At 42.8% G+C, this 116,103-nt stretch overlaps 1 protein-coding gene across 1 annotated transcript; it reads right to left on the bottom strand.

Annotated features, from left to right (window-relative positions):
• Positions 1 to 5,791: 5,791 nt before the first annotated feature.
• LOC138807632 (hepatoma-derived growth factor-related protein 2-like) lies at positions 5,792 to 87,557 on the bottom strand. Its single transcript, XM_069993408.1, has 6 exons — positions 87,335 to 87,557; positions 23,889 to 23,965; positions 14,892 to 15,030; positions 12,989 to 13,282; positions 12,547 to 12,594; positions 5,792 to 11,199 (listed from the first exon to the last, which is right to left on the bottom strand). Exons 1-5 carry the CDS (start codon positions 87,458 to 87,460, stop codon positions 12,550 to 12,552), a joined length of 681 nt encoding a protein of 226 aa, XP_069849509.1. The 5' UTR covers positions 87,461 to 87,557; the 3' UTR covers positions 5,792 to 11,199; positions 12,547 to 12,549.
• Positions 87,558 to 116,103: the final 28,546 nt, after the last annotated feature.

Genomic DNA, 116,103 nt, shown 5'->3' with positions numbered 1-116,103 from the left:
AAAAGATAGGGACTATGGAACCTTCCTATCTCCACCATTCCCTACGAATATTCTCATCACTTCTTTCAGAATTCCAAATGCGACAGAAAGAACTTCTCACTCCTATCAGAGGACTGAAGAAGCACAGGTCCTGAGAAGTCAGGTGCCTTGGTCCTTCAAGTTCTATGAAATAGACTTCTAGATTTCTCCACATCTATGCCTGCATTGCCTGGTTTGGCTCTTGTTTGGAGCAAAATTCTAAGCAACAAAGCTGCCTCAAGCAGTCTTCTCTTCTGGGGGGGCAGGGTGAATGTGTGGAGCCCCAGTTGCTAAGAATAGCTCAGACCACCTTGGAAGGAGCTCTGGATCTGAAAGGAAGCCCACTGTGGAGTGTGTCTCCTTCTCCCCAACCCATCTGTCATTATGAATTTCCCAAAGCGCATCAGAGATGGTTCAATGTGTGGAGGCATGTCTTTTCTCCTATTTCCTTTCAAACACTCAGCTACGCCAACTATTTTTCCTTCCCCAGTGAGGTGCATTTTGGTAACTGGATGATGGATAGACCTTACAGAATCCTCTAAGGAAGAAAGAGAGCAGCAAGAGCCAGGAGAACTTGCCGAAAACAGCAAAGAAATGTAGGCAGTTCCCAAAGGAAGATCTCTTTAACCATATACAGAAAAGCACAACTTTCAATTCACATGACTTTCCCCAAGTTTTGTTTTCTAAACTAGGTAACAAAGATTAGAGGGCCAAAAATGACTGGAGGAAATTTTTGTGGGAATGCATGGGTATGGAAACACACTGCCGGGAAGGAGTGCAATCATCCTGAAAGTCTCCATTTCCAAGTCTTTGCAAACTCAAACTCAGGGGCTCTGTTGTCTAATACACAGATAAGCTTCCAAGAAGAGTTTTTGTATTTCAAAGAAAACTCTCCAACAATGATTGTTTCTTTTTTTTTTTTTTTTGGGTCCGGTCATGGGGGCTGAACTCTGGGTCAGGGCGCTGTCCCTCAGCTCTTCAGCTCAAGGCTAACGCTCTACCACTTGAGCCACAGCGCCATTTCCGGCTTTTTTTTTCTGCTTATGTGGTGCTGAGGAATCGAACTCAGGGCCTCGAGCATGCAAGGCAAGCGCCCTACCACTGAGCCACCTTCCCAGCCCAATGATTGTTTCTTAAAAAAAAAAAAAAAGAAGTAATTATCTATGGGTTATAGAGTGTGGTTGTTTAAAATTATTTTTCTTATTTGTTCATAACAAATAAGAAAACATGACTTTTTTATTAGTATTTTGATGGGGTTGCACCCAGGGTAACAATTCCAGAAGTCAGGTTACAAGTACAATGCTTCCTGGGTGATGCCCCCCTCCCATCCCTTATTTGTGGAGCTGCTGCTCTGTCTGGAGACAATAGGAGGAACTAGTTGTGGCCAGAACAAGTCAAGCCTTGTGCCTTCGTGGAGTTTAATATAGTCTCTACTTGAGAAAATCATAAACTTACGTCGTAAGGGCAACTTGCTACCTAGTTGCCAAAGCAAGCTGTGTCCCAGGCACATGGGACGGACCAACCAACCCATCCACAGCTGAGTCTCAAGCTGACTTCCATCCTCACGGTTCAAAAACCTCACAAAACCCAAATGTGTCTATGATAGTCACCGCCCGAAAACAGATACACTGAAGCTACATAGTCCAGTCCTCTACCCACTCATCAGGAGCTATGCCTGCCCCTAAGCACAGAGTCATTACCAGTCCTGATTCCTGACCAGTTCTGACCTTGCTTGGCCTCACACTGCCATTTGCTGATGACCAGGGTCCCTTCCATTTACAGCAGCCATGAGGATGTGTCCGCAGTGAGCCTCCAGCTGGACTCCAAGGAGTTGGGGGGGGAGGGAGAATGAGTGCCGTGGGCAGCTGACATTAATGATCCAAGTATGCATGAGAGGTGCTGATGGGTCAGCCTGGAAGCCGTATTTGAAAAATAAATAAAGCAAACAGGGCCGGAGGCATTGCTCAGATGGTATAACTTCTGTCTAGTAAGGGCATGGCCCTGACTTCAAAGCCTAGCATGCAAAGAAAAACAAAATGATGGCAGTCATGTCCTGACCCTTTCACTGTCTGTTACGCAGTGCTGGGCTGGGTGACCCCAATGGGCTGTGACACACAGCCTGCCTCTGGGACTGGAAGCCTAGACTTCAATCTGGTGGCCTCATGCTCTTCCTTAGCTTTTTCTTCCAAAGCTGGCATTTTACCACTTGAACCACACTTCTACTTGAGCTGGCATTTTTGCTGCCAGATAGTAAAAAAGAAAAAAGAAAAAGAAAGCCCAGAAGTACTTAGTCCTTAACAATGGTAAGGAAATAAATATAACACTTTATTTAATCCTTCATGCCATTTAAATGTAGTTTATCTACCCAGAAAACAAACACAAGTACTTCCCAGGTGAAAAAGGTGAACTATGTCCTTTGTCATGTAAATTTGTGCCCCCCCCCCACCACTACCACTGTCAACATAAGAAAAGGAGTGGGCGCTGGAGAATCATCCCTTCAAATCAGACCAGGTGAAGACTAAGTTGCTGTTCCAGGCCCGGGACTAGAGAGAGGTGAATGCGGAAGGGACTCCATTTCATATTGCACATTGGCGTGAATGCAGTCTCAGAGAGTGAGCTTGGATGCCCTGCTGTTGAAACTCCAATAAGAAGAGGACAATGCAACTCCATTAGCCACCGCCCTGCCTCTGGACATTTCCATCCTTTCATTAAAAATGAAGCTGGCAAAAGCAGAACTCTACCCCATGAACAGTCACGATGTTATTTTCAAGCGCGTTCCTCCCTTGCTTTTCCTTCCGCGGGGCCCTGGACAGCCAGGATAGAGCTCCTCCCCAGCAGGCTTCACAGTGGCCCTGTGGAGTGCACAGAGGTGCCCTGAGGAGCAGCGAGCAGGTGTGGGACCAGACCTCTTCTCCCAGCCTCCCTCTCCAGTCCCCTCTCCTTCCCACCTCCAACTGCATTCTAAATCCCAATGGCCTAAATTAGCCCTGGGGTACATGTCACACCAAGAGCAGAGAGGGGGTACAGGTCACACCAAAAACAGAGAAGGGATACAAGTCACACTACCAAGAGCAGAGAGTGGACAGAGTCATACCAAGAGCAGAGAGGAGGTACAGGTTACACACTGAGAATAGAGAGGGGTACAGGTCACACCACTGTGAGCAGAGAGCATCCCATGGGGAGGGGAGAAGATGGCACCCACCAAGGCTGATGAGCAGGAAACCAAACCACACTCCCGCAAACAACTACACACACACACCAAACAACCACACACACACACCCCAAACAATCATAAACATCCCAAACAACCACACACATCCCAAACAACCACACACACCCCAAACAACCACACACCCCCAAACAACCCCCCCCCAAACAACCACACACACCCCAAACAACCACACACCCCCCAAACAACCACACACACCCCAAACAACCACACACACCAAACTCAGCAGCATTGCTGTTTTGAGACACATCTGCCTGGATAGTCTTCCATCTCCATGGACCAAGAGTGAGGCTAAGGCTTTGGGCCTAGTCAGGGCTTGGACCTCGACTGTCAATAAATAAGCCATATATGCTGCTCATCCGATGATGTCAATTCGCCAACACAATCACTGGGTGCATCTAAGGTTTGGGCTCAGTAGGATCACAGTGGGACAACACATCCTCAGCTACATGCTGGTGGCTGGCACCTATCATCTCAGCTACTTAGCAGGCTGACATTAGAAGGATCAAGGTTCTAGGACAGACCGGGCAGAAAGGTCCTCAAAACGCTATTTCTGGGGGAGAAAAACAGTGCGGTGACATGGGCCCCTGAGTCCAACATCACCAGTGAACCTAGAGGAGGTGGGTTCAGACTCAGTCATACAACATTGGCAGAAAGCAAAGGAAGCCTGGAGGCAAGGTTCAAGTGGTAAAGCATCCGTATAACAAGTGCAAGGCCCTGAGTTTAAACCCTAGGATCACCAACATTTTATTTTATTTTATTTGAGAACATACTGTACAGAGGGGTTACAATTACATGGGCAGGATAATGCATACATTTCTTACCAAGCATTGCAGCCTCCTCCTTTGTTTACCCTTCACCTACCTTCCCAGCCTCCCCCCTCCCCCGCACCCAATCATACCCCATCCCACACCGACATTGTAAAGCTGGTTTTGACATGACATTTTGTACTTCTCATTGTTGCAACAGGTCCACCTGAATCCTTAAACGACTTGTTTGTCCCCATCTCCTCCACATGTTATACTGACATCAAATATAGTGAAAGCGGGGGTTACACTGTGGGGGAGGGACATACAAAGCAACAAAGAAATAATCTTATAAATGCGTGAGAAACACATGCATGAAAGAAACGAAAACATTAAAATACATATTTAAGGGTTCATTTTCCTAACATCACATTATCTGACCTTTTCGCTTGACTCATACCTATACTAGATATTGCAAATAAGGGAAACCATGGGACCTATGTTTCTTTGGGCCTGGCTTACTTCACTTAATATAATTTTTTCCAAACCTTTCCATTTCCTAACAAATGGGGAAATGTCATTCTTTCTGATGGAGGCATAGAATTCCATTGAGGATCACCAAAATTTTGAACAGCAAAAATGAGCAAAGTGTGCTCATTTTAGGGCTTATCCTGAGCCAAACCCCAGCATACAGGCTTGCATAACCCTCATTGCAACCTTGTGTGTCTTTACTTGACGTCTGAGAAAGAGTGGCTCCGAACGCAGAAACACTTTGCGATTCTACAGATGGAACTCAATCCCAGCTCCCTAAAAAGAGCTGTGGGTGAAGTGTGTCCTTTCTCCTCTGGACCAGGGTTGACATGGTCTCAAGGCCTGGTCCGGCCACATCTGTAACATTCACGGGTCAGGGAGTGTGGCCCTGTGTGTGCTCTCTCTACCTCTGCGGTTCAGACAGTTAACATGGCCTAGAATTCCAGCTTTTGAGCCAGATGGCCTGATGTCCCCACCTGGCACATCAAGACACTTACATTTCAGTCTCATCACTTGTGGCCTGAAAATAGCAACACAGTCCAATGTATGGAAAAGAAGAAGGAAGAAAAAGATGGGAACGTCTCCCCCAAAGTTTCAAAGGCTCCTCAAGTTGACAACAGAAGGCAATAGGAGACTCAGCATGAGAATGTGGCACCCAAAATAAAGGCCTTTATCAAAAACTTCACAGTGGATGGGGAAACTGAGTCTCCAAGAGGCAGACGGTGACCCTAGGCTCTTCCTGCCCAGGGGTAGGTAGAGACGTGGGCTGGAGCTTGAAGTATCTGTGCGCCTGTTTTAACCCAGCCAGCACGTGGGTCAGGACACTGGTCCTCTTATACAACATCCTCCACTGCCTCCCCCAGTCCAAAAGGTGGGATGTATGCAGGGTGCACAAAGAATCGGCACTGAGAACAGGCAAATCCCGGGGAGCCCACAACACAGATGCTTCAATGTATATGATGTACATCCTGGAAAATCACACATGCTCTTGAAAGTGCAAAGTCAGACTTCCTCTTCCCTCCCTCTCACTTTCTCTCCTCACAGGCTCAGCCTTATGCAGAGGTGATAAAAATCAGCCTCAGGATCCAAACCAATGTCCTCAGTCCTGCAAAGCCTTCCAGGAGGCAGGGTGGCAGAACACACACAGACACACACACACACACCACACACACACACACACACACACACACAGACACACAGACACAGACACAGACACAGACACACACACACACACACACACACACACACACACACACACACACCCACCCATCCCAGAGATGGCTTATTGATGCAATTACATGGTTCAAAGCCAGTGGCACCTGATGGGGGAAGAAAAAGACAAAACCAGAAAGGGCGGGATGGCCCCAGCACTACTCCCTGGGGCCGGCTGTACAAGTGCCAAGTGCCTTTTCCTTGTGAACCACAGAGGCAGGTGCGGGCTGGCAAGCAGACAGGACCACAGCCCTGGCAACAGGAGGAAGTGGTAGTTGAGGTTTCCCGGTAGATCTCCTGATCCTCTCTGGACCTCAGGACCTCTCCTAGGCTCCCCAGTGCTTTCCCTCTCTGGTCTGTGCTTGGCCTGCTCCAGAGGGACAGACAGACAGAAGTTAAAAGAGCAAGGTAAGTTTCCTTTCACCCCTACCCCATCTCCTCATCCCTGTCCAGGGGCAGGGAGTACAGAGTTGGACACACAGGGAATCAAGAGCTCCGGGCTGCTGCCATTGGATCAGTGGGAAACTGGGCTGTTTGCATTTCCAAGTGCTGAATGGCCGGCCACTGTGATGTCCATGTTGATAATTCCTGACGCTTTGTATTCCAGCAAATGTTTAATCCCTCACTGATCAATAATCCTCACTAGGCTGTTCTTTTTTCCTTTTTTTAAAGAACCAAATCCCTTTTTACTCTTCAAATCCTTGAATAAAATTAGGCTGCTTTAGCCCTGGATGCGTTATTCCTCAAAGAAGCTGTGTGGTTTCATAACCTCGGTTGGGGTATTTTTAAAGGGGTTGCCTAGACACACTTGCTCTTGGTGTCACCTAACTTGTCTCTGCAATTGCTGTGTGTTATAAATTGGTCTCCTCAGACACTGCTTTCAACACAGATCTACTTTTTTTTCCCTCAAAAGAAGAAAATAATTCAAAGTGAAGTTATTTGCCCTAACTAAACCAGTGAGTCTAATCTTTGCATTCCTGGCTTACACTTAAGACCTTCTGTACAACTTGATTTCTACCTTCCATCTAAAATTTCTTTCCAAAACCATATTGAAAAGAAAACAACTCCATTCCTAGGCCATCTTAAGAAGCTGTACTTCTTTCTTAGAGGCACAGCTGAATGTTTTGGAAAATGCACATGACACATGGAAAGAGACAACGGCTCTGTGCTCACAGGGGATGGGCTGGCAGGGGGGTCTCACAATCCACTCCAGGTCCACCAAAGTTCCACAAACAATGGCAACAGAAAGAAACTGCCCTTCCTCTGTAGCAGCAACCAAAGCAGCAACTTTCACCAAACCTAACCCAAGCCAGGAGTGCGTCCCACACACACCAACCACTTCCACAGTTAGCCCATAAGAGCCCCAGCAGCTCACCACAATATTTATTAGAAAAACACATAATTTGTGGTGGAGAAAGAAGAGTCTCTCATACAAAAAAGAAAAAAAAAGGGGGGGGGGAAGCTCTTTCAAATGCAATTAACCAAAAGACATATTTCCCCTGTGTTTGTAAAGATCACTCTATGAGAAGCATAGTTTTTGTGTGAGAGGAGGGGGGGGAGAGAAATGGGTTATCCCCACTAGTTAAGAAAGACAATTACATTACTGGAGATTACCTTCATCATTAAGGAGAATGGGCTTTATTCATATTTACAGACCTAAGCAGACTTCAGTTTACAGGTCACAAATGAATCTCTTCTCGTCTCAGATGCACATGTGGACACTGACATGGGCTGCTGTTGAGTTGATTGGATAATAATCTTATTCTCAAGCTCCTGCTGGAAAGAAGAGCTCCAGAGGAGGGCAGGAGGGGGAGGGGGAGATGGGTGAGAGAGGGAGGGAGGGAAGCAAGGAAGGAAGGAAGGAAGGGATAAAAAGAAGAATCCAATCATGTATTCTTCCTGGTTGGAAAAAAAAAAGTAACCCCAGTATCCTGGAAGGATTTCAAACACAGGCGAACAGTGTGCAGGAGGGTGTGTTAACAGCATGCCTTAGCGGTGTGGCCTGCCTGAGACACTCTTCCTTCCCATTGGCTGTTCCCGCTAGAAACCCAGACCCATCCCTCCTTTCAGAAGTCAGGAATTCAGCTCCAGCCAAAGTCCAGAAAACATGCTCACGCAGGGACAAGGCCCCACCACCGATCCATAACCTTTGAGGTTGTGTCCTACAGTCAACCTGAACAACAGTACATAGGAGTGAATTTTTTCTGCCTTGGGTTGTGTTCCCAGCTTTGTGTCTGTTCTAAACTGAAGGTCCATCAAAGAAAAGAAAAATAGACAGCTTTCTTTAGAGAGAACATGCTGTCCTAAATGCTGGGGAGAAAGAACTTTCTCAATCAGGCTTCCAAAACCAGATCTGAAACGTTGTCTATATCTTAAAATCCACCCAGGTGATTTTTTAAAAAAAACTCTGTGCCAAAATAAAGTAAAATCCCCAATTAATATGTGTCCTTTTGTGGACTTAAGCTATATCTCCCTCTGAAATGCCACATACCAACGCACCCTTTGAAAAGCTGTTCAGAATCACTTGGAGCAGCAATATCTAAGCAGTATACAAATATGCATTCAGGTGACAGGATGACTAAGTTTTCTTTTTCAAACAATGTTTTTCTCCCTAACTTCTTTTAAAGCAGATTAATTTTTGAGAATCTGAGAAGATATAATTCTTGCTCATAAGAAAAAAAAGCAACAAAAAATTGAAGGTGGGACAGAAGAAATGGAGAAAAACATTTTATTTTAAAAAATAGTAATAATAAAATATTTTGTGGCCCATTCAGTATTTCCCATATATAATTTATTAAAATTAGATGAAATTATGAATATTAAGTGCTCATTTGAACTAAAGTGCTTCCTCTTTCATACATACATGCACACACACACAATTTGTATTGTATCAGTTTCAGAAGGCAACAGAAACTCTAAGGATACAAAGAAATATGGTGTCCCCAGCCTCTAATACAAAGCATGCTGGGCAGCCCTGAGCTTCTGGATTACTGAAAGGTGTTTCTGTGCACATAATAGCAAGGCCTCCACCTCTCCCTCCCTGCCTGTAACTCATTGCACAGCTGCAGGTAGCTGTGGCTCTAGTCCCCTTATCTAAGGTCCTTGGTCCTTGTTCCATAAAGTATTTTCCTTACCACTATTAAATAAATGAGATGTCCTTCCTGTAATTCTAGGTTTCTGTGTTTAGAATGGAGGTGATTTTGTTTTTAATGCTTTGCTGAAGAGGGAAGAATAAAACTGAGCTCTCGCTCCAAGAGTGTTTATTTATGCTATTATAAGAGCAAACTAACTTTTCAGCACTTAGATTAAAAAATCAGTTTGCAAAGGCTAAACAACTTTCCTGTCGCTACCCCAAGAGTGGGGGTAAAATAAAAATATTCATTTGCCCTAAGATGATCACATGAGAGTTGTAAGTCTTCCCCCCACTCGAGAAAAGAGGGTAAAACCTGGGCCATAACCAGTGCCTGAGTCTGCCATGACCTCACCTAGGGGCCTTCAGCCTATGTCTGTGGTGTGTGTGTGTGTGTGTGTGTGTGTGTGTGTGTGTACACCAATGCAGACAAAGTCCCTATGTGTGGCCGATGGCCTCATGTACTAGGGTGGCATGGTTCCTCAATAAGTGTAAATTGCATCCACGTCTCCAGATTTGTTTCCATGAACTATACTAGAAAAATGCATCTTAACCAAAGATATATATTATCACAGATACAAGATCTATATATATAGTATGTGATATATCATTGTATGATTCAATTCATACAGAGCTGAAGGCATAAAAATAACTTAAGTGGGGGCTGGGAAGATGGCTCAGTGGTAGAGTGCTTGCCTTGCATGCCTGAGGCCCTGGGTTCGATTCCTCAGCACCACATAAGCAAAAAAGACCAGAGGTGGCGCTGTGGCTCAAGTGGTAGAACGCTAGCCTTGAGCTGAAGAGCTGAGGGACAGCGCCCAGGCCCAGAGTTCAGGCCCTCCTACCGGACCCCCCCCCAAAAAAAACTTAAGTGGATATTGTTCAAAGTGGTAGTCATTCTGGAAGGTAGCACCCTGGAGAGACCTTAACTTATAAGGAAGGCACTATTTGGAGTGCTGGAAGCGTTCCATTTCCTGATGGGAGTGGTACGTATAGGGGGACTCATGTGTATATTTTGCCACTGGATTTTATACTTTCTAGTATGTGAGTCATTCCTCACCAAAAAGAAAAAAAGAATCTACCAAGTAAGTTCACTGATCATTGATGACTTCTTTAAAATCCATTATTTTTGCCAACTTCAAAAAAAAAATCTGTGAGAAAAAAACGGATTCTTTGCTCTGTTCATTATGAGAACAAAATCAAATGTGAATAATTTAGTGACGGGTTGAGGTTTGACATCTCAAAGCGTTTGGGGCCTAAATTTTTCAGAAGCTCTTGGTTTCACGGTTCACGTTGGCACTCCAGGGCTTCACACCATCAGAATTCAGATATCTGCACTTGGCAATTTTATATGTGGACGTCTACACGTCACATTCTAACAGCACATCAAAACTCATTACATCCAGAAGCAAGTTTGTTATCTCAAAATAGGCACCTTCTTAACCACCCGCCCCCACCAAATTCCTTCACCTTGTTCTATTTTTGTGTCAGAGAGTTTCTCTTTTTCTCATTACCCACTTGGAAATTTGTCTTTGAGTAACTCAGCTGTGCTTTCATACTGACTTTCCACATCTCTCATATCCTACTCTTGGCCACCCCTCCTATGAGCGTATTAGCAATGAACGCCTAATTAGTATTCTGGTTCCTGTCTCTGCCTCCACAGCACCACCGGGGAAATCTTCCCTCTGTGCTCCTGACAGTCCTCTGCTGCTGCAGCACAAAACCCGTCCTCAATGTGACATTCAAGGTCTCCTCTAGCCTCCTCTCCCCACGCCTCCACCGCAACCCTACTGTCCCTCTGCACCTCATCAGCACAGGAAGGGACCGGGCATATTCCTCCCCCACCACCCCTGCTCGTGCCTCGAATCCTTCCTTTCTATGATATCCAAATATTGCATACCCCCTAAAGACAAAACATTCACTGTCTCCCTGAGATGATTTCTGTGAAATGGTTTTCCCCATTGAAGTACCTGTGTGGTTCTATCAGTGGTCAGGCAGGTAATTCTCACCTATGCCAATGTCTCCCAGTGTTCGCTGCACCTTTTATATTGTGGTTTTGTTATCAGTGGTGGCACACGTCAGTTTATAAATACAATGCACCTTGATCATGCCACTCCTTCATCATTCTCTCCCAACCTTCCCAAAACCAGCCCTGTTCTCAATTCTTGGTTTCACAGAATACATATTAAGTATTATGGTTGCCTTCCTCTCTTCATTCATCCACCCTCCCTCCCCTTGACCTACTCATACCTTTAAAGTGCCAGTTTCCTGGTATTCATTTCATTGGACTATGAGTTTGTTTTCCTGAGGAATTTTACCATCCGAATTCTCCCCTGCAAATACCATACTTCAGTTAATACATCTGTGTACACTTGCATACAAACTGTGTCTGTTTAATTGTACACTTACGAATTAGTTTCTCATTTCCATGTGTGTAAGGCCTTGTCTTCACAAAGTAAAATAATAAAATTTCCAAGTTGAAAATTATATTAAGTGAAGTAAGCCAAGCCCAAAGAAACATAGGTCCCATGGTTCCCCTTATTTGCAATATCTAGTATATGTCTGAGTCAAGCAGAAAAGGTCAGATGAGGTGATGTTAGGGAAATAAACCCTAAGATATGTATTCAAATGTTTTCTTTCATGCGATTGTTTCTAACGCATTTATAAGATTATTTCTTTGTTGCTTTGTATGTCCTTCCCCCACAGTATAACCTATGCTTTCACTGTATTTGATGTCGGTATAATTTGTGGAGGGGAAAGGGAAAAACAAGTCATTTAAACGGGGATACAGGTGGACCCATTGCGACAATGAGAAGTACAAGTTGTCATGTCGAAAACGAACTTTACAACTTCGGTGGGGAGGGGGCGGGGAGGATTGGGGAAGGGGGGGGATGTGAAGGGATGGGTAGGGGAAACAAAGGAGGAGGCTACAATGCTTGATAAGAAATGTACTCATTATCTTGCCCATGTAATTGTAACCCCTCTGTACAGTATTTTCACAATAAAAAAAATGTAAAAAAAAATTTCCAAGTTGATGAACTCCAAAGCCAAGTGTTATTTTTCTCTATGACTCAAGTGTCTCAATGAAGATCTGCTCAGAAGTCGAACTCACAAATTACTAAGTAAGAAACATCAGCAGGGAATCTGTGTTATGTTTGCATTGCATTTAAAATGTCCTTACTAGGATATATATCAACAATAGAATGATGATCTTTTATGTTTGCACAGGCTTTTATGCTCCACCTAAAGTATCTCCTGATTCCCCTACCTTTCAAGTGAAGACAACAGCTTTTATTGGGGCGATTTTTTTTGGGGGGGGGGTCCAGTCATGGGGCCTGAACTCTGGGCCTGGGTGCTGTCCCTCAGCCCTTCAGCTCAAGGCTAGCACTCTACCACTTGAGCCACAGTGCCACTTCTGGCTTTTTTCTTTTTGCTTATGTGGTGCTGAGGAATCGAACCCAGGGCCTCAGGCACGCAAGGCAAGAGCTCTACCACTGAGCCACCTTCCCAGCCCTGGGGCCATTTAACAGAGCAAAGCCACATTCTGGAGACAGATAGTCCAATTTCCTTTGGAACAAAGAGACGAAGTTCTCCAACTCTGGCAGACCTGTTCACGTGATTACCTGACGCTGAATTACTTAACTTCTTGTGTAAAAAGATGGGGCTGCAGAGGTGCCCACCTCCTATGTGTTGTGAAGATGATTTGAGGAAATGCCAGGCATCAGGTGCTATGCAGAGAAGAAAGTCATCAGGGGCAGAACTCCCATGCTGCACCCAGAACCTCCCCCTACACCTCACCCCCACTACGCCCCCCACTGCTCCCACCGCACCCCTCCATCCCCACCGTGTGGGCCTCCCCACTCCCGGCTGGCCAGTCACCCCCTGACCTGGGCCGCCCTCTCGCTGGACCAGACACCCCTCCACCACTAATGGGATCCTGGCTGCACAAGGCCTCTGTCGGCTCTGCAGGCCGGGGAGACAGCGCCCTCCAGCGGCCACCTGCGGAGCAGCACCTGCTGCCCTGTCCAGGGGGGCGGGCGGGCCCAGAGCCTGGCCAGGCAGCTCCCCCTCCGGGTACAGGGCCCCACCCGGCCTCCCTGCCGTGCCAGGTGCCCTCCTCACCAGTCGCTCTGAGATGAGGGTGAAGTTGGTCCAGACTGCCTCCAACTGAGAGCCTCCAACCTCTGCCTCCAGGACCGCGGGGGCCATGGAGTGGCGGGCGTTGGGCGCAGTCAGGGTGGGAGCCAAGGCCAGGCTGGGCCTGCCAACCCTCAGCCTTGCTGGCCCCGCTGACCCAGCGACCCTACGACCCCGGCCCCGCGCAGAGCAGCGGGTGACCCACAAGCTCTGTGCTCTGCTCCCTGGAGAGCCAATGAAGGGCGGCCTGGAGCATAAGGCAACATTCACACCCAGCACCTAGGACAACGGAATGACTCACACTAACACCACACACACAATCATACACACCACACACAGTCACACTCCACACACCACGCACACCACACATGACCAATCACACCACACATACCACACCCTCACACTCAATTACACCACACACACGCTCACTCACACACCATACACCACTCACACCACACACCACACACGCTATCATTCAATCACACCACCCATTATACTCACACCACATACGTTCACACTCACAATCACACTACACACGCTCTCAAATCACACCACCCACACATCACACACGCTCATACACCACACACCACACACCATACACGCTCACTCACATACACCACACACGATCACACCACACCACACCTACAGCACTCACACCACACTCAGTCATACCAAACTCACATCACACAGTCATACCACACCACTCACACTCACACTCACCATACACCAAAAATACCACACACTATACGCTCACACTCAATCACACCACACACACCACACTCACACTCAATCACACACACCACACATGCTTGCTCACAATCACACCATTCATACACCACACTCACACCACATGCTCACACTCATACCACACCACACACACCACACACGCTCAATCACATCACACACACACACACCACACACACTCAATCACATCACACACACACCACTCACGCTCAAACACACCACACACCACCCACACTCACACTCGCACACACCACACACACACACACACACACAACCCCCTGGTCTGTCACCTTGAGCTGAAGAGCGCAGAGACAGCACCCAAGCCCAGAGTTCAAGCCCCACAACTGACCCCTCCAAAAAAATATCCTGAACTGAACATAGCATATATGTATATATGTGAAATAACATGGCAAAGTTCCTTTGTGTAATACTCACTTAAAAAAATGAATGAAAGGAAAGTAATATAGGCTCTTCTGGGTGATCAGGTACTAGCAGGAGGGAAGAGGGCCAAGGAGAGGGCAAATTAAGTACTTTACACATGTATGAAAATAGAATAAAACTTATTTTCAACGATTTGTATGCATGTATGGAAATGTCTGAGAGCTAATATAGTAGAAACCAGGCACTGGTGGCTCACGCCTGTAATCCTAGCTACTCAAGAGGCTGAGATCTGAGGATCGAGATTCAAAGCCAGCCTGGGCAAGGGAAGTCCCTGACACTCTATCACCAATTAACTACCAGAAAACTGGAAGTGGTGCTGTGGCTCAAGTGGTAGAGCTCTAGCATTAAGCTGAAGAGCTCAGGGATGGTGCACAGACCCAGAGTTCAAGTCCCACAACTGACAAAAAAAAATAAAGAAAAAAAAGACAGTACATATGGCTTTAAATCTAATATATTAAACTTTATTCTTAGGAGTAAATAACCAAGCATTTCTCAGTTTTCTGAGGTCTCTTTAGCAGTATAATAATTTCAGTAGTTCATCTAGACATAAAAAGTCAAAGTTTATTCCATAAATAAGAACACAATTTAATCCAAAATTACTAAGACTCTTAAATGCCATCTTATTTTCCTATAGCTATGATGGTATTTTTTCCTCCAAGACTGAATAAATAATACTAAACTAAGTGGATATCCAATGACTCACCTGTACACTTGAAAATTTCACTTTTGGATTGTTATCTATCTCCCATAAGCCTTCATTGAAACCTTTTTGTTTATTTGGTTTGCCATACTTTTCCTTATTTTCTGAGTAAGGAAATATATCCTTTGGTCCTAAAAAAGCACTAAAACAGAAGAAGATAATAAGTGCAATGCAACCTCAAATAAATATATACATAGTACATTACTAAAATAACACTATTATAGGATGCATTTCATAAAATACAAATTAAAGGGAAGACAAGGATATAAAGTCTGATGAATTCATTTCAATGAACACAATCTCACCAAGACATGAGAAGGCTCTAAGTACTGGCAGAACAAATGTTGGAAAAGTCTTTTTGGGGGGAGTATGTATGCAGATATTTTGGCTTGAACTCAGAGCCTCCCACTATTGCTTAGCTTTTTTACTTAAGGCTACAGTCACTCTACTACAGCCATAGTTCCACTTCCAGCTTGGAACACAAGAGAGCCACACAGACTTTTCTTCCAGGATGGCTTAGAATTTTGATCCTCATATCTCAGGCTGAATAGCTAGGAGTATAGGTGTGAAACACCAGCCACCTAGCTTCTAAAAGATTTTTAGGTTCCATTTCTTTGCAGAACAATAAATGTTTTCTGTTTAGAGGTAGGGATAAAGTAGGCTATATTTTATTCCAAATACTACTGTTTTTTTTCGCTTACAGTACTAAGGATTGCATCCAGGGTCTCACAGAAACAAGTCAAGCACTAAACCACAGAACTACATGTCAATCTGATATACTTTATTAATTCAGTAATGAGTTCCTAGATCCATAACACCATCTCATTTACATAAACTTTTTTTTTGGTACTGATCCTGGGCCTTGAACTCAGAGCCTGGGCACTGTCCCTGAACTTTTGTGCCCAAGGCTACAGCTTTAGACCACTTGAGGCATAGCTCCACTGGTTACTGAAAATGGGATTCTCATGAACTTTTGAGCCCAGACTGGCTAAGAACCTCAATTCTCAGATTTCAACCTCATGTGGCTATTAGAGGCAGGAATCAACAGCACCTGGTCTCATTCAGTTTAATTAAACAGGCTTTTCAGGCCCATAGTTCAAGCCCCATGAACGACAAAAAACAAAAAACAAAACAAAAAAAAACTTCCCCCCCAAACTGGACAAAGCCAGGCTGGGGAGAAAAAAATCACCAAGTCTGAATAAACAGCAAAGAGATGGTCTGAAAGCATGGTTCAAGTGGTAGAGAACCAGCCAAGCAAACGAACCAGGCTCAACGCCTCAAAGCTCAAGCTCAAACTCTAGTACTGTAAAAAACAGAAAGTACCTAATTTAAACATCATTATATACTTCTAATTAAATATGAACAGATTTTCATGTCAGTAATTATTTAATACATTTTGCTAAATGGATCTATCAATCTATTGTTTGAGCACTTTTTCTGTGCCAATAGTGAGGGCTTGAACTCAAGGCAAGGCTTCATACTCTTGCTGTCTTTTTTCTGCTCACAGCTGGTGTTCCATCACTTGAGTCACACACTCCAATCTGCTTTTCTGCTGGTTAATTGGGATTCCCAAGCACTTTTCTTTGGGCTTCAAACCAAGATACTCAGATCTCAGTTCTCCTAAGTAGCCAGGAGGCTGCAATATTTTAAGAGTCTGGGACCAGTGGCTCATGCCTGTAATCTAGCTACTCAGGAGGCTCAGTCTGATGTTGGTTTGAAGCCAGCCAGGCAGAAAATCCAAGGGACTCTCCGATTAACGAGCAAAATCCTGGAAGTGCAGGTGTAGCTCAAGTAGTAGCACACACCAGGCCACTGAAAAAGCCAAGCAAGAGTATAAGACCTTGAATTCAATATTCAGCATCAGCACACACAAAAAAATAAAATAAATATTGTAACAGTAAATATACTGTTCAGTGTTTGATCTTCACAATCAATTCCAAGTATAGGTGGGGTAAAGAATATGCTCAAGACTGATAAGTCAAAAACAAAGCTGATGAACAAAAGAACTGTCCACAGGGATACAATCCCCTAAGATTCCTGAATAGTACATAAATTAGCCCAGAGACCGCACCGCTAATTACCAAGGAACACCTTATGGTGGCTGTGGCTATGGTTTTCTCTTAGAAATGTTCCATTTTCAAATGGCCTACAAAAAGTGTTTTATATGCAAAATGGAAATAGGACATAATCTAATTACATTTTGATAGCAAATACAAAAAAATTGTGAAGCCAGGAACCCATGGATCACACCTGTAATCTAGCTATTCAGGAGGCTGAGATCTGAGGTTCATGGTTAGAACCCAGCTCAAGCAGAAAAGGCCATGAAACACTTATCTGCAATTAACTATCCAAAAGGTAGAAGTGAAACTGTGGCTCAAGTAGCTGAGCACCAGCCTTGTACCAAAAACAAAAACACTAAAGGAAAATGCCTAGGCCCTGAGTTAAAGTGCTGGTACCAGCTCGAGAAAGAGATTAAAGGGAGGAAAGAAGGGAGGAAAGGGAAGAAGGAAAGAAGAGAGGGGAGGGAGAGAGGAAAGGGAGAGAGAAAGGAAGGAATGAAGGAAGGAAAATTGTGAAAGTTCAGAGGAAAAAAAATCAGAACACAACAGGTTTAGAAATTCTAAAATATAAAAATATTATTCTTTCTCTTTAGTGGTTAAATTGTAGAACTTTCCTTTTATTATTTGCTTTTTAAAAGCAATGAGAAAATTAAGCAGTAAATTCCAAATCTAACAGTAAACTTATGTGGATTGAAGTTCTTTTGCAAATATATAGAAAAGCAGTTATGTCTCAGATTTTACCTTTTTACTAAACAGTATGGATGCCCATAAGAAAGCCCACACAAAGTCACCACAAACTTAGAACTTTTTTTTTTTTTTTTGGGGTCCAGTCATAGGGCCTGAACTCTGAGCCTGGGCGCTGCACTTGAGCCATAGTGCCACTTCCGGCTTTTTTCTTTTTGCTTATGTGGTACTAGGGAATCGAACCTAGGGCCTCAGGCATGCAAGGCAAGCACTCTACCACTGAGCCATCTTCCCAGCCCAAACTTAGAACTTTTAAGTCAAACCAAAGGGGCCATAATCAAAATATGAAGGCCTATCAGAGACAAGGACATCAAGATCAAGTCATTTATCTTTGTTAAGTAGTATTTTCTAAACAAAACGTTTCATTTTCAACTTATCAACTCTAACTTGCTGCTTCATTTACCTATTATAAAATCACAAAATATGAAACAAATCTGAAAAAGGATGTTTACTAAAATTTTATAACAAGTCAGGCACGAGTGATTCATACCTGTAATCCTAACATGTTGGGAAGGTAAGTAAAATTTTATAACAAGTCAGGCACGAGTGATTCATACCTGTAATCCTAACATGTTGGGAAGGTAAGAGCTGAGGATCATGAGACTTTTAACTGCCAAAAATTCCGAAGTGGAACTACAGCTCAGATGGTAAAGTACAAGCCATGAGCAAAAAAAAAAAAAAAAAAAAAAAAAAAAAGAGAGAGAGAGAGAGAGAGAGAGAGAGAGAGAGAGAGAGAAATCAGAGACAGTGCCCTAGCCCTGAGTGAAGGCCCAGGCTTGGCTCAATAAATAAATAGATGCTATGACAGTAAAAGGTAGAATGTTGGGGAAAAACGACCGGCAGAAGGAGAAAGGACAAGCTGGGTGCCAGTGGCTACGCCTGTAATCCCAGATCCTCAGGAGGCTGAGATCTGAGGATTACAGTTCAAAGCCAGCCCAGGCCAAAAAGTCTATTGAGACTCTAATCTCCAATAAATCAGCAAAAAATTGGAGTAACACTGTGGCTCCAGTGGCAGAACATTAGCCTTGAGTTGAAGAGCTAAGGGACAGAGCCCAGGCCCAGAGTTCAAGTCCCACAACTGACCCCCCCCCAAAAAAAGGAACATAATTTCAACAATGTACATTATATGCATGTATGAAAATACAACTATGAAATCTCTGTAAATTTACAGTAATTAAAAATTATATGCATATGTGTACACCGTTATATGTTATAGACCGTGATAGACAATTTGCTCCAGGAAAGTTAGAATGAACTTGTGACTTTAAATGAGCATCATTATTCCAAAATACTGTGAAATTTGGGAAATTATGTAATCACTTAATCACAATTAAAAAAAAAAAAGAACCTCGGGGAAGGTAGGGAGGTAAGGATGGTAGGGGGAAAACAATGGAGGGGGTAGCAATGCTCAATAGGAAGTGTACTCGCTCCCTTGCTCATGTAACTGTAACCCTCTGTATAGTATCTTCACAATAAAAAATTAAAAAAAATTATATGCATACTATACACTACATATACTATATAGTATTTTTTAAGTTTCTAAAGTTGAACATTAATAAGAGACAAAAGCAGCAAAGTATGACTAAATTTTCAAGAGTTTGGAGAGTTCGAAGACATTCTCTCAATTAGCAAAACTAGTCAGCAAAATTCAAACTGAGCTGATCTAAACTTAGTAACACTACAATAACAGCCTTAGAAAAAAAATATGCAATGTTACTATTAATTTATAAATCCCAGCAAGTATTGCTCCCAAAACAAGTCTTTCAAAGCCATACAATTCTTACTGGCATTTTATTCAACACATACTTAGCATTAGTCTAAGTAATTATTATTATTATTTTTTAATTGTATTTTATTTTATTTGAGAACATACTGTACAGAGGGGCTACAATTACATGGGCAGGATAATGCATACATTTCTTACCAAGCATTGCAGGCTCCTCCTTTGTTTACCCTTCACTTCCCTTAAGTAATTATTTATGAAAGCACCTTAGCTGTGGCCTAAAGTTCTAAGATAGAAGATATCCCTATTTTACAAATTCAGAAGGACACAAAGGTAAGTAATTTGCTGAAAGTCACATAAAATAGGCAAATGTGACTGCTGTAATCTACTTGTATTAAATCCTGTGTCAAGTGTTACAAAGCAAATTCATCATCAACCCATGACTTTACTCTCCAAGCTTTTGGGAGGTACTGACTTTGCAAATGTAAATGGTATACTTAAAAGAACACTGATAATAGCTGGGCACCAGTGGCTCCTGCCTATAATCCTGGTTACTAAGTAAGCTGAGAGGATGAGAGCTGAGGACCACAATTTGAAGCCAGACCAGCAGGCAAGTCTATAGAACTCTGACCTCCAGAAATGAATCTATGGCTCAAGTGGTAGAGTGCTAACCTTGAATAGAACACCCCAGCCCTCAGTTCAAGCTCTAGGACTAGCAAAAAAACAAAACAAAACAAAAAACACTGAAGATCAAAAACATTAAAGTATACTTTGAAATAAAAATGCCACTAAATTTTTATGAAACAAGTAGTTTTTTTTTTTTTGGGGGGGGAGGTCGTGGGGCTTGAACTCAGAGCTTGGGCGCTGTCCCTCAGCTCTTCAACTCAAGGCTAGAGCTCTACCACTTACGCTACAGTGCCACTTCCAGTTTTTTGGTGGTTTATTGGAGATAAGATTTTCACAGACTTGGGGCTGGGAAGGTGGCTTAGTGGTAGAGCACTTGCCTTGCAATGCATGAGGCCCTGTGTTTGATTCCTGAGCACCACATAAGCAAAAAGAAAAAAAGCCAGAAGTAGCGCTGTGGCTCAATTGGTAGAGCGCTAGCCTTGAGCTGAAGAGCTGAGGAACAGCGCCCAAGCCCAGAGTTCAGGCCCCACGACCTGACCCTCCCCCCCCCAAAAAAAAAGATTTTCATGGACTTGCCTGCCTGGGCTGGCTTTGAACCACGATTCTCAGATCTCAGCCTCCTGAGTAGCTAGGATTACAGGTGTGAGCCACCGGCACCCAGCTTAAAGCAGGTATTTTTAAATTTGAATATATCTTAATTTCCTTTATTTTGGTCAGTCATGGGCCTGAACTCTGGGCCTGGGCGTTGTCCCTCAGCTCTTCAGTTCAAGGCTAGCTACCGTTTGAACCACAGCGCCACTTCCAGCTTTTTTTGCTTAGGTGGTGCTTAAGTGGTGCTGAGGAACCCAGGGCCTCATGCAGGCAAGGACTCTAGCACTGAGCTACCTTCCCAGGCCTTAATTTCTTGATTATTAATAGCCTCGTTTTTTTTCCCCCTTAACCATCTTAATACCTAATTAACCAAGTAATACCTAATCAGTTTAGGTACCCAGTGTAATGCTGTGATTTAAATACAGACTTTGGGCTACATATGCTTCTAAGTGGTAACACTGCTCAGCAAGTTCAAGACCCTAGGTTTAATCTTCAGCATTGAAAATAAAAGTTCTCCATTTTTTAATGTTGGGGAAAGAATAGTCACTTTTAAATTTAAAATAGTAACCTAATGCTGGAGGTTTTAGCTCACTGAAGGAGCACTTGCCTTGTATGAACTAGGACCTCATTGGATCTCCAAGACTGTTAAAAGAAAAAAAAGAAGTAACAATGGTCTACATAAGTGCCCTATAAAACTGTAAGAATGTGTATATATATATACATACGCGTATATGAATATTTTACAAAATGCCTTAAAATCAGAGAAATCAGAAGTAATTTTTTTTTTTTGGGGGGGGAGGGAGGTCTGGTCATGGGGCCTGAACTCTGGACCTGGGTGCTGTCCCTCAGCTCTTCAGCTCAAGGCTAGCACTCTTCCACTTGAGCCACAGCACCATTTCCAGCTTTTTTCTTTTTGATTATGTGGTGATGAGGAATCGAACCCAGGGCCTCGGCCTCATGCATGCAAGGCAAGTGCTCTACCACTGAGCCACCTTTCCAGCCCACTCAGAAAGAATTTTTTAAAGTTACAAAAATAAAAAATTGGAGACTGGGAATGTAGCTTAGTGGTAGAGTGCGTGCCTAGCATGCCATGATGCCTTGGGTTTGATTCCTCAGTACCACATAAAAAAGCAAGAATTAGCGCTGTGGCTCTAGTGACTGTAGGGTGCTAGTCTTAAACAAAAAAGCTAAGGGACAGTGCCCAGGCCCTGAGTTCAAGCCCCAAACTGCCTCCCTTCCCCTCCAAAGAAAATTCAACTAATGCCAGCTACATTTAATACAGTATTTGTAAATTTGGTATGGCTCAGGATCATCCCCAAGGCTTGTTAGATTGTTGAACTCCATAGCTTACAGACTGACTCAGAAAGTCTTGGATAAGCCCTAAGAAATGTTTCTTTAGGGGCTGGGAAGGTGGCTCAGTGGTAGAGCGCTTGCCTTGCATGCATGAGGCCCTGGGTTCAATTCCTCAGCACCACATAAAAAGAAAAAAACCAAAGTGGCACTGTGGCTCAAGTGGTAGAGTGCTAGCCTTGAGCTGAAGAGCTGAGGGACAGCACCCAGGCCCAGAGTTCAGGCCGCTCCCCACAAAAAAGATGCATTGTACTTACAAATTTATCAATTTGTTGAATTGAAATCCCTTTGTACAACTAAAGACAATTTTTTTAAGTTTCAAAAAAATAATAATTTGTGGTATTTTATAATACCACTAACATGAAATGGCCAGAAATGGTGATTCAACCGTGTAGATTAGTGGTTGTTTAGAACTGAAGAGAATGGAATGATCATGAATACAAGAAACTGCTAAAATCTAATGAAATTCATATTAAAATCAACTTAGTGGTATACATTTTGTGTATATTATCACAGCGAAACATAACTGTTGAAAAAATTATGTGAGAGCTAGGATAATGGTACAGCAGTATAATCCTAGTTACTGGAGGGGCAGGTAGGACTGTAGTCCAAGACTAGCCTGAGGCAAAAATACAACTCCCTTTCCAAAAACAACCAGAATTTAAAAGGGCTGAAGGATAACTGATTAGTAAGCAGGAGGCTGAGTTCAAACCTCAGTACCACACATACACATTAATAACTGAAAGCTGGTTGCTAAGAAACATTAAATCAGACATTGTCATTGTAGCCATTTCTAGGAAAATAATTATAATTAGAAGAGGAATACCAAGCTTTGTTTCTCTTCATCCCAAATAAGCAAGCCTAAGCTACAGAAATTATTTTAAGTTCAAAACCAGTCAAATTATATAGTACTTAGAAGGCTACTAAATGATAGGTATATACAAATATAATCATTGGAAACCCATGAGATAGCTCCCAGAAAATCTTATGCATGTAAAAGTAACAGCTCAATTTTCAGCTAATTTTTGAAAAATTAAAATTGTCTCACCAAATCAGTTTGTGCCCATATCCACTAGGGACAGTAGAACAAATCAGAGTGGCTCTACTACCCATAAGCCTCTAGTACACTCAAAGGAACTGTCCAGATTTCATCTGCTCATATTTCGTACAATATAGCCTAAGGCCTAAAGCATAATATAAGATAATCCTTATGGAAATCACTTAGTTGGGCCAGGCACTGGTGGCTCACGCCTGTAATCCTAGCTACTCAGGACGCTGAGATCTAAGGATCGAGGTTCAAAGCCAGCCCAGGCAGGAAACTCCATGAGACTCTTAGCTCCAATAAACCACTAGAAAACCGGAAGTGGCACTGTGGCTTAAGCGGTAGAGTGCCAGCCTTGAGCTGAAGAGCACAGGGACAGAGTTTAGGCCCAGAGTTCAAGCCCCATGACTGACAAAAAAAAAAAAAAAGAAATCACTTAGTTGGGCCAGAGGCATGACTCAATGGTAGAGCACCTGCCTACCAAGTACAGGACACTGAATTCAAATCCCAGAATGGGGGGGGAGGGGGGAAGAAAGTCCATGTAATTTTACTGAACAGAAATATTGAATGTCCTGTAAAAACTTCCCATACAAACTTTCCACCATTCTTTTGCTTCCTTCCCTGATTAAGAAAATTAAACTTTCAATCAAAATTAAACCTACAGTGCCTTTACTATCTAAAAGTAAAAGATACATAGTGCTTCCTCAACACAAAGAGGTAGCTTGAAAATTTATTCTAAAGTTCAAAAATAATTTTAAAGTTTTGTATTTCTTTCCTATTCCTCTTTAAATTAATCTCTACTTTTTCATTTTATGCACAATCCTGAAACTTCTAATTTGCATCTAAAAGCTAACAGGACTTACATCTCATGAGTTCCAAAAAAGAAAATGGGTAGTTTGTTTGTAGGTAGTTTTACAGCTCCATCAGGAACTTCATCTACCTAAAAGAAACATTAAAAAAAAAACTACCATCATTCAGTCATATACACTTCAACACATCTGAATAAGTTGATAACATATTCAAGACAGCTGAAGATATAAAATCAGACATTTTACAGGTTCCAAATCTTATTCCCCACTCTGAAACCTAAGAAGTTCCATAAAACAAAGGTGTCTTTTTCAAATTCACTTTGTTGCAAAACCAAAGCTAATTCAGTCATTTTTTTTATGCAGTCATGTTTCTATAATTTCTCTGCAGAAAGTTATGTGCCATGCTAGCAGTAGCAAAACACATGGAATATGTACCACCATTAACTTCCTCAAATCCCCAAATTCTCAATTCTTTTTTTTTTTTTTTTTTTGTCGGTCGTGGGGCTTGAACTCTGGGCCTGTGCGCTGTCCCTCAGCTCTTCAGCTCAAGGCGAGCGCTCTACCACTTGAGCTACAGCGCCACTTCCGGTTTTCTGGTGGTTTATTGGAGATAGGAGTCTCATGGTCTCTCCTGCCCGGGCTGGCTTTGAACCGCGATCCTCAGATCTCAGCCTCCTGAGTAGCTAGGATTACAGGCGTGAGCCACCAGCACCGGGCTCAAATTCTCAATTCTTAAACTTATCTTAATCCAAGTATTTCACATAAAGAATGTCAAAATCTACATGAAGAAATGCTCAACCTCTGTAGCCATAGAAGAAATGCAAATCAAAAAAACGTTGAGATACCACCTCACCCCATTTAGAATGGCTATAATCAAGACCTCTAATAACAACAGATGCTGGAGGGGATGTGGTCAGAAGAGAACCCTACTGCATAGTTGGTGAGAGTGTAAACTTGTTCAACCACTTTGGAAAGTACTATGGAGATTCCTCAAAAGACTCCATGAAGAGCTCCCCAATGACCCAGCAATCCCACTTTTGGGCATTTACTCAAATGATCACAAACAAGACCATACAAAAGCTACCAGCCCAACTATGTTTATTACAGCATTATTTACCATAGCTAATATATGGAACCAACCGAGATGCCCCTCAGTAGATGAATGGATCAAAAAAATGTGTTATATATAAAATGGAATTCTATGCTTCTATCAGAAAGAATGACACTGCCCCATTTGTTAGGAAATGGAAAGACTTGGAAAAAAATTATATTAGGGGCTGGGAAGGTGGCTCAGGGGTAGAGCGCTTGCCTTGTATGCATGAGGCCCTGGGTTTGATTCCTCAGTACCACATAAGAAAAAAGCTGGAAGTGGCACTGTGGCTCAAGTGGTAGAGCGATAGCCTTAAGCTGAAGAGCTGAGGGACAGCAGCCAGGCCCATCCATAGTTGAGGCCCCACGACCGAACCCAAAAAAAAGAAAAAAAGTAAGTGAAGCAAGCCAGGTGCAAAGAAACATAGGTCCCATTGATTTTCCTTATTTGCTATAACTACTATATATCTGAGACAAGCAGAAAAGGTCAAATAAGATGATATTAAGTGAAATGAACACCAAGCTAAGGAATCAAGTGTTTTTTTTTTCTTTCTTGCTATTGTTTGTAACGTATTTATAAGGTACCACGTGATTTTTTTTGTTTTTTTCTATGTCCCTCCCCCACGGTATAACCCATTTTCACTGTATTTGATGTTGGTATAATTTGGGAAGCAGAAGGGAAAAAATAAGTTGTTTAAACAGGGATACAGGCTGACCCATTGCAACAATGACATGTACAAGATGCTATGTCAAAAAACAAACTTTAAGGGCTAGGAAGGTGGCTCAGTGGTAGAGCACTTGCCTTGCATGCGTGAGGCCTGGGTTCGATTCCTCAGCACCACATAAGCAAAAAGAAAAAAGCCGGAAGTGGCACTGTGGCTCAAGTGGTAGAGCGCTAGGCTTGAGCTGAAGAGCTGAGGGACAGTGCCCAGGCCCAGAGTTCAGGCCCCATGACCAGACCCCCCCCCCAAAAAAAGAAAAACGAACTTTACAATTTGGGGGGGGGTGTAAGTTGTATAGGTGGGAGGGAAGGGATGGTCGGGGGAAAACAAAGGAGGAAGCAATAATGCTTGATAAGAAATGTACTTATTACTTTGCTCATGTGATTGTAACCCCTCTGTACAGTATCTTCATAATAAAAAATTATTTTAAAAAAAAGAATGTCAATCTACTTCACAATTCTAAATGACATTCTAGAAAGCATAAACAGAGTAATGTAAAAGCTGACATTAACAAAAGTTTAAAGCAACACTTCCCACTCTGAAATGTATAATGAAAACATACTTCAATTGTATGGCTGAATCACATGGGGTTACCTGTTCCTTTATTAGTTTTCAATCTTTCAAGCCACCAAGCACTAGTATGTTCCAAGAGTTAAATAACATTTCTATTTGAAATTTCAAAAACATGGGGTTGGAGTTGTGGTTCAGGTGGTAGAGCACCAAGCCAATGAGCAAAAGTATCAGATTACCAGGGTCTGAGTCCCAATCTCAGAGAGGAGGACAAATACAAAACATTTTAATTAGAAAACAAGTTGACTGCAAATACAAGAGCTGACCCTAGTATCTATCTGTATAAGCATTACAGAATAGAAAATCTGGACTCATAATCTATAATAATGAGGGTTTCAGACAATAACAGAATAATCATCCAATAGTTCTAAGAACCTTAATTTCTCTACTTGTCCCCTCCATCCTTATACTATTATGTTGGTTCATATGCTTCTTTCTGCTAGTAAACAGCTTTAAGAGTTTGTTCAAACGCTTACTACGTGTAGGCAAATATTTTAAGTTATTTTCAAAAGTACTGCTAATAGGAAGAGGTGGCAAAGTTCCAAAACAGAAATGTACTCATTACTTATGAAATGGTAACCCCTGTACAAAACACTTTAATAATAACAAAATCTTATTTTTAAACTACCACTAGTGCCGGTGACAGTGGCCTGTAATCCTAGCTACTCAGGAGGCTGAGGATCGAGGTTCAAAGCCAGCCCAGGCAGGAAAGTCGGTGAGACTCTTATCTCAGATAAAATCACTAGAAAACTGGAAGTGGCGCTATAGCTCAAGTGGCAGAGTGCTCGCCTTGAGCTCAAGAGCACAGGGACAAGAAGCTTGCAATGTTTCAAAGTCAAAGCATATACAAAAGAGTTAAACAGATTTTCCTAAAGGGAACTGCTAGCTTAAAATACCAAAGGATTATTATATTAAGGATTATTCTAGTAAGACTCTACTGAAAAAGTAGACTAGGGGAAAAAAGGAAACAAACTGAAATTGATAAAGACCTGGAAGGAGAAGGGATCAAGGCACATTGGAAAAGTCCATCAAGCCACATACTGCAGATTTGGGCACACTACTGTACACATTGTTTTCATGAAAATATATAAATATAAAACAAAATCAATGAACAAAGTGATCTTTGTTGTTTTTTTTTTTTTGGGTCCGGTCGTGGGGCCTGAACTCTGGGCCTGGGCGCTGTCCCCCAGCTCTTCAGCTCAAGGCTAGTGCTCTACCACTTGAGCCACAGCACCACTTCTGGTTTTTTTCTTTGTGCTTATGTGGTGCTGAGGAATCGAACCCAGGGTCTCATGCATGCAAGGCAAACGCTCTACCACTGAGCCACCTTCCCAGACCCCAAAGTGATCTTTTAATACTTGGGAAATACTTAGCTTCTCACTCCATGATTCTCTATCTAATGGGTATTCCCCCACCTCCTCTTCCTAGGTACCATAACTAGAACTGTGATTTATTTTTAAGAACTGTCTTTTTAAAGAAAATTAAGTATCAAATAGTTTGAAAATAAAACAACTTTGGAACATCACAGTTATATTTTGAAAAAAGGGTTTTGACTGTACCTAATTAATAGATCTCAATATTCCTGGGTTCTGAGGACCTGAATCCCACCATAAATTGATTAAAAAAAAAAAAGAAAAAGAAAAAGACCTTTCCCTGAACTAAATTCAGAAAGTCTCATGAACTGCAATTTGTAATCCTTTTGTAAGCAAAAAGTGTAAAACAACTTCATCATAGCTGACACTCAAGAATTGATCATCTGCATTAGATTCCATTGGTATTTTGTATCTTACTCAAAAAATTAAAGAAATGGTAATGGTTCACTAAATTTTAAACATACAAACTCCTACTTGGGTCATTTCACCTACAATGGAACCACTCCCTAGCTTGTTTTCCACCAGCAGATCATTCTGTTTAACTCTTTCTGAAATGACTCAGGCCAAAAATCCTATCTGGAAAGGCTCAGCTTCATCTTCCAGTGGCGCCTATTTACAATCTTTCTTGGCAGTTGTAAACTACTTAGAAGTAGACATCATCTTATGCATTGCCTATACTTGGCAGATAATCAATTTTTCTACCAAATATTTAAATGGATGAGAAGAAGCAGGTGATGAACCCTGATGGAAAGATAAGGCATAGAAGGTCGGAGTGCTTGTCTATAATCCCAGCTATCATAGAGGTGAAGGTAGAAGGATCAGGAATTGGAAGCCAGCCTAGGCAACTCAGTGAGACCCTGTATTAAAGAATATAGATGGTTGCCCGGACTCACGCCTGTAATCCTAGCTACTCAGGAGGCTGAGATCTGAGGATCGTGGTCCAAAGCCAGCCCAGGCTGGCAAGTCCGTGAAACTCTTACCTCAAATAAACCACCAGAAAACTGGAAGTGGCACTGCAGCTCAAGTGGAGTGGTAGAGCTCTAACCTTGAGCTGAAGAGCTGAGGGACAGTGCCCAGGCCCAGAGTTCAAGCCCCATGACCGACCAAAAAAAAAAAAAAAAAAAAAAAGGTATATAGAGGATTAAGAATATAGCTCAGTGATAGAGCTCTACGTTCAATTCTCAGGAACAAAGACACATGCATGAGGATATTTTATCTTTATGAATTTTTCATGTACTAAGATGTTAACCCTTTCAAAGCACTGATTTTTCTTTTAGGACAAATACATTCATTTTAATGAAAATATTTTGCATTGTATTGGCTCAAGTGGTAGAACACTGACCTAATACATGCACTGAGTTCAAACCCCAGTCCTGTACTACCCCAAAATTAACGACAATCCCTTCCTTTATATTTTAATATAATTATTCATCTTAATACACAATAGTACTAACATACCTTACACTTTGTGATTTTATAATTATATAATTATATATTCTATATATAATATATATTATATATAATACGTATAGACATTTCATGTGATGTTTTAAATCTGATGTAAACATAGTGAGAATTAGCAAAAATATAGGGAAATATAATAAAAATAAAGAACATTAGTGAACAAATGCAACAGTGGTATTCACTATGTTGAAAAGTGAACTATATAACTTGTGAGTGAGGACAGGATGGAAAAACAGAGAGAGGGAAGAGGTGACATTGTCCAAAAGAAATATCCTCTTGGGGGGCTGGGAAGGTGGCTCAGTGGTAGAGTGCTTGCCTCGCATGCATGAGTCCCTGGATTCAATTCCTCAACACCACATAAACAGAAAAAATTGGAAGTGGCACTGTGGCTTAAGTGGTAGAGTGCTAGCCTTGAGCTGAAGAGCTGAGGGACAGAGTTCAAGCCCCACAATGAACAACAACAAAAAAGTACTCTTTTCCTAACTTATTGTAACTGTAATTCCTCTGTACCTCACCTTTATAATAATAATAATAAGTTTTTGTAAGAATAGTAATCAAAGATCCAGTTCAGTCAGAGGCGTGATAAAGTCAGTGTAAGTTTTCCACCGTGAATATCAAAAAGCAATCAGAACCTGGGTGCCTATAATGCTAGCTTCTCAGCAGACTGAGTGTTGGAAATCTCCATTGGAAGGTACCCAGAGCAGGAAATCCTGTGAGACTCTATCTCCAATTAACCAGTGACATGTAGGAAGTGGAGCTGTGGCTAAATTGGTACAGCACTAGCGTTGAACAAAAATAGTAAAGGGAGATGCCCAGGCCCTAAATTTAAGCCCCAGGACCAGTTATACCCCCAAAAACACAAAAAAACAATGAGGGCTTTGACCAGTAGGTTAAAAAAAAATTTTTTTAAATGGGGCAGGGAGGGATGTAGTTGTGGAGATGGGAGGGAAGGGATGGCAGGGAAAAAACAAAGGAGGAGGTAACAATGTTTGATAAGAAATGTACTCATGCCTGGCACTGATGTTTCACTCCTGTAATCTAGCTACTCAGCAGGCTAGATCTGAAGGTTGAGGTTCAAAGCCAGCTGGAGCAGGAAAGTTTGTGAGACTCTTATCTGCAATAAACCACTAGAAAATCAGAAGTGGCGCTGTGGCTCAAGTGGTAGAGCGTTATCCTTGAGCTGAAGAGCTGAGGGATAGTGATGAAGCCTGAATTTCAAGCCCCATGACCAAAAAAAAAAAAAAAAAAAAAAAAAAAGCATGTAATTCTTTTGTTATATATGTTGTTATCTCTAGTGTCAGCTGTGCATTTCTCCTATAGAAACTGAGATTTGAGTAAGTTTTTTTGGGGGGTCAGGTCATGGGGCCTGAACTCTGGGCTTGGGCACTGTCCCTCAGCTCTTCAGCTCAAGGCTAGCGCTCTACCACTTGAGTCACAGCGCCACTTCCAGGTTTTTTCTTTTTCTTTTTTTGCTTATGTGGTGCTGAGGAATCGAACCGAGGGCCTCAGGCATGCAAGGCAAGTGCTCTACCACTGAGCCAACTTCCTAGCCCTTGAGTAAGTTTTTAATGGCAGCAGTGCAGGTGGATTTTGGAAATACTCATAAGTCAGCTCCTTCTTGTAGTCATGAATAAATCTTTGAGCAGTAGAAGGCTAGTTACTTCAAAGAGGAGGGATGGGTAAAAATTATTTTGGAGATACTTGGGGTTCACAATTTTTAGGTTTATGTAATTCTGAAAGCTCTCAACCAAGGTCCTTTATTTCCTAATTATCTCCAAATTGAAACTTTTTAGGAGAAACTTGGTTAGACTCACCATTAAAGATAATTCAGTGTTCAGCATAATTAGAGTCTGGTTCTTGAACTTGTATGTTCTAGGGCTACAGGATATAAGAGATTCTTTAAAAGCCACCATGGAAATTCTCTGAGTTTTCTGAGTATCTTCTAGTACTGAGGCTTGAAATTAGAGCTTCTCACTCTTCTTTGGCTTGCTTGCTCATAGCTGGACACTCTGCTACTTAAGCCTCACCTTTAATTCTGGCTTTTTGCCGGTTAATTGAAGACTTTTCCTTCAAGTTTCAGCCTCCTGAGTAGCTAGGACTATAGATTTAAGTTACTAGTACCTGACTTTTTGTCTGTCTTGAGCTGTGTTCCTGAATCCCTGAGATTGTTTTTGCAAATTGTTTAGTAATATTTAGTCTTTTGGCAAAGATAATGCAATAATGGTGAGTTGCTTTTCTACTTCATTTTCTAACTGTTTGGTTTCAAATGGCACTTCATCTTAAACAGCTTTGCATGATAATTTAATTATCTGTGGTCCTGCTGTGTATTGTGGATTACTAGTGGATTACTTGCTGCAGGATCTTCACTATAGTTAGACTTACCTAAATTAGCCCCCCAATGTCAGAAACCCATCTTGAGACCATTTCTGATTCCAAGATGTGAGTATTATTATTGAAGTTTGATCACAAAAATGGAAGCTGAATCAATTAACTTCATTGGAGACATCAGTAGAGCGTATTGATATAAAGATCCAAAGAAACACAGTAGACATTAAAGTAACCTATAAAGCCAGAATTATTTGGAGAGATCAAGGAATAGAGAAGGAACAACTATTTAGAATTATTTACAACCTGAAAAAAAAGGGAGAATGCCTGTGTATAGAAAATGAAAACGATCTGGATGGATTTGAACCAAACAAGGAAAAAAACTAACACAAAAGAGGATCCAGTGCTAACTACTTTAGTATTATGAAAGGTGAGGGAATGGGCAGGGAGTAATGGAATGAAGCTGGAACAAAATATTAGAGTTACCTTAAATTTATAAATAAGGTGATTTTTTTTCTTTTTAAATTTTTGTCTATTGCGGGGCATGAACTCAGGGCCTGGGTGCTGTCCCTGAGCATTTTTTTTCTCAAGGCTAGCACTCTACCTCTGAGTCACAGCAACACTTCTGTTTTTTTGAGTGGTTAATTGGAGATAAGTGTCTCAGGGACGTTTCTGCCCCTGCTGGCTTTGAACCATGATCCTTAGCTAGGATTACAGGTGTGAGCCACTGGGGCCTGGCTGTTTCTCTTCTTACATGCTAATGGACATTTGTAAATTACTATGTCATATGGTTTTTTCTTTCTCCTTCCCCACTTTTTTGCCCTTGTGGTGAATATTGAACTCAGGATCTTGTGTATACTATGCTCTGTCACTGATCCATACCTCCAAACCTCATTATTTATTTGTTTGTTTTTGTTGGCTGTGGGGCCTGAACTGGCACTGTCCCTCAGCTCTTCTGCTCAAGTCTAGTGCTCTACCACTTGAGCCACAGCCCCACTTCCAACTTTTTCTGCTTATGTGGTGCTGAGAAATCAAACCCAGGGCCTCATGCATGCAAAGCAAGCACTCTACTACTGAGCCACCTTCCCAGCCCCACTCACTGGTTCTTTATTTGTGAAGAAAGAATGTAGTTTCTGCCACATACATATTAATAGCAGCTAGTAGTAATTTCTGATGTGTCTTTCAGAAGTCCCTTTGTCTTTTCTTTCCTTGTTTGATTTTGACCCTAGGGCTTGAACTTAGGGTTAGGCACTGTCCCTGAGACATTTTACTCAAGGTTAGTAGTCTACAACTTGAGCCACAACCCCACTACTGGCTTTTTTGGTAGTTAATTGAAAATAAGAAACTCTTGGGCTTTCTTGCCTAGACTGGCTTCAAACCATGATCTATAGATCTCAGCTTCCTGAGTAGCTAGGATTATAGGCATGAACTACTTTCACACAGCCTTTTGTCTTTTCTTTATTTGATAGATATATAGACCACAGTCTGATATAGTAAGCAGTTTAACTGGATTTTGTGAGGTACTCTTATAAAACTGAACCTATATACCTTCTGTAGAATTTAATTCCTTGACTCAGTAGTTCAGTAACATTTGGTTTGTATCTTTCACAGTGCTTACCACATAAGTATTTAATATGAATCATTGATTAAATCATATGATTTTAGAATTAGAAAAAGGACCTTTTAAATCATCTAGTTCTCTCTGACCTATTTCATAATTGTTAATGGAGGATCATATATTAGTAGTTTGTTATGATTTTTGCAGAGTTGCCACTTTTTTTAGGGGAGGGGGTCAGTCGTGGGGCCTGAACTCTGGGCCTGGGCGTTGTCCCTCAGCTCTTCAGCTCAAGGCTAGCGCTCTACTACTTGAGCCATAGTGCCACTTCCAGCTTTTTTCTTTTTGCTTATGTGGTGCTGAGGAATCGAAACCAGGGCCTCATGCATGCAAGGCAAGCCCTCTACCACTGAGCCACCTTCCCAGACCCAAGAGTTGCCACTTTTATTACTATATGTTTTGCCACTGATGTCATAATCAACAAAAAATAATATAGACAATGTTTAATAAATTGTACTTTTAGCCAGGTGTTGTCTGTAATCCTAGCTACTCAGGAGGCTGAGATCTAAGGGATGTGGTTCAAATCCAGCCCAGGCAGGAAAGTCTGTGAGACTCTTATCTCCAATGAACCACCAGAAAACCAGAAGTGGCGCTATGGCTCAAATGGTAGAGCACTAGCCTTCAGCTGAAGTGCTGAGGGACAGCACCCAGACCCAGAGTTCAAGCCCTATGACCACCCCCCACCCACACAAACAAAATTGTACTTTGATGCAGTTTTCTTTGTGATTATGTTTATAGAATAGAAGTAGAGAAAATAAGTTTTGTGGGTTTTTTTGTTGGTCGTGGAGCTTGAACCTTGGGCTTGGGCGCTGTCCTTGCGCTCTTCAGTTCAAGGTGAGTACTCTACTGCTTGAGCCACAGCGCCACTTCCAGCTTTCTAGTGATTTATTGGAGATAAGAGTCTCATGGACTTTCCTGCCTGGGCTGGCTTTGAACCGTGATCCTCAGATCTCAGCCTCCTGAGTAGCTAGGATTACAGGTGTGAGCCACCGGCGCCTGGCTGAGAAAATAAGTTTTAATTACTTATGTTTCATGTTCTTTAAGTACTTACTTATCATTAAAAGGCATGATTTTTCTTTATTTGTATAACAATTCATATGAGAGTTTAAATGTTTTTGGCTAAGCTTGCTAGTTTACTTGTATTCTGCTACTTGAGCCTTACCTCTAGCCAAGCTTTTTGCTACTTATTTTGCTACTTATTTTGGAAAGGGAAGTCTCATGGACTTTGCTGGGCTGGCTTTGAGCCTTTGTCTTCTGCATAAAGTAGCTCTGGGTTACTAGGATTACAGGCATGAACTATAGGTGCCTGGCTTTACGAGTTGTTGTTTTTTTCTCCCTCTAAAGCAAGGAACTACTGAATATCATTTGATACAATAATATTTCTAGTGTTTCAGAAAATACAAATTTGTGAATTCTTACAAATGTATGGAATCAAGTTTTTCTAAGAAGTTTAAATGGTTAAGTACATGATATCACTATCTTAGAAACATGTTTTAATGTTATCTGTTAAGCTTACAAATTTGTTTTTACTTGTCAAGCTATGAGAGCCAGATTGCCAAGCTGCGGTCTGAGGTTGAAAAAGGCGAAGCATTACGACAAAGTCTGGAATATGATCTGGCTGTTGCTAGAAAGGAAACTGGCCTTGGAAGATGAGCTGCTGAAGAGCAATTAGCTGAAGCCCACAGGATCCAAGAAAAACTTCATGGTAAGAATATTGTTATTTTGGGGCTGGGAAGGTGGCTCAGTGGTACAGCGTTTGCCTTGTACTCATGAGGCCTTGAGTTCAATTCCTTAGCACACCACATAACCAGAAAAAAAGGGCCAGAAGTGGCGCTATGGCTCAAGTGGTAGAGTGCCTGCCTTGAGCTGAAGAGCTGACAGCGCTCAGGCCCAGAATTCAGGCCCATGACCGGACCACCCCCACCCCCCCAAAAAAAGAATATTGTTATTTGTTTTAATGTTTAGGGCTGTAACATTATTCTAGAGCATTGCTTGATGTGTAAATTTGTGTAGGATCAAAGGGAGGGTTTGGTTCATTGATGGACTTTGCTGAGTGTGCATAAAATCTGGCAATTCTGTGAATACTTACTTACTTTAGATTCTTTAAAAAAAATTTTATGATGTTGAGGATCCAATCCAGGGCCTTGTGTGTGCTAATTAATTATTCATCCTCCTTCAAAATGTATTTCAAGGGCTGGGAAGGTGGCTCAGTGGTGAAGCGCTTGCCTTGCATGCATGAGGCCGTGGGTTTGATTCCTCAGCACCACATAAGCAAAAAAGAAAAAAGCTAGAAGTGGTACTGTGGCTCAAGTGGTAGAGCACTAGCCTTGAGCTGAAGATCTGAGAGACAGCGTCCAGGCCCAGAGTTCAGGCCCCACGACCTGACCAAAAAAAAAACAAAAACAAAAAAATGTATTTCAAAATTACTTTTGCTTCCTACTACTACCATTGTTAAAGAAGGTCTTCCAAGAGTACAAAGATACCCTGGATTCTAAGGCATATTGGAAAAGACTGGAGCAGATAAATTAGATCAGTCAAAGCATTGCAAAAGTACTTAGAAGGACCAAGAGACATACAAGTCTTCTCAGACACAGTCAAAAGATTAAACCTACAGATGTAGGGATAGATGAGGAAGAAGAAATAAAAACTAAAGGCTTTGAAAACCTATTCAACAAAATAATAGCAGAAAATGTTTGAGAAATAGAGTATCATCCTTGTGCTGGAGGCCTACCATACTCCAAACAGGCAAGATTAGAAAAGAAATGCTCCTAGATACAGTATAGTAAGCTATCTAAATATACAGAATATCGAAAATGTCAAAAGAGAGGAAGCAAGTAACTTACTATCACAAGCTCCTTGTAAAAACAGCAGATTTCTCAACACAGATAACTAAATGCAAGGAGGACTTGGAAAGACATTATTCCAGACCCAAAAGACAACTGTCAACCCAGACTATTTTACATAGTGAAGCTATCCATAAAAATTGGTTGAGAAATAACAACATTCCACAAAAAACAAAAACTACTGGAATTTATGGCTTTCAAACTAGCACCACAAAAGGTAGTTAGGGAAAAATTACCCGCAGAAGAAGCAAACATCACAAAAAAACAAAATGCCAGGAAACATGGCATACTTCTCTCAATACTGACATTGAATGTTAAAGATCTTAGTTCTTTAGTCAAAAGACATACACTAGTCAGGTTCTGGTGTCTCACATCTGTAATCCTAGTTACTCAGGAGGCTGAGATTTGAGGATCGTGGTTCAAAGCAAGCCTGGGCAAGAAAGTCTATTAGACTCTTGCCACCAATTAACCATTAGAAACCTGGAAGTGGAGTGGTAGCTCAAAGTAGTAGAGCACTAGCCTTGAGCAAAAAGAGCTCAGAGAAAATGCCCAGGATGCGAGTTCAACCCCCATGACTAAAAAATCGAAAGATGCGAGTTCAACCCCCATGACTGAAAAATCGAACAAACAAAACCCTCAAAAAACATAATGGATACTTAGATCAAAAAACAATACCTAAAACAAGACCTAACTCTTTGTTGCCTATAAGAAACACATGGCTTGGGGTAAAAGAATGGGAAAAAAGACCTTCCAAGCAAATGGACTTCAAAAGTGTTCAGCATTAGCCATATTTATATCTGATACTATAGATTGCAAGCTAAAAATTAGTCTGAAGAAACAAAGTCGCTTCATATTAATGAAGGTAATGATCCATGAAGAAAAATTATGATTGTTAATATATATGCACAAAATAGCTCACACTCAGATTTATTAAATATTTCTGAACTTATAAACTTTGGTAAATAATAATGAGAGACTTCAGTATTTCACTTTCACAGATAGGTTATCCATACAAAAACATCAGTAAAGAAATCCTAGAATGGCAGCATTAAATGGCAGTGTAGACAAAATGAAATCATCAGACATCTATAGATGTTACAACACAATACACATTCTTCTTGGCAGCTCATAAGACTTTCTAGAATATATAGGAAGTCTGAGAAAATATAAGAAAATTGAAATATTCTATCAGACCAAAATGGAATTAAACTAGATCTCAACAGAAAAAAGATACTACAAACAGTATTCAAACATAGACATCAAACATAATACCAAACGTCAAATTATCTTGAAGAACCAGGGTAAGCTGGGCGCTGGTGGCTCATGCCTGTAATCCTAGCTACTCAGAAGGCTGAGATCTGAGTATCATGGTTCAAAGCCAGCCTGGGCAGGAAAGTCCATGAGACTCGTATCTCCAATAAAACCACTCGAAAACGGAAGTGGCACTGTGGCTTAAGCAGTAGAGCGCTTGCCTTGAGCTGAAGAGCGCAGGGACAGCGCCCAGGCCCCCCCATGACTGACCCAAAAAAAAAAAAAAAAAAAAAAAAAAGAATCATGGTAACAAAAACATGGTATTGGCACTGTATGTATGTATACTTTACAGGAAATCATGTCATTTACAGGAAAGTGAATGCAATTGGAGGACATTTGTTCAGAAAACAAAATATCACCTTTTTAGTTATATGAAAACTATATATATTGGCAAGAACAAAATATCCTAAATTTCTAAAATTCTATATTTTCATACTGTTAGACCAAAAAGGCTATAGGTTCTTATCTTTTAAAAATATGCACACATAAGTGCTTTGCTTTTTGTTTGCTTTGTTTTTTTGTTGTGCTGGGAATAAAACTCAGTTGCTTGGCAAGCACCATCTATCTATGTATCTATCTATGTATCTATCTATGTATCTATCTATGTATGTATGTATGTATCTATCTATCTATCTATTTGTCAGTTGTGGGGCTTGAACTCTAGGTCTGGGTGCTGTCCCTGAACTCTTCAGCTCAAGGCTAGCACTGTATCATTTGAGCCATTGTACCACTTCTGGTTTTCTGGTGGTTTTATTGGAGATAAGAGTTTCATGGCCTTTCTTGTCCGGGCTTGCTTTGATTGGTGATCCTCAGATCTCAGCCTCCTGAGTAGCTACCAGTGCCCGGCTAGGCAAGCACTATCCCTCTTTTCTTTTTAATTCTGATCAGAGATCTCAAACTGCTTTTCATAAATAAATAAATAAATAAATAAATAAATAAATAAATAAATAAATAAATAAATAAATCACAAACTGCTTTTCATAAATAAATAGCATACACATTACTATACTGCTGAACCAAATTACAAAAGAGACTCAGAGACAAAGGTATAGTAGAGGGTGCATAATTTTTTTTTAAGGATATGACAATAAAGTGTCTTTTTATTCTCTTCCTCTGAAAACTTGCATGGAGAAATTAAACCAAGGAAAGAAAAGTAATAAAATTTATAGGCCTCAGGGGTCTCAAAGGAAAAACAGAATAAAATCAGGTATCCACTAATATGCTCAGACATTGCACACTTATTGGTCCTGAATCAAAAATTAAGAATGGTTTCTAAAGGGATGGGGAAAACATCCCCTACCCTTTACAAATTTAAATAGAGGGCAGCAGACATGCTTTACACTCCAAAACTATGGTAGCAGTCATTCTCAATGTGATCAAGGTAAATGTAGAATGGAGATGTTCTAAACACAGCTATGATTCTGCAAATCTTAAAACACACTAAAACCATGATTACATTGAAGGAAAATGCACAAATAGGGATTTTGAGGGTTTTTTTTTCATTTGAAGGTAATCTTAATGCTATTAAATTCACAAATATGCTAATTTAAATACCCAATCCTATGTATCTAAAACACACAATGCATACATGCAAGTATCTATTCTCTCCACATGTCAGCGCCCATTCTTATCATGGTTTGGAAATGAGAACAGATTCCCCTTAAACTGCAAGTCAGTAGGTGTTTCTTTACAGTTAACTTTAGCAAAATTCATACAAAATAGTAATTAACAATGATCTTTACTTGTTAACTCACAAGGAAACACCTTCAAAACTGCATTTTGTTAAAGTTTCTGTACTAAAATGTAGAAAAACTGAACTACACAAATATTGAAAAATTAAAAATTCCTTAATTTTTTATTCCTGGTACCACTACCACAATTCACAGGGCAATATAGCTGATGTAATGAAAAGACAAAGACAAAGCTACAACAGATAAAAGACCTCAGGAATATACATCTAATTGACACGACGTTGCATTAATCAATAGCTGCACTTTTTGCAAACTGTGGCTATGACAGTCCTGAACAAGAAGGGTTTCCTGTTTAAGCTGCAGTAACTTTTCTGACTATGGATCATCGTTCCTTCTGTGGCAGATTTTTACAGTTCCTCTAAGGCATTTGGGACGACTGTCTCAAAGTAAACTGCAGCTTTCCTGACAACTCCTCGCTCTCTCTCTCCTGCTAAGAACTGTAGCCTTTTTTTCTGTTGTTTTAAAACCTTCTACTACCATATCCACCACTTCCACCACCAGATCCATAACCACCACACTTCCACCAAAACTGTCCCCTTTCATGGGTCCATAATTTGATTGCTGTTGTCCACTGTAATTTCCAAAATCATTATAGTTACCACCACCAAAATTTCCTCCTTCATTGTAACCATCATATCCTCCTCCACCACCCCCATATCCTCCACCTTGGTTTCCATAACCTGGTCCACCACCACCATAGCCTCCTCTACTACTATAACCAGGACGGCCACCATAGTTGCCACCATCACCTCCAAATCCATTGTATCCACCATCACCTCCTCCATAGCTACCTCTGCTGCCACCACCTCCACCATCATAGCCTCCTCTTCCACCAAAGTTTCCATCACATCCAAAATTATCTCCACCACCTCCAAAGTTTCCTCCACGACCCATAATGTTGCCAGATCCACCTCTACGACCTCTTTGTGATCCAGAAGACTGCATCTCTTGTTTAGAAAGGGCCTTTTTCACTTCACAATTATGCCCATTAATAGTGTGGTATTTCTGAACAACAATTTTATCAACTGTATCATGATCATCAAAAGTTACAAAGGCAAATCCTCTCTTTTTTCCACTCTGCCGGTCTTCCATAACTTCTATGGTTTCAATCTTGCCATATTTTTCAAAGTAGTCTCTCAAATTATATTCTTCTGTATCTTCTTTAATACCACCAACAAAAATTTTCTTCACTGTTAGATGGGCTCCTGGCTTCACAGAATCCTCTCTAGAAACCTCTCTCTTTGGTTCCACAACACGCCCATCAACCTTGTGGGGTCTAGCACACATGGCTGCATCCACCTCTTCAACACAAGAGTAAGTCACAAAACCGAAGCCCCTGGAACGTTTTGTCTGAGGATCTCTCATTACCACACAATCTGTGAGTGTGCCCCATTTCTCAGAATGTTCTCTTAAACTATCATCTGTAGTTTTGAAGCTCAGACCACTAATAAACAACTTCCGCAGCTGCTCTGGTTCCTTTGGATCATGGCCCTCCTCCCCCCAGTGACAGGAGCGACAGCCAGAGTCAGGCTGGGGGCGACCCGGGCGGCGGTTTTACCTCCATTTTGAGACCGGACTGGCCTCTTCCAACTCGAGTTCAATATGGGACCGAGAGGAAGAGGCCAAGGGTGCATAATTTTGAAACATATTTTGGAAGGGTATAAATTTGATTGAAAGAGATGGCTTGCAGCTATGAAAATTGAACAAGGAAGCATGTTGAAATTGTTTTGGGATGGTAGGAAGGGGAGAAGGGGGAAAGGAAATTGATATAAGGGGTGAGATTGATTGGGACATATTTTAAACATGTCTGGAAATATAGCAGGTGTGAGCAACTGGTGCCCTGCTCCTTTTTATTTGTATATGAAATTACTCTCCCTTCAAGAATGCTGATACAGTTAATTCCCCTCATTAGAAAATAAAGTTCTAGCTTTCTTTGTTTGTATGAGCTTTCTTCTTTTATGTATGTGTGGTACCAGGGTTTGAGCCTAGGGCGTAAGGTTTGCAAAGTGGTGCTCTATGGCTTAAGCCACAACCCAGCACTGAGGCATGTAACTTTAAAGACATTTTTACATGTAGCTATTACAGCCTTGACACTGAAGACTTTACCTGCTCAAGGAGAGTTCCCCATTAGACCTCCCTTGTACTGGATCCTCTTTATACATTCATGTTCCGTAGAAATACCAGTAGAGTGCCCCTGAATTGTCTTCCCCTAGAGCTTCTACACGGAGACTGTCTGCATCCAGACCCTTGGCAGAAAAGGAAGGAGGGTTGGGGAAAACAATGAACTAAATAAATGGAAGAAAACTTCAATACACGAACTTATCACCTGTTTCAAAATGCCAAGTACAGGATATCATTTTTCCATCTGGGCAGATAAAACACAGAATGGGATGGGGGTACCTTCTTCGAAGAACAAGATATAGAAATACTTGAAATGTTCCCTACCCCAACCACGGCTCCCACCCCTCCAAAAACGGAGAATTCCAATGAATGGTCTGACTACCTGGCTTAGATTTACTTTATATGTACACAAAAGGTAGTGGGTAGGATAAGATGTTCTAAGGCTCTGTCCCATGTAATCCACTATGGCAGCTCAGTCAGAACCCACAGCAACATTCTGCTCCAGCTGAGACTCCCAATTTACCCCAGGGCCTGACCTAGGCTGGAGTCCTGAATGAAGACTACTTCTAAATGACATGACCAAGAAAGGACTAGAAGTCATCACCAGGTCTAATCCTGTATGATCCGGACACCTGCCAGCCGGGCATCCGTGGCTCATGTCTGTCATCCCAGCTACTCAGGAGGCTGAGGTCTGAGGATCATGACTCAAAGCCTGCCCAGGCAGGAAAGGCCATGAGCCTTTTTATCTCCAATTCATGATTTTATCTCCAATTCATGACCAAAAAGCCAGAAGTGGAACTGTGGCTCAAGTAGTAAAGCATTAACCTTGAGCAAAACAAAAACAAAACAAAAAAGGCTCAGGGACAATGTCCAGGCCCTAGTTCAAATTCCTACCACCCCCCCCCCCCAAAAGATCCAAGAGCTCTTACGTCTAACTAACCACTAAAAGATAGAAGCAGCACTGTGGCTCAAGTGGTAGAGCACTAGCCTTTAGCAAAAAAGCTTAGGGACAGTGTCTAGGCTCTGATTTCAAAGCTCCATTCTCAACTACTGGGTTTTTACTGTGCTAGAGAAAGGGCTTTCAGGGAAGCACCTTGAGTAGATCGAAGACATCATCTGCATCTAGCCGGTAATCACAGAGGCGGTGCAGAATCTCCACACGGGTACGAAGAGGCAGGTCTTGGAAACTGGCTTCTCTCAGGGGGTTGGGTTTCCCCTCCTCAAGCTCCCAGCAGTAGTTGATAATGTCTTCCAGGTAGCTGTGGAATGTCTGAGGCCTATCCATAAGGCCCAGACAAAAATACATGAATGTACACAAAGCTGTGGCTTGAGAGCTGACAAACTTATCAATGGCAACAAGGAGGATCTGACGGTCTTGGCTGCTTTATGTATTAGACCAACTACATGAAGTTCCAAAGAAGATAAACGTGTCCTAAGAGCTCCCCACAGAGAACTCTTAAAACACAGGCAGCAGCACACGCAAGTCAACAGCAAACTACGAAGTGGAGACAACTGTCTAATCTTTTGCTCATCCTATTTATTTATTTATGCATGCATGCGTGCATGCGTACATGTGTACATGCCAGGCCTGGGGATTGAACTCAGGGCCTGGGCATGGTCCCTGAATTCTTCTGCTCAAGGCTAGTGCTCTACCACTTGAGCCACAGTGCCATTTCTGGTCTTTTCTGTGTATGTGGTACTCAGGAATTCAAATGCATGCTAGGCAAGCACTCTACAACTGAGCCACATTCCCAGCCTCCAAATACTCTTAAAGATCCATTTTCTCTTTACTTTCCTATTCAAAATATTAGGAAAGACCACTGGTTGTAAGTTAGTATTGCATGAATAAAGAGACGAAGACCTACTTGAAGTTACCTGTTTCTTATAGCAAAGAAACCAAGACAGAGCAGTAGAAAGAGAATGAAAACAAGGATGAGTCAACTGCTTTCTAACACCCAAGGTTAGCCACTTGATAGAAGTCAGCAAAGAGCTCTTCAGCCAGCTTCAGACAGACGACACTTCCCTTCTATTGGCCAGCCCACAGACAGAGGCAGAGGGCTGGGGTACTGGCCACTTTTAAGGGTCAGCTGGCTGGAACTGGCAGAATTCATGACTAGGCAAAGCAACTGATTTAACAGCTGCAATGTGTTTGGGATATCATAGAAAACAGGCAGCTATTGACCTCTTAGAAGCACATGTCAGGGACATGAAAAGGTATCCAGTCTCCTTACTAAGGCAAAGAACCATACACAATGCAGACTAAGTGAAAAGTAGAATCGCCTCCTTCCACACGCTTCAAGCATTGGTGAGGCTTAACTAATGCATGCACATGATTGATGAGACAATATTTAGCAGGAGTTCTTGTAAATCAGCAAGTGAAGAGGTTGTATAAGATAATCTGAGGCCTGCGGTAGAGCGCAGCAGTGCACCATCCCCAGTACTGGAGCCACAGCCACTGACTGACAGTGTCTATCCTTTATTTGTGTGGGTAGATGTGAATCCTGAGGCTTGAACTCAGGACCTGGGGGTGCTGTCCTTGAGCTTTTTTGCTCAAAGCTAGGGCTCTACCACTTGATCCACAGTTCCACTTCTGGTACTTTTACTTGTTAATTGGAAATATAGAGTTTCATAGGTTCTTGCCTAGGCTGGCTTGATCTGCAGATCTCAGACTCCTGAATTACAGGTACCCAGCTTGAAAGTGTTTCTTCTTTAAGATCACAGAACCTAGGCCAAAATAGCTAACAGATCTTTTGTTTTGTTTTGGACAGGACTTTACAATGTAGCTAAGCCTGTGGATGAAATCTGAGGATCATGGTTCAAAGCCAGCCCAACAGACAACCTGAGATTCTTATCTAAAACAAAACAAAACAAAAACAGCAAAAAAAATCCTAGATGGAGGTATGGCTCAAGGCATACAGCACCAGCTGTGAGCTAATCTTAGGACCAACTCAAAAAATACTGAAATTGGAATTTTGCAATAATAAATGGGGTGATTTGACAAGAATACCTAGAGAAGTTCTATAAACACCTAACAACAAGACATCACACAGGTGCTGCCCCAAGCTACATCACACGGCTGAGATGACCTGGGAAGACCATGGTTTGAGGCCAGCCAACCAACAAACACAGAATTGGGCATTCCACGCCTGTCATCCCAATTCTGAGGAAGGCTAAGATCTGGAACAGTAGGGCTCCAAATCAAGACAGCCAAAGGAAAAAAATCCTGGGACTTCTTATCTCGGCAGAAAATGCTAGCCCTAAATGCAGCGAGAAGACAACTTATAAGAAGCTAAATCTGGAAAAATCGCTAAAAGAAAGCATGTGAAAATGATCCTTTTGTAGTATCACTGATTTCGCACACAGAAAAAAATGTGAAATATATAGGAAAAAATATATTACATTGACTTGAACTAAATGAAACTTTTTTTGGAGGGAGGGAGGTCATGGGGCTTTAACTCAAGAGACTGGGCACTGTCCCTGGGGTCTTTCACTCAAGGCTAGCACTCAAAGCTAGCTCTCTATCACTTGGAGCCACAAAGCCTCTTTTGGTTTTCTGGTAGTTAACTGGAGAGATGAGTCTTAGGACTTTCCTGCCAGAGCTGGCTTTGAACCACAACCTTCAGATCTCAACCTCCTGAGTAGCTTGGATTACAGGTGTGAGCCATCAGTGCCCAGCTAAATAAAAACTCTTGTTCTTTAAAAACATAAATGGAAAATACACACTAGGAGCAAATATTTACACTTTGACATTGTATGTCTAACAAGGGACTTACATCCAGACTGCATAAAAAATCTAAACAGTTCCATCTACAAACTAGTAAATACCCCTAACGGAACATAAGTAATCAAAAGATGTGAGTAAATGTTTCACCAAGAAGAGATGTACAAATGAACAAGAACGATGTCCAACATTCCTGGTCATCGGGAAAATACAAATTAAAATGACAGTGAGTTACTATCTTAAAGACAAGAGAATAGGTGAAATTAAAAGAGCAAATGTTGGTAAAGATATAGAGCAAGCAACTAGACTTCTCCTATTTCACTAGTAGAAATATAAAATGTCACAACCACTTTGGAAAAAGAGTTTGGCAGTTTCTTGCCGTTAAACATACCATTACCATAAGATTCAGAAATTCTCAAAATAAATGAAAACACATTTACAGCAACATTTGCATGCAAATACTCACAGTAGCTTTATCGTAACAACCTCAAAAGCAACACACATGGAAACACATGGAAAGCAACACATGGAAAGGATAAACAGCTTGCAATTTATTTTTCACTAGATACAATTTAATCCTTCACTTGGCCAAAATGAACAAATTAATACAAACAGCAATCCCAAAGAATTCTGCAGACATTGCACTGAATGAAAGAAGCTGGACTTGACAGTGTGTTGTCCCATTAGCATAAATTCTACAACACTACCACAAGGTATCTTAGTAAAACTGAGGCCGCTGACAGCCAGACCAGTTTACATGGGAGAGCAACTACAAAGACAACTTTCTGGGAAGATGGAAATGTTCTATGTTTCTGAGCAGAATGATGACTACATGGCACATTCATTTGTTCAAATCCATTGGCCTGCCAGGTGCCAGTGGCTCACATCTGTAATCCTAGCTACTCAGGAGGCTGAGACATGAGGCTCCTAGTTCAAAGCCATCCCTGGCAGAAAAAGTCTATGAGACTCCTATCTCCAATTAACCACCAGAAAGCCAGACGTGGAGCTGTGGTTCAAATGATAGGCAGCTTTGAGCAAAAAAAGCCAAAGGACAGTACCCAGGCCTTAGTTCAAACCCCCAAACCAGTACACAGACCCAGTCATGCGCACACACAGAAGTGGCCTGTATGCTGAAGATATGTGATTTTACTGCATGATGTCACAAGTTCAAATAAACACATTTAGCAGGAGCACTGTAATTTCCAAAGAGATAATGTTTAAAGGACAAACTTTCAGTATTAGATTTTGTTTTTGAAAGCAAAGCAAAACAAAACAAAGAAAGTGGGGTTGGGAATGTGGTTCAGTGGTACAGTGCTTGCCTAGCATGAATAAAGCCCTGGGTTCAATTCCTCAGTACCACACACACAGTAAAAGCTAGAAGTGGCATCATGGCTCAGTGATAGAGTGCTAGTCTTGAGCAAAATAAGCTCAGCAACAGTTTCCAGGCCCTGAGTTCAAGCCCCAGGACTGACAAAACAAAAACAACAAAAACACCCCTGTGTATACTAGAGAAGAAAATGGAAAAAGAAACCCCAGCAAGAGTGAACAGAAGAACCCAGGTGCTTATCATCAACCTTGGGGAACAGAAGATAGGCAATATTCTACTACTAGCAGAACTTGGGCGTGCTCCAGAGCTGTTGGCTCCTACGACTCTGAAAGCATGTAACCTCAGACCCCTGCTCTACAAGTGCAAGTGCTGGACCCACACAGTGCAGATAACCCCAATCACCCATCAATGTGAACACCGACACTCTCCCTGCCCAGGAGACAGAACAGCGCTCCTGAGTTGTGTGAGGCAGCCTGTCAACTGCTTTGTACATTTTGTCCATTTACATGTACCCTCAGTTTTCCTTCTTTTGTACTTATAAAAATACATCTCTGATAATGCTTTTGCAACTTGTGCTGATTGCTCGACCTTTTCACCTGTCGTGTCTATCGGCCGGGGCGAGTCTGCTCCTGGTTCTCAGGGGGACATGGGCCTGGCACGGCCGTGCACCCCAGCAAAGCCAAGGAGCTTCGGAGAGTCCACAAGGGCCCAGAGAACCATGAGACCCTCCTCAGAATCCAGCATCTCTACTTTGGGGAGTGTTTATTTGTGCAGCAAGAGGAAATAAACAGACCCAGGGCCTCATGCATGCTAGGCAGGGGCTCTACAAAAGGGAAGGCTAACAAATGTCAGGGCTCTTTTCCAAAAATAAGGGAAAGGTGAGGTGCAGTGGCACATACTTGTAGTCCAGCTATCCAGAAGGGTGAGAACTTCAAGGAGAACCCCTTGAACCCAGGAGTTCTAGACTAGCCTGTACAACACAGCCCATCCCAGGCTCCAAAGACAACCACCACCAAGAAAACAGATCTCAGCACAAAACAGTTTTGTCAACATTGATCAAATTTACTTGCTAGTGCCTTCACAGACACTAGAGAGCTATTTATTTGCCAGTTATAACGGCATCAGAGAGCCCAGAGGCACCAAGTAAATTATGCTACTGCTACCAGGTTATGTGGACAACAGAAGACACAAGTGCAAGAAATATAGAAAACTCTATCGTTTTGTTAGGCGGTATTTCACCAATATTTCAAACAAAAATCAGAAATAGGCACAAACAAGAGACAAAAATTCTACACTTGAGTGGCAGCTGGTGTAGCTACGAGTAAATGGTAACAGATTTGTGAAAAGCAAACTCAACCATCACAGTAAAGAATGAGCAGGGGCTGGGAAGGTGGCTCAGTGGTAGAGCGCTTGCTTTGCATGCATGAGGCCCTGGGTTCAATTCCTTAGCACCACATAAGCAAAAAGAAAAAAGCCGGAAATGGCGCTGTGGCTCAAGTGGTAGAGCGCTAGCCTTGAGCTGAAGAGCTGAGGGACAGCGCCCAGGCCCAGAGTTCAGGCCCCATGACCGGACCTCCCCCCCCACCCCCCCCACCCCCGCCAAAAAAAAAAAGAAAGCGCAGACACAGAGCCTGGGAGCTCATTTGCATATTATGCATTAGGGTATACTGTCTTATATGGACTAGGGGTAGATGCTATGATTGGCTAGCTATCCCTGTGCGATAAATATGTGCTAAGAGCACAGTTAGTAGTTACTCACTTGATATCCCTTTGCTGATGTCAGCCCTGAAGCAAGCAGGCAATCAGATCGCTAATAAACTCCACATCATCTCTGTGAAGAGCTGCCTCTAACTCCTGAGAGAGAAGAGGAAAGAGAGAGATTAAATACTGAGACTTCTTAAAATCTACACTACCACCAAAAACACAGAGCCCAAACAACAGAAAATGGCTGGTCAATGAAGCAAAGGTCTTGCTGCCATTTTCCCTCTTCCCCCAGTTACTGCTGCAAGAGGAGCAAAGAGAGCTTTCAGGTTTTTCCTGGAGTTTCTCTTACTGCCCCTACCATCCCTCCCATTCCTTTTGTCTACACTCTGGAAGACATACCCACAGTTCTTGGGGAGGGTTGAGGAAGACAGTAATGGGGGGCAGGAACTGAACTCAGGGTCTTGCACCTGCTAGACCTGTATTCTAACACTTGAGCCCCAGTGTTTGTGTGTGGGAGGGAGGAGGTTGGGGAAGACAGTAATGGGGGGCAGGGACTGAACTCAGGTCTTGCACCTGCTAGACCTGTATTCTAACACTTGAGGCCCAGTATGTGTATGTGTGTGTGTGTGTGTGTGTGTGTGTGTGTGTGTGTGTGTGTGTGTGCGTGCGCGCGCGCGCGCACACGTGCGTGCATGCGTGTGTGCATGTGTGTGTGTGTGTGTTGATCCTAGGGCTTGAACTCAGGGACTGAGAGCTGTCCTGAGCTTAATCTGCTCAAAGCTAGCGCTCTGTCACTTAAACTCAGCACCACCTCCAGCTTTTTCTGAGTAATTTTCTGGAGTTGAGTCTTAGGGTCTCCCCTGCACAGGCTGGCTTGGCAGCACAATCCTCAGCTCTCAGCCCCTTTTGCAGCTAGGGTTACAAGTGTGAGCCATGGGCGCCCAGCTCAGCCTGCTTTTTTGTTGTCTATTTTGGAGACGGAGCTTGGAAACGGTTCCCGGCTGACTACTTACTAACGGCAATCCTCCAGATCTCATCCCAGCCCCATGGCTGTGATACAGGTGCGTATTTCTTTTTTGCAAAGCCATGCTAGCTGTATAATCAACTAGTTTGCATATTGTATAGTTTTCTAATTTAGTGGCAAAACAAAATACAGGAGCATTAAATTCTTTATAATCAATTACAAGTACTCTTTGTTATATAACGGTTTCAAAAATAAACCAACTGCAGCACTGTATTTTGAACTAAACAGAACTGGGAGGAAGAAATTTGGCAACTTTTACTTTAATGATGCTACTCCTGCATGTCTAGAGGAGACTGCTAGAATAAGACGGCTCTTACATCATCTGGAGAGTAATGCCTTAGTGAGATGCCTTTGTTTTGCTTACGTTTGCAAACACTCATGTGTACAGTCTAGGGCCTGGAAATCCCTTTTCTGGGCCAACTGTACATCACACAAAGACTTTTTTTTTTTTTTGGTCGGTCGTGGGGCTTAAACTCTGGGCCTGGGTGCTGTCCCTCAGCTCTTCAGCTCAAGGTGAACGTTCTACCACTTGAGCCGCAGTGCCACGTCCAGTTTTCTGAGTGGTTTACTGGAGCTAAGAGTGTTACGGACTACTCTCCTGCCTAGGCTGGCTTTGAACCACAATCCTCAGATCTCAGCCTGCTGAGTAATTAGGATTAAAGGTGTGAGCCACCAGCACCAGGCACAAAGACTTTTCTCTACGGTCTTCCCAGGTGAATTTCACTTTGCCAATCCTCCAATTTCGATGCCTGAACTACAGTAGCTATGTACCCTGCAACACACCTGCCTATGAGTCCCTCCTCTCCCAGAGTACATCAAAAGTGCAACTTGCTTGCTCTTAAGTGTGGCTTCCAACTCTGAAGAATAGTAGAGATGGGACCCAGGCCTTTGCACACGCCAAGTACTATTCCACTGATGTAAAGTCCCAGCCCAAAAATGCTCATTTTTCATTAGAGGTGCTTAGACTGAACTATGTAATGTCTCCTAGAGTTTATATTATTACTAAATATATTACTGGCTCTGCCAAGTAATTCTAACTACCTAGGAGGCCGAGATCTGAGGACTGAACTTCAAAGCCAGCCCCAGACAGGAGTCCATGAGACTCCAATTAACCACCAAAAAGCCAGGACTGGAGCTATGGCTCAAGTGGCAGAGCACTACACTAGCCTTGAGCAAAAAAATCTCAATGACAATGCCCAGACTCTGAGTTCAAATCCTAGGCAAACGTGCACTCGTGCATGTGCGTCTACATACACACACACAGAGGACATACCAAATTAAGTTGTTTTAACAGCCACACTTGAGAACATAAGGCAAGAACCAGGAGGGCATTGCTCAAGAGAGGACTGCCAGAAGTCTAACATAGGATATGCGTGATCTCTTAGAGACCAGACTTGGAAAACATTTAATGGTGACTTTATTTTTAAAAAATAATCATGATTTGGAGTAGAATGTAAGATGTGCATTAACTTTTTTGGCTGAGGACAGCTCCTGGGCCTGGCACCTGTAGAGAAGGCTTCAACCACTGAGCTCGCCCCCAGGCTCCCTAAATCAATATGAAGGGGGAACAAAATCATAAATGATCTTCAGTCAACTACTAAGTGAGACAAGAGGCTTCTCAGGCTTCTCTCTGGGAGAAAAGTTTGCTTTCTTATAGGATAAGTACAATAGAAGGATACAGAGTCCGGACTGTTGGATTAGGAGAAATGAACAGGCCCATGCTGTCTTTCAAACAATATTCCAGCCCCTTTCCTTGCTTCCCATTTACCCCCACACCATAGGTCCTAGAATATGGTAAATAACTCAGTACAGTCTGTAGACAAACAGGTTCAAATACAAGACTGCCTTTTAAAACGTAATTCTACAATACTATGTTTAATATAACAGAACGCCACCTGGAAATATACTAGGATGGGGGAGAGGCATGCAGGCATGGATGCACAAATGCCAGACCTGAGTTAAGAAGATGGTTAAATCATTAGGAGTGACATTGTCCAAAAAGAGATGTACTGTACTCATTATCTGACTTATGTAATTGTGACCGGTCACCCTTGTAACAACAATTTTTTTAAGTTATCATTAAAAACTAGAACCAAACTGGGCCTAGGTGGCTCACACCTGTAATCCTAGCTATTCAGGAGGTTGAGATCTGAGGATCAGGGTTCAAAGCCCGCCTGGGCAGGAAAGCCCATGAGATTTTTTTCGCCAGTTTAACCACTAGAAAAACAGGAAGTGGCACTGTGGCTCAAGTGGTAGAGCGCTCACCTGGAGCTGAGGGACAGTGCCCATGCCCAGAGTTCAAGTCCCATGACCAACAAAAAAAAGAGAAAGAAACTTTTGCAAAGGTGTAGAAATATTTTCCTGCCAAAGGTCATATGGCCTTTTATAACATCATTATGGGCCATACAAAGTTATCAGTACAATCAGAGCAGATACATTCCTGTCTGTCTGTCCCCTCATTTACCAACTGACTTCCTAGGCCTTCAATGGGCCTCAGGCCAGACTTTCCCCATCTCTGTTTAAAGAGTAGTTTGAGTTGTGCAAGATGAAAAGCTCTGGAGATGTGTTTGTTTCACAACCATAAAAATACACTACTGAATATAACAATGAAAATAATACTACAGAAACACACTGGTGGCTAATGGTAATTAATTACTGTACAATGAAATCTTGTTAACAGGAAAAAAGTCATTTTCATGATTTTTCTTTTTTCTTTTGGCTTTTGCTCTACCACTTTAAGCAACAGCTCCACTTTCTGGTTTTTGAGTGGTTCACTAGCGATAAGAATCTCATAGGGGGCTGTGAATGTGGCTTAGTGGTAGAGTGCTCGCCTAGCATGCACGAAGTCCTGTGTTTGATTCCTCAGTACCACATACACAGAAAGATCCAGCAGCAGAGGTGTGGCTCAAGTGGTATAGCACCAGTCTTGAACAAAAGAAGCTCAGGGACAGTACCCAGGCCCTCAGGGACAGCACCCAGGCCCTGAGTTCAAGCTCCAGGACTGGCAAAAAAAAAAAATTATAGGGATTTTTCTGCCCGGGCTGGCTTTGAACTGTGATCCGCAAATCTCAGCCTCCTGAGTAGTTAGTGTTACAGGTGTGAGCCACCAGCACCCGACTAATGGGTTAACTTTTAATTGTAGCAATGATATAAATGTTTTAAAATTGTTACCATAATTAAAAAATACTTTTCACAGCAAGATGCTGTGTGTTACTCACACGAAGTATGTGGTCTCCAAGGGGTGGTATGGACAAAGAAGGGAGGTAAATACCACCCGTGATACACAAAACAAATGCTGCACAAAGTAATATTATATTTATCTCATCTTCCTCTATGGAAAGAGAGCAAAGACTGAGGAGATACCAGTATCCTGTTTTTTGATATAAGGAATTTGAATTCTCTTCATACATAACCCACTGCTTTAAGTACGGATAAAACTGTCTCCAAAGAGAGTCCAGCGATCCAGGTTATTCAAAGCTTTACTACTTAAGGTTTCAACCCAGAGCTTAAGTCTTAGACTAAGGCACAAGGGACCCTCCTCCTAAAGACATCCACCCCAAGCTTTTTTTATTTCCTCTTCTCACTTTCTCTCCTTGGGCCTTTTGTATTCTTTCACTGTGCGCATTGAACTGTGAGCACAGAAATCTGAACTTTGCCAAGATGCTCAGGGACAGCAGAGGACGGGGAAAGAAAACAGCAGAAAGGGGTAAAAGGAGACTCCATTCCTACCACAGCTCTGTGGCTTCAGAGGAGCTGCGGAGAGTAACAGGATTTGCCTCTCTTGCAGCTGGTGCCACAGCTCATTAGGGAAAAGCCTGCTTAACGTGTGCACATGTACACACACACACACACACACACACACACACACACACACACACACACACACACACACACACACACACACACACACACACACACACACACACACACACACACACACACACGACTGAGCAAGGGGCACCCAGACTACCTCTGGGGGAAGGGGAAGAAGACAGCGGTTAGAAAACATGCCCGCTAAGGATGAACAACCGCTCACTTTAAAAAATCCTGCCCGCCTTACAGCCAGATTCCAGACCAAGGACAGTCTAATGACATACGGAACATGAAATTTCCTTAATATAGCCAGTCACTCGACTGTAGCTTTTCTTAAATAACACTCCAGACACTTTCCTTTTGTAATGCGTACCTATTCCCTGTGTAAGTTTTCTTTAACCTTTTACCAATTTGTTTCTTTTCTTCAACTTCCAAGAATCAATATACAGATTTATATTGCTGCCATTTAGTCACAATAATTCCTTTGAGTTTATTTAGAGGAGGGAGGGAGGGGGGAAGGAGAGGCTAAGGAATAAAGTCATGTTGGTTGTATTTGCTTTTGGAGTTGCAAATCTTCCTGATTTGCCCAGGACCGACTACAATGTACATCTAGATGAAAGCCCCGTGTGGGACCAGAACCCCTCATGCACAAAGGCAGGGCAGCGGGCCCCTGAGGGACTCTGGCAGCTGCTGGCCACAGAGACTGCCTAGAGTGCCGGCTCAGGACATGGGAGTAAAGGCACACTAGCCTCCAGAAGGCACCCAGACTGGCAGCTGATGCTTTCTAACTTGGTACACGTTAATTTAACCCCAAAGGATTGTGGCATGCCAATTTAGCAGGAATGTATAAATCAGCCAGAGCAACTGCACTGCCGAGGGGCCTGAAAGCAGCTACGTGGGCAAACCTTTATCTGCGCAGCCCCCAAAGGCTAGCAGGTCTGTTCTGCTCCTTTGTATGCAGTGACCAGACTCAGCTATGTCACCGGCTACAATGCTGTGGAAACCAAACAGCTCCTTCCCTCAGTGTTGACTATAACTCAAAATCATCAACTGGAAAAATGTTAATTACACAATAAATGTGTGAAACTAGAATGACTTTTCTGCAAATGTTTAAATTAGGAATAGTGGCTCCAAAGGCTGTTTAAAAAAAGTATTCAAAATTGCCTAATCTTCCACACACACACACACACACACACACACACACACACACACACACACACACAAAATACCATGACACAAACAATGCCCAATGACTGAAAAAGCAGGGAGTGTGGTGCCTACCAGGCTGGGGTGGGAGGCACTAAGCTGGACAAGCATGGCTACACAGACGGAAAGGCAGATCCTAGCCAGGACACACATGCTCTGTGCGGGTCCAGTCAGATGTCTGCCTTCACCAGCCTTCACCAGCCGGCAAAGGTCTCCCATCGGGGCTGATGACTTTCCTGGGTTCCACACCTAAGACAGGAGGTAAAAATGGCACAGCTTCCTGGAGTCATTTGCCTTTTTGTTTTATTGTTGGTGCTTGTTGCTCAGAAACACATTTTCATTTTTTTCCTGCAGTTCTGGGAGGTAGCACCCATAGTAGGTAGATGCTCTAAGATTATTTATCTGTTTAGCCAGTCCTGGGGCTTGAACTCAGGGCCTGGGTGCTGTCCCTGAGCTTCTTTTGCTCAAGGCTAGCGCTCTACCACTTGAACCACAGCGCCACTTCTGGCTTTTTCTGTGTATGTGGTACTGAGGAGTTGAACTCAGGGCTTCAAGCATGCTAGGCAAGCTCTCTACCACTGAGCCACATTCCCAGAGTCATCCTCTCAAATTTTTAACTTTTAAAACAAAGATTGGGGCTGGGTGTCAGGGGCTCAAGCTACTCAGGAGGCTGAGATCTGAGGGTCATGGTTCAAAGCCAGCCTGGGCAGAAAACTTCCTATGACTTATCTCCCACTAACCACTCAAACACTGGAAGTGGAGCTGTGGCTCAAAGCAGTAGAGTGCTACCTTTGGGGGGGGGGGTAGGGTGGGGAACCACCTCAGAGACAGCACCCAAGCCCTGAGTTCAAGCCCCACAAATGACCAAACAAACAAAGCAAAATAAAAAAAGGCTGACCAAACCCAAAACATTTATCTATGTTTGGTCTGCATCTGCATCTACGTTTGGTATGCACAGGACATTGTGAGGGACGGCAGGAAGGTGAAGAGAGAGCCCCAGTCCAGTTGTGAGAAGTGATAGGTTGGTTACTACTGGAGGGATGACAGTGGAACAGGCAATGAGAGATGAAAGGGAAGCATTTCAGAAGCACAGTCAATAGCTTGGCACCTACTTGTAGGTAAAGAAAAAAAAAAAAGACAAGAAAATTTAGGTTGAGTTTTAATTCCGTCTAAAAACAGCTAGATAAGTGTAAACAAGGAAAAGGCTAGATTGGGGTGGCAGTGATAACAAAGAATTACACTGGAGATAAAAGTCCTCTCAGTGTATACAGTGAGATGTAATCGTGTAGTGTTGTACAGACAGCTGTTCACACCCAACTGAACCTCAGCTGTTCATGTCCCAGACTCTTGTGTAAGAATGAAAACATACGCAATCAGACGTGCTTCCCACAACTGTGGAAAGGCACCTACAGTGCCTGGCACGCACGTGCACACACACATACGCATGCACACACACACACACACTGTGTGTATGTGAAGGATAAAAAGAGAACCTATTCTTACACAATGCTGATCAAGAATGAAAGGTTGGGATAGGATTCGGCTCAGTGGAAGAACACTTGCCTGGCAAATGTAAGGCCCTGAGTTCAGTCCTCAGCTCTGGGGAGGGAGGGAGGGAGGGAGGGAGGGAGAGAGGGAGGGAGGGAGAGAGGAGAGAAGAAAGAAAGAAAGAAAGAAAGAAAGAAAGAAAGAAAGAAAGAAAGAAAGAAAGAAAGAAAGAAAGAAAGAAAGAAAGAAAGAAAGGAAGGAAGAAAGAAAGGAAGAAAGAAAGGAGGGAGGGAGGGCAAGGAAGGAAGGAAGGGGGAGGGAGGAAAGGAAGGAAGGAGGAAGAAAGGGAAGGAAGAAAGGGAAGGAAGGAAGGGAGGGAGGGAGGGAGCGAGGGAGGGAAAAGAAAAGAAAGGCAAGGTAAGGCTGGCAATTCAACGGAAGGACACTGCAATGTTGGTTCTGTCAGAATGCCACTGTGGTGGTGAACAAGGAGCCGCCAGTGGACACAGGCTGACAACAGAAAGGCACTTAGTGACACACAAGTCACCTCCAAGAATGAAATATTAAAAGTGTTTTTGTTTGCATTTGTTATGTGCAGGTCCTGGGGCTTAAATTCAAAAGTCTGGGCACTGTCCCCAACTTTTTTGCTTAAGGCTAGCACTCTACCACTTGAACCACGGCACCACTTCCAGTCGTTTTTGATGGTTAATAAATCTCATGAACTTTTCTTTCCAAACTGGTGTCACACTGCGATCCTCAGATCTCAGTCTCCTGAGTAGCTAAGGATTATAGGCAAGAGCCACCAGCACCCAGACAAACCATGTTTTAAACTAATAAAATCCTATGCTTAGCTAGGTGCCACTGGCTCACACACCTGTCATCCTACCTATCCAGGAGGCTGAGATCCTCAGACCTCAGTCTGAAGTCGGCCAGAGGCAAGAAAGTCAATGAGACTCTCGTCTCCAATAAACTACTCAGCAAAAGCCCGAAGCATCGCTGTGGCTCAAGTGGTAGAGCACCAGCCTTGAGCACAAAGAGGCTCAGGGACCACGCCCAGGTCCTGAGTTCAAGCCCTAAGACCAGCCCAAAAATACATAAATAAATACTTTTTTAAAAAATCCTGTGCTTAAATTCTGGTACTGACCAAGTCCCTTCACAGAACAATTGGTCACAGATGTTCACCAAGCAAACAAACTGGACATTAGTAGCAACCATTCTGAAAAGATGTGTGTGACTGGAGATTCTCAGGAATGCCTGAACTCCAACCAAGAGAAGAGATATGGAACAGTAATGTGAACTAGGAATCACCAGGATCTGATTCTAACTAAGAAAATGGTGCTATAGCCGGACTCCGGTGGCTCATGCCTATAATCCTAGCTTCTGAGGAAGCTGAGATCTGAGGATCACGGTTCAAAGCCAGCCCAAGCAGAAAAGTCCATGAGACTCTTTTTTTTTTTTGGGGGGGGGGGTCCGGTCGAGGGGCCTGAACTCTGGACCTGGGCGATGTCCCTCAGCTCTTCAGCTGAAGGCTAGCGCTCTACTACTTGAGCCACAGCGCCACTTCTGGCTTTTGGCTTTTTGCTTATGTGGTGCTGAGGAATGGAACCCAGGGCCTCAGACATGCAAGGCAAGCACTCTACCACTGAGCCACCTTCCCAGCCCCATGAGACTCTTATCTCCAATTAATCTCCAGAAAACCGGAAGTGGTGCTGTGTCTCAAGCATTAGAGCGCTCTCCTTGAGCTGAAGAACGCAGGGACAGCGCCCAAGCCCAGAGTTCAAGCCCACGACCGACAAAAGAAAAAAGAAAACGGTGCTATAGTTTGAATCTGCAGTGTGTTCAAGGCCTAGCCCCCCCTTCCCCCCCGCACTGCAATAGTGGAAGACAGTGGAGGCTTTAAGGAGGAAGGCTAGTGAGAAGGAAGGTAGATGGGCAGGACTCCAGTACTTTCTTCTCTCTCTCTCACCCTCTGCTGGGTAGGTAGATAGTCCTGCCATGATGGACTGTTACACTACAGGCCCAAAGCAACAAGGCCACATGACTATAAACTGAACTCAAAAGCAAAAACAAATATTTCCTCTTTTTTAAGTTTATCTCAGGTCTGAGACAGAATGCTAACTAATAACACAGATAGTATTGAAAATGTTAATATTAATGTCAGGTGTTGGTGGCTCAAACTTGGAATCCTAGCTACTCAGTACGCTGAGATCTGAGGGTGGCAGTTCAAAGCCAAGCCAGAACAAGCAGGAAAGTCCACGAGACTCATATCTCAAACTCAAAGAAAAACAAACGAGCTGTGGCTTTCATGGTAGAGCACTAACCTCAAGTGGAAAAGCTTAGGGACAGTATATTCAAACCCCACAACCAGCACCCAAAGGAAAAAAAACATGAAACCAGGCAATGATGGCTCACACCTGTAATCCTAGCTTCTCAGGAGGCTAAGATCTGAGGATCTCAGCTTGAAGCTAGCCTGTGCAGAAAAGTCTGTGAGATTCTCATTTCCAATTGGCCAGCAAAAAGCCTAAGGCAGAGGAATAGCTCAAGTAGTACAGTGCCATTCTTGAGCAAAAGCAGGCAAGCAAGCATGCAAGGCCCTGAGTTCAAGCCCCAGTACTGGCACACAAAAAAGAAAAAAAGAATTATTAGAATCCAGATATGATGCATGCTATCTACACTGCCAAAAAGATCCCGAGATAAAAACAAAACAACTTGGCAGTGTTTATCCAACCTTATCCTGGGGGAGAGATGCTTTGTTGGGGGGGCGAACTATTTCATCAGCCCTGGGAGAAATTATTCCCTCAAAACCAGTATCTTTTTAACACAATTCATCTGACAAAGGCCTAATATTGAAAATATACAAGGAATAAACCCCATCCAAAGCTAATAAACCAATTACTAATGGTCTAAGAAGCTAAGGAGAGACCTTCTCTGAAGAGGTAAGAATGGTAAACAAACACAGGAGGAAATGCTCATCAGCCCTGGCCATAAAGGAAATGCAAATCAAAACAACTCTGAGATTCCATCTCACCCATGGTGGACTGGTCAGCATTGTGATTTCGAACAACAAATGCTGGGGGAATGTGGGGAAAAGGGAACCCTACTGCACTGTCGGTGGGAACAGAAAGTAGTGTAACTATTCTGGACTGCAGTCTGGAGGTCAGACCCTCCCTACCACTCAGCCATAACCACTGGCCACCTACCCGACCCTCACCAGCAAGGATACCATACAGATACCTGCACATTCAGGTTCACTCCTGCATGACTCACAATATCCAAGCTACAGAAACCACCCAGATGCCCTACAAATAGCTGAATGGATCAAAATAAGAGGTACCTATACACAATGGAAATTTACACAGGCATAAGAATATCGCAGGAAATGCATGGCTCTAGAACAAATCATGTTAACTGAGGTAAGCCAAGTTCAGAGAAACAAATGGTGCATGTCTTCTACCACATGAGGAAGCTAGACCTAAAATACATGGGGGGACATGATAAACTATACAGGACTCTAGTAGATGAAGACACAGGCACATCAATATGTAGCTGATCACATAACACTTATCAAAATGAACTCCAGGAAATGGAAACAAAAGATTTGTTTTTCTTTTTGTTTTCTTTTTGTCTTGTTACTTCATCTGCCTTTGGGAGAGTAAAGCAGGGCACAGAAATAGAGGGACAGAGGGTGAATAAATGCAACAGTGATACTCAGTAGACACTGTTGAAAATGAACTATATAACCTGTGGGTAGTTATGGGAAGGCAAAACTGAGAAAGTGCAGGAAAGGGTGACACTGTCCAAAAAGAAATGTACTCTTTACCTGGCTTATGTGACTAGAACCCCTCTGCATATTACCTCTTTTTTCTTTTTTTTTTAAAATCAGTTGTAGGGTTTGAACTCTGGACCTGGGAGCTGTCCCTCAGCTCTTCAGCTCAAGGCAAGCACTCTACCACTTGAGCCACAGCTCCACTTCGGGTTTTCTGAGTGGTTTATTCTAGATAAGAGTCCCACAGACTTTCCTGCCCAGGCTGGCTTTGAACTTGATCCTCAAGATCTCAGCCTCCTGCTGGGTGCTGGTGGCTCACCCCTGTAATCCTAGCTACTGGGAGGCTGAGATCTAAGGATCATAGTTCAAAGCCAGCCCAGTCAAAGAAATCCGTGACTCTTATCTCCAATAAACCAATCAGAAAACCAGAAGTGGCTCTGTGGCTCCAGTGGTAGAGTGCTCACCTTGAGTTGAAGAGGTGAGGAACCACGCCCAGGCCCAGAGTTCAAGCCCCACAACCGACAGACAAAACAAAAACAAACAAAAAAATTAAAAACAAAACACTAGTATCTTCTGATGCTTGATTCTGGTCAGTAAGCTGGTCTTACGTTAGAAATATAGCTTGTGCTGAATTGGCAGGTGTGAACATGAAAGCCACCAAAGGCACCCTATGTATTTTAAATAAATAGTCTGTCCCACAAAAAAGGAAAAAGTAGCATTTTTGTTTGAGTGGTGCTGTTGGTGGTTCTGGAGTGTTGAATTCAGGGTATTACACTCGAGCTCTACCACTTGACCTACAGCCCTTTTTGCTTTGGTCAATTTTGGGTCTGGTAGAGGCTCAGGCCTGGCTGGACTGTGAGGACATCACAGTAGAATCTTCTCACCTCTGCCTTCCTGTAGCAGCCTTCCTGTAGCAGAGATTACAGGTGCTCATGTCGGTGATGACAGCTCACTACCATATCTGGCACAAGAACTTTAACTTATAGAGCTCAGGGACTAATTTAGTCATCTGAAGGCAATCGTGATAGAGCAAGACACATTTAGCAGACATTCATTATATAATTATATACTTATATAATCAGAGTGACCACTTTCAAAACAACTGGTGAACAGAATGATTTTGCTGGGGAAAGAAAGACTAGAGAAGGCAAAGTACACAGGACATAGACAGAAGGTTTGTTCACTGTTGTTTTTCAGTTGGTCATGGGCCTTGGCACTCACTGTCCCTGAGCTCCTCAGCTCAAGTCGAGCACTCTACCGCTTGAGCCACAGCACCACATTAAACAGGTTTTACACAACCAAGGGCAGGTGCTAGTCAGCCAACATTTGCTGAGCACTCAGTGGTGATGCAAACTTTCTTACTGACTAAAGCTGAGTGCTCCCATGGACAAAGGCCTTAACCAGACAAGACGTTTCCCCGCTTGGTGGTACTGGGGGTCGAACTCGTGCTAGTGAGGAAAGTTCTCTTCTACTTGAGTCATGCCCCAAACCCCTTTTCTGCCTTGGTTTACTTTCAAGATAGGGTTTAGACCAGCGTGAGCCACAATCCTCTTACTTGGGCTTCATATTGCCAGCATCTGCCACCAGGCCGAAGAAATGGTTGATATGGAGTCTTACTAGCTTTTTAATGCAAGATCCCCTCATCTCCCTATGGTTACAGACTTGCGTCAGTACTTACCTGTGAATTTCACGGGGGGGGGGGGGGGGGGGAATCATGATGTGCTGAAATTAGAATAGAAATCAGAAAGAAAAAAAAAAGAAAAGAAAAAGGGCTGGGAATGTGGCTCAGTGGTAGAGTGCTTGCCTATTATCCAGGAAGCCCTGGGTTTGATTTCTTAGCACCACAAACACAGGAAAAATGGGAAGTGGTGCTGTGGCTCAAGTGGTAGAGTGCTAGCCTTGAGGAAAAGAAGCTCAGGGACAGTGCCCAGGGCCTGAGTTCAAGAAAGGAAGGAAGGAAGGAAGGGAGGAAAGGAGGGAAGGAGGGAAGGAAGGAGAGAGGAAGGGAGAGAGAGAGGGAGAGAGGGAGGGAGGGAGGGAGGGAGGGAGGGAGGGAGGGAGGGAAGGAGGGAGGGAGGGAGGGAGGGAGGGGAAAAGGAAAAGGCAAGGCTTTGCCAGTACCACAGCAGCCTTTGTTCTGGACTTATCAATGAACTGCCTTCCTGGGCCTTCAGCCATTACACTGAGCCAATCACCCCCTTTCTTCTGTCTCTCCTCTGCCTTCTTGTAACTGGGATTACCCCCTCCCCATCTCCTGCCTTTCTTTCTCCCAAATACAAAATGCCAACTAAATCGTTAGGTTAAGTGTATGGCATGCTTCCTTTCTGCATTTCACCACCATGGCTTCTGAAACACTTATTCTCTGCTTTCTTGTTTTCTTTTAAGCTCCTCAGAAGACCTACTCCACTACCTATTTTCAGTAAAAATGGTTAAAAACAACAAGAGGGCTGTTTCTTCTACAAACAGCCTTTTATTTCCAGTTCCTCCACTGCTGAAACAAAAGGAAGTCCTTTATTTAATTTATTTTTGCACATTGTGGGGCCTGAACTCTGGGTCTGGGCGCTGTCCCTCACCTCTTCCGCTCAAGCTAGTGCTCTAACACCTGAGCCACAGCGCCACTTCCGGCTTTTTTCTTTTTGCTTATGTGTTAGTGAGGAATCGAACCCAGGGCTTCAGGCATGCAAGGCAAGCGCTCTACCACTGAGCCACCTTCCCAGCCCCTCTTGTTCCAATTTTTAATTGGTCTTCTCATAAGTTTATTTCCCACCATCACTGATATCAGACATGCTCATCTGAAATGAGCAAAAGTACTACTTCATTACAGAAGGCAAGAGGAGGAAGAAGATAGCACAGGGCAAACAGCTGATCTACAGAGACAGTAAACACAGGGTAAACAAACAACAGGTATCACATCACAAGCATTCCTCTCCCTCTCACCCAAGGGCACCTTACCCCCATGTGGTAGAGGCTCAGGTCAGAAGCACTGTTATCGCCCTTACCCTATCTCCCCAACTCACTCCGTGTATTTCAGTGTGTCTCACTCCCTCCCTTCCCTCACCCTGTCTCCCCATGAATGAACACCACCATTTCTCCCTGCTATAGTTAAATGTGTTGGGAGCCTAGTCCCTAAATCCCTGTTTCAATGGTGTTTGAAGGCACTGAGAGGTAGGTGAGGTTGGGAGTTTGCACACAGAGACCTGGGCACACAGGTGTGCCAGCTTGGAGTCTGGGAGCTCCCCACCTCCACAGCCTGACGCCAAAGGCCGCCAAACGCTGTAAACTTGTGAGGTATCTTATTTACTAAAGCTTTAGAAAATAAACGTACTTACTACTTCATCCCCCACCTGTAAAACTGGGTGGGGAATGACCGGCTGGCCAGAGGGCAGATCAGGATTGAGAAACCAACTAGTCTGTGATGGGACAGACAGACACACGTGCTTCTGATGTGATTTTCTTCTGCTGTTCTGGGAAGTCTGCCAATATCTTGATCATTTTGTATGTTATAAATATCCAATGGCCCTTGCTTTATGATTGCCACCACTTGCAATAAGATTCCAGCTTGTCGTAGCTTACAAGGTCCTCATGATCTAGTATCCACAAATTTCTGGTTCCAATTCCTGCTATTTCCCTTGACTTACACCTGGACTCCCTTCTCAGTCCATTAAGTTGCTACACCTAAAATTATCCTGGCCTTCAAAACCTGTGCCCCTCACCCTAACCCCCTCCAGCATTTTGGAGATATTTGCATTATCACTCTCTTCCCTCAAAATTCTTCAGCCAACAGATATGGAATGCCATGTCGTTCAGATGCGTGAAGGCAAAGCTCACTGGGTTCACTGCTGTGCATAATACACTCAATGCAAATGTAAATGTACCCCAAAAAGACATTTGAATCTGAGAGCTACAGTCAGCCACGCAAGTATTAGAACTATTAAAGTTTACATTTTTCTTCCTTTTCTCATTTTTGCTACATAAACTCTCTCTTTATTTCTTCACAAGGAAAGCTACACACAGGACATGTACCAGATTAAAAGGGAAGCCCTAATGCCAGGCGCTGGTGTCTCATGCCTGTAATCCTAGCTACTCAGGAGGCTGAGATCTGAGGATCTCGGTTCAAAGCCAGCCCGGGCAGGAAAGACCGTGAGACTCCTATCTCCAAAAAACCACCAGAAAACCGGAAGTGGCACTGTAGCTCAAGTGGTAGAGCGCTCGCCTTGAGCTGAAGAGCTGAGGGACAGCATTCAGGCCCAGAGTTCAAGCCCGAGGACTGACAAAAAAAAAAAAAAAAAGCCCTAGAGTGTCAGGAGACAAGCATCAGACAACAACGTACTATGCACTGGAGAGCGTAAGGACAGACCTAGACTCAAGACAAATTTCAGTTCCATCATTTATATCATGTATGTCCTAAAGACAGTCATCATTTATCTGAGACAGTTTCCGTCTTTTCCTAAGAGTTCTGTGTCAGCCAAGCACCAGCTCACTCCTGTAATCTCAGCTATTCAGGAGGCTAGGAGCTGAGGATCATGATTCAAAGCCACCCCAGGGAAGCAAAGCCTCTGAGACTCCTATCTCCAGTTAACCATCAAAAAAGCAAATGGTAAAGTGCTAAAAAAAAAAAAAAAAGGTTCAGGGTCAGTACCTAGTCCCTGAGTTCAAGCCAAGACTGGCACAAAAGGAAGGAAGGAAGGAAGGAAGGAAGGAAGGAAGGAAGGAAGGAAGGAAGGAAGGAAGGAAGGAAGGAAGGAAGGAAGGGAGGAAGGAAAGAAGGGAGGGAGGGAGGGAGGGAGGGAAGGAGGGAGGGAGGGAGGGAGGGAGGGACTGGGTGGGAAGGAGGGAGAAAAGAAGGAAAAGAAGAGAAAAGGAAAGAAAAGAGAAAAGGAAAGAAAAGAGAAAAGAAAAGGGGCTGGGAAGGTGGCTCCATGGTAGAGCGCTTGCCTTGCATGCATGAGGCCCTGGGTTCGATTCCTCAGCACCACATAAACAGAAAAAACCAGAAGTGGCACTGTGGCTCAAGTGGTAGAGTGTTAGTTGTGAGCTGAAAAGCTGAGGGGCAGCGCCCAGGCCCAGAGTTCAGGCCCTGCAATGGACCAAAAATAAAAAAAGGGCAGGGGAAGATTTGCCAGACACTGGTGGCTCACGCTTGTCATCCTAGCTACTCAGGAGGCTGAGATCTGAGGATTGCAGTTCAAAGCCAGTCCAGGCAAGAAAGGTTTTTCTACCCATGAGACTCTAACCAACAACGAACCACCAGAAAACCAGAAGTGGTGCAATGGCTCAAATGGTAGAGCACTTGCCTTGAGCTGAAGAGCTCAGAGATAGTGCCCAGGCCCAGAATTCAAGACCCACAAACCAACAAAAAAAAAAAAAAAGAGAGGGGAGACTTTAAATTTTCAGGTAACTGGGCTGGGAAGGTGGCTTAGTGGTAGAGCACCGTGAGGCCCTGGGTTCAATTCCTCAGCACCACAGAAGGAGAAAATGCTGGAAGTGGGGCTGAGGTTCATGTGGTAGAGCGCTTGCCTTGAGCTGAAGAGCTGAGGGACAGTGCCCAGGCCCAGAGTTCAGGTCCCAGGAGCAACCAAAAAAAAATTTTTTTTTTCAGGTAATTGGCAAAAAAGAGTAAGTAACTGGGGGATTGGGTATGTAGCTCGGGACGAGCACTTGCCTGGCAAGTTCAGTCCTCAGCCTTTATTTTTTGTGGAGGGCGGAGGAGGGAGAGGGAACAGTAAGTAATTAGCTGTACTATAAAGGTGAGCATATGAGAACTTTTTTTGTGCCAACCATGAGGCTTGATTTAAAATATTTTAAAAGTCTCTTAGTGTTCAATTATTTCTATTGATCATGAACACTGTAACAACATCAAAAGAAAAGATACCTTGGTAAGTTAAAATGCACCCATAAGATGTCATATAAAAGCAAGCACTCAGGCTGGGAAGGTGGCTCAGTGGTAGAGCACTTGCCTTGCATGCATGAGGCCCTGGGTTCAATTCCTCAGCACCACATAAGCAGAAAAAAAAAGTCGAAAGTGGCGCGGTGTCTCAAGTGGTATTGCTACCCTTGAGCTGAGGGACAATGCCCAGGCCCAGAGTTCAGGCCCGCAACTGGACCCAAAAAAATTTTTTTTAAAAAAGCAAGCACTCCTGCTACAAACCTGTAATAACCTACCCCTGGAGAACAGAACGGAATACAAAGAAAGAATAAACCTCCATTTCCAGATCACAATGACTAAATACAAGAAAGAACCTTGTGGGGAAAAATAAGCCACACTACCTCGAGTGTGTGTGTTCTAGTAGAGTAATTACAGACCCAGTAAGCTGCAGTTTTAAAATGAAGGTTGAAACTGCAGTGGTAGATGAAAGGGGGCCTCTCCAACATTTGCTCTGGGTCCAACGACAGCAGTTGGCTGGAGTCTAAGTTATCCTGCAGGGCTGCAACAAAGGGACAGCCCCTCCAGACCCTGGGTGAGACAATGTGATAAAGGACTGCTCTGTCAAGGGACCCTGAGATGGAGATGTCTAGGAGCAGAAGGGGAATGTATCTAATTTAGGAGGCCTGGATGGAAGGGGAAATAGAGGAAGGCAGAGTGACTGACAGACAGGTGCACCATCTCCTTGTCACACAAACACCTGACCAGAAAACTTTAGGAGTAAACCCTGCAAAACCCCACATCACACAAACTGGAGCTTAATACTACCATGTCACAGGAGACCTAGTTTGGTCCCTCCCAAGTCACTTGGACTTTAAGGAAAACGTTTCCACCTTCCCAGACCTCTATTCTCTATCTCCAAGTCCAAACTTAAGAAACTACTGCTTGTCTGGCTAGGAAAGTGGCTCAGTGGTAGAGTGTGTGCCTTGTATGCATGAGGTCCTGGGTTCGATTCCTCAGCACCACATAAGCAGAAAAAGCCAAAAGTGGCGCTGTGGCTTTGAGCTGAAGAGCTGAGGGACAGTGCCCAGGCCCAGAGTTCAAGGCCCATGACTGACTGAAATAATAACAATAACAACAATAATAATAAATAATAATGCTCATTTGAGTTCTGGGGATGGAATTAAATACAAAGTCCCTTCCTTCCTTCAATGCCCCCAGCCCACTAAAGACTGCTGAGTCAGAACTGAGTCAAAGTACGGGAGCTCAAAGTTCATGCTCAAATTAAGGAAATATCCATTGCCATCGAGAGAGAGAAAGAGAGGGAGACAGACAGACAGACAGACAGACAGACAGAGAGACAGAGAGACAGACAAATGTTAAATCACATGGGAGGCCCATCATTTCAATTCCTCTTCCCAGCTGTCATTGTTTACACAACTCTTCCTAACAGAGGACTAACCCTGGCTGGCTCCACAGGACCTCTCTGCTGGGGAGCTTTACTGATGATGACACTCAGTCAACACAGACTATGAACTCATCAGTCAGCACATAAGGCATTTCCAATTGAAAAAAAAAATGTTATCAGAATTGACTGTGGTATAAATGCCAGCCTTGAAAACAGCTATCCAAAGAATAGTGAATCATTCATTATGCAGTCAGCATGTGATAAAAGAATAGTAAAGCAAGTTTACTAAAGCTGCATGTTCAGGAACAAGCAAGCAGCATGAAAGAGACCTTCATTAAGTCGGGCACGAGTGGCTCACGCCCACAATCTAGCTACTCAGGAGGCTGAGATCTTGAGGATTGTGGCTCAAAGCCAGCCCTGGCAAAAAAGCTCTGTGAAAGTCATTTCCACTAAACTACCAAAGAAGTGAGAAGTGGGGCTGTGGCTTAAGAGATAGAGCACTAGCCTTGAGCAAGAGCAGCTCAGGGACAGCGCTCAGGGCCTGTGTTCAAGCTGTACAACCAACCAAAATAAAGTATTATGTATTAAAGTTACTGTTATAAAATAATAATATGTTGTATTATTGTGCAGAAAACTTTAAAAGCCAAATTGACCTTTACCTGCAATTAAGTAAAATACGACAGAGTGAAAAAGCTAGAATTTACTTCGGGTGTACGGTTCCCTTTGAAGATTACTGTTAAAACTTATGCTCCCAGGCTGGGAAGGTGGCTCAGTGGTGGAGTCCTTGCCTCACACGCATGAGGCCCTGGGTTCAAATCCTCAGCACCACAGAAAAGAAAAAGGCCGGAAGTGGCACTGTGGCTCAAGAGATAGAGCGCTAGCTTTGAGCTGAAGAGCTCAGGGACAGCACCCAGGCCCAGAGTTCAAAGCCCCATAACCGACAAAAAAATAAAAAAAAAATAACTAACTAACTAAACTTATGCTCCGGCTTGATCTAAGTTATTACTGTAGGTTCTGAACATCAGATTTAATAACTACACACCAGCAAGGTATTTATACTCTAATGGCATGTGACAACCAGGAGAAAAAAGAAATCACTATTTTGCTGGATTGAGATGGATTAAGTTGTTAGTTTCTTGAGGGTGAAAAAGAGCTAATGAATCTATTATAGGGAGAACATATCTGTGGCCTTTCTAGAATTTTAATGGATTAAAAGAAAAATGAGGGCTGGGAAGTTAGCTCAGTGGTAGAGTGCTTGCCTTGCATGCCTGAGGCCCTGGGTTCAGTTCCTCAGCACCACATAAGCAAAAAGAAAAAAGCTGGAAGTGGTGCTGTGGCTCAAGTGGTAGAGCACTAGCCTTGAGCTGAAGAGCTGAGGGACAGCGCCCAGGCCGAGTTCAGACCCCACGACCGGACCCACCACAAAAAAAAAAAAAAAAAAAAAAAAAAAAGAAAAATGACCTCTCAGGCCAGCTCAGGCAGGAAAGTTAGATACTTGTCTCCAATTAAGCACCAAAACCCCCCCCCCCCCAGAAGTAGAGCTATGGCTCAAGTGGTAGAGGGCTAGCCTTGAGTGAAAAAGCTCAGGGACAGCACCTAGGCCCTGAGTTCAAGCCCCAGGACTGGCACCAAAGAAAACAGTGAGTTCCGGTTCATGAGCTGGCATTCCTAATCACAGAATCTCAGAACTTCAAGAGATTTTATTGTTCAACTAATCAAAGTCATCCGAAGCATAAGAGACTGCAAGAGACTAGCAAGCAGAAACGTAAGATCTGGTCTACAGTTTTGTCTTTTAAATTTTCAATTGGTTGTCTGATTTTGAAGGGAAAAAAAAAAACTTGGGGAAAGTTTATATAAAAAAAATGAGTCCTTCCCATCCCTTGAAGAATCAGTAAGCTCTAATTCTGATTCATGGTTGTTCATGATAAGATCCCACGGAGGCTAATGAGTGACTGGGTCTTTTAAAATGAAAATGTACACTCCATTTCACCAACTAATAATACATCGGGCCTACTCCCAAACTAGATCACCTATCCAGCTCTGTGGGTGAGTTTTCACATCCACAACTTCAATAATGGGAAGTCATCCTGAACTGTGCTCAGTATGTTCTTTTCAAGTTAAACAGGTATTCATACCCCTTTCTTCCCATATGGGCCCTCTCCTCCTCAAGCCCTCTCCCAAAACAGATACTTTCTTTCACCTGTAACATTAAGGAATAACACAACAGTCTTAAGATTGGACACTCAGCTGAGCGCCAGTGGCTCACACCTGAAATACTAACAACTAAGGAGGCCAAGATCTGAGGATCCTGGTTCAAAGCCAGCCCAGACAAAAAAGTCCATCAGACTCTTATCCTCAATTAACAAGTAAGAAGATGGAAGTGGAGGTGTGGCTCAAATTGTAGAGTGCCAGCCTTGCCAAGCAAGAGTGTGAGGCCCTGACTTGAAGCTCTAATACCAACACACGGTATCATGTAGGCGTGGGGATTTTTAATCCCGGGTATTAAAATCTGAAGCAGCAGCCTTGCCCAGAGAGCAGGCCAAGTAACAGGGAAGGCTAATCAATCAGAGCTTGAAGACAGGAGCTGGGGAGTGAGGGAAGAGGGAGCCGGCCAGAGACAACCAAATGTGATCAACTACCAGGGCTGAGAGTAAAATGACTGCTGGAGGATTGTGAAGAACAAGGGGCTAGGATACACATGCCAGATGAGGAAGGGAGGGAAGACATGCAGAAGGAGCAGGGAGCTCAGGTGCAGACAGGCAGGGTCACTTCTGGAGAAACCCACCTGCATGGTTTCTTGGGAAGGCTCTGCTACAGAACGTGAGCTGGGCGCTGGGGGCCTGGCAGTGGTCTGAGGATCACAGATCAAAGTCTGGCGGGGGGGGGGGGGGGGGGGGGGGGGCGGGGGGGGGGAGGGCCTCCAGAGCTCCTGGAGCTGGAGCCTGTCTGCATGTGTGGGGGGTGTGAGCGTGAGCATGGTAGGCAGGACAGATGTCTCCTTCATCCAGGAGGGTTTGTCTAGAAAGGAGGCAAGAGCTTTATAAAGCCCGGGATGTGAGTGAGACGCAGAGTGGCAAAGCACCTAAAATCAGAGCCTTACCTCCAATTAACTAGAAAAAAGCTAGTATGGAACTGTGGCTCAGTGGCAGAGTGCTCGCCTAGCATGTACGAAGCCCTGGGTTCAATTTCTCAGTACCACATACACAGAAAAAGCCAAAGGGGCGCTGTGGCTCAAGTGGTGTAGAGTGCTAAAAGAAGCTCGGGGGTGGGGGGAGCTGGGAAGGTGGCTCAGTGGAAGAGTAGCTTGCTTTGCATGCATGAGGCCCTGGGTTCGATTCCTCAGCACCGCATAAGCAAAAAGAAAAAAGCCAGAAGTGGTGCTGTGGCTCAAGTGGTAGAGCACTAGCCTTGAGCTGAAGAGCTGAGGGTCAGCACCCAGGCCCCATGACTGGACCCCAAAAAACAAACAAACAAACAAAGAAGCTCTGGGACAGTGCCCAGGCCCTGAGTTCAAACCTCAGGACTGGCAAAATTCAGTTAAGTTGTACCTTTAGCCAGGCATTATGACATTCGTCGGTAGTCCCAGCTATTCAAGAGCCAAACCAGAAGGGTCACTCCAACCTAGACATTCAAGTTGCCAGTCTAGCAGCATAGAAAGACTCCACATTCTGTAGGCACCAGTACAAGTGAGTACTAAATGAGTTAACTGACCATCATACTAGAATTCCTTATGTCCCAAATAAGAGACAATGTAGCCGGGCGCCAGTAGCTCACACCTGTAATCCTAGCTACTCAGGAGGCTGAGATCTGAGGATCACAGTTCAAAGCCAGCCTGGGCAGGAAAGTCTGTGAGGCTCTCATCTCCAATAAACCACTAGAAAACCGGAAGTGGCACTGTGGCTCAAGCTGTAGAGCGCTCGCCTTGAGCTGAGGAGCGCAGGGACAGTGCCCAAGCCCAGAGTTCAAGCCCCACAACCAACCAAAAAACCCAAAAAAAACTGTCAATAGGCACATTTCAGAAACTAAATATCAGGGGCTGGGAATGTAGCTTGGTAGGAGAATGTATACTTAATATGCAGAAGGCCTTGGGTTCCATTCCCAGCACTACAAAGAAGGGGGAGGGAGAGAAGGAGGGGATGTTACAAACTTAATCACATTGTTAAGATCCAATGGTGAGGCCCAGTACTTGTATTTTGCAGAAGCCAATGTTTACGCCTCCGCATTTAGTACTAGCCAACACTGGTGGTTCACATTTATAATCCAGTCTACTTGGAGGCTGAGATCTGAGGACGGAGCCAGTACCCAGCAGGCAGGCAAATACTGGTGACCGTTGCTAAATTAACCCGAAAAAGAGTGGGTATGTTTTGAGTGGCTGAGCACCAAACCAAAGCAATGAATCCACTGACAACCCAAAACTCCTAGCTACTTAGAGATAAGCGAATCTAGGTTCAAAGCTAGATCTAAGACTGGATCTCCAAATAGGGAGCAAAAGCTGGCTGTAGCTGGCGGTGGTAGAGTACCAGCCCAGTGGAGCAAGACCACCACCAGGCCAGTCTGGACCACAGCACTGCCATGCGACACACACCTGCATGTGCATGGGCCCTGCCTTCTCTACAGACTCAACCTAACCATAAACCTCTACTGATGTCTTGCTTTTGTTTTCTCAACATTGTTTTGTTCCTGCATCAGCCTTCACAACCTGCCACAACCTTGACAAGTTTCTAATGAACTTCTTTTTCAAGAGAAGGCTGTTTTAAATTTTGACATGTACTTAGCAGCGGTCTGGAATTTACAAGATAAATGGAGAGCCTAATGTCAGCCTTCAGATTTCCCTATCTTGTCTTACAGCTAACATTTCAAGTATGTGTTCGACGGTAATAATGACTTGCAGGGAAACCTACGCTCACATCCGACGTACATTGCATCACATCCTTGCACTCCGGGGAGCTCCAGATGGACCCTTACACTAGATTGGACAGCAGGGACTGATGGACTTGTTCCAAAGCATTAAGCCACCATCTGCAGCCTTTTGTTAATTCCCTCCATCTCATCTGTTCCATTCTGAAATCTTTTTATATACCCATTGCACCAGTAACCAAGATTTGTCCTGCACCTAGCTCCTTCCCATAAGGCAGAAATAAATATAATATTATTCTCAACTAAACAATGTTTTCACATTGTTCTTTAAATCCTAAAACATTACTCTGTATTTAACAGCAAAAGTACCATGCAAGGCACTTTAGAGTACAATACTCGGTCACTAATGACACAGGAACTTGTCATGAAACGGAGAGAAAATTATCATTTTAGGTCATCTTTGTTCTGCTGCTAGGCTTGGCTCTCTCCTGGTTCTATTCTCAATTCAAGCCACGATATGTTGTGTGAGCTGTACATTAAACCCAAATTATTTCTAACATCTTTTCCGTCTCTTACTGTCTGCCGGACTCCAGAACGTGTTGAAGTTGCCTGTACACAATAAAGAGCATTTAACGTCAAGTGAGAGTCCAGCAATGATGTCACTGTATGAGCAACCCCAGAGCTGGAGGCAGAGATGGGATGTAGGGCTACTCAATCCATTAGGACAACCTCAAGTTTTCACAGACTGCGTAGGCTACACCGTGAGATACTGTTTCAGATAAAATCAATCAATATATACAACCTGCAGTTCCTGGTGGTTTTTGTTGTTTTTCTGTGTATGCATGTGCACACCAGCACATACAGGCACACATGTGCATTATCAGTACTGGAGCTTGAACTCAGGTCAGGGCCTTTCACTCAGTTCTTTTGCTCACAACTGGCGTTCTACCACTTGAGACAAACCTCCACTTTAGGCTTTTTGCCTATTATTTGGAAATAGAACTCTCACAGATTTGTCTGCCTGGGCTGACTTGGAACCATAATCCTCAGATCTCAGCCTGCTGAGTAGCTAGGATTATAGGCAGGCATGAGTCACCAGGGCCCAGCTATTGCTTCTTGCTTTGAGACAAGGTCTCATTGCATGGACTAGAATTCACTATGTAGTAGCCTAGGTGAAGCTCATACTCACAACCCTCCTGCCTCAACTTCCCTACTAACTGCGCTGGGATCACAGACATATACCTACACCCACAGTGATCACAACTCTGCTTTTAGGAAATTATTTCTTTCAGTTGTTCATTCATTCATTCAGTCAGTCAGTAAATATTTTCTGAGCCATCGTACAGAGAAGATGACAAACAGATCCTGTGGATATAAGTGTGAAGGAGATAAGATCCCTGCTGATAGGACCCATATTATTAGAGAACCATTTTCGAGAGAAAACAGACAAACTGAAGAGAAAAAGCAGGAAGAAATGAGTTGGCAAAACAGGGAGAAGGTGAGATGTGAATGCTATTTTAAGCCTGGTGACCATAAATAAGAGATATCAGTAATGACTGAAGCTTACGGGTGGGAAATACTATTCTCTTCATTTACTTTTAATTTTTTATGGTGATGGGAGTGGGGATTGAATTCAAAGGCCTCATGCTTGCCAGGCAGGTACACTAGCTTCCACATCTCAGTCCTTTTTCATTTGTACTACTTATATCTGGTTCTTGCTTGCTGCCTGGTTTTGTACCTGGGCCCCAATAGTATTGCACTAACTGGGAGATGATGCATACCACCAACACGCAGCTTCTTCAGGTGAAGTAAGAAAGCTGGGTTGGATTCCTCAGCACCCCACACACAGAAAAAGCTGGATGTGGCACTGTGGCTCAAGTGGTAGAGAGCTAGCCTTGAGCAATTGCAGCTCAGGGACAGTGCTTAGGCCCTGAGTTCAAGCCCCAGGACTGGCGATGATGGTGATGATGGTGGTGGTGATGATGATGATGATGATGATGCAATTAGATTGTATAAATTGCTGGGAGCAGTTCTGGAGATTCACATTCTAACCAAACTCCAGACAGGAGTATTGTAGAACAGGGTTTCTCAAGCTCATCACTGCTGGCATCTGAGTCAGAGTTCTGTGTTTTGGAGGGCTGCCTTTATGGACTGTAAGATATCTGGCACTACCCCTGGCCTCTGCCATCAGCACACACAGACTTTTCCAGAGTGAGAAAAATACTCCTGCCTCTAGACGGTGCCAATCACCTTGTGTCTGTACTTCTGTCAGAAGAGACCTGGCTTCTCTGTATCTTGATAGCCCATCTATATGAAACAAAGGCTGGCTTATTTTATGTAAGGTCATCTTACACCCAGACAACTTCTGTTCTCAAAGCCCAGCCCAGATCTTGCTCAGCACATTATCTGTGCCTTTTACAGCTAGGGCCTTTCCCTTTCATCAATTACTAGCACCTGAAGGACTGTATGCAGTTTTACATTTGTATTATTTGTGGACTTATACTTCCTATGATGCTTCCCTTTAAACCGTATGAAACATCCCCCACATACACACAGCAGCCTGGGCAGCCAGCTAGGAAAGGGCACACAGCTCTGTACTTGTTTGTATGCCTGGTCCTTGGGCTTGAATTCAGGGCCTGTTGTCCTTCAGTTTTTGGTTTTTGTTTTTCTTTGTTTTTGTTTTTGGTCGGCCATGGGGCTTGAACTCTGGGCCTGGGCACTGCCCCTCAGCTCTTCAGCTCAAGGCTAGCACTCTACCACTTGAGCCACAGTGCCACTTATGGCTTTTTCTGTGTATGTGGTACTGAGGGATCAAACCTGGAGCTTCATTCATGCTAAGCAAGCACTCTACCACTAGGTCACATTCCCAGCCCTGTCCTTGAGCTTTTTGTGCTCAAGGCTAGTGCTGCTCTACCACTTGAGCCACAGCTCCACTCCCGGCTTGTTCTGGTAGTTAACTGGAGATAAGAGTCTCATGGATTTTCCTGCCCCGGCTGGCTTCAGGAAGGGGACCCTACAATTGAACTCTTCAGTCTGCCAAAATGCTAACTACGTAGGAAATGGAACTAATTCAGCTGTTTCTGGTGGTTTTTTGGGAAAAGAAAAAGTTCAACACCCTCCCAAACTTGCTCCCAGAGTTCTTTCCAAAGAGAAGTTTTAGCCCTCGCCTCCTTTCCTCTGGTGCCACAGGACTCAAATACCCTTCTGCAAGTCATCTTTGACCTTCAATGCCCAATGGCTGTTTTCCACTGTCTTTCTCCTGTGTCTGGATTATTACTCAGCAATATCAATCCTGTGACGGGGAGCAGAATCACTTTTTTTTTTTTTAGTCGGTCGTGGGGCTTGAACTCTGGTCCTGGGCGCTGTCCCTACGTTTTTCAGCTCAAGGCAAGCACTCTACCGCTTGAGCCACAGCACCACTTCCAGTTTTCTAGTGGTTTATTGGAGATAAGAGTCTCATGGACTTTCCTGCCTGACTTTCCTGCCTGGCCGTGATCCTCAGATCTCAGCCTCCTAAGTAGCTAGAATTACAGGCATGAGACACCGGAGCCTAGCAGAATCGCTCTTATCTGAATACTCTACTGACTTCCATCACTAAGCCACCACACCTACCTGGAGCTTAGGGGTAGAGGAGAATCTGCAGTGATTACTGACATTTTATTATTTGCAGCCAGAAAAATCATACTTGATACACTTCTGAGTTCAATGTGCACAGGGTCGATCATCTAGTTCTACCCAGTGTTTCAATGGCAAATGACCTTTCCCACTATGACGATCTTCTTTCACTCTGTTCTGGCCCAGCAACCAGTGCTAGATTTAACATACACACAGGGCACACAAGAGTTCTTAGCCTAGAACTTTAAAAGTTTTCCCACTACCTGAAGAAAGATGACTAACAGTGAGCTGATATGCAAGGCTTACTGCAGCAATGCCTCTGTGGTCTCTCTCTCTCGACCTTTTTTTCTACCGGTCTGTATAAGGAAATAACTCTGATCCGGCCAGCTTTGCTAACTTGAACTCCTGAGTCCCGGAAGCTCTTCACTCATCATCATTGCCTCCCCCTGAGCTACTGGTTGCTTTATAGATATAACATGGGTTTTCTACTATATTGTAACAGATCCTTCTTGATAAATTTCCCAAGGCAACGGTAATAATCCATACAACTTCAGCATTAATAATGAAAAGAATGGAAAAGAGAAAGATTTTTTTTGGGGGGGGTCCGGTTGTGGGGCCTGAACTCTGGGCCTGGGCGCTGTCCCTCAGCTCTTCAGCTCAAGGCTAGCGCTCTACCACTTGAGCCACAGTGCCACTTCCGGCTTTTTTCTTTTTGCTTATGTGGTGCTGAGGAATCAAATCCATGGCCTCATGCATTGCAAGACAAGCACTCTACCACTGAGCCACCTTCCCAGCCCAAGAAAAAGATTTTTTAATTCCATTTTTACTTTAAAAAGCTGCATATTGGCTGGGAATGTGGCTCAGTGGTTAGAGTGCTTGCATACCATGCATGAAGCCTGGGGTTTGATTCCTCAGTACCACATACACAGAAAAAGCTGGAAGTGGTGCTATGGCTCAAGTGGTAGAGAGTTAGCCTTGAGCAAAAAAAAAAAAAGCTCAGGGACAGTGCCCAGGCCCTCAAGTCAAGCCCCAGAACTGACCAAAAAAGTTGCATATTACAGAAATGGAAGTACAGGAATAAAGATGGGATCTATCCATCACTAATGTGAAAACTCCAGTCAGGAGGCTGTCAAGTAGATCCTTTTCCCAACTTATCCCAGCATGATGCAAGCTGGTCTGTGTGCCATTTGTAACACACGGGGATTGAGAAGAAAGGTCAGAAACAATAGATAAAAATCAGTACATGTGTAAGATATTCACTCAAATCTATATCAGTCTAGGAGTGGGAAACTTCTCATTATGGCAACCTGAGAAATCTTTGAACACCTTTCCCTCCATAAAGGTGTACCAAACGACTCCAGGAAATAAAAAAATTCTTATCCATATGTAGGATTATTTACAAACAATCTTTCGGGAAAAGAGAACACACAATAAAAATGGAAGAAAGGATTTAAAGTAGATCTGTTAATTTAACGGACTTTGTCAAGCAAATCCACCATCCCTGGTGTGCTATTTATTGTGCCTAATAGAACTAACACTCAGGGAAAAAGTAGTCATTAAAAAGGACTGGTCAGAAGGGGGAAAACACAGCAAACAAGCCAGCTTTAAAAGTTTCTCAGTTATAAGTGAGTTACTCTGAGGGAATTATCTGGAGGTGACTTTAAAGTTTAACATTAAAATATGAAGAAAGGATCATCATGGCCCCATCACTCCCCTATTTTCACTTTTTTTGGGGGGTGGGGGGATGTTATGGATGGACGGAGGGGCATGAAAGACCAGGCGCAGTCTGCTATCATGTTAGGTTCAGGTTACCTACTGCCAAGTCACACAATTACTCCAGAAAACCTGCCTAAGGAATGCGGGCTGCCTGTCAAGGTTACAAGCTGTCCACTGCAGTGTAAGATATACAAGAAAATGACACCATGTAAATCTCATAAAGGTCGCATGGTATCAGGAACTTTAAATGAGAAAATAAATACTATCCTCCATCTAGTTTTGTATACTAATTTCAAGTCAGCATACATAAATACCACACAGCACACAAGAGCATTACTGTAAGGGGTCACTTGCTCTGTTAAGAAAACACTGCTTTTGGCTGTGAAAGTAACTGATTTCACACAAATTCTAGGATTTTAGCACCTTAATGCAGGCCAGAACTCTACCCCTCCTCCACCAACCCCAGAGCAAGTCCCAGGACATCAGGAGAAGAACACAAAAATGGAGTGAAGAGAAAACAAAGGCAGGGGGTTCAGGACTTAACCCCAGCTGAGAGAGAGAGAACATCATTGTGGCTCAGAGGGCGAATGCTTGCCTGGCAGTTACAAGACCCTGGATTCAATACTCATCTGTAAGGACCAAATGAAATAGCCCAGACAAGACTAGGTGATAGGTGCTTCCAGAAAAGACAAGAGCAACGGGTAAGAGGAAAACACTGCCTTGATGTTCTGTAATATGTTCCCTCAAGAAGCTCAAACTCTTCGCACAAGTACACTAGGCTGCCTAGGTCACCACCACAATGCCATCCTCTCTAGAAACCATCTACCCATGGTAGATACCACCTTGGTATCTTTGCCTGGAAACCCATTGACATTCAAGAAATCATGAATGATTATTAGAGTTCTGTCATTTTGAAACTGATGGGAAAATGAATGTGTTATGTGTCCGGAACACATATTATCACCACCATCACATGTGCACATGCATGCGCGCGCACACTCTCTCTCTCTCTCTCTCTCTCCCTCTCTCTCTCTCTCTCTCCAACTCAAGTCCTGAACTTTTGACCTGGTTGCAGCTGAGCTGAGCCCCCTCCCGGGTCCACCAGGGCACCTGCTCCAGGGCTGACAAGAGTGCTGGCAGGCAATGGCCGCAAGGCTACAACAGCACAAAGCAGCCAGCCTGCAGCAGAGGCCTTTATAGAAAGAGCCAGGCAGCTTCACATCTCCCTCCCTACTGCTCCAAAACATGCTTCTTTAATGATTCCCCAAGAAAGGAATAAAACCTAACATCTGTTTCCCAGGTTTACTGACCTGTACAACCGCTGACAGCATGCAAATCTGGAAGCCTCGCAACTTCCTTCAATTTCTCTAAATGTGAATACTGAAGAGTTTGAATGGGAGGGAGGGGATCACTGTTTTGTGGTGTAGAGCCAGGGACACTCCTCGGTGTGCACCAGTCCCCCACCCCCAAGGACATCTCATGTTGGCATCTGGGGATGTAAATTACAGGGATGTAAATTCTGTCTTGCTTAATTTTGTGGAACACTATCAGGACAGCCTAAAATACAACTGGGCGGCTCAGTACAAGCAACCATCTGCCCTATGACCAGGTGAGGCTCAGGGCTAGATTCCTGGTGTGCTAAGGGTCCAGAATGAGGACTGGCCAAGCACAAGAAACACGCATGTGCAGCGCAGAGACGCGAGGGTGGGAGGGCGCCGCCAGGCAACTGGGTTTCCATCTAGCTGTGTGACACCCTTTCTTTCAGGGCTCCCATAGCACATGCACCATTCTGCCACATGCCCTGTCCCTGAGCTCACTCTGAAAAGGAACCACAACTGGACTGCAGGTCATCTCTCTGCCATTGAGTCTGGGTTTCAGATGGCTCATCCGTGCAAGAATTTTATGTTAGATGAACTCTAGGTATTTCACAGACCCAAAATTCCGTGATTTTAGGAGTGTTTTTGAGCATGCATAACAAGCATGGTGGCGAACCCTGGTCAGGATCTGTACCACCAAGTAACGATCTACCAAATGAAACCTACAAATCCATCCTCGGCGCATCTGAACTAGGGATTTCTTCTTTCTGTTCAATGTCCAAATTACTTTTAAAATAGCTTCTGAGGCTTAAAGATTAACCTTTCCCTCAATTAGACCTAAAATTGTGAGGAATTCTGGAGGATAAATGTCTTAAAACTATCTTTTGCCCTTCTTTCACTCTTCTTTGTTCTGTTGTATTTGAGATCCTCGTACATAGAACCACAAATAAAACCCAGGTCTAGTTTGTGGCTTGCCTATCCTCCATGCTGCAACCTCATGTATGAAACTGAGACCTCTTCAGAGAGCGGTGTCACCCACCCTCATATATTTTCATTTTTCACTGGGTGCTGTTCATTGCTTTTTTGTTGTTCCGTCTTCATATTAGCCTCTAGCAAACACTAGTCCACATCTGTCGAAAACATGGGCTCAGTGTCTTTCTCAGTAGTTCTTACTGTTAAAAGAGCAATGGTCTAGGCCGAGGAGGTGGCTCAGTGGTAGAGTGCCTGCCTAGCATGCATGAAGCCCTGGGTTTGATTTCTCAGTACCACATACACAGAAAAGGCCAAAAATGGCTCTGTGTCTCAAGTAGCAGAGAGCGGCTCAGGGACAGAGCCCAGGCCCTGAGATCAAGGCCTAGGACTGGCAAAAAAAAAAAAAAAAAAAAAGGAACAGGCTCAGGATCTTTGTGATTCTTTCCTCAGCAATGCTATTTGGGGCCAGATACACCTTTTAGTGAGGAGCAGCACCATAAATTAAACTACAGTGACTAAGGGATGGGCCTCGCTCTGTGTGCCCGGCTGGGCTTTATTTCTTACAACCCGTTGACAGACTTCATCCAGGATTTACTGATTTGCTTATTATCTGGCTCACTCCACGAAAAAGAAGGCAGTTATTTTTGTGTTGTGTTTACAAGTTTCACACCAGCACCTACTCGACCTGCCTAACACACAAAGGATGCTTTATAAATATTTGCTGAAAGAAACATCAACTCTCCCCGCTATAATCCTAGCTACTCAGGAGTCAGAGGTCTGAAGATCACAGTTCAAAGCCAGCCCAGGCAGGGAAGTCCATGAGACTTTTATTTTTGCCAGTCCTGGGACTTGAACTCAGGGTCTGGACACTGTCCCTGAACTTCTTTGGCACAAGGCTAGCGCTCTACCACTTAAGCCACAGAACCACTTCCAGCTTTTCTGTGTGTGGTACTGAGGAGGTGAACCAGGGCTTCATGCATGCTGGGCGAGCACTGTACCACTAAGCCACATTCCCAGCCCCTCCATGAAACTCTGATCTCCAAGGAACCACCAGAAAACCTGAAGTGGTGCTGTGGCTCAAGTGGTAAAAAATGCTCACCTTGAGCTGAAGAGCTCAGAGACAGTGCCCCAGGTCCTGAGTTCAAGCCCCAAGACTAACCACCACAACAACAACCAAAGAAATAGGAACTCAGCTGGATGCTGGTGGCTCATGCTTATCATCCTAGTTATTCAGAAATCTAAGAACTGAGGATGGCAGTTCAAAGCTAGCCTCAGGCAGGAGAGTCCAGGAGTCCTTTTTTTTAAAAATCAATTGTGAAGCTTCTAAACTCTGGGCCTCCCACACTGTCTTGATCTTTTTTGCCTAAGGCTAGAGCTCTACCATTCTGGTTTTCTGGTGGTTCACTGGAGGTAAGAGTCTCCCAGACTTTCCTGCCTGGGCTAGTTTCAAACTTTGATCCTCAGATCTTAACCTCCTGAGTATTACAGGTGTGAGCCACTAGCACCTTGTGGAAGATAGCTAGCCTTGAGCAAATGAGCTCAGGGATAGGGGGACAGGAGAGAGGGGAGGGGTCAGGGAGATGAGGGGAGGGAGAGATGAGGGGAGGGGAGGGAGGAAGAGAATGAGAGAGAATGAGAGAGAGAGAGAGAGAGAGAGAGAGAGAGAGACAGAGAGACAGAGAGACAGAGAGAGAGAGAGCCCATGCAAGAGAGAGAAGAAAAGAAGAAACATGATCTTGCCCCTGTACTCAGTTTCAGTAGAAGGCTTAAAAAAGATCTTCTGGCCAGGTACTGGTGGCTCATGCCTATAATCCTAGCTACCCATGAGGCTAAGGCCTGAGAATAATGGTTCAAAGCCAGCCAGGACAGGGAAGTCTGTGAGACCCATCTCCAATTAACTACCAAAAACCATGAAGTAGAGCTGTGCTCAAGTGGTGGCGTGCCAGCTGTGGCCAAAGACTAAGGGACAGTGCTCAAGCTCCAGTACCAGCATACACAAAAGAACAAAGGAAAGAAAGGGAAGAGAGGGGGAGAGAGGAAGGAAGGGAAGGAGGGAGGGAGGGAAGAGAGAGGGAGGGGAAAGAGGAAAGAGAGGAGAAAGACAGAGACAAGACAGGACAGGACACCTGGGCTCTGGTAGTTCATGCCTGCAATCCTAGCTACAAAGCAGGCTGAGATCTGAGGATCATAGTTCAAAGTCAGCCCAGGCAGGAAAGTCTGTGAGGCTCAGGTGTTACAGCACCAGCCTTGAGCAAGAAAAGCTCAAAGATAGTACCCAGCACCAATACAAAAACAAAGGCCAGTATGTTTCAATTAAAATAGTTTCCTGGGAGTGTAGTTCAACAGTACAACACCTGCCTGTCTAGTACACTAGAGACCTTCTTTCTTGATCCCTAGTCCTGCCAGGAAAAAAAAAAAATACATGTTTCCTCACTCAGTCCACTACATCTAGTCATCATGAAATGAATACCCTAATCAGGGCTAACTTATTATTTCCTGTAGTTGAGGCCTCTTAAACCTTTGATTGAAGAACCTCCTTCAGAATTGATTAAAATGTTAAACCACAAACACACTGCCAGCAGATTGTGTATAAGTATACAAACTCAAAAATCTACCACCCATCCTTTGGCACCATGTTTAGGAACTGTTGATTGTATTTTTAAGTTCCTCCTAACCTTTAGTCTTTTGGGGGGGGGGAAGGGAGGAGCCAGGTTGGGGCTTGAACTCAAGAGCCTGGGCACTGTCCCTGAGCAGCTTTTGCTCTCTACCACTTGAGCCACAACACTACTTCTGGCTTTTTCTGTGTATGTGGAACTGAGGAGTGGAACCTAGAACTTCATGCACACTAGGCAAGCACTCTACCACTTAGCCACATTCAGTACTTATTTTAATGTGTAAATTCATGGCTTGTGCTCCCAGTAAGGAGTTAATCCAAGGAAACACCAAGTATAACATTCAAGACTCAGCATATTATACCCAGGTGATCATGCGGGTTAGGTAAGGGACTTTAAACCACATAAAACCACAATCAGAGCCCAACACCAACCAGTGACTCACAAATATAACCCTTAGTTACTCAAGAAGCTGCCGGCTGAGAATCAAGGTTACAAGCTAACCAGACACACCAGCAGAAAAGTTCAAGAGACTTTTATCTCCAATTCACCAGCTCCACAGATAGAAAGCCAGCCATGAACAAAAAAGCCTAGTAAGATTCAAGGCCCAGACTTCAAGCCACAGTACTAACCAAAAAAGAAGAAAGAACTAGAAAGAGACACAGCAAAGCTAAAGATTAGGTTCTCAAAGGCAAGAAGCTCATTAAAAGATACAAGAAAGCAATCAATTAATTTTCATTATCCTGCTACCATAAGAACTACATAAATGATTCTACATGAACATTTCCAGTTCCCTCGGATCAGACCACTGAAAAATCTCCCTTATCAAGTAAGGCACTAGTTTCTGAGAAGACTACTTGGTTAGGGGAAAGTGCTAAATCTCTGAAGAAGAGACCAATTAACTTTTCTCTTTGGAGTCAACAAAACTTAGCCAACCTAACCACTAAAATATTAAGCAATTACATGCTAGATTAAATAGAATACAAGCTGGGCAACAAGCTAGGTGGCTCACGCCTATAATCCTAGCTCCTCAGAAGAATGAGATTTGAGGATCACAGTTTGAAGCCAGCCTAAGCAGAGAAGTCTATGCAACTCTTATCACCAATTAACCACCCCAAAATCAGAAGTAGAGCTGTGGCTCAAAGTGGTAGAGCACTAGCTTTGAGCACAAAAGCTCAGGGATAGCACCCAAGCCCCATGAACAAAAAATAAACAAACAATTGTGGCTCTGAGCTACTTTTTTCTTTTTCTGGTCGGTCTTGGGGCTTGAATTCTGGGCATGGGCGCTGTCCCTCAGCTCTTTAGCTCTAGCCAGCGCTCTACCACTTGTTCCACAGTTCCAGTTTTCTGGTGGTACACTGAAGGTAAGAGTCTCAGGGACTATCATGCCAGGACTGTCTTTGAATCGACATCCACAAATCTCAGCCTCCAGAGTAGCTAGGATTACAGACATGAACCACCAGCACCCTGCTCTGAACTACTTATTAACTGCCAATCTTCTGACAGGACAGTTATGAGCCTAACTAATATTATCTACTTCTATATAAAGCACATAGTAGGTACTTAATGATGCCAATGATTTAATTCAGTGTCACTAATCCACTGTCTTAACCACCCGAATACTTCAGTCTCCTCTGAAAAAATCCCTACTATATGACACAAATACATTGTGAATATATTTAGAAACTTATAAATATGCAATAAGCTACAATGTTACAAGTTCTTAATCTCATGGCTGATAGTGGGTTATTTCAAATTTTTACGTTTTTTTGCTATAATATTCAAGCTTTATATATAATTTTATGCAATTGTATGTGTGCCCATACTGGGACTTGAACTCAAGGCCCAGGCAATTATCCCTAACCTTCTTTTGCTTGAGGTCAGGACTCTTTATTACTTGAGTCGAAGCTCTACTTCTAGCCTCTGCCCCCCTTTTCTAAAATAGTTTATTGGAGATAAGAGTTGCACGGACTTTCTACCCCAGCTGGCTTTGAATCACTATCCTCAGATCTTGGCCTCTTGAGTAGCTAGGATTACAGGCGTGAGCCACTACCACCTGGCAATTTTATGTTATTATTTTTTAAACCACAGTTAAACAATGTAAAGGATCATTAACCGCACACTCACAGATTTCTGGACTGATGATTACAAACACTTTATTTAGGGCACAGAAACATTGAAGTCCTTAGATATATCTCCAAGCCAGGTGCTGGTGGCTCACGCCTGTAATCTTAGCTATTTAGGAGGCTGAGATCTGAGGATCACAGTTCAAAGCCAACCTGAGCAGAAAAGTCTCTGAGACTCTTATCTCCAATTAACCACCAGAAAACAGTAAGTGGTGCTGTGGCTCAATGTGGTAGAGCGCTAGCCTTTAACACAGGGGCAGCACCCAGTCCCACAGTTCAAAGCCCCATGATCAACCAAAAAAAAAAAAAAATCTCCAAATGATAAGAGGCTAAGGAGTTTAATGGTAGAAGCCTTGCTAGCATGAGACCATGTGTCCAATCTCCCAGCTCCCAGCACCAGGAAAAAAAAAAAGTATGTTGCCTTTCCTGAAGAAATCCTCTATATTCAAGGCTGAAGTAAAAATATTTTTAGCATGCCAATATAAAAACATCAGCCCTTCAGGGCTGGGAAGGTGGCTCAGTGGTAGAGCGCTTGCCTTGCATGCCTGAGGCCCTGGGTTCTATTCCTCAGCACCACATAAGCAAAAAGAAAAAAGCCGGGAGTGGCACTGTGGCTCAAGTGGTAGAGCGCTAGCCTTGAGCTGAAGAGCTGAGGGACAGCACCTAGGCCCAGAGTTCAGGCCCCACGACCGGACCCCCAAAAAAAAAAAAAAAAAGAATCCTTGAGGATTCTACAAATCCAAATGTTCAGCCAGGTGGTGATCAAGAGTTAAAAAGAGAGGAAGAGATCTGTCCCACAGGTGAAAACTGGCTTCCTTTAAAATAAAATAAAACAAAACAAAACACAGGCTGGGAAGTTGGCTCAGTGGTAGAGCGCTTGCCTACCATGCATGAAGCCCTGGGTTCAACTCCTCGGTTCCACATACACAGGAAAAGCCAGAAGTGGCGCTGTGGCTCCAGTGGTAGACTCTTTTCTCCTATAACCATGCCAGGCTGGCATGTTAGCTACTCTGGAGGCTGAGATCTGAGGATTCTGGTTAAAAGCTAATCAGGGCATGAAAAAGTCTGTAGGACTCTTACCTCCAATTAACCACCAAAAAGCCTGAAGGTGAGCCTTGACTCAAGTGGCAGAGTGCTAGCCTTGAGCACAAAAGTTCAGGGACAGCACCAAGGCCCTGAATTCAAACCACAAGAATGACACCAAAAAAATTTTAAAGCCAGCCTGGAGGCAGAGCTCAAATGTTGGAGCTCCAGCAGTGAGCAAGGAAATTGAGAGGCTGTGAGTTCAAGCCCCCATTAGAGAAGAAATGATATCCAACTTCTACCTGGTATTATTCACCATTTCTATCTTTTTTTTTTTTTTTTGGGGGGGGGTCTGGTCGTGGGGCCTGAACTCTGGGCCTGGCTGCTGTCCCTCAGCTCTTCAGCTCAAGGCTAGCGCTCTACCACTTGAGCCACAGCACCACTTTGGCTTTTTTCTTTTTGCTTATGTGGTGCTGAGGAATCGAACCCAGGGCCTCAGGCATGCAAGGCAAGTGCTCTACCACTGAGCCACCTTCCCAGCCCACCATTTCTATCTTTTCAAGTTGCTGTACATTACCACTGTAGGGCCTAGGACCTAACCTAGGAATCTTTTCTTTTTTTCTTTGCCAGTTCTGGGCTTGAACTCAGGGCCTGAGCACTGTCCCTGAGCTTCTTTTTGCTCAAGACTTAGCACTCTACCATTTGAGCCAAAGCACCACTTCCGGCTTTTTCTGTTTTATGTGGTGCTGAAGAATTGAACACAGGACTTCATGTATTCTAGGCAAGCACTCTACTACTAAACCACATTCCCAGCCAGATTTTTTTTCTTAAACAGTCAGGCCAATAAACTATTTGATATTTTTTAATTACCTAAGAAAAATGAAAATCAATTATACTGAATCAAAACTGATTAGTGTCCTCAGTTCTTCACAGTTGAGTCAAGTTTGGTAGACAACTAATTCAACATTTCTCAACTTTTGAAAATTTTTTTTTTACTTAAAACATAGCCATATCGCCCATCATCCTAGCTCCTCACGTGGCTGAGATCTGAGGATCATGGTTTGAAGCAGCCTGCTCAGAAAAGTCTGTGAGAAGAGTCTTATCTCCAATAAATACCAAAAGTCAGAAATGGAGCTGTGGCTTAGGGGTAGAATACAAGCCTTGAGCCCCCCCCCAAAAAAGCAGCAGCTCAGGGGTGTGCGTACACATGCACACGTGCACACACGTACACGCACACACACAAAGGGGGGCATATCAAAATAAATACACATGATCTACGATAGAGATACAAGAACCAGAGCGTTAAGTAAGTAGGTTACCTAACGTCTCCAAAGAAAAAGATGTGTGAAGAATACTTACAGGGCGTACATGTTGGAATCTAAATAGGTATCTGAGGTGTTTTTCAAATTGCATATATTTTAAGTGAAAAGAAAAAAGTTATTCCCAAGGAAGACTAGAATTAGAAGACAGTCACTTCGGGTGTCTGCACCAGTCACTGTGTAAGCTACAATCACTTCTCATTTCTCCTTTAAATATACTTGACCTCTTCAAACAATCTGCGTTTCTCTTTAGGAAGTGAGCCCGCTAAAACTCAGAAGCCACACACGTGTAGGACCCAGGACAAATCATTCCCAGGCTGCTGGGAGCATGGCTGTCTTCAGGCTGAAATGAGCCGACCTCTCCTTTTCCATCCACAAAATGGGGTAAACGGGGGACCCGGGGACCCGGGCCGTTTCCCCCCAAAGGCTCTCCTGACGCAGCGTCCTCGCCAAGGTCCCTTGGAGCCCAAGGAGGGGGTACTGGGTGCTGGGCCCGGAGGCCTCCACGGAGAGACGCAGCCCTGATTCGCTGGCCGTCGTCGGGGTGTTTTTTTTTCTGCTGACCCACTAAGGAAATTCAGAACATTCGGGAGTAACTGTCAGAAAACCAACCAACCAACCATTCAACCATCCATCCATCCAACCATCCATCCCTCCTGCGGACTTCAGGCTCGCGAGCCTCGGCTGCCCGGATTCTAGTGATGGGGCTCCCACCGAGAAGAGGGAAAGTCGTTAGGTACCACAGCCCCCTTCCCCTCTCCCCCTCCTTCCTCCTCCTCCCCCTCTTCTTCCTCCCCCCCCTTCCCCCTCCGCTAGAGGCAGCCCGCATCGCATTGTCCCGCGCTCCGCGGGAGCTCCAGCCGCTGGCGCCTGGAACCCCGCTTCTCCCGGCCGGAGCTCGCCTCCCCGGCCCCGGGAGCGCGGCTTCCCACGCCGGGCCGGGCGCAGAGCCGGGGGGGGGGGGGGAGGGGGAAACATCAACACAACAACATCAACAACACAACAACAGGACAACACAACAACCACCACAACACAAAAGCCGTGCAAGTTTCCAGCCCCGCGCCCTCCCCACCGACCCCCCCCCCCCGGGGCCGGACTGGGCCGGGCGCGGCGGGAAGACGTGGCGCCAGACTTTCCCCGAGGCCCCGGGAGCCCCCCCCCCCCGTCCGGAGTTGGCGGCTGGGCGCCGCCGCCTCGCTGGGGAGGGACGAGCTCCCGGCGGCCCTGGCCCGGCCCCGAGGAAGCTCGCGGCGCCTCCCGCCCGCCCGCCAGGCTCCCTGGCGGCCCTGACAAAAGCAAGCTCGACCCCTGACCGCAAGCGGGCGCCCCGCCAGACGTACCGGCGGTACGGGGAGCGCCGCCCGGACTCGCCGGCGGCCCCGGCCCCGGCCCCCTCCCTCACGACACCGTCCTGACCTCCAGCCCGGCCCCGCCGCTCACCTCGATCTCGAAGTCCGGCAGGCAGCAGGCGGTGCAGAAGAGCGAGCAGAAGTGCGCGATGGCCGGCACCTCCCACCAGGAGCGGAGCTCGCCCAGCCCCGTGGCGCCGCGCTCCTCCGGGCACATTGCCGCGCCAGCCCACGCCCGCTCGCTCGCTCGCTCGGCGGCCGGGCGGGCGCCGCGGCTGGGCCGGTCGAGCCCGCGCGCCGCCGGCTCCGGCTCCTGCCCCGCGGCGGCGCCTCAGCGCCTCGCGCCGGCTCCCGCCGCGGCGCCCGCGGCTCCGTGCGACCTGTGGCTGAGGTGCGCGGCTCGGCTGGCCGGGGGGTGCGGGCGGCGGCGACGGCGGCGGGGCCGAGTCTTCGAGGCAGCCGCGGCTTGGGCTGTCGGCAGGGTCCGCGCTCGCCCTGTCCCGCGGCGGCGCTGCGGCCGCCCCTGGTCCCCCGCACAACATAATCCACTCAGCGCCCGGGAAAACAGATGGGGGTCGGGGCCGCCACGCGGAGGGGCGAGGTCTGCGCGCCACAACAACAACCCCACCAACCCCAGGCGCAGCCGACGCTGCGCCTGCGCGGCGCGTGCGAGAGAGCGAGCAGGGGCGGAGGGGAGGAAGGGGCAGGGCCTGAGCAGGTCCCCATTCCCCCTCCCTCCCCGGCGGCGACCCCGAGGGTCGTCCGGGTGCGCCGGCTCTCGCCAGGCCCCGCGGGGTCTCCCAGCTCCTCCCTTGGCCCCCGGCCGCGCACGTGTGGGAGGGAGCGCTCCCAGGCCCGCGCCGGCCCCTGGACGGCGGGGTCCTGCCGAAAACAGCAAGGAGTCAGACCCGGCCCCGACGCCTGGGGTCGGGGGCCGCAGCGCCCACTGGGCCTGACCGCTGCCCGGCCCCGGCCTCTGCTTGGGCGCGCTCGCACCGCCCTCCTGCGGGGAAGGCCGGCCCGGCCCGACCCCCCTGGGCCCCGCGAGCCTCTGTGACCAGCGCTGGGAGGGTGGGATTTGAACTCAGGACCTCGTGCTTCCCTGGTGGGGCTCTAGATGCACGCACGCTCACGCGCACCCTCAGGCCCCCCACAGGGTCCTCCATGTGCGCCCCAGCGTGCGAAGGCAATCCTCCTACAAGCGTCCCCTTCCCGCCTACCTCGGATGGTCCCTCAGTGGTAACAGCCACACCACCAACACACGCGTGCGCACACCACGCACAGATCTGCATCTGCACATGTGCACAGTGGTAACAGCCACACCACCAACACACAAATGCGCACACCATGCACAGATCTGCGTCTACACATGTGCACAGTGGTAACAGCCACACCGCCAACACGCGTGTGCACACCTCGCACAGATCTGTGTCAGCACATGGCACAGTGGTAACAGCCACACCACAAACACACGCATGCGCACACCACGCACAGATCTGGGTCTGCACATGTGCACAGTGGTAACAGCCACAGCCACACCACCAACACACACGTGCACACACCACACACAGATCTGTGTCAGCACATGTGCACAGTGGTAACAGCCACACCACCCACACACGCGTGCACACAACAGGCACAGATCTGTGTCAGCACATGGCACAGTGGTAACAGCCACACCACCAACATACGCGTGCGCACACCACGCACAGATCTGGAGTTCACAACTAGATCTTTTAGTGTAGAGAGGATGATTAACTAGGTCGTGAGCTGGAGTGTCTTTGATCTTCCATGCTTCTGCGGGGCAAGAGTGTCAAAAAAGGAATTTTGATGAGACTGTATAAGATGGAGAGAAATGAACTTTAAAATTCCCACAGATACTTAAAGTAATTCTTATGAGAAGTTAGAATTGAAGAGATGTAGGTATTAATGCCTACTGTCAGGAACCATCCCTGCTTAGGTGAAAGGCAAAGGAATATATAAAACACAATTATAGTCTCCAAATCTAGAAAATATTCCAGTTCCTCACCTAATGGTTGAGAAGCAAAGCAGCACAATATATAAATTATTTCAAGAAAATTAAAGAACACAAAGCAGCTATTCCCCTATGGTCAAACAAAACAATATTTGAAACAACCCCAAGAATACTAAAGGCAAATTTTAAGTGTTCAGCTTAAAACTTTCACAGTACTTAGTTGAATAATTTGAGTAAATATTTCTTCTGATATAAAAAGAAAAACTGAAACACAGAAAAACATTTTCCATTGCTAAATATCAGTATTATTTTTAATTAATACATTAGGGAGAAATCATGTATCATAAATTAATTCCTATTTTGATCATTGAAAATCTGTAACAGAATGGGAGAAAATATCTTCATCTTTATATTACGGAATCTTTGGATCTCATTTATGTTTTTGTCTTTTTTTTCTTTGACACATTTTAGATGTCCAAGAAATGGAGGAGGTGATTAAGACCTGCCAGGAAGGTCCAGATGAATGTCTGTGTGAAGTAGCAGTCACAAAAAGTAACCCAGTGGAAGAAAGAGTGAGATTGATAACATGTTTATCACAGCATTATTACCATAGTTAAGATGTAGAACCAATCCAGATGCCTCTCAGTAGATGAATGGATCAAGAAAATGTGATACACACACACACACACACACACACACACACACACACACACACACACACACACAAAGACACACACAATGGAATTCTATGCCTCCATCAGGAAGGACATTGCCCCATTTGTTAGGAAAGGGAAAGACTTGGAAAAAATTATATTAAGTGAAGTAAGCCAGGCCCAAAGAAACATAAATCCCATGGTTTCCCTTATTTGCAATAAAAAAGTATGTCTAGGACAACCAGAAAAAGTCAAAAGCTATGTACATATGACCATATAAGATGATGTTAAGGGAAATGAACCCCAAGACAGGGACACAAAAGGTCTTTTCTTTCTTGCTATTGTTTTTAATGTATTTAAAGTGTACTGTGTGTTTGTTTTTTGTTTGTTTGTTTCTTTGGTATGTTCCTCCCTCATGGTATAATCCCTGTTTTTACTGTATTTGATTCCAGTGACCTGCATCTTGTATATACACTTTTCTGATCTGGGGAGGAGAAGGGAAAAAATTCTTAAATAAGGATACAGGTTGACCCATTGTAACAATGAGATGTACAAGACACTATGTTGAAAATGAACTTTACAACTTCACCCAGCGGGGAGCCATGGGGGTCGGGGGAGTAATTGTGGAGGTGGGAAGGAAGGGATGATAGAGGAAAAACAAAGTAGGAGTCAACACTGCTTGATAGGAAATGTACTCATTACCTTACTCATGTAACTGTAACCCCTCTGTAGTATTTTTATAATAAAAAATGTATTTAAAGAAAACTACCCTAATAGACTTCAAGACTAGTATAAGAGACATTCCTTCTAAATTGTTTTTCTCCCAATTAGATCATAAGATGTCTTTTTAGCACCGAGTCCCTTCTAAACTGTCATTTCACTCCAACTTTGGATAAGAACTACTGGGACATCACATTCAGGCAACGAAAAAGGCCTCTAGGGACAAAGCTTATTCCAGTGATGAAGAACCATTCAGATTCTAATAGTATGAAAGTAAGCATTGAGACAGGGGATGTTGTCAGATTCCAAATGGAGTCATTTCTGTCATACATTTCAAAAGTAATTAAGCCAAGAGATTGTAAAGAAATGGTTGATAAGCATGGTTTTCTGAAGCTAAAGCTTGTCGACCTTTCAACTAGCCAAAAATCAGAACTTTAGCTTTTTCTATCACCCACTATTTTGATGAGTATCAGAAACCCAGATACCCCCACCTAGGTATGGATACACTCAGCTTCTTACGGACAGGATGGTGGTCCTACCTCTGTTAATATGCCTAAAGATTGCATAAGGCATAAGGACAGAAATGGAAAATACAAATTTTCCCATGTGATTTATAAAATTCTGTCACTTCAGGCAATTTGAAGGCAAGTTTTACGTTCTAGAATTAGGAAGTATGTCCATGAGAAGGCTTTGATTTTGAAAACTGGAAAAGAAGCCATAAAGAACATTTTCCACCTGTTTTCTTCAGGCACAATTTTCTTGCATAGTCAATATATCAGACTGGTATACTTTCAACTTCTTTACAGTAAAAATAAGAAACCTTACATCTTTTCAGACAGAGGATGAGGAGGACTGCAACCCACAACTTCATCTTGGGAGTAACAGAGATTAGAAGAGTAATTTTCCATGAAAAGTTTGTTGTTGTTGTTTAGTTTTGGGTCTTAAACTCAGTGCCTAGACACTGTCCCTGAGCCTATTTGTCCAAGGCTAGCACCCATGAGCATATTTTATTGCTAGTGTCAGGGCCCTGATTCAGTACTAACAAAATTCTGAGTTACAAAATGAGGACACCTGAATACAAGTACCTGAGAATCTTGATTCAGTAATTCTCCTGTTGAGTCTGAGACTGCAGAAGTGGCTCTTATTGATTGGGAGCAATTCCTACATTTCCTTCACTCCCAGAGACTTGCCCTCTCATCATTTGGAGGCTGCTGGACAAGGACTGATTTGCAAGATACTTGAGTCAGGCAAGTTCTATGCCTGCTGTGTGAGCAGAAGGTACAAATTCAGCTAAGACATGAGGTGGAGCCAGAGGGTTTGCTTGGGATTATGTGCAGAAAGTACACAACTAAGGGCAGAAATAAAGAAGGGACAGGAAGTTTATGTACTAGAGGCCCCTCCTGAGGCACTGGATTTAGCCTCTTGGCAAAGACATGAAGGAGCTATGCAAGCCTGTTTGTTCAATCACTGGAAAAGAGGTTCTACACCTAGTGAGGTAGAATGCCTGAGTTGTGATAGTGGACAGTGTGAGAGATGTGGAGTCCCTTACAGTGCTGAGCAGAAATACTTCTGACAGGTAATGTTGGACTCCTGCATAAGAGAGGTGATTCTGAAGACAGCCTTGTGCACTATGTGTTCAATTGAGCAATACAAGTGTGATGGCCACCAACAGCTAGTCCTGTAGGTCATGACCAGGTGAAGGTGCAGGTAAATATGTTTGATAGAGTCAGGGATGAAAGGACTATGACATGGTATAGTACACTGGTGTGGTATAATACAGGAACTATGTGAATGACAAATGCAAATAGGATCCAGGACAACTTCCATTTGAATGGAGACAAAGTCAATTAATAAAACATAGCAACAACAGGACAAATCATGTCCCCTACTAAGGAGGATTGAATCTGTGTTGAGGTCCAAAGCCAAACCCTATGACTAAGTTTCCTACAGAGACCAATTTGTGCTGTTCAGATGAAAAGCTGCTCAGATGAAAAGCCCTTTGATAAATATCATGAAGAAAAGAAACAATGTTTTCCTTTCTAACATTTTATTATTCAACATAAATATATAAGGAATGTAAACTTAAACATTACAAATAAAATTTTATGCCATCCTTATTTACTCATAGTGAATTTACAGTTTCTTATGCTGAACTCTTTTTGACTAGCACTTATGTAAATTTTCTATTTCTCATGAGAATGTAAAAAGTCAGTAACTTAATATTGATTTGATATAATTGAAAACTACAGTCACTTTCATGAAATGAAAGATCACAAATAATCTTACTAATGTATGACTTGTACCAGGAAATTTGGCTTCTCTAAACGTTGAGAATTTTTAGTGGTATTTCATGACTGTGACAACAATTAGTGAATTTCCTATTTTTAAAATGTGCATTTTATTATACTTTCGACTAAGAATCTGTTGAACACATTTCTAAAACACATAACTCTCCAAAAATGAGTTTATGGAAGCATGGATATAATTTTCAAAATATTTAATCCTTAGCTAGGTCAATTTTACACAGAAAATTATATATTTTGAAGGAATATTAGACAATATTTTCATATTAAATAAACATTTTGAAATGGTTACCACCATAAAGCTAACACACTTAACAAAGTACATACTTATATGCATGTGACCAGAACTCAGAAAATTCAAGAATGTATTTTTATTGTAAAAATACTGTACAGAGGTGTTATAGTTACATGAGCAAGGTAATGAGTACATTTCCTATCAAGCATTGTTACCTCCTCCTTTGTTTTTCTCCTACCATCCCTTCCCTCCCACCTCCACAACTACCTCCACCCCCAACCCCCGACCCCCTTCCCTGCTAAAATTGTAAAGTTCATTTTCAACATAGTGTCTTGTACATCTCATTGTTACAATGGGTCAACCTGTATCCCTATTTAATCATTTTGTTTTTTCCCTTCCCCTCCCCAAATTAGAGAAGTGTATATACAAGATGTAAATACAGTGCAAATATAAATACAGTGAAAACAGAGGTTATACCATGGGGGAGCAACATACAAAGAAACAAAAAAATCACATGGTACATTATAAATATGTTAGAAACAATAGCAAGAAAGGAAAAAACACTTGTGTCCCTGTCTTGGGGTTCATTTCGCTTAGTATCATCTTATATGGTCATATGTACATAGCTTTTGACCTTTTCAAGAATGTATTTTTGATGCCTTACTAAACAAATCAGTTGTGGAAAAGGAAATAAAAACAAATTATAAATCCTTGACAGTAGGTTAGACCATGCAGAAGATCGAATTTCAGGGATTGAAGATAGCCTAGATATTATAGAGAAAGAACATACAACTATCCAAGATATGATAGATCTATTCAACATTTGGAAGACATCATCAGAAGGCCTAATCTGAGGATAATTGGTGTAGGTGAGCATCTAGAGACAGAAGTTAATAGTCTAGGAAATTTATTTAACAGGATCCTAGCAGAGAACTTCCCAAACATGCAAAAAGATAAGCCAATGCAGATACAAGAAGCTTTTAGAACACCAAATAGACCAGAAAAGGACATCCTACCATAACATTAGAATCAACACAGGATCAATTCAGTTAAAAAAGATTCTTAAAGCTGTCAAGGAGAAAACATTAATGACCTATAAAGGGAAACCAATTAGAATAACCTCAGATTTCTCAGCAGAGACAAAGTAAGAAGAGAGTGGAATAATGTATGTCATGCCTTAAAGACAAACAACTATCAACCAAGAATGCTGTACCCAGCTAAACTCTCCTCATAACAGGAGGTCAGATGAAAATCTTCCTTAGCAAAGAAAAACTGAAACTATATCTCCACCAAACCAGCCCTACAAAAGCTACTTAAAAATGTTCTACACATAGAAAACCAACAAGACCACAATAAAGACCAAGAAACCACACCCAAACTGAGAATCCAAGAAGTATAGGAAGAACCCAACTTTTGCATCCCCCAAGAAGGTGAATAACATGTCAGGAACTCCCAAACACCACTCAGTCCTAACTCTCAACATTAATGGACTAAACTCTGCATTTCAGTTACATAGACTGTCTAGTTGGATTAAAAAGCAAGATCCTACTATCTGCTACCTTCAAGAATCACACCTTGCTCATAAAAACAAACATATTCTGAAAGTGAAAGGCTGGAACAAAATCTACCAAGCATAAACAGTCAGGACTTGCAATTCTAATATAAGATAAAATAGCTTTCAAATTAAAATTACTGAGAAGAGATAAAGAAGGTTGCTACATACGAATTAAGGAATCTCTCCTTCAGGAAGATATTACAATTCTAAATATCTATTCACCAAACAAACCGTACTTTCCCTCAAATCTCACATAAATCCAAAGACATTAATTGTTGGGACTTTAACACACCATTATCCCCACTAGGGGATAAAACTCAACAGAGAAACTGCAAATCTAAACAACTGCACAGATCAACTAGATTTAACAGGCATCTACCGAATATTTCTCCCAGTCCCATCAGAATACATGTTTTTCTCAGCATCACATGGAACGTTTTCCAAAATAGACCACAAAGCAAACCTGTCCAAATTTAGAAACATTGAAGTTATGCCCTGCATTCTCACAATGGAATAAAAGTAGAACTCAACACCAAAAGCCACCAAAGAAAGCCGTGTAACACATGGAGGCTAAACAACACACTGTTGAATCACCAGTGGGTCACGGAAGAGATTAGAAAGGAAATTCAAATGATCATGATATTCATCAAAATGAACACACAATTTACCAACTCCTCTGGGACACAGCAAAGGCAGTAGCAAGTTTATAGCTCTGAGTTCCTACATCAACAAATTGGAGAATCTGAAACCAACAATTTAATGAGACATCTGAACCTCCTTGAAAAAGTGCAGCAAGAAAAAGGAAATCAAAACAGAACTTAGAGAGTGGAAAAACCTCCCATGCTCCTGGATTGGAAGGATCAACATTGTGAAAATGGCAATACTTCCCAAGGCTATCTACAAATTCAATGCTATACCTAGCAATATTCCAACCTCATTCTTCAAGGAAATAGAAGAGGCAATCCAAAAATTCATATGGAACAATAAAAGACCCCAATAGCAAAAACGATCCTTAACAGAAAGAACAGTGCTGGAGGAATATCAATACCAAATTTCAAACTCTACTACAAAGAAATAGTAATCAAAACAGCTTTGTACTGGCACAAGTACAGATCTCAGGACCAATGGAATAGAATTGAAAACCCAGAAATGAAACCACAGAGCTATAGCCATCTAATCTTTGATAAGGGAGCTAAAAAAAATAGAATGGAAGAAAGACAGCCTCTTCAGTAAATCGTGCTGGCAAAATTGGTTAATCACTTGTAGAAAACTAAAGCTAGATCCTTATATATCACCCTGCACCAGAATCAACTCCAAATGGATCAAAGACTTCCAAGTCAAAGCAGACACCCTGAAAACATTACAGGATGGAACAGGAGAAACCCTAGGTCTCCTTGGCACAGGCCAAAATTTTCTTAAAGAGACTCAGAAACACAGCAAATCAAAGAAAGGTTGGACAAATGGGATAGCATGAGATTGCAGAGCTTCTGCATGGCAAAGGACATAGCTAGCAAGATCAATAGAAAGCCCACGGATTGGGAGAAGATCTTCACTAGTCATACAATGGACAAGGGTCTCATATCTAAAATATACCTGGAACTCAAAAAATTAAATCCCCCAACATCAAATCTTCAAAGAAACAACTGCCCAATAAATAAGTGGGCTAAAGTCTTAAAGAGAAACTTCTCTGAAGAGAAAAGAAGGATGGCCAATAGACACATGAAGAAATGTTCAACCATAAAAGAAATGTAAACAACATTGAGATACCACCTCACCCAATTAGAATGGATATAATCAGGAACTCTAATAACAACAGATGATGGAGGGGATGTGGACAGAAGGGAACCTTACTGCATTGTTGATTGGAGTGTAAACTTGTTCAACCACTTTGGTAAGCAGTATGGAGGTTCCTCCAAAGACTCCACATAGAGCTCCCCTATGACCCAGTAATCCCACTTTTGGGCATTTATCCAAATGATCACAAACATGACCATCCTAAAGCTACCAGGACAACTATGTTTATTGCAGCATTATTTACCATAGCTAAGGTATGGAACCAATCCAGAAAAAATGATTAAAAAATAAAAAATTAAAAAAGAGGGAATAAATTAAATCTGTAAAAAAAAAAACCCATTGTTTCTTTTGAAAATATCTAAATATCTCAACTCCATACCTAGTGGACATTCTTAAAACAAACATGAAAATATTCAAGAATTACCTCCTAAAGGGTAAGATGACTTATCTGCAAAATTCCTTAGACCAGATTTTCTTTCAGTTTTGCCTTTTGATATGTACACATGATGATATCCATGTTGGGTAGGGACACTGTCTTTGGACTTTACAAACATTCACCTTCTGAAACTGTGTCTTGGGTAAAATTACCAATTCTGTGACTGAAAAAAATAAAAATCTTGGAAATAAATTGAGTATCTCTTAAGAATGTGCTTCTTTAGAATGATACTAATTATAGAATTATATTTTCAAAATTAGAACATGGAGAAAAGAAAAACCTCATATACATACATAAAATATTAAATGAGTGTTTTAAAAATTATTTATCTACCAATAACTACTAAGATCATATTTTCTATAATCTTTTATCGTTTTCCTTAATTGGTATGTATTAGTTGTACACTATATTTTTGTTGTGCTGTCTCTATGCATACATAGAACATACCATTGCTGTTTACCCACTTTATTACTCTTTCCTATGTCATGTTCAGCTTTCTGTTTACAATTTTAATTGGCTTCATTTGTATACATAGATATAGTATACTTTGATCATGTGTTCTCAACACTGTCTCCTTCCTCTTTCCTCCTATTAACCACCCTCAAATAGTCTTTTTATATTTGTATCATATATTTATCTCTCTAGATTCCACATATAAGAGGAAATGTAATATTTATTTGGAATCTTGATCTATAGCTTTATATAATCAGATTCAAGTTTTATTTTCAAGAGTGATTATGTTCTGAACAGTGTGATATAAGACCACAAAAAATAATAACATGACATAAATACAGTTCATTAATTCTTGTCAAGGTTGTCTAACCAGTCAGTTTAGATGAAGTAACTTAAGTATACCACTATATACTAACTGCAAGAGATACTGACCAATATGTGCTAAATATCAAATTGGGTAATTTATCTTTACTGGTTGCCCTAGCTTACATTTCCACTATTATGTTATGATGTCTTTTATTCTATACTTTCCAGCATGTTATAACTTATTTTCTTAATGCTTTCCAGTCTGATTGGGATTTAATGGAACCTTACTTTCAATATTTATTTAATTTACCTTAATGCCTGTAATATGTTGGCAATTTCTTCACGTGTTCACAATTTGTATTTTCTGAAACCTATCAACTCATTTACACATTTATGAATTGCAATAGCTTTTAATTTGAGACCTATTTTTGAGCTTTGTATGTTTTACATAAAAATTCTTTCTCTACTCAATAGTTCTAATTTGATGCAGTCCTATTTTTAATTCTTGCTCTTATTTTTACTCAGTTAAACTTTTATATAATAAGTCGATACAAATGTCAATAACTTTCAAAGAGTTTCCTATGTTTTTTTTTTTACCTCTAAAGCTATGCAGTTTAAAATTTTTGATATTGACTTGAATTTTGTAGCGCCTAGGAGATTATGTCCTATTTTGTCTTCTTCATATAGAAAACCAGTTTAATTTTTCCATCACCAATTTTTGAAAAGATTGTCTTGTCCATTGTATAATTTCCTCTCTTTTTTTGGAGGGGGGGTCTTGTCATGGGGCCTGTCCCTCAGCTCTTTAGCTCAAGGCTAGCACTCTACCACTTGAGCCACAGCGCCACTTCCGACTTTTTTTCTTTTTGCTTATGTGGTGCTGAGGAATCAAACCCAGGGCCTCATGCATGCAAGGCAAGCGCTCTGCCACTGAGCCACCTTCTCAGCCCCAATTTCCTCTCTTTTTTCAAAGGTATGCCTTGTCAAAAATATTTGTAATCACTTGATATTTTATATTATTTCTATTTTAAATATATGTGGTAAAAATTCACATTTGTTTCCAAAAAGAATGAGTATATGATATTGAAAATGATTGTATCTTTGAAGATGAGACCTAAATGGATTATGGCATACCATAAAATGGAACTCTGAATAGGATGAAACTAAATAAAATAAAACTCTACAAACTTACAAAGATAAAAATTTAAAACATAAAACTGAATAATAAATTTAGGATAAAACAGGTATAAAAAGTATATTTACAATAAAATTTAAAACTATGAAAAATAATAATCCATTTAACATTTTATATTCTGCTACTTTGCCAAAGTTTCAGGTCAACTCATTTAACTTGGAGGAGAAATCTATAGCATTCCTTAAATACAGGATCATGTCATCTGCAAAGAGGGATAGTTTAACTTCTTTCCATATTTGTATTACCTTTATGATTTTCCCTTGCCTTATAGTCCTTGATAGGAATTCCAGTATTATATTAAAGAGATACTGAAAGAGTGGACATCCTTCTTACTGATTTTAGAGGAAATGGTTTTAACTTTTCACCATTAAGTAAAATGCTGGTTTCAGTTTGTCATGTAAACATTTACTATATTGAGGAATGTTGTATGTATTCCTAGGGGGTCTGATCGTGGGCCTTAACTCTGGGCCTGGGCGCTGTCCCTAAAGCTCTTCAGCTCAAGGCTATTGCTCTATCACTTGAGCCACAGCACCACTTCCGGCTTTTTTTTTCTGCTTATGTGGTGCTGAGGGATCGAACTCAAGGCCTCATGTGTGCAAAGCAAGTGCTCTACCACTGAGCCACCTTCCCAGCCCCTCATAAAGGGGTTTTTAATCATGTCAAATGCTTTTTTCTGTTCTGTGCTCATTCTTGCAAAGTCTAACTCCAATCTTGTTCCAGATCACCATGGTCCACATTGTTCCATCCTATTTATTTTCAGGATTTCACAAGTGATGGAGAAGGTGGAATTTGCACAGTAGCCCAGTAAAAGTATAGAGCAGGAGAGGTCATTGGAGGACCACAGCCCATAGTTCTACTCAGAATTCTTCTTAGCTAAAGAAGGGTGAAAATGAGAAAGAATGAAGAAATAAGAAGATGAGAAGGAATGAAGAAAGCCTCAAATGTACTAACAGTGCATGGAGAGGAAAGAGCTTTCATCATGTAGAGGAAAGGTTGCCTGGTTATTGAATCAGGAAGACACATCCTGATGATCAAAAGAAAGAGAGGAAGGAAAAATATAATTGCAAAAGCAATTAAAGTCAAAGAGATAAATGTCCCCAGTCAGTTCCATACATGCTGGCCTTCTTACAAAATGTAGGCAAGGTAGTTAACTTAGCCAGTGGAAGGTAATTCATCCTGAATTACCATCAACTCTATTTTTAAAAGATAGCAAGAGGTCAGAACTGGTGATAAATATTTGTAATCCCAGCATGAAATGAGTTTCAAGATCAGCCACAGTAAGATTTAATGATAGTATGAGATAATGTAGGTGTTCCCTCAGCTGTGCCTGAAGGGTAAGTAGGAACATTGTAGTCTCAGCTTAGCTCCAGGGGATAAAAGGATAAAATGGTAGCTAAAGATAAGTCAAACATAAAAATGGAGGCATTGCTCAAGTGGTTGAGCACCTTCCTAGCAAGCACCAGTCCCAAAATTTAAACCTCAGCATTAGAAAGTAATAAAAAAGATGGTAAAGAACTGGAAAGGGCATGTGCCTATGAAAGGTGATGATTGCAGTGATGATTGCAGAATTCTCTGTATCTGCAGCTATGGAACTAGACATGTGCATTCATATTGCTATGAACCTATTCATCACTTCATCTATCTATATACACATTTATTTTGAAGAATTAGTTCATGGAGTTGTGTGACTTGTTCCTAAGTCCAACTTTTCAGGAGGCTGCTAGACTCCACACACATTGAAGTCTGCCTCAACATGGAGGCATGGAATGATTTATTTCACCCAAAGCGTACTGGTTAAAGTACTGATCTTCTAAAAAGAAACCTCAAACTCACATACAGTACTGTTACAAATACTTGCATATGGTGGCATATCCAGGTAGACACATAAAAATCTCATCTTTTTCAGTTCCATTAATTCTTTCCTGAAAAAGTATTTTGTCCTTTAAAAATAAATTATACAGCTCTTTTTTGATTTTGAATGTGTATCTTTTCCATTCCCTTTCAACATCATTGTACAGTCATCTCTGTCTTACAATAAGTCCCTATATACCTATAGTGTCTAAATCAGGGGAAGAATCACTAGCCTGCTGGGGACAGCCATTGCTTCTATCTGCCTTGGTAAGGATGTCCAAAAACACAGGGCTCAGGTTCTTCTCAGTCATGCATGTGATAGTGAGAGGAGCTTTGTTTTCTAATGAAACTCAGAAGGGAAGGAATCACAGCTTCAAGCCTTAAATTCCTTCATTCCTTGGTTATAAAACAAAATGTCAGTCTGACCCTGTCCTCTTTATTTCAGGAGCCAGCATGGCCCAGAAGGTAGCTGAAGCTCAAACTTCAATTCTGCTGGTGGAAAAGGAGGCTGTGACCCTAGACTGTTTGTATGGGAATGGGGAATCCTATTATTCCATCTTCTGGAACAAACAGCCCCTCTCAGGGAAATTAATTTTGCTTATTCATCAGAACTCTTATGAAAAGGAAAAGGTAACAGAGGTTTGTTACTTCCTGAACTTCCAGAAATCCTCAGACAGACCAAGAGATCCAGTCAGAGAAGCAGGGCTTCAGGCACAGGTAGGACTTACAGAGGAACTTTAGGGCAATTCACATACAATGTCTGGACACACCACCTAGTTGACATGTATGTCTACTACGAGATGTAGTAGACATACATCTCGTAGTAGACATACATGTCAACTAGGTGGTGTGTCTAGATGTAGTAGACATACATGTCTACTAGGTATGCATGTCTACTAGGTATGTCTACTACATCTAGAATAGTTTTCCAATGATAAAAGCATACACACTGTTTTTTGTTTTTGTTTCTTTTTGGGTCCAGTCGTGGGCCCTGAACTCTGGGCCTGGGAGCTGTCCCTCAGCTTTTCAGCTCAAGGCTAGCACTCTACCACTTGAGCCACAGCGCCACTTCCAGCTTTTTTTCTTTTTGCTTATGTGGTGCTGAGGAATCGAACCCAGGGCCTCATGCATACAAGGCAAGCGCTCTACAACTGAGCCACCTTCCCAGCCCTTGTTTACTATTTAAGTAAACATTTAATATGCATGCCTAGCCTTGAGGCATTTGCTCTGGGACTTCTGGGAAATCACCTAATTTTATAGATACAGAGTTCTATATGAAGTCATCCTCTGAAGAAAGATCTCATCCCCTTGGCCTGCTCCATGTGCTTGCCCAGGATGTGTTTATCTATTTCTCTCATTCTCTGTATCTTACTCTGTCTTCCTATCTCTATGTATATATACATATATAAATTATGTATTAGAGAAAGCTATCTATCTCTATATAAATAGAGATAGATAGAGAGATAATAATGGAAAGAAATCAAGACACTAGAGACCAAAAAAAGCAAACCAAAACTGAGTTTGAGAAATTAAACTGAGAGATTGGACAAGCAACAATCAATAACAGAGCAATTGAAGCATTATGTTCAAGTTTTTAGGTCATAAGAACATAAATAAAAAGTTACATATAATTCATAAATTTATTATATAATACATATGTAATCTCTGTCCACAGAGAACATAAAAATTCTCAGCCAGTTCCAACGAATTAATTCGTAGGGCCATAAGATCACCACTTCAGTGGATGTTGTCCATATCGAATATGATTACAGTATCCTACAACTCAAGAATTGTGATTCCCAATATCATACTGGAAGAATTCCCTAACCAAAAAATTGCAATAGAATTAAAAGTTAACAACAAAGCATAGCAGCAGAACAAGTCCAAGATGTTTCTGACTCCATAGCTTTATACTCAGCAGGTTGAGTCAGCAAGATCAGAAAAACAAATATAAACATTGGACAGGACATAACAAGGTACAAGCTGAATTAGTACTCTGAGGAAAAGTAATTCATGTGGAATAAAATTGTCGGAAACTTCAAAGCTATTGCACTAAGCCTGAAAGAATAATATTTTGTGAGACTAAATCAAGCACAAAGAAAATTATCTGATGTTTTTGCTCATAGGAATCTGGACCGAAATAAAATACTACATGATCGCAAAAGGAGCATTGCATGAACATATTCAAAATGCATTATATGTGTAGCATGCTCTCTGTGTGTGTGTGTGTGTGTGTGTGTGTGAATAGCATAATGAAATCCACTAAAATGTTATAATAAGGGAAGAAGAAAGTGTTTGTATGTCCCTCCCCCACGATATAACCCATGCTTTCACTATATTTGATGTCGGTATAATTTGTGGAGGGGAAGGGAAAAAACAAATCATTTAACTAGGGATACAGGTGGACTTATTGCAACAATGAGATGTGCAAGTTGTTATGTCGAAAAACTAACTTTACAACTTTGGTTGGGGGGAGAGGGGGGATCAGGTGAGGGGAGGGGAGAGGATGGGAAGGGATGGAAGGGGAAACAAAGAGGAGGCAACAATGCTTAATACGAAATGTATTTGTTATCTTGCCCATGTAATTGTAACTCCTCTGTACGGTATTCTCACAATAAAAAAAAAAGGAAAATATCACAGTACATTAAAAATGACGACGACAGGCTGGGAAGGTGGCTCAGTGGTAGAGCGCTTGCTTTGCATGCCTGAAGCCCTGGGTTTGATTCCTCAGCACCACATAAGCAAAAAGAAAAAACCGGAAGTGGCGCTGTAGCTCAAGTGGTAGAGCACTAGCCTTGAGCTGAAGAGCTGAGGGATAGCGCCCAGGCCCAGAGTTCAGGCCCCATGACCGGCCCCCCCCCAAAAAAACTGACGATGACAACAACAACAACAACAACAAAAAAGAAGAGGTTAATATGATCAAACTATTATATGCCTGTATGGTATCTTATAATGAGACTCCTTTTACTTTATGCTAATAAAACATTAAATTCTTTTATTATTGTTATTATTATTTTTATTATTTTGTCAGTCATGGGGCTTGAACTCTGGGCTTGGGTGCTGTCCCTGTGCTCTTCAGCTTAAGGCAAGTGCTCTACCACTTGAGCCCCAGCGCCACTTCCAGTTTTATAGTGTTTTATTGGAGATAAGAGTCTCACGGAAGTTCCTGTCCGGGCTGGCTTTGAACCACGGTCCTCAGATCTTAGCCTCCTGAGTAGCTAGGATTACAGGTGTGAGCCACCAGCACACAGCCATTATTAAGTTTTTTATTGTGAAAATACCATACAGAGGGGTTACAATTACATGAGCAAGGTAAAGAGTACACTTCTTATCAAGCATTGTTGCCTCCTCCTTTGTTTCCCCTTATCATCCTTGCCCTCCCATCCACCCCTCCCACCCCCATCCTCCAACCCCCACCCCCTCCCACCCTGCCAAAGTTGTAAAGTTCGTTTTTTGACATAAAACGTCTTGTACATCTCATTGTTACAATGGGTCCACCTGTATACCTATTTAAACAATTTGTTTAAATTCTTTTTTTTTCCAAATGAGATATCTTTTATCCTAGTTTGTAAAAGAGCATAGTTAGTGTCTGATTTATAATCTGTATTAAGGATTCATTTTGTAAACACTGGAAAGGAATAAAATGCCTTAAAGTCTATCTTTCAAGCTCAAAAGCTGGGTGCTGGTGTAATCCTTGCTAATCAGGAAGCTGAGATATGAGTATCTCAGTTTAAAGCCAGCTTGAGTAGGAAAGTCTTTAGTTAAGTGTGTGTGTGTGTGTGTGTGTGTGTGTGTGTGTGTGTGCACATGTGTGCATACAATCAGAAATGAAGTTATGGCTCAAGTGATAGAGCACTACCCTTGAGCAAAATAAAGTTCAGTGATAGTGTTCAGGCCCTGAGGTCAAGCCCCAAGACACTCTCTCTCTCTCTCTCCCTCCCCCTTCCTCTCTCATACACACACACACACACACACACACACACACACACACACACAAATATTAGTATACACAGCATCTCTTCTGCTATTAGTGTACATTTTGCTATCACAAATCAAGTACAGTGACAACAGGTGATGTACCATAGAGGGAAGACCATACAAAGGAAACAAAAAAAATCATATAGTACATTCAAAACAACAAAAAAACAAAGAAAAAACAAAGAAACAAAGAAAAAAACAAAGAAAAAGTTCTTGTGTCCATATTTTGGGGTTTGTTTCACTTAGCATTATTTTATATGGACATATGTACAGAGCTTTTGAGCTTTTCTTCTCATCTGATAAAATTATCCTAGACGTACACTAATTATTGCAAATGAGGGAAGCCATGGGTCCTATATTTATTTTGGTCTAGCATACTTCACTTAATATTATTTTTTTCAAATTGTTCCATTTCCTAATGATGGGATGGTGTCATTCTTTATGATGAAAGCACAGAATTCCATTATGTATCTGTGTGTGTGTGTGTGTGTGTGTGTGTGTGTGTGTGTGTGTGTGTGTGTGTATCACATTTTCTTGATCTATTCATCTACTGAGGGGCATCTGGATCTGGGTTGGTTCAATATCTTTGCTATGATGAAAAATGCTGCAATAAACGTAGTTGTGCTGGTTGCTTTAGTATGGCCATGTTTGTGATCATTTGAGTAAATGCCCAACAACTTCGAAGTGGGGAGTGAGGGAGGTGGGGGAGGGAAGGGATAGTGGGAGAACAACAAGGGAAAAGGGTAAGAGTGCTCAACAAGAAATGGACTCCAGGGGGGCTGGGAAGGTGGCTCAGTGGTAGAGCACTTGCCTTGCATGCATGAGGCCCTGGGTTCGATTCCTCAGCACCACATAAGCAAAAAGAAAAAAGCCGGAAGTGGTGCTGTGACTCGAGTGGTAGAGCAGTAGCTTTGACCTGAAGTGCTGAGGGACAGCGCCCAGGCCCAGAGTTCAGGCCCCATGACCGGACCCCCCCCCCCAAAAAAAGAAATGTGCTCCAGGATTTGAACCAGGGGAGTCCTCACGAGGGCCAACAAACATGAAAACAAAACTTCAAACTCATCTGCTGCTGGTAGAGAGGTGGCATTTGCTGCCGAGTTTCTACTCCAAATATACCTGGTCTGCACACTAATGTCCTCAGCACAACTTGAAAACTAAAGACAGATGAAAACTAAGCACTTACAGACATTTGTTTTAATACATACGTTAATGTTTCATATCATGCAAGCTGTTGGTCATCTTTCTAGTTATTCATTGTGTTGAATAATTGAATAATAATTCAATTATAATTGAATAATTGAATAATACTGTAGGATAATTGAATAAATGAGAAAGGAACAGATATAAATGTGTTAATTACCAATACGTTTGAAAAAATAGTGGAAATTATAGTCAAAGTAATCAAATAATCCTTTCTGCCTTTAATTCTGCTCTAGACCCCAATAATATAATTCACATGCAGCATTCTGACGATCTGGCTTCACAGCTTTTGCCCAGTAATCATGGGTGTACTAGGACACAGATCCAGCTGCTGACTTGACCTCACTTTGAGTGCATTATGACTCCATATCTTAGTCAGGCTGTGTGGATAGATCTTGACCTCTTACTTCATCTGGGACCAATGGTCAAATTTCATCTCTGTTCTAAGAAAGCTCCTGTAGATTTAGAAAGGGTTTCCCCCATGCTGAGCTCTACAGCCCCTCACACACTCATTCCAATGCTGTAACATGTTTATCTGTGATGCTGTTTAGGGTTCTTACGAATTAAGAGGCAGTGGAATAGTGAAATGTAGCAAAGCAACAACCTTATGCAAAGCAAAATTAGAAAGGAATCTAAAAGCCTGGAATATATGAAATTCCTCAGGAAAATGTGTCATTTATTCTTTTCCCCTGGCACTTATTTTGCCAGTCAGCACCCCCTGTGAACTTGGAATCCTCAATGGTGTCTGCCACTAGCAAGGGTAGTGGTAATAAGTTGACTTGTTATGCCTAGTCTTGCAGCAGTAGGAACAAAAACATTCCAGCAGGAAGTTAAAGAAGCATTAGATTGGAAATGCAAATTATTATGAGAAGCTTTGGTATGAGAACACACAACAATCATCAAGTTGAGGCATGGCTCATGAGCTAGATCACACCTTTTTTTTTTTTTCTTGCCAGTCCTGGGGCTTGAACTCAGCTTCTTTTGTTCAAGGCTAGTACTTTATACCACTTGAACCACAGTACCACTTCCAGCTTTTTCTGTTTATGTTGTACTGAGGAATTGAACCCAGGGCTTCATACATGCTAGGCATGCATGTGGCTACCAGTAAGCCACATTCCCAGCCCATAGATCCCCAGCTTTGAGAGAACAACACCGAGAATGGGTGTGGAGTCCTGAATTCTGATCTCACTGCTGGCAACCACACAAAAAAGTGAAAAGAAGGACAGTAGGAAATGAAGGAAAGAAAGAAGCTAAATTTCAAAATAGGGAAGGGAAGGGAGGGGTGGGAGGAAGAAAATGCTTAGTTGCATTAACATTTTTCCCCCCCAAGTAACTTCACAGTCTGGGCCTCTGCCAATGCTCACCAGGTCACCCTCAGTCGATGGCAATTGTCTAGGTAGAATGGTTGCCATCCTTACTCCTCTATAGGGGCCGGACTCTCAGAGCCAGATCTTCCATGAATAACAATGGAAACAAGGAAGAAACCTAAGTTTTCTTGCAGTACATATCTATGAAGAAGTATCCAGGCAGGCAGAGGGATTCTGGCTGTTGGTCCCTCTGCAGGAAGGATCAGAGAACATAGCATGCCCCACCTCCATCAGACTAACCTCCCCACAGCTACCACTTCCACGCCCATCCTGAGGTATCCAGTCAGTTCCACACCTTTAGTGCTGGCAGCACAGAGGATCCATGGGATTCCTGGGCCATGTTTACAAATCCACCTCTGAAAAGGAGCAGAACATTGAAACACCTCCAAATCTGCCTAGTATCATATACAGATGGGGGTTTCTTACTGTAAGTCTGGATCTTTTAGCAGATACTGTATGGGAAGAGCCAGAGTAGGCATGACTACTGATCCCTCATCCAATTCTTCATCCCCATGCAGAGAGGCCAGGTGAGTCTCTCTTGATTATATCCTGTTGCAAATCTGTTCCCATAATCACTTCAAAGACTGGAGCTGCTCATTCAAGGGAGAAGATAGAGTGGATGGAGTTTGCTGGGTTGTGGCAGAAGAGAGGGCACAGGGTGGCAGTACTGGAAGAGAAACTTCCTGTCATCTTGCACGATTCTGGTTATAGCAAAGAGATTAGTTGGAAAGCATGTGTGTGCCAAGGGCCACTTGCTCATGCCTGTAATCCTAATTAGGAAGCTAAGATGTATCAATGTTCAAAGCCAGCTAAGCTATACAAGTCTGAGAGACTTTTACTTTCATTTAACCAGCACATAGATAAACTGAAATAGGTACACACACACACACACACACACACACACACACACACATATCATGGAAATGTGTTACATATGTGAATGCATTTTGTATACAAGTGGAAGTTCGTTATAAATGTAGATCCTGTTGAAGATTTTATTTATAATTTCCAATTTGTTCTAATGCCCAGAGTCTGATTTTTCTTACATTTGTGGCTCTGTTTTACCGTGGTATTATTGAAATGACATACTTCGGAGAACAGCCAGAACCCAACTAGGCAGAATGCGATTCTCCCTGGCCCCTTATAGACTCAGTTGAAAAATGCCATGTAGATGGGGTCTTGCAAAGAATGGATGTAGCAGTAACTGAAAGTTTTGTTGTATGGAGTTTTCGGTATCAGCTATATTCTCAGGAAGTTTGTAAAATTACAACTTTTTAAGTCATGTTTTTAATAATAGGTTTGAAAAGTTCACATGAGAATATTGTTATTTTATGTATTTTTGTGCCAGTACTATGCTCTTGTTCAGTTTCTAACTTCAACGTAGTTGGCATTGTACCTCTTGAGCCAAACCTCCACTTCTGGCTTGTTCCTTGTTAATTGAAGAAGAGTTTCATGGACTTTTCTACTTAGGATGTCTTCAAGCTGCAAGTCTCAGAATCCGGTCTTCTAAGTACCTAAGTACTTTCTAAGCACCCTCAAGGTACTTAGTTATCTAAGTCCTAGAAGCCTGAGAAAGGCATCCAGATATAAAGTTTTTTAAGTGTAACACAACCACAATGTCACTGATTTTGTTTTACCTGATCTTCAAATACAATAGTATAGTCACTAACTTACACAAGTCTCTCTTGAGTTTTGGGTAACATCTGAAATGTGATATTAGACAAAAACAAGACAACCACAAGCAGAAATTTTGGTAGTATTATTTTTATTTGTTTTTCATTCTGTTGATAAGTATTAAAGACCAAGAAAACATTTTTGGAAGCACTAAATATAATAACAATGATTTTCTACATAATTTCTGAATTGTATTACTCTGTTAAAAAATAAGTATCATATTTTATTTAATACTTTATTCCTAAACATATCCTTTTCAGGGATATTCCTTTTCAGTGATACCCTTATACATTTTGATCATAAAATTTATATTACTAATAGTTTCAAAGGTATTGATATTTGATCTGTTGGGATATGTGAAGCCTTGTCATTGACATTGAGTGAAAACTGGGTCACAAGGGCTTGGAGGTGTGTATACATTTGATTTCCACAAGTGTATGGTAAAGTCATAGTCTGAGTTTTGGTGGTATTTTCAGCCTCATTGATTTTAAGTTTTTGGTATGATATTGCAGCATTGAGCGACATTGGAAAGAAAGGCAGTGAGAAGCAAAGGGAGGCTCACCATCAGCATGGTCTTTGTGTACCTCCTCAGGTTCCTTTCACCAAAGGTGGTCTTGTTGTATTCACTGCTTATATTTGTGCTCTGCTTTGTTCTTGGACTACCACGAGGGAAATTCCTCTTCAATAAGACTTTCAGCTTTGGAAGATTTTTTGGGGGCAACAGTTTTCTCCATTTTGTTTCTTATGATAGAATGAAAAGGTAGGTGCCACATTGTTAGGACCTCTATAATCACTTGATCTCCTTGTTTCCAACAACTTTCAGGAACTGTTTCTACTTCCTAAAACTGCTAGTTGTGGTATGAGGCAGAAGAGTGGACCACAAGGGAGTACGTTAAAGCAGGTAATTTAGGTTTAACCTAAAGCTTACATTTTATTGTTAGGTTAGATAGATGTACACAAGAAAAGTAGACATGATCAGCCTCCCCTACACGCTTTCCAATCCAAGGCAATGCATGAGGTCATGGTAGATTTATATGCAAGGTATTCTAAGAGTACCTGGCTGAACCATGTGGAATTGAGGATGAGTGGGGAAAATTCTTGTGGGATTGTGCACAGATTGAAGGGACACCAGTGAAGGCCTCCACCTCCCAAGTTAGTTCCTGAACAAAGTGACAGGTCACTCCAATGCAGATGCCCTAGACCTTCATATGCTGATGCTCCAGCAACCTTAGACATACTTCAGGCCTGAGGAGAAAGGTGAAGAGAAAGACAGCCAATAGTTCATTATATTCTAAAGATGTGCTGAAGTGCTATCTCCTAATTGCTTTCATACAATAAATGTCCTTTTTCTTCCCTTCCCTGTGTGTCTTTAATAAAAGGGGAAAGTGGCCAGATCGAAGTTGGGACTCCAAATCACCAAAAGCCCACCCACAACAGCTCTAAAGCGTTGTTGCAAGGATTGCTGTGGAAAGAGTCTTGCTGCCCTGGTCAGCCCAGGAGCCTGGGGAATGGTAGGCCTGAAATTCCTTTCTCATCTGGAATTTTGAAGGCTCTGAGAGGCTATGGGTCAAACAGGAAGAGGCTCTAGTGTGAGGGCTAATGGTGATAATGCCCTCATCAAGGAAAGTTGGCACCCTGTTTCCTTTCATGTGTTCCTAAATGTTTGTTATGAAGGAGCAGGCTGGAACAGTGATGTTCAAAACAGACTGAGTCATAGTCAGTAAGGGTCATATGTAATTTCTAAATTCCTAATACCTTACTTCAGTAACTTAAACAGAACCAGGAGATATTTATTTAAATATTGTTTTATTAAAATAAAAATATCCAACCTATATCATTTGAACATGTGTCAATGCAAAACTACTATGAAATTTTATATCTGAATTGTGTATCATATTTTTATTTTTGGATTTAGCTGAACATTTGATGTGTATTTTATTAATCTAGTATATCTTCATTTCACTACCTCCATTCTATTTTTTTACAAGTTCTGATTTAATAGTATGTTTTTGTAATAATGTTTGTGCATTTTGGCCTTAAATATACAAACAATAAAATTTATTCTTGCTAGTACAGGACTCCATGTCTTTTGGAAAATACAGACTTAAGGATATAAAATCATGAACTATGCAACAATGTGCATCACTTTATTTAAAATCACTTTCTAAAACAATTATTCAACAAAACTCATTCTATCTTTCCCAGATTCCATTGCAAAACTCTTTTGTTTTTGTTGTAGCCCTTATCATGGACCCCTCCATTCAAATGTGCAGCTTTAATAGATTTGCCATAGTTTAGCTTTTATTTTGGTATTCACATGAGGTAGCTCACTGTATAATTTGAACACAAAGGGAAATTCCTGTTTTTGATAGAGAGTTTAATTCTCTGTGACAAAGGCAGACTCATGAGTAAACTGCCATAAAATACTCAATAACATCCAAATAAAGATATAAAATTATTCAACAAGTTTATATAATTACCACATAAATGTACTTCCTAATATTTTTAAAACACAATACAATTACACATCTATGTCATAAAATAATTCAGATCACAAGTATAGGACACTAATCTAAATATACTGCATCATCCTCAATATTTCCTTATAAAAATTTTGTCTTTTCATTACCCTTCGCCTCAGACCCTTTTTTTTCTTGCAAATAATGGTCTGGCGATGTCCCTAGAGTTTGGCCACCTCTCAGAAGCCTCTTGCCTTTTCTGCCTCTAGGTAGTCACTCACTTAGAAGACCTGAGGGAATGTTCTCAGTTGACTTGTTCCAATGTGTCTGTCCCAATGTCTCAATTTGACTGACTGTGCCCACTCTTGCTTCGCCTGGTTGGGGTCTGTGGCAATAGCAAGAATGGTGACAGGGACAGGCTAGAACTGTGTTGTTATGAATTAATGGTAGCAGAACAGAGTAACTGAAACTAGACTACCAGGGAAAGGATATTGGTGACCGAGACACAGGATTGGAGGGGCATGGAAGTGGGTGGCAGAATTATGTGTGCAGGGATTGGGGTAGCAAATAGAGGCATCTGGAGCAGTTTATCAAAGTCAGGGTAGCAGAGACAGAGTGGCAGAGAATAAGTTGTCAGGGATTAAGGTAGCACAATCAGGGTAGCAAGAACATGGGTGTGGGATCAGTGTATCCAGTACCAGGGTACCAGTGATTGGCATGTTGCCAATGTATTGGATGTTAGAACTTTAGAGACCTCCAACAACTCATCATCAGCTCTTTGGAAGTGGGCATGTGTCATCTATCAATGCGCACTCCAGGTGTTTCAGGTTCTTGGGAACCAGCTGTAGGATCTTGCCCTTATTTCCTTGAGAATCCAAACCCCACAATACTTCAAAACAGGCTCCACATAGTGAGCTCCAATCACCTCTTGCAAGCCATACTACTCCAATCTAATGTCAATTATCATGGTTGCACCCTGTGCCCTGAGATGTGTTCAGGGCACATAGTGCTCTGGACAGCTACCAGCTTCTGACCCAAACATTATAGGGCTCCCTGGAAAAGGACAACAACAGATCTGCTACTGTTCCATTCTCTCACTGTGGTTCTGGACAAGCAGTCTGTTGTACTTTGATCTCCAGATCCTCTTCAAGCCTCACACCTTGCTCTGTATTCTCTCTTTAGGCACTCATTTGTTCAAACTGCCCCTCCTTTTCTATCCAGGTGGTGCCCTCCGTGTTCACGTCTTTGTTTTCTCCTTCCAATCTACCTGTGGCTTTTGCACCACATCCTTGAAGTTCCTCATCTCTCTCTCCATCTGTGACTGCTGCATTAAAACCATCATCTCCCTTTTATGTCTGTTTGTCAAGTTTGTTCTGGAATCCAAGGCAGCACTAGGTAACTAAGAATGTGGGTGGAGCCTAAATACTCCCCTGCTATTGGTTGTTGAGAAAGATGCAAATGAGGTGTCATCAGTCTCACCTACTCAACCCCTAGGTCAGCAGAATAAAGTGATATCACAATGGAGCCACCACCCAGCAGCAATAACAATATATGACCCAACCATAGATAATTTAGGTAGTAGAGAGTAGCCAAATCTAGTGGAAGACATGCACAGATTTATAGAGCACTACTCAGAGCATCCACCAACCAAGTTAGTTTATAGACAAAGTGGCAGGCCAGTCTTAGGCTCTTAGGCTCTGCCCTACATCTTCCTGTTTTGAAGGACCCCCAGACACACCTCAGACCTAACAACATGGGTGAATAGAAAAGTAGGTGAGTATTGCTTAGTATTCTGAAGGTGCGCTAAGGTGCTGTCTTGTCATGGCTGCCATCTAATAAATGTCCTTTCTCTGACCTTCATGATGTCACTTTATTTGCCATAAGGGGAAAACTGGAAGCTCTAACAAGAATACCTAGAATTTGGACCAGGGGTTGTAAACTCCATTTTGAGATCATGATAAACTCACCACTTACTGAGCCAGGAAGTTGGGTTAGGAATTCACAAGCTGATAATTAACTCCAATTTCCCTACCTAAACATCCCTTAGCACCCCTCAGAATCCCACTTCCCAAATGTGTGGACAGCCTTAAACTCTGTTCTCCTGGAGAAGGATTTGAGTATGGGATATCATCAGCTTCTCATTTGTGGCTGCCTTATGAATGCAGATTTTCTTTTAGGCTCAAAATAACTTCAGTAGTTGGGTTGCTGTGTAACAGGTTATATAGGACTCGGTCAAGGGTTCACACCCCTAGGTAGAATTGTCAAGGGCTAAGGACTACTGAGGGCTCACTTGCTGTCCGTGGTATTGCACCGAAGACTTCTCTGTCAATGTTGCCCACAGTGCCTGGGCCAAAGCCTCTCAGAAAGACTCCAAGCCCACCCTGCCGTGGCTGAGTCTGTGTGAGTTAATTATCATTGAACAACTATGTTTCACAGTCTATGAGCCACACACTTCTATGTGCATACGCATTTGAGAGCCCAAGTATGACTCTTTCAGAACTTCTTTTCCTTCCTCCTGTGTTCCGAGAGCAACAGTTAGTACAGTGCATCTGTCTCCCAGGAGCTGTTTTTAACTGCACAAATTTCTTACAATAAACAATAGGTGGAAGCTGCCATTAAAGCAAACAAGTATGAAATAGCACACAATGCTTCCCCTGCATTCCTGGACCTAACAAGTTCCCAATTCTGAGCACAAAGTGTTCATGGCTGAGTTCTAAAAACCTTCACTGATTGGTGAACTTAAAATAAACTTAACAAGGCAGGTACCATCCAGTACAGTAGTTGCCACCTATAATCCTAGTTATTAGGATGGCTGAGATCTACTAGATCAATCAATTTACAGACCATGCAACACAGAAAATTCTAAGATATTAGTCCCAAAAGAACAAACTGAGACAAGGAGAGCCAAGTGGAAAAGGAGGAAGTCTTAACCAAGAGAATGTTTCTCTGAGCAGAGATGTGGGTAGTAATTCCAAGAAAGTTCTCGAGTTGTGGCTCATTAGTAGAGACTACCAGGTCAAACTTCACTAAAGCCAATAATAAAACATATAAAAATAAAAGCTGAAGGGATGTGAAGGGTAAACAAAGGAGGAGGCTGCAATGCTTGATAAGAAATGTACTCATTATCTTGCCCATGTAATTGGAACCCCTCTGTACAGAATGTTCACCAAAAAAACAAAAAACAAAAAACAAAAAACAACTGAGCTGGGAGCTGGGGGCTCATGCTTGTAATCCTAGCTACACAGGAGGCTGAGATCTGAGGATCACGGTTCAAAGCCAGCCCGGGCAGGAAACGCCATGAGACTTTTATCTCCAAAAAACCACTAGAAAACCGGAAGTGGTGCTGTGGCTCAAGTGGTACAGCACTTGCCTTGAGCTGAAGAACTGAGGGATAGTGTCCAAGCCCAGAGTTCAAACCCCACGACTGACAAAAAAATAAAAATAAAAAAATAAAAAACTATATTTGGATTTCATTACTAATAGCACTTTTAAGGGAAGTGGTGTGTGTGTGCGCGTATGTATGATGTGTGGTGTGGTTTGTCTGAGGTTGTGTATGGGCCAGTACTGGTTCTTAAAAAGCATTGAATTGGCACTGTCCTTTACGTTTCCCATTCAAGTCTGGTGGTATTCTAGCTCTACCACTTGAAACACACAATTCTGGCTTTCTGCTGTTTAACTGGAGATAAATGTCTAATGGGTATGTCAACCTGCATTGGTTTTAAAGTATGATCTTCAGATCTCACTCTCTTGAGTAGGTAATTCTTTAAGAGTGAGCCACTATGCTCAGCCCAGTATTCCCAGTAAGTTACTTAATATTTCTGATCCTCAGCTTCTTTCTGTGTGGAAAGTGAATTATTTTGTGGACCTTAGAATCTGGTGGGAATTATGATGGGCACAGGAAGTATGTGTGGACAGAGCCTGATACTCTCATAAAATTACTAATGTTTATATTGAGATGAATTCCAAGAAATGGAAACAAGAGAGATTTTTCTTTTCTTGTTTGTTCATTTATGGGGAGTGGGGGAGCCACAGAAATTCAAGGAGAACAGAAAAATGATGTAGATACTATGTTGACCATGAACTATACCATTTGTGGACAGGGACAGGAGGGAAAAACAGAGAGATAGCAAGCAAAGGAAGTGGTGAGAATATCCAACAAGAAATGTACTCATTACCTGACATAAAATGATGACCTGTATGTACATTACCTTAAGAATAACAATTAAAAAATCCAGGTTGATGATCCTCTCCCCCAGTTTTCTTTAGAGGCCCAGAAGACTAAGGCCCACCTATGGAGTGTTTAAAGGTCAATTTATATGATGATATAGAGACAGAATCTCTAAGAAATGTTATAAAAAAAAGTATTCTATTCTTAGTACCTGTTTTTGTTTAAGAGTGGAGATTCTATATGTTTTTGGCAAAGGTATTTTTTTTACTTTCTTTTTTCAGCACTTGTCAGGTGTTGAAATCCTTCTTAAAGCTTTGGGACAGAGGTCTGCTATATCTTGGTACTTTGCCCCTAGATAAAATGGTAATCAACCTTTGAAATTAATGTACTTGATTATGAGTGTTATTTTTGTGCATACCTATCAAGGAAATATATTGAGCAAATATATTATGAATTATCTGATATTTTAATGCATAAAACTGTTATCACTGTACCCAGGAATAATCTGGCACTGCATGCCAAAAAAGGGGGGGGGAGGGCA

The sequence above is a fragment of the Dipodomys merriami genome, unplaced genomic scaffold (genome assembly GCF_024711535.1).
Source record: "Dipodomys merriami isolate MVZ:Mamm:240054 unplaced genomic scaffold, mDipMer1.0.p SCAF_1017, whole genome shotgun sequence".
Lineage (NCBI taxonomy): Eukaryota > Metazoa > Chordata > Mammalia > Rodentia > Heteromyidae > Dipodomys > Dipodomys merriami.
The sequence above is the reverse complement of the archived record's forward strand: the minus strand, read 5'-3'. Positions and strand labels throughout refer to the sequence as shown.

Bases quoted from the DNA above. Each gene is read 5' to 3' on its own strand.
- LOC138807632 (XM_069993408.1), bottom strand. From the start codon at position 87,460: ATGTGCCCGGAGGAGCGCGGCGCCACGGGGCTGGGCGAGCTCCGCTCC. The intron at 23,966-87,334 runs GTGAGCGGCGGG...TGTTTCTTTTAG, and splicing joins TGCCGGACTTCGAGATCGAG to GTAGATGAAGTTCCTGATGG. The intron at 12,595-12,988 runs GTGAGGAGGGCA...TTCTCTGCATAG, and splicing joins CCCTCATCTCAGAGCGACTG to CACCTGATGCCTGGCATTTC.